Source organism: Buteo buteo, chromosome 2, assembly GCF_964188355.1.
Source record: "Buteo buteo chromosome 2, bButBut1.hap1.1, whole genome shotgun sequence".
Classification (NCBI taxonomy): Eukaryota; Metazoa; Chordata; class Aves; order Accipitriformes; family Accipitridae; genus Buteo; species Buteo buteo.
Genome location: NC_134172.1, coordinates 25,432,428 through 25,575,745, shown reverse-complemented (window position 1 = coordinate 25,575,745; position 143,318 = coordinate 25,432,428). Strand labels below are relative to the sequence as shown.

At 40.5% G+C, this 143,318-nt stretch overlaps 6 protein-coding genes across 15 annotated transcripts in view; 1 reads left to right on the top strand and 5 right to left on the bottom strand.

Moving 5' to 3' along the window:
* The window catches only part of CDK14 (cyclin dependent kinase 14), a 335,336-nt gene extending 331,045 nt beyond the window's left edge, over positions 1-4,291 (bottom strand). For 2 of the 3 annotated variants that reach the window (XM_075048971.1, XM_075048979.1), the window contains exon 1: positions 3,615-4,291. In XM_075048971.1, coding sequence (XP_074905072.1) covers positions 3,615-3,705 — 91 coding nt within the window. In that variant the 5' untranslated portion in view covers positions 3,706-4,291. The remainder of the gene's footprint in view (positions 1-3,614) is intronic. The other variant, XM_075048988.1, reaches the window with a different exon arrangement.
* A 19,932-nt stretch (positions 4,292-24,223) lies between these two features.
* PTTG1IP2 (PTTG1IP family member 2) lies at positions 24,224-56,524 on the bottom strand. Of its 3 annotated transcripts, none has more exons than XM_075048944.1 (7): positions 56,393-56,524; positions 51,822-51,874; positions 47,504-47,609; positions 42,893-43,001; positions 39,263-39,331; positions 32,689-32,735; positions 24,224-25,915 (listed from the first exon to the last, which is right to left on the bottom strand). In XM_075048944.1, the coding sequence occupies exons 1-7, from the start codon at positions 56,505-56,507 to the stop codon at positions 25,866-25,868; spliced, it is 549 nt and encodes a 182-aa protein (XP_074905045.1). In that variant the 5' UTR covers positions 56,508-56,524; the 3' UTR covers positions 24,224-25,865. The 3 variants fall into 3 exon arrangements, with proteins under 3 accessions (XP_074905045.1, XP_074905053.1, XP_074905062.1); XM_075048952.1 differs by having other exon boundaries at positions 39,263-39,328; XM_075048961.1 differs by lacking the exon at positions 42,893-43,001 and having other exon boundaries at positions 47,500-47,609.
* Positions 56,525-70,071: 13,547 nt separating this feature from the next.
* On the bottom strand, positions 70,072-79,744 carry CLDN12 (claudin 12). 5 transcript variants are annotated; one of them, XM_075048904.1, is made up of 4 exons: positions 79,610-79,744; positions 76,871-76,937; positions 74,894-74,946; positions 70,072-74,119 (listed from the first exon to the last, which is right to left on the bottom strand). In XM_075048904.1, exon 4 carries the CDS (start codon positions 74,095-74,097, stop codon positions 73,360-73,362), a length of 738 nt encoding a protein of 245 aa, XP_074905005.1. In that variant the 5' UTR covers positions 74,098-74,119; positions 74,894-74,946; positions 76,871-76,937; positions 79,610-79,744; the 3' UTR covers positions 70,072-73,359. The 5 variants fall into 5 exon arrangements, with proteins under 5 accessions (XP_074905005.1, XP_074904999.1, XP_074905032.1 ...); XM_075048898.1 differs by lacking the exon at positions 74,894-74,946; XM_075048931.1 differs by lacking the exons at positions 74,894-74,946; positions 79,610-79,744 and adding an exon at positions 79,066-79,568.
* A 2,773-nt stretch (positions 79,745-82,517) lies between these two features.
* Positions 82,518-95,009, bottom strand: GTPBP10 (GTP binding protein 10). Of its 2 annotated transcripts, none has more exons than XM_075049011.1 (10): positions 94,713-95,009; positions 93,896-94,089; positions 93,711-93,802; positions 92,445-92,589; positions 89,751-89,824; positions 88,783-88,835; positions 85,976-86,083; positions 85,398-85,475; positions 84,319-84,442; positions 82,518-83,568 (listed from the first exon to the last, which is right to left on the bottom strand). In XM_075049011.1, exons 1-10 carry the CDS (start codon positions 94,743-94,745, stop codon positions 83,348-83,350), a joined length of 1,122 nt encoding a protein of 373 aa, XP_074905112.1. In that variant the 5' UTR covers positions 94,746-95,009; the 3' UTR covers positions 82,518-83,347. The 2 variants fall into 2 exon arrangements, with proteins under 2 accessions (XP_074905112.1, XP_074905103.1); XM_075049002.1 differs by lacking the exon at positions 94,713-95,009 and adding an exon at positions 94,188-94,676.
* An 11,807-nt stretch (positions 95,010-106,816) lies between these two features.
* Positions 106,817-107,923, top strand: FAM237B (family with sequence similarity 237 member B). The gene is made up of 2 exons (XM_075022471.1): positions 106,817-107,198; positions 107,898-107,923. Exons 1-2 carry the CDS (start codon positions 106,817-106,819, stop codon positions 107,921-107,923), a joined length of 408 nt encoding a protein of 135 aa, XP_074878572.1.
* Positions 107,924-111,076: 3,153 nt separating this feature from the next.
* Positions 111,077-142,362, bottom strand: CFAP69 (cilia and flagella associated protein 69). The gene is given in 24 exon segments (XM_075022470.1): positions 111,077-112,224; positions 114,283-114,387; positions 117,201-117,287; positions 118,263-118,457; positions 119,507-119,583; positions 122,430-122,567; positions 123,187-123,379; positions 124,382-124,463; positions 125,530-125,648; positions 126,101-126,219; positions 127,469-127,633; positions 128,505-128,721; positions 129,201-129,322; positions 129,407-129,455; positions 132,023-132,146; positions 133,170-133,347; positions 133,471-133,620; positions 135,400-135,498; positions 136,903-136,979; positions 138,923-139,032; positions 140,085-140,150; positions 141,532-141,594; positions 141,959-142,260; positions 142,263-142,362. Coding segments are annotated over 24 exon segments (3,114 nt in total). The 3' UTR covers positions 111,077-112,047.
* Positions 142,363-143,318: the final 956 nt, after the last annotated feature.

Here is a 143,318-nt window from a genome sequence, read left to right as displayed (position 1 = left end):
CATCCTGGGCTGCATCAAAAGAAGCATGACCAGCAGGTTGAGGGAGGTGATTCTCCCCCTCTGCTCTGCTTTCATGAGACCCCACCTGGAGTACTGTGTTCAGTTCTGGGGCCCCCAGCATAAGAAAGACATGGACCTACTCAAGTGGGTCCAGAGGAGGGCCATGAAGATGATCAGGGGGCTGGAACACCTCCCCTGTGAAGACAGACTGAGAGAGTTGGGGTTGTTCAGCCTGGAGAAGAGAAGGCTCCGGGGAGACCTTATAGCAGCCTTCCAGTACAGAAAGGGGGCCTACAAGAAAGATGGGGAGGGATTCTTTATCTGGGAGTATAGTGATAGGATGAGGGCTAAGAGTTTTAAACTGAAAGAGGGTAGATTTAGATTAGATATTAGGAAAGAATTCCTTACTCTGAGGGAGGTGAGGCACTGGAACAGGTTGCCCAGAGAGGTCGTGGGTGCCCCATCCCTGGAAGTGTTCAAGGCCAGGCTGGATGGGGCTTTGAGCAACCCGGTCTAGTGGAAGGTGTCCCTGCCCATGGCAGGGGGTTGGAACTAGAGGATCTTTAAGGTCCTTTCCAACCCAAACCGTTCTACGATTCTGCCATTCTATGACAATTTCACACATCACATTTTTCAGCTCAGCAAAATAAACCTTCTCAGTACTAGGTACTCTTAACAGTTACGGGACAGAACACAATTTTGCAGGATGAGCCAGACCTTCATCACCCTCTACCAGTCACTGGAAAGCCAGTGGCTGGAAAGCAGCATTTCACAGTTAAGAAAATGGGCCAAGTCTACTTGAAGCTGCTGTTGGTACCCTTTGGCCCTTTGCTGTGCCCCAGGGATAACTCAGCTGGTTTTAATCTAAAGATGCTAGGGAATAGCTTCAAACTTTACTTAATATACTGTGGCACACTGTAAAAAAATTAAATCACCTTATAAATTCATTGCTGATATAGCCTCTCAAATAAGAGAGGATTACTTTGTGGGGAGAAGGTGGTCTTGAAGGTATTTTATTGAGTATTAACCTGCAAGACCTAGCAAAAAAAAGCAAAAACCACTGCCAATGACAATTAGGATACATTTCCACCACTGTTATCCAACAGGCTAATATAAACTTTAGTATCAAAATGAAAGGGTCTTGTAGTACTGGAAGAATTGTACTTGGCAGCTGGGATACTGCCAGTGCAGGGGGGAGGCCTAGCAGTGCCTTACCATTTTAAGAATGACCGTCAGATGTTCCCTACTGTGGCATGTGAAGGTTTGACTAATTATTTGACTCAAACACCATGTTACTCTTGTATCATTTATATGATTATGCTCATGATGCTGTATCATGTACTTAAACCTATGAAAACAGGTAAATTGCAGCAGAACAGGAAAAGTTTAAAAGATCATCATTATTTATTATAAATCACAACTGAACAAATGACTGACAAAATTCCAGATTAGATACATATTAAATTAGTAATTTGTTAATCTCACCAAGGAACCAGCTCTTCCAAAAAGAGCTGTAAAACCGGAGTGACAAACACTCAGAAAGACTTCTTCTAATGAGGTTTTGGTTTTGTCTCCTTCATTTCGATGTAAGAGTTAAGTACAGCACGTGTCTTAACTGAGGACTTCCTGGTATGCAAGTTAAGAGTTTCTTGCTTTGCTTGGCCTTATCTGTGGCTCTGGTATCAGGGAATGGACTATGTTCAAACCTTATACTGATAAATTAGAAGGTTTTTTGCTCCAAATGCAGTTACCAGAATGATGGTCAAAATAGCAGAGCATCTGAAGACCGAACAGTCTTGCTGGCGGCAGCTGAGTTTTAATCACAAAACAACCACCACAAACAAACAAACCAACCAGGCACCCGACCACACGCCTACACTTCTGCGCACATGCACAAAGAACTGGAGGAGCTGGAAGATGTTAACAATCTGCGTACCTAAAATCAGGCTGCAGCTCTCAAGGAAACTAAAAGATTGTTTAATTTGTGAAAAATGACAAAAAAAGATGATCACCCAACAGAGCCAACTAAAACGTGCAGAAATTACCAGCCAGAGCGGCCTTGCTCCCTAAAAGGCATTAATGGGACTGCCACTGCTACAACAAAGCAGCATCCTCATTCAAAATATTTTCTTTGTTAATGACTTCCACCATTAGTAAAACCTTTCCACAGTTCTGTATGAGTGTCTCTCTGTGTCTATACACACACAAACAGACACGTGACAGACCAAACACCTGACTGCTTTGTTTTTTCTAATCAAAGAAAGTTAATGCATTTTACAAGTTTAAGGCTGATGATAGGTGAAAGCTATTTTCATATGGGGACAGAGAGATTTATAACTGTGACTTGATGTTTGCTTCACAACTGAAACTTGGCATCTACCCTTGAAACTCTCTGGTTTACAAACATGAATGAGCTTTTCTCAGTCTTTTTCATCTTGCAGTAGGACAATAAAAGATACCAGATTTCCAACGCTATCCTACACTTAAAGTTTGCAGTCCTTAAAAGCTAAAGGTAATACATTGAATGCATGCGCAACACAGGAAAAAATTATAATGCCCTCATACTTTAGCGCGCCTCCTTGGTAGGGCTACGGAGGGAGAACCAAATGCCACAGCTCATGGCTGCAGCGCAGGCACTTCACATCCTCTCACTGGGACAAAGCGGCTCTGAAAGTTGACCCACATCTGCCAGCCAGACCGACTGTAAGGAAGAACGTCCCAGCGGGACAACCGATGGGTGAGGGCTGCAGGGAAGGGCCCTCACAGAGGGTCTGCAAGGACAGAGGCTGCTGCGTCCGCTCGCTCATCCCGGCCGCGGCCCGGCCTCCCGGCCCTACCTCCAGCTGCTCTGCCCAGCCAGCTCGGGGACACCTCACACCTCCTCCAAGGTACCTTCCCTCCCTGCTCAGCTGCGTGTTGACGCTGTCAGTGGGAATTAACGCTTTAAAGAGTGAATTAAGCGACATAGTGTGCCAAAGACCAAGAGAAACCCCCAGTCCAAGCAGACCAGAACTCTTTGGCATTGTTCTCGGTAACAAATTCGACTGCAAAATAAACTGGTGTCAAAACCAAAGGCGATGCGGCGATACCGGGAGATAACACGCTCGGCAGCAGCGTTCAAATAACGCTACCTCGGGATGCTTTATGTCAGTGAAAGAACGACAAGACTTCGCAGCAGATGACAGACAAGACTTCTTTTGTCTGGCCTCCTAAATCACTGGGCCGCCGTTATCTGCTTCAGCATCTCGTGCCTCAACTTAAAGCGCGCAGCCCGAACGAAAAATAAATCGCCAGACTTGCAAGAAAACGAAAATAACCGTTTGCTTTTTGCCAAGGTTTCTCTTTGGCCACGGAGGCACGCTAACCAACTCTCGTTTACAGTTTGTTTTCTCTAGCCTATTTTGGGCTAACTCCATCGCAGACCCGCACAGCGCTGCTGGGAAGGAGCCCTTTATTTTCCCGAGCTTTCTTCCCAAGAAGCGTTCTTCGGGGACGGCGTCGGCGCGGGTGTTGCCAGCCCGGCAGCGCTCAGCCCCCCGCCCCGCCGCCGCCCGCCGCCGGGACCCCCCCCGGGGCGCCGGGCAGCGCCGCCGGGCTGCGGGCGCGGGACTCACCTATTCGGCCGAAGCTCTCCGATAAAGTTCGCCGCAACTTTTTCATCCTGCTGATCTTCTCGGCGGACTGCGAGTCGATCATGTCACACATGGGGGGGGCGATGCCCCCCCGCTCGCCGGCCGCCGCCCCCGCTCCCCTGGCTCCGGGGGAGACGGAGACACACACACACCCCGCACACCCGCCGCCTCCTCCGGCTCCGGGGCTTCCCCCCTTGCCCCGGGGAACCGCCGGGCGCAGCGGGACACCCCCGGTCCCGCCCGGGAAAGGAGCCCTTACGCCGCGGCGGCGGCGGCTGCTGCTCGGCTCCCCGCCGCCACCGCCCGGCTCGTAGCCCCGGCCCGCCCCCCTTTCCCCGGGCTGCCCCGGCAGAGCCAGACGCGGCGGGGGGGGGGGGGGGGAAGAGCAGTGCCGAGGAGAGATGGAGGAGTGAGCGGAAAGTCCGGCGAGGGGCTGCGGGCACCGGCGGAGGCAGGGGAGGAGGGAGGGAGGGTGCGCTGAGAGAAAGGAGGAGGAGGAGCCTGGGAGGGCAGGGGAGCCCCGCGCCGCGGCCGGGGGGAGGCGGCCGGCCCTGCCCGCGCTGGCAGGCGGCGGAGACGGGCGCCGGGCCCCCGCCGCCCCGCGGCACCCCCGCCCGCCGCCGCCCCGCCCTTCCCCGGTCGGCGGGACGGGCGGTTGCCGGGGAGAGGCGGGCGGGAGAGGAAGCGGCGGCGGCGTGGGCGTGAGAGGGGAGGGCGGGGAGAGCGGGGGCCGGGCCGGGCCGGGCGGAGGGACGCGGGCTCGCTGCGGGCGCGTCCCGAGCGGAGGGAGCGGCGTGGCCGTCCCCGCCGGGAGCCGTTGGGGCGCGGGGGCGGCGCGGAGGGCCTCGGGGGTAGGACGGATACGCCGTGCCTGCCCGGGGGTGTCGACGCCCGAAGCTGTCGCGTCGCCGTCCCCCGGGGCCGGCGGCAGTCAGGGCGTCCGGCGGCGTGGGGCAGCCCGAGGGCCGGCCGAGGTCTGCGGCCGGCCGGGGCAGCCCTTGGGCCCGCGGCTTTTAAAGGCCGGTGCGAGCTGCGTGTTGGTTTGGCGGCGGAAGGCGGCAGCGTCCCGGCCTCATTTCTGGACGGGCGTTGGGTGGGATGCTACTACCCCAGCAGCTGTGGCGAGGCGGGTGGGAAGAGGGGCCCTTGGCCCGAGTATGCGCCCAGCCCTTCGGGTTGAAACCTGGGCTCCGCTCCGAGCACAGCCAGATGATAATACGCCTTCAAGTGCGTTAGCCTGCAACTTAATGAGTGTTGGGAGCTTCTGATCTTGTTAACTCAATTGAACCAACGTTATTGAAAAATAAATCAGTTTAACCCATCAAGATGGATGGCCATGTCTAGCCTAAAATATAAAGTAGGTGCTTTTCGAGAACAATACACGTTATGTAACGCATTTTAAAACCCAGGTCCAAATTGTATTTTAATGCACGTTATCTGGTTAAAATGAACTTGGGGTTTAATGAGGCTAGCTAACGCAATTTACTGGGATTAGACGGTGTCCAAGCTAAGAGTTGTTAACTCAATTTTAGAAGCACATTTGTCTAGACAAGTGTTTAGGTAAGTTGGGTTCAAGCCATCTGCAACTCGTAAGCGCGGGGATCGGACCTTTATATATTACGATGCAGCAAGGCTGGCAAGTGTGCGGCATCTCGAGGTGGAAATCTATTGATTATCTACTGTAATCTACTGTATGTGCGTATGCATGTGCCTCTTGTGGCACACAAAGTAATGGGGAATTGTCCTGCTCTATAGCAGTACAGTAACACTGGTAAAATGTCTTATGCACAACCCCTGAATCTACAGACAGTTTGATAAAAAGGCTTTCAGAAGTGTGAATCTTGTTGACCCTGTTAGCATCTTTGAAATAGGAGCTAAAGTGGCACTTTTAATGTTGGCTGTGTCATGTTATGGAAGGAAATTGAGAAAGGGTGGAAACTGAAATGTGGCAGAGAGCAATGCAGGGAAAAAGAGGAGAAATAAAAATCAGGAAGAAACAGACAAGGGGGCTAGAAGGAGAAAGGGAGTGAGGATGCAAGCACTTAAGGTTATTTTATTCAGTCAGTGCAAAAAATGACATTTAAGTCCTTAATAATAGTTGATAGTTTCATCTTTGTTTAAATCAGATGTTAATTTTGGTGAATAGTCCTGCTGTGCATGGAGAGGAAAATGCCATCATCATAAATAAAATATTCTGGTCCAGGAACTGAAACTGAGTTCAGCATTTGAGCCCTTTGCACTTTGCATGCATGCCAGTCACGCCATGCAGCAGGGCTGAGACTCGTACCACCACCACTATAACTCAGTCTGCTGCTTGCTTTCAGCAGTCAGGGATACCGTTTCTGAGAGCTTCTGAGGAACCTGCCATTAACTATGCCTAACTGAATGATGCTGTCATACCTAGTGAATTAGCCTAGATACTACCATCTAGTGAATTTGGAACCACATTCCCATTTTTTCCCCCTATTTCTAGGTAAACTATGACTTTATCACTTGGGGAGGACAAGCCTCTGCCAGGCTACTGCAGTGGGTTCAGCTTTCTTTGACAGAAGCACAGGCAACTTAGAATTTCTGACAAGCATCTGGCTTTGCAGTTGCTTGGGAGTGACCTATAGGAATATGTCAGGGTCTTTTAAATCAATGCAAGTTTTGCCTAAATTAGACATCACTGTGGTGCCAGCGAGAGAAACCTAGGCCTTGGCTTCTGAAAATTGTACAAACTCAGTCCACAGAGATGTTACACAGACTTTCTCCACCAGAGGAAGAATGAGCTTGAAGCTGTGCACAGATCCTCAAACTGCACACTGCAATTTCTGTTATTCTTCTCCTGGTGGTCTTTAGCTGGCAGAAATATTTCTGTTAAAGTCTTCCTTTTTTCCCTCCCCCACCCAAACCTCTTCTGTTTCCAAGGGCAGTAGTTGAAAATTCATTGAATTCAGGAATGTGGAATCACTTTTGTAGCTTTGATCAAGCTCATAAGCTGGTGGTTCTTATTTTTCTTCTCTGTATTTCCATCACCCATCTCAGGAAACCAGTAAAGCAGAAATGCATAATTAACAAACCACAGAGATAGCAGCTATTCTAATGATGACATTTTGCTTCCTTGTAGGGGCAGGCTTTCAGCTCTGTTTTTATGTTTAAGTCTTGCAATTTGTGGCATAAGAAAATTAACATGAAAAAAATGGTAAATAATATTGCTGTTTGCTGCCTTCTTCCACAAGCCTCTGCCAAGTTAAAGCATGTTTGCATTTAATGAGGCATCTGGATTATAAAAAGCAAGGCATTTTATTTACAGCATCCTTTCTCACGCCAGCTCCCCAAAGATACACCCTAAATAAAAACCTGCTTGCAGTTACTTTAGGACCCCAGCATCTCCTTGCCTGGCTTTGGTAAGAATTCACTACAAATCCTGACCTCTGCTGCTGCCACTGAGTCATGCTGAATCACTCTGCAAATGTAGGGATTATCAAGTGCAGGAAAACTATTTGCCAAGATATCACTTGCAGGTTGGACAACAGGAAACATTTGCCTCTGTGCATCGTGCGAGCCAGCAAGCCTCAACATTTAAACGTTTCATACTGAGGTATGGTTTGGGTTTCTTATTTCTGAAGAAGGGGACAGCAGGGCTGGCAGTTTGTTCATTATTGTGTAAAATAACATATTGTTTGAGGCTGTAAGCAGTGCAGTCATGGGCCTGGAGCACGGGGTGTGCCAGCAGTCTCCTTGCTGCAGATGGAGCAGCCACGGTTGCCCTATTCATTACTTGCAGGGTAAGATGAGACGACGAAAAATAAATCCGCGATACATGGTGCAGATGGTGGCTCAGGGTGTAATGTGGAGCTGTGCACTTTCCAAATCTCAGGCGTTTGCTGTGGATTTTACAGAGTGATTTTATGTGGTCTGAGCTCTCTCTAAACCCCAGTGTTTGTGTGTCATCCCCCCCCACCTCCCCAACATTTCTCCTTAGGGGCTCTTGAAAGGCAGTCTACTTAAGTTACATTCCTGGGCCAAGTGTTTGAATTTCAGAAACCTTAGGAGCACATAAACAAGCAGTGTGTGTTTGTGGAAGAGGTAGTTAATGCCGTTGATTTGGAGTGTTATGTGGGCAGAGTAAGCCCTTGCCTCAAGTGGCTTGCCCAAGGAGAGCAGCAAGGCTCTCTGAGGGGATGAAATAGTCAGCGTAACTCCTGCAGGGAGAGCAGTCTTGCCAGGCCTTCTGCTGCCAGTATAAAGTAGATCTTCATAAATCTCCCTGGCTGGAGATGTTCTCTGTTAAGCGAGTCCGCTCACCTTGAAAAGGATCTCTCTCTGCTGCAGCGTCTGGGACCTGAGTGCTAGGAGCCGTGTTGCTTGTTAACACAGCAATCCTTTCATGACCCTCTGGTGATGAAGATGGATCTAAAGCCACATAACACCCCCTTCTTCTCCCTCCCTCTGCAATTTCACTTTCACTTGTCCTCTAGTAATGCTCAATCCAAGATGACTGTTATCCGAAGCGAAGGCCAGGCTCTGCTAACACAAACGGTGCCATATCCTTAGGGACGTGACCTTTAAGCTTTACTAGCAAAATGCATTAGTGACAAAAATTAAACTTTGGCAATAGCAGAATAGTACCTGTGTAATCTACATCCACATCATAACTTGTTCCTCTGAAAAAGCTCTCGGAGCTAATGTATCATGTATTGCATTATTGGTGATTGTTATTAAATCCCAGTTTGTATTAACCTGTGGAAATCTCCCCTGTTGATATTCCGTGCATCCCTGCTGAGGAATGGAGAGCAAACAGGCTCAGATGTTGCCTCTCCAGCCTGGCTGCCGTTGCCAGACCCTGCTCCGTGGGGTAGGAAGGGATGAGTTAGGGCCCACACACGTTGTTCCAAAGGCACAATGGGAAGAGCGAGGTTTTCCTGGTGCCTTATGGCCGGCTGCTGGTTAGAGGTGACCTGATGGTGGTTACCCGTGGTTTTACATCTCCAGTACCCTCTTGTGGTCACTTTGTTTCATGTACTGACACGTGTGGTCACTTGTTTTCTGTTTCGTTCTTACTTTATACCATCACATCGGGAGTGAAATGGCTGCAGGTGGAACACAGAATCTTTAACTTTGATGCTTACAGTTCCTCTCCGTGTTAGGCAGCTTCCTCATAGCATACACAAACACGCTTTCATTTCTAGGGAAGTACGAGCTCTTTCTGGTTTGGCCATGACACAGAGTTGTGGGTTAACCTGGGTAGGCAGCCGAGCACCACACAGCTGCTCACTCATGTCCCCCGCCCCCAGAACAGAAGAGAAAAGGAAGAGCAAACACAAGAAGACTCGTGGGTTGATAATTTTATAAGCAAAGGAGAAGTGGAAGGAGAAAAAAAATCAATAAACAAGTGATGCAAAGGCAATCACTCACTGCCTCCCACAGGTAGAGTGATGCCCAACCTGTTCCTGAGCAAAAGATGGCTAACCTACCTAAACCCTGCTCCTCTCCATTGTATTGCTGAGCATGCCATTACACGGCATGGAATATCTCTTCGGACAGTTTGGGTCATCTCTCTGGTTGTGTCCCCTCCCAATCTCTTGTACACCCCCAATCTGTTCACTGGTTGGGCAGGGTAAGAAACAGAGGCAACCTTGATGCTGTACAAAGGCTGTCCAGCAATAGCTAAAACATTAGCATGTTATCACCGTTGTTTTGGTCACAAATCTAAAACACAGCACCATACAAGATGCCATGAAGAGAATTAACTCCACCCCGGCCAGACCTAGTGCACACAGATAGAGGAAATCAACTGAGCATACAGAGCGGAGAGAAAAAAAAATCATGAATGACAATGTACCAGAAACCTGCATACTTCAAACTAACAAAGTAACATAAGTATCAATTATAAACCTAAAGCTTTTACAATATATCCTGCTGTATAAATCATGTAATCTCAGAGATTCTGCTGGGCAAGCATATGTACGTGAGATTTGCAGGAATCTAAGAGCTGAGATGCTTTCCAGTTTAAGATCACCTGGCTACCTAGCAACATAGCATTGGTGCTGAATGTTGTTCCTGTGAAATAAGTGGAAAAACCTTTTAACGAGCTCATTTTCTTGGGCCATCTTGATAAAAGTCTAGTAAAAGGGAAAATGGGATATAAAATGTAATGGCCTCAACCATTGTGATATCAGATCCCAATGTTTTGAAGTCACTGAAATGTTCAACAAATACTCTCATGATGAAAATGATGCAAAATGAATCAGCAGGAGGGCTGAGGCTGATCCATTTAGATGCACTCAAAAAGCATGTGTGAATCATGTAATTTTATCATAAATATTGAATGAAGGGTGTTTACTGTAACATCACAACTTTTCTTTGCAGCAAAATCCTTGGATAGCATCAGAACTGTGGCACTATTTGTACAACTCGAAGGTCTGTGCCTATATGCATACAAAGCCTGACTGACTTGGGCTGGGAAAATATGATACTGAACATACATACACACCAAAGGAAATTTCTCATGGGCAAGGGTCCTCTCGTAGGTAACCCATGACTTTGAAAACACATAAGCACACAAACCCAGTTGATTCTGGGTGTGCATATTCAAGTGCTACATGCAAAATTATAAATCCATATACTGATACCTCATGAAAACAAGGTTGAAAGATTAACCCTACTTTATTTCTAAGATCTCTCCAACTTTTTGTTGGTTTGGGTTTAGATTTTTTTCTCCATTTCTCATCTAGTTTAATAATTTCCAATGACTGTCCTTTAGACCAGACATATTAGAAAAGCATGCTAGAGAAGCAGCGTATTGGATGGGGTCCGTTTATTCAGCTCGCTCTGTTCCCTTTTGAACTGCTCTAATCTGCAGGACAGAGCATAATGGGAATGTTACCTCCCTATGGAGACAGAAAGTCTTCCCTCAAAATAATACAAAACATTTGCAAGCGCTATACACGAAAGGCTGCTTTGTCAAAATGGAGATCTGCCCTCTTAACATTAAAATCTAGATGGACTTCAGGTATGTATTCAAACATCCTTGTTCTTTCCATGCAGTTCTATCCCAAAATCAGCACCTAAGCCAGTTAAAAACAGTTCAGCCCACATGCCACTCTCCACTGAGGGAAGGTTTCGGAAACCGTATCACAGTTTTATTTAGTTCCTATCACCGTGGTAACAAAGCTCTGCACAAAATTAAGTACCACAAAATCACAACTGAGTAGTCTCCTTCACTACTAGCTTGCAATATAGTTGGTCTTCATAGAGCCAGCACAAACCAGTGCTCCAAATCTCTTAATCCAGGTCTTTCACACGCTGCAGTAGCACAGTATAGGCTCTGGTTGGTGTTTAGGGGCTTTACACGGTGATAAGGGGCCTTACATAAGTGTTACCTATGCAGGTAATGCAGATACAGTCTCAGGTGCAGAAGTGTTGCAGTCAAAATTTACAATGGAGGACTGTCACAGCAGGTGTGATAGTTGGAGAATGGTAGCACCCATGTTCTGCAAAATGAGTCAGAAGCACAAGGCACAGTAAACTGGCCACTATGGAGTATATTTCCAGGAAAGATGAGTTTTTGAGGAAGATTAAGGAGAGGCTTTGTGTTTGTTTAAAGCCCTGCTTTCAGGAGTTAGGGAGAAAGTATAAAGACATTCTAAGGAAAATTCAACTGCAGAGAAGCTGGCAACACTAATTAGAGGCAGGGGTTAGTGCCACAGCAGAACTTAAGTGCATGGATTTATGTAATTAGGAGTTTTAAAAGGAAAGAAAAGGTGGGGGTGTTTAATGCAGCAGAAGATGGAGATGCAGCAGAAAGAAACAAGGTGGGAAAGAAATACTCAGGATGATAAGCTGGAAAGATTACCTATAAAACAGGTTTTGGAAGCAGGATAAAGAACCTTTGTGAAAACTGAAGGCTAGGAGCTTGTGGCAGCCAACCTGTGAGATTAAGAGGGTTTTAGCTGCATGGAGGAAGAGGAAAAGCCACACTGGACAAGAAGGAGCTGCCAGATTTAAAGAGCCTGGACCTTTGTGAAAAATAAGATGTGACAATTCCCTTGGTATTTTTTTAAATAATTCGTAGAGTAAATGCTAAAAGGTGAGACCTCCTGCAAAATTAGGAGGAGAAAAAGCCCAGGTTACTTTATTAAATTTGTGACTGACTCCAGGCATACCAACTAATTATGGCACTTGTGACAGTCTTGTCAGGACAGTGCTGTAAATACTCGAGGTGGCTGACCTATAAGCCAGGTGAGAACACAGTTTTTTTTAATGAAGTGTCTTTCATACAAACTAGCAAGAAACAAGTCACAGCAGAGAACCTGTGCATTAGATTTAATGGTGTCTTTTTTTGTTTCACTCCTAGTAGCCTGTGCTATCTGGAGTCCATTTCATCCATTGCCTGAGGAGTGGCTGACTAGTACTGCGCAGCAACAGTCCCCACTGAGATCCCGCGGCCTCTTGGAAGAACCTCTTAAAACATACAGCTCTGCATAGGCGATGAAAGGATAGGATCGTGAACGAATGCTGTGGAGCCGTGCTGGGTGGAAGGAGTGCTCTCAAAGTGAGGTACCAGAGCTGGAGGCAAGGAGGCAAGTCAGAGAGGTGGGTGAGAAGATGACATGAAGAGGAAGGCAGCGGGCTGGGATGATTAGGCTAGACACACAAGAGGAGTTCACAGAGAAGCAGGTCAAGATCTGAGCAGAAGGAAGTCAGTCTGGCACAGAGAGGAAGACCTATGGGTCATCCCTGCAAAGCTGCTAGCCAGAATTGCATGGCAGCTTCAGAATTTAGTGATACCAAGAGGTCCTGGTACCTTGCTGACCTATCAAATTCATTATTTTTGTTGGTCTATATGTAAATGTGGGTTCTTACAAGATATGTCTGCTTGCATTAGTAATGAATTGTTCCCAAAACACATGCAATATTGCAACTAACTTTATTCAAAGTTTATAACTTTTGATTATTTCTCTTACTAAGAATTTAAAGATCAAATTTAAAAACCACAGAGTTCAAGCCTAGTATACATTCATGTCAGCTAACGTGGAGTTTGAAATTAAGTACCTAAACTTTTTATCTAATTGATGAAAAGAAGTAGGTGATTCAGGACTAATTCCCATTTTTATTTCTGAGTTTATAAAAGAAAAATTCATCAGTCGCAAGGTACTCTAGCAGGACTTGATTTACTTCTATGGAACTTGCCAGAATTTGTATTTTATGTTTCTCCTTTATAAGGAGTTACCTATAAAATGTGATAAAATGGACAGGACTTTCAGTGTGATTCAGTTTCATACAGTAAGAGTTTAGAAAGTAAGTAAACCCACATTACTGGCTAAAGTATATACAATATTTCTGAAATTCCTCTTGCAGTTATGATCATCCAGAACGGACGTATCTTTAAGATTTATAAAAAGTGATACATAATACAAATAAGTGCATATATCCAGGGGAAAAGGTCCCTGACGAGCAATTCACAAGACAAATTCCCTGCAAGGTAATTTTTTCTGGTGAAAGCTTCACTTGACAGAGTCCCTGCTAAGAAAAATGTCTTTCAGAAAAGAAGTTTGTGGGTTATACAGTCCTAAGGAAAGCCCCTGATAATTCCAGCTTCCTGAGTTCATAAAACAAGGCTCTTATAATTGCACATTGTGCTCCAAGCATCCCAAAGGAGGTGACACTAAGCCCTCACTCCTCCACCCCAATTAAATGAAACAAAATCTCTATTGCCTTAGACCCACCTTTTCACCCAGTTTCTTTGGTTCATAGATAGCTACTTTTCCGTAGAAGAACCTTATATTGTGTGAAAAATTAACGCTCCATTTCTCAATTGCTAGTGAGAACAAGAGGAGGAAACATGGAAAGCCAGTACATCAGAATAACCCATGTCCTCACAAAAAACTCCTTGGTACTACAGCAACAGCAGAGGAAAAAGACTATCAAGCAGAAGAGAAGGGAGTATATTCTGGATATTCTTCAGGATAAAACAGATTATGAGGTGAAAGTCATGGTCCTTCAAGGAACAGGAAGATATCCTCAGCTGCAAACAGTCAGCTGCATCAGAGTGAAGAAAAGAACTCCTCAGCAGTGATGTATACCTCTCAGGTAACTTCTCGCTATTTATTTACTGCATGACAGAGATACTCCTGGTGCTGGCTCTCTCTAGGTTGTTAATCATTTCAGACTCCCAAACCAGCAGCATTGTAGTGCCCAACCATTGCTACAAGCCAGACCCTTCTCCAGTGTGCTCCAAGGCACAGCGACCACGCAGACCTCCTGCTGCTCTCAGAAGATTCATCGGATTCTGCAGCTCCAGATATTGTACAGAGATGGACATTTTCTCTCATTTAATCAAGTTCAGTTTCAGGTGGTGATGTCTAACCATGCTTTTTTTGATTGCTTACTAGAAACAGGATGATTCCACAGCATCACTCTCTTTTTTCACCTTTTGCACTGAGGATTAGAAGTTGGCCTTGGAAGGCGATAGCCAGTGACCTAGCTGGGCTTTCTGTGGTGCAGTGTTGCCCAAAGATCATCTATCTTTTCAAACACAGAATACAGCTGTTATGATTCATGATCTGTGTTTGATGTCAACGAGAAGATTGGTCCCAGTAATGACAAACAGCTCAGGCTGCATCTAGCCTTCTGTCCAGCTGAGCAGCTTTCATATTAAGTAAATGAGCACAGTTCTGTATCGTAGAACTTCTGAGAATAACTTGAAGTCTTACTTTACTGTGTTCAAAATGAATTAAAAAGATACCAAATACTTTGTTTCTCGCTGCAGATCCCAGTTCCGGAGTTATGCTCCTTGATGCTTCAGTATCCTCCTTCATCAAGTATATTTTTGTATGTCTTTTAATTTGGCTGAAGTCATGTATCTGTATTTTAGACTAAGAATTCATCAGGTGATGCAACTAGGAGACAAAAGGAAAAAAATAAAATCTTTTTAATCTATTTGGTGTACTGAAAAGAATGTCAGGAAGGAAATTTGTAATAAAAGACATAGCTAGGTTTATGGCTCCTTTTTTTGCTTCGCATCCTAATCTAATTATGTACTCCTTCAGATGACAGTTCCCTTGTGATACTCATTCAAGAAAAGTAATAACCAATGCAATGATTAGAACCAACACTGTAGAACAATTCCATCATATCCAAGATCCAAGTCCATCATAGGACTGTCTGATCACCAGATTAAGTGGTGTCTAGCCTGGGGGCATTAAATAGCTTCTCTGACTGATATATTTATGTATATTTGCAGAGTTTATATATGCATGTTAAAAAATCTTTTCTTTTGAAAGAAAAACCTTCCTCTATGAATTGAAATTAAACCGGGACTGTGCTTTTCTTCAAATGGCCTCCCCCCCAGGTAGTGAAGCCAAGCGACATGCAGGCAGCTGCAGCTCCACCTTGCACAGCTGCACGCTCCGGTCCTCCCCCCGCCAACTGGCGCTGCGGCTGGTGTGCCTGCTCGATGAGCCGCTCCAGGGAACTGAGTCCACTGGAAATTAACACCCACCCCCCCCCAGTGATTAATCTCCAGCCAGATGAAGGCTCTGCACTAAGGTACCACATGGCCTTCCCCTCTTCTGCTGCTGACACGGGGCAGAAGGAGGAGGGCCCAGCCAGGGCACGCTTGTTACTAATAGGCACGCTAATAAACTTGGAATAGTTTAAGACAAAACAATATAGCAAGTGGCAAAAGCAGAACACCGTCTCAAGGTTAACACATGGTAACACTTACCTGGAAGTGTAGGCAAGTGAAAGGAGTCAAAGGGTTTCATTTATTTACCTTCTCCCCTCAAATAGCTTCTAAACTCTTGATTTATTCTCTGAGGGAGAGGAATATAGCACGTAAGTTGCCAAATCCAGCAATATAGGTCTAAAAACATTACTGAATTTGTGTATTCTTCCAGATGAAAGCAAAGAGATTTCTATCTTCCATTATCTAAATCTGATTTATAACACACTTTAACAAAGGATCTAGAAGTATTTTAAATGCCATGTGAATGTGAAAATAAGTGAGAGCCTAAATTCTTGCAATTCTTTGTGTTCTTTTTAATTCCAGTCCTAGAACTAGACTGATAACATACTGTATAGATAACATTTTTAATTTATTCATTATATTCTGATAATTTTTCATATAAGTAATTACATTAATAAACTGGGCATAGTCCTTTGAAGTTCAATTTAGAAAGTACCATCTTATCTGCATGTAATAAACCTCATGTATCTATCCTCCCTCTTCTACTATCATGTCTACTGACTACTATTAAAAGTTTTTTTAAATATTCCTTTGCTCAGTTTAATAGGGATTTTTACAATATCATTACAGATTCTAATTGGGTGATTAGGGTTTTCATGCCACTTGTAGAAATACAGGGTGGGTAACGGCAACTATTGCAAGCTATGTAAAAAGAAATGAGCTAAAAGGAGAGTAACATTTTTACACACACACAGTGATGAAATCCAGAGTTAAGAATTCGGCATGGCTGGCACAGTGTGTCACAGCCCAGAGCAAAGCCCCTGAACAAAGTGCAGCTGGTCTCAGGAAATCAACCCACTAAAAAAGGAGTTCTCCAAAGCCCCACAAAGAACAGAGGTTTATACTATATCTTACTCTTCTCTTTTCAATTTTGAGAGGCAAAAAACCCCTTGTGCTAGAGGATTTTCTGCATCCAACCATTTTATTGCCAGTTTGGGAATATCATCAGCCTGGGTAGCTTTGGCTAGCCATCATATTTTACATTTGTTGAGAGGACTAGCTCAGTACCAAGACAGCCTTGAATACTCTCCTTTGTCAGTTTTGTGGCCCCATGTTTGAGCCTTAAACACCATCTTAATATGACATAGATGTCTATATGTACGTGTGATAAGCTGTAGGGGACAATTTATTAACATATTTTGGCAACGTCAAGCATGTTACAGTGTTGAAGCTGGTGCTTCCAAGATTCCTAGAACATGGATGTTTAATAAAGACAACAGTGATCATGGCTGAGGAGTTCTGCCTTATGCAGATATTCCTGTGTTGATCCATTTGTTTTCCTTAGAGATGGGTGTGGCAGTAACAAACCAGTTCTGGTAACAGGCACATTGGAAATTAGCTTGGATCCTAACCACCTTCATAATTTGGGTGTGTGGGAGGTATTTGTCCCTTAGAAGTTGTAGTCCAGCTGATCCCACCGACTCAAATTCACCATATCAACCTACACCTAGTTTTGGTCTCCTGTGAATCAGCTTAATTTCAAGGACCAAGCTGAGCACTAAAATGAAGTGTGTGTTTCAGCAGAAGCAGGGGCTAATCAGAGCATACAGCTAGTCATGACTTTAGTACCCCAATATAGATGCTTAGTCTCTTTTTTTAAAAAATACTTTCCCAAATGTTTTTATTCTGTGTTATTCAGGTATAAAGCTCCCATTACCATATGTGTAACAGTACATTAAGACATAAGAAATTAGTTCTGATAGGGGATTTCTGAAAGTGCCTCTAATACTGTTAATGAATAAAGAGAAAAGTGCAAAGTGAAACTGAAATTTCTGAAAACAGCGAGACACTTGATTTTGGTTACCGTGTCTGCTAGACTCCTTTGCTGCCGTCCCAGGAGAGCTCCTCACACATGTTAGTTCTTCTGGCCCCGTCTCCATGGGAGCTCAGTGGTTTCCAGCATGGTCTCTGCTGTTGGCCTCACTGCTGAGCAATTTGGTTTTTAACCCTCCACAGAAACAGGACCTCAAATGTAGGACCAGTGCTAACTCCCAGTAATTTAAAAGCAGTGCCTCAGCTTCACTACGTGCTTTAGAGATGCATACTAGAAGCAGAGTTTACTGGACATCAAACCTAGTCACTACACAGTCCTCTGCCTCTTTTCTCACCAGGAAAAAGTAAGCTACATATCATGGGGCAAGCTGCATGCCGTGTTATATATGACAAGAGTGCAGAAATACGCATGACACCATGTAAACATGGCTCAGTCTTAAAAGATGTCTCTCATCTCTGAGATAGCTGTGAAACACCATGGAAGAACAGTAGAGATGGAAGACCACAACTTGTAGACTTTAATGGCATAATACAAACAGAGATTAAATTCTTGAACACACATGGCAGAAAATTCAAGCTCAGCACAACTGAAAGGATTACTTATGTCTTAAAAAGTAAAAGCTGTGAAGATATCAGAGTACATAGTGATGGGAGATTTCTCAAGATGTGAAGCAAACTTTCAGCATAAATGGGAGATAAGAGGTCCTTGCAGCAGCAGGAAGGACTTCAAGGCTCTGATTATTAGATAAGCAAGCAAGCAAATAAACAGATGCAATAAGCAACAAACAGGGAACAGGAAGATGATGCAGGAAAAAAGGCAGGTGTTACAGCAGATTATGAAGTCTTCTATGTTTTGCAGAATGCTCCCTGATCTCAGCCACTGACTTCCGCTCTCTGAAGAGTTTCTCACCAGTTGGTGTTATTCTGACATGCGTAGGCTAAGATTAGCTCTGGTCGTCTGCATGGTGGAAGGGATCATCTGCAACTCTTACACAAATGGCTTCGGACAAGAGCAGTGGGAAGCAGCCTTGAAAATACAAGAAATTCTCTCCTGGGTCAGATCAATGGTCCCTTTGGCCAGTATTCCTCTTGCCCGGAGACATTTGGGAGGCTGGCACTGCTGGGCTGACAGTTGGATCGTTGCAAAAACTCCATCAGACAAACAATGACCCTTGAGGAAAGCTGAGTGACATAACTGGGACAATGAAGTCTGAAACTCAGAAAGTTGTCCCTCCGAATCCACAGCACCTGATCTCCGCTGGTGAGTACTAAAGGACGGAAATACTTTTCCAGACCACAAGCTCCGGCAGGAGCCCACTCTGCACGTGGTATTGCATCTGTGTGGAGGCATGAGTGAGCCGTCTCTTCACCAGTTTGCCCAGAAATGCAACCAGGACAAAATGGTGCCATGCGGATGCCCATGGGCTTCCTCTTGCTTTGTAACTTCAATGAAAGAAGCATAGCTGTACCAGCAACCTGCATCCCAAAAATGAGCTGAGGCAGAGGGCAGCCTTTGTCCTGCTGGCCCTGGCCACGTGCTGTTCAAATAAAGCATCAAAGCACTCCACTGATCGGTTGCATCAGTTTCAGCTCTGCCACAAAACATGCTTTTTAAAGCATGAGCTTTACAAGCTCAGTGTTTGTAAAGAAAATTCATTAGAAGTCAGGGGCAAAAGGAATTGCTTTTCAGAGAGAAAATGCAAACTCTGCAGTCCATTCCTCTCAAACTGTCCCTCATCCACAGTTTTATTAATGATGTCATACAGCCCACAAAGTCCTTTTAGTAGCTCTTTCACTAAAGACAGGTAGCTCCCCATGAGTTTGTATAATTCATTTTTGAACCTTCAGACAATGTTTGTCTCCACAGCCCTGCGGCAGTTAGCTCCAGAAGGACTTTACCTGTTTTAAACATATCTCCTACTAGTTTCATTGAGTGTGTCCTAGTTCTGGTAGTGTGGGATTACAGTTCTGCGCTCACCTTATCTACCACCTTGATTTCGGTAAACCTCACTCATCTTTCCTCAGTCTCTCTGGAGAGCTAGAGCCCTTTAGGGTCTCCTCACAAAGCAAAGTTTCATGTAGCAACAAACTGACAGCCCTTCATGTCCTTCCTGACAGTATTCTGTTAGGGTTTTTTTGGCCACCATATGATTTCAGAGACTTGTCAGCGATAACTCACAGAGGTTTCTCCTGAGTTGCAGGTGCCATTTCCAAGTTCAGCATCACATAAGCATAGTATTTTTCCTCAGCAGCATTACTTCGCATTTGTCTACAACTGAGGCTCATCTGCCCACCCACTCTGCTTTATGAGGTCTTGTCAGACTTTGTCACCCAACTGGTCCTGCATTATCATCAGCAGACTTGGAGATCTCACTGCACACCCCCTTCTCTAGGTCACTACCATGCTGACGAAGATGAGTCCTAGCACCTATCCCTGGAGCACCCTACAGCTCATCTTTTCCATTCTGAAAAATGATTTGCTTTCTATCATTTAAAAAGCTTTTAGACAAATTTGGTTCTTCAGTAACCCCTGGTGTGCAATACTGTCAAAGACTTTTTGAAAATCCAGTTGTATTATACTCACTAAATGGATTTTACCTTCCTAGAACCCAGGAGGTCAGGCAGACAGGATTTCCCTTTGCAGATGCCATGCTGACTCTCTTCCATACCAATCTCCTTTGTCTAGTGCTTAACTGATCTTAAATCACTCTGCAGTGATCCGGATTAGTGGAACTTCAAGAACATAGAGGAAGACAACTGCAGCATTAAAGAAAACTTTGGTATTTCTGCAATGCAATAAGCAAAATTGTCACCTTGGAGATTACCACCTTGAAAAGTTGCAAACCCTGTTTCGCCAGGGCTGAGGAGTTAAGAGGTATCTGGTTATAAGAAGTGCCAAGTTCATAAAAAGGAAAAAAGTAATGAAAAGAAGTAATGGGAGCTTGAAGGACATTCTCCATGAGGGCAAGGGGGGTGGGGGGGGGTGGCGGTGATTCCTGAATTAATGCATGGGAAATAAGTAACTAGGACTGGTCTGAGAACACCAAGTGCCTGATTCTATTTCAAGCCAGGTATAAGAAAGGTTGCCCTTGAGATGCAGGTCAGAGATTAGTTAGCTCAGGAACTGTGACAGAAACAGTGCTACCAAAATCCACCTCAACTTGGGGTAATTAAACATTTCCTGATCCTTTTTGCTGTGCTGCTACTTGACAGCTCCCTGCACAGATTGGACTGAAGGTCAAAGTTAAAAAAAAAGAAAACACCCACATCTCTGGACCGACTGCAAATAACTTTATCTTCATCCTGCATCTTACTTCATCATGTTAATACACAAACAGATTCAAGCTTACATGGTTCTCAAAGTGACTTTGCTTACTCTATTACCCATTTATCTGCCACGCAAGCACTTGACTCAAAGTGACAGCTCAAAAACTCTGCCCTCTATTACTTTTTCTTGTTTAGAAGCAATTGCTCTATCAGCAAGAGAAAAGTCACTCCATTTGATTAATAATACATACTGATGGTCAAGACATTCAGTCAGAAGATTGATACACTTGTTAAGCTGCTGAAATCCATCAGCAGTTTTCTCTAGGTCTAGACTTACCTTCTGCCCTTCCTGCTTTGTGGAAACTGACATTAAGACACTACTAAATAGTTTCTTTGTAAACTATGTAAGATACATCAGGAAAGTTCGTGATTTTCAGCCAGTCTTCCTATAAACAGTAAGTCTGGTTATTGATACAGCAAGTGAATCAACCTGGGAATGTTTGATATGGCAATATAATGTAGCTGGGTATTTTGATTTCTATTTAAGATGACAGGATATAACAAAATACAAAAGCAAATCTCAAAGATGTGGAAAAGAGAACACCTTTTTTTGGCCACTGCTCTGTTGTTTCCCCACTAACTATTCCCTTTCGTCTCCCTTCACAACTCCTCCCATTCATGGATGGTTTGATTCATTCACTGCTTGCACATTGCCCAGCCTTCACCACTTCACTGTGGCTTAAAGAAGCAACAAAGTGTCAGAGTGGAACAAAGAATTTTGTTCTCATCTCTGACATTTAATATCTGTTGTAGGAACTCGGCATCAGAAAAGAAAGCAGAGATTGTTTTTTTGGTAACTACAGTGTGTTGTTGAGGACAAAAGCACTTGAACTCACACATAACCAGAGATACGCAACAAGAAGCCCTAGACATGAAGATGCCATGGAGTTGACAACACAGAACTCTGGGCTTGAGAGCCAACACACACTTTTAAACATTTGATCCTCTCACGCCAAGTCCAAAGCCTTAATGATGCCACAACAAAGACTAAATGTGTCTGTTCAGCCAGAGACTGAATATAAACCATGTGAAGCCATAAAATAAATGAAGGATCTATATGTTTTGGATTTTGTTTGAAGATATCAGAATCGTGACCCTTTCTTTTAAGTTTTGGATGAGGCAGCATTTGGGGAACGGCCTCGGAGGATTCTGTCAAGTGACACCAAGCAAAAACCTGGCTTTAGGAATATTCTGGAGATAATGATACTTCAATCACGAAATGCCACTCTACCTACTTTGACAAGCATTCCCTCCTCTCTGTCTTCCAAGTGGCTGTTCCAGGACCAGGCCAACAGAATGGATAAATCAGTCAATCGACAGCAAGCTTGGCCCTGCTGTCTCAGGAAAAATGAGAGCATATGTGAGCCTTGAAAAGCCTCCAACCACATAACCTCCCCAATTCACGCTCTGAAGCACAAGGCAGTCAGAGATGCTGGCCAGTTAGAGCCCCGAAACCAAAGGTGATCCAGCCCAGAGACAGGCAGGAACTGGGGGCACAGCCATGTGCAGTTCCTGCCAACGTCACCATCTCCCCAGACTACTGACTTCACCACTCCCACCCTGATCGTTTCCCCATCATTTCCTCTCAAAATGTCTTTTTTCCTTTTCAGTCTGTTCATGTTTGGCCCCTGACACTCAGAAGACAGACAGGAAGAAGAGCATGCTAGCCAATTCTCTCCCACTTCTTTCTGGACCAACTAAAAATCTAGAGAACTGCACATTCAGCAGTTCAGTTAGGGGCATCCTAGGGTTGCGAGATACTGGCATGCAGTTCAGAGCCACTCCTCAGGCACATACTTGGTACAATAAGAAACTGCAGTTTACCACACTGATTTTTTAAGGATAGGTGATGAAAACTACATAGGGGGGTCTGAAACAAAGATACTGTAAGAAAAAAAACCCAACAAACAGAAAATTGACTGGTTTTCAAAATTATTTCCATATGCCTACTTAATAATGAAATAACAATTAAACAAGACCCGGTATAGACAACTTAATGGACTCACCATCAAATCCAAGATTTCAGAAGTGGCAAAAAGTATGTTCCTGCATTAAGATAAGTTAAAACAGCATGCTTCAATCTACTAAATTCTCTTTACATAAATAAATTACACCCAGCAACGTTACTCTTAAAGCTGACCCACTTGAGTTTTCAGTACTGAAAGTTCTGTTCTATGGAAAGGTAAACACACATTTTAATTTTTTCCATTTCCAGAATTGCTCTTCTTTTTAGATAGTAATGACTTCACTACTAAAAATTAACAAGCAAAATGCACTAAAATAGAAAGTGTAAAGACAGAGGAAAGAGAGAATAGAGCGTGAAGGAAAGGGAAGTCTGAGAAAAACAGATGATGAGCAGAGATATTGCAGCTCTCAGACTTTGGTTATGCTGTTTCCCTACTTTCATTTTGTTTGTATGTTGCATCCCTTCTATCTCTTTTGTTGAAAAAGTGTGGAGGAGGGGAAGCCCATATTGAAAATGATAAATGCCTTTGTTCACACACCCGAGAACCAAAGATACAACCTTACCTCTTTCTACAGCTATTCTCCCAATTACTTGTGGCTACACTGAAATACCAAGACTAGCAACCTTTGTATTGATAAGCCAAATCCAATACTTCTGTAAAAGTAAGAAATACTGACATACAGGAAAGCAAAGAAGGCTGCAATTAGTATAATGAAATATGGATATTTTCCATCCAATTAATTGCTCCAATGAACACAGCAAAAAAAAAAAAGGTTAAATAATCTGAAAAGTGGTGATTGTTTGGGGATTTTTGCTTTTTCTATTAAGCTTTAAGGCTGCTGTCTGCAATAGTCTCATTAAATTAATTGTCTTTAACTGTGTAAGCGAAATTATACAGTATTAGATGTCCAGCTTGATATTTTGTATAAATGATAGCCTACACTGTAAAGTTAAGGCTTAGTATATAGTAAGTCTGGTTAAGATAAATTTGACCTTTGATGCCTGCAACCGTGGCTTAGGAATGACAAGCTAACACGGTGTAGAAGTTTGCACAGATTTCACTCAACCTTCTCTTTAAATGTAACACAGCTATACTCCAGCAATGCAGCACCCATTCCATATTCTCAAAATATTTTGGTTCTCTAAGTACTTTACTATCTTTGAAATTGTAAGAAAGGTTGTCCCTCCTCCCCCTTTTGTTAGAATACATGACAGCCCTTTCATATACCGTAGCAGGTGCTGAAGAAAAATGCTTTTCTATTAAGTCAGGAATGTCACTACTTGGGTCATGAGACAGCAGGCAGACCTTCATCATTTTTGCAAAAGTTATCTCCAGGGAAAACCATCAGCATGTTTTATTTCCACACTATCAACTCACTCTTATCACAGGCCATCATTCTTCAAAAGACAGCCATTTGAATAATACTTCAGACTTGACAACAGCTGACATTTTTATATGAATTCCTGAGAAACTGTATACAAAGAAACTGTTTAGAGGTAAGAACACAGAAGGAATAGAACTGAACACTGTACCAAAATCAGTGATAGTTACTAAGGCCTAAGTAAAGGCAGGTTCTTTTGCACTGGAAGGAATGGCAATTCACCTCATCACCCACAGGCAAGATTTAACTCCCACCACATCTATGGGCTGTTAAGATTTTATTCTTCTGTCAGAAAAACAGCAAAAGCAAAAACGCATCCTCTCCCTTCTCCCAAACTCATGCTCGATCACTTCTTTTAAAGCAAGTTAATTTGAAACTGTATGGAAAAACAGAACTAAGTAGAACCATATTAAAGATGTTAAAGTTTTTATTTTAGGAACATTGATAAAAATAACATGAACATCTTCAATATTGTACATTTGTTTAATAGATAATATACAGCAAGGGAGGTTACTTAAACTGTACAGAATAAATGGGAACTTGCATTAGACTCGGGGAGAAGAGCTCTTTGCCTGTTACTGGTACACTAGTAAAAATGCTCAGTGAAATACCTCTGCAAAAAGAAAAACAGAAAATAAATCACATTATGGAAATATCAAAACAACAATAAAAGGTTAAGAAAATACTGCTTTCTTACTGTACTGGGTCTGGCTGGAAGTAACTTTCTTCATAGCAGCCCATATAGTGCTTTGATTTGGATTTGTGCCTAGAACCATGCTGGTAACACGCCAGTACTTTGGCTTTTGCTGAGCATTGCTTGCACAGCATCAAGGTTTCATTTTTCCCCACTCTGCCCACTCCAGCAAGTAGGCCAGGGGTGGCAAGAAGCTGACAGAGGACGCAGTTAGGACAGTGGGCCAGAATAGACCAAAGGGATATTCAGGCCATACAACATCATGCTCAGCAACAAAAACCGAGGGGGCGGGTGGGCAGAGGTCTACTTCTGGGAGGTGGTGATTGCCTTTGCATGACTTGTTCCTCCTACCCTCCTTTTCTTCATTTATTAAACTGCCTTTAATCTCAACCCAAAAGTTTTCTCGCTTTTGCTGTTCTCATTCTCTCCCTCATCCCACTGTAGGGAGGGAGGGAGCAAGCAGCTGGGTGGGGCTTAGCTGCTGACCAGGGTCAACCCTGATAAACTGCAGAATTTCGGCTTTTTTTTTTTCCTTTTTTTTTTTAATCATGCATTAAGCTTACAGCAGAAAGTGCTGACGCAGACTAATGTTTCTTCTTAAATTCAGGCACACATAACTATATTTAAAGAATTACTTTCTTCCCATTTTGCTAACTGAAGTAGTTTCTTTTTCACATCAGTGATATATCCAAAGTACATATTAATATTTCCACAACTAAGTTGAATTATTCAAATATGCTCCCCTCTCTCAGCCCTTAGACGTTATACTCCTGAAGATCTTTTTCCAGAGAGGAAAAAAAAAAATCCACCCAGTTCTCACATGATGGTAGTTCTCACATGATGGTGGTACATAAGAATGTGCCTGGTGTATTTTCTCATCAATACCAACATCAGCTATTTCTGCTGTGTGTGAAGCTGTGCTTCCATGTTGCCTTTTATTTTTATAAAAAAAGATACAGTAGAGAAAAATATTTTTTTTAGGAATATGGGAACAACTGTTTTAAGTGGCAGTTAAGACTGAATTCAAACACATGACTGTGACTATTAGCCATCTAGATCATGTAATAAAACACAGTTTTAAGAAGTGGAAAGATAGTATTTCACACTTAAATGTTATCATAAAAAAAAAAATCAGCAAACATTTCAACAACCAAAAGTATTTATAAAAAAATTAGTTCTGTATAGATAGAAGACAGAAACAGGTATTTCATGACGTCTTTATCCACTTCTAGTTTTACAACTGGGGGGGGTGGGAGGGTGGGGGAACACTTTGGGGAAAAAAGAACCCAAAGGGCAAATGAAAACAAAGTATCTTCCTGTGTTCTGGAGTTACAGCTCTAGTGGAAGGTGCTCAGCTTTATTCGTTCTCAAATCTGCTGTATGGATTATCACAGTCCTGGAGAAGACCTGTAAAACAAAACAGGACTGCGTTTATAATTTTCTTACCAGTATTACATAGAAACCTTGAGTTATTGACCTCACTGTAATAGGTACTCCATTTAACAAAACCAAAAGGCAATTCTTGTAATAGTTGCTCTATTACCCAAACACTCAAGAATAATAAATTGAAAGTGTTAAGCACTCTTATTTCTCAGACTATAATCATGAATAGGTATTTCATCATTTAGCAGGGAAAGAACATTTCTGTGAAAAATTCTTATAAAAAAACATTTCTGATTCATGAGGTATACTCTACCAAAATGTATTTTTGAGAGAGTCAAGTCTACAAAAATCTAAACATAGAGATAGCTCAGAAAGAACAAATTCAGACTGGCCAGTTTACAAATTCAAGTTATTATAAGATCATCATCCCTTTAAGATGTAAAGTGCTGCTACTTTGACTTAGTTCTACTTCGATTATACACAGCCATCTGTCACATTCAGCCACTTACAGCATTTCTGCAACAGGACAATAATCTCCAAGAACAAATGAAGATCACTTCTACATGCACTAAAACCTCCAGGGACCAGACCAAGAGCATCACTGAATCCAGGTTCCAGTACGTTTCCATCATGAAGATTCTTAATGACTTTACCAGAATACTGTCACAGAAGGCATTGCAAAGCCATCCAATTATGCCGAGTGTCTGGATATGCATTACCATCTTCTGTTAAGGGTTAGTCGAGCAATTGCTGTTCCACACAGCAATTATTTCAAAGAGACTTTAAACCACACACCAGATTTGGGCTAGGCAGAAGTGCATACTGAAAATAAAGGAGTCTCTTAAAAGTCCAAAGGCTGACCTTTTGTTGTGGAAGAACAGAAATACTACTGCTATCTGTTTTACCCAAGATTTTTATACTGATGTTTCGCAAGTCTGGACTTTTCTCTAGCTCATTTGTTTAAGGCATGGAAACAGAACACAGTTAAGCCAAACACCACCAATTCGTTAATGTTCAGATTCCCGATAGTGGAAGAGAAAGATTATGCTAGTCTCTGCCAAATCTTGTAAGAACTCCCCTCAGACCTTTTCATAACATACCTCTTTTCCACACGCAACTGCACAGATATTGAACGTTCACTGTTCTATCTGAAAGCCAAAAACTAATAGCACTGAAGGAAGACTATACTTTTGTCTACCTTGTTGCAGTTGTTGTACTTCTTTTGAACTACCAGGTTATTTTAAGATGTCAATCAAGAAGCACAACTGCTTAGTGCTGATTATTGTATCAGTAACTACCTACCTGATAGGGAACAGCAAATATTAAGGAATAAGTATGAAAAATTCTGTAACTACTCAAATTTACAAGATTACAAGCAGTCAATTTGTAAAGTTAAAATCAAAACCAGCCCTCATAGGTAATGACCCTTACTCACCAAAGAAGGTGTAAGTCAGTCACAGTTATAAAGCTTCAGCCAGGTAACATAAAATATGGTCTATTTACCTGGTATAGCACCTCGTGTCTTACCTTTCTGTAACTGCTTTAAAAAATAATCTTTTAAGTATTTGTGCAATAAGAATACGATTAAATGACAGCATTGTCAAGAGTTATCTACAATATTCTGAGATCTTGAAATGTTTATATTTTTAAACTTTCAGAAAGCAGTTATTTAAATTTTAATCTTACCTTTCATGCATTTAAACAAAGAGTTGTAGGGTCCATTAAGTCTACTCTAGCTGATGAGTAAGTTAACACACAATAAAAAAAGCTCTTATCCTTGGCCTACCATTCAACCTTGAGTGCCTTCAGGTAACATTCCTGCATTAATATAACCCCAACCCAAATACAGAGAAGAAACGTTTACTTTATTTCCAGACCACCACCCCCTTCCTCCAGACATGTTAATACTTTGGCAGCTAGGATCTATGGATCCTAATATATTTAGTTACCTGAAAGACAACCAAGTAGTCCAATTATTAAAAATTTTGGCAGTACTTCTGTATTTCACCCCTTCCAAATCCAAAACACATCTCTACACAAAATTTACAGAAAATTAGCAACAGTACTAGAAATTAACATAGTTTTATTACAATTGGCATTGCATAAACTCCCTGCACTCATCAAGTTTCACTTGGAAATCAAGGCACCAAACTTCAAAAATTTTCCACAAAGTGGCAAGAGGTCATACTAGATTCCCCAATAAAATTAACTGAGGTTGCATACTTCTCTCTAGGTAGTCTGGCAAGTGCTTATTATGTCTTTCTTATATTTCATTCAAGATACATACTTGACCCTTCATAGGTCTGAAAGTAGCACAGTAAAACACTAGACACTGTTCTCTTGCAGCTTGAACAGCTGAAATCTAAATTGAAACAGTGTTCTACATCCAGAAGTGCCAAATTCAAATTAATCTGAGCACGGTCTAAGACTCCTGGTAAAACTTTTCCTATACCATTCTGAGGAGCAAATATACTTTTATCTGCCCATGCCCCACAATGCTCAACCAAAAGCCATTTCAGGTAACTAGTCCTCATATTTGAAGTGAATGTGTCATTTTTACTTGTCATTGCAAATGCCATTCCCAGTAGTACTTGCTTTAATTTTACTGAATTATGTTTAGGTATGAACAGATATAATCACCACTAATCAGGCATTCGTATGTTTAAGTTAAAGTTCTCTGATCTATCTTATTTGTACAATACTGGAACTAAACAGGCTTTAAGAACTATGGCTCAACCCAGTGTGAGTATTATTGGTCATGACTTCAGAATTCATCTCCCAGGCAAGAAGGTACTCAAGAGAAATGGCAAGCCCTCCTTCCAAATGAGGATAGCCACAGAGGTTACAACATCTGATAGGCCTTGCTCTCAGTCTTGCTCTCAAATCTGCATTCAGTGTTTAAATTTCTTTTATCCTCAGCATTCTAAGTATGTCATAAGATTACATTAAGTGAGAGGAGGGAGATGGCACCTCATCACTTGCACCAGTTCTTACTGAAGCAGTTGTTATCAGGCTCAAGTAAGTGGACAAAACCAACCTAGAGACACATACAAAAAAAAAAAGAGCATGACAAAAAACTCCTGTCAGCTGCCACAGCAGCTCTTAGCCATGACACTCAGAGGAGTTGCAAGCTTATGCGAATTGAATAGCATGTCTGGTTCAACTAAAGCTCATGTGCTGCCTTGAACCAGACATGAGTTGTCTCTCTCAACCATTTCCCATTTGACATGAGAGCGACTACCCAATTTTAATTTACACTTACAGGTTCAGAGAAGCTAGATGGTCGTAGCTTCAGGAGACTTGTTTGCAATTAAGTCCATTACATGTTACTGATGAGCTTGAATACTGAACACAGGACACTTACAAGAACTTCTAACATCTTCCTTCTATTTACCTTCATTTTGAGGTTAATATTCGACCTGCTTAGCAGTATTCAAGAAACGCTCAAAAATTTGAAAGGTATAGTGGTCAAGTATCCCTCATTAGATTGTATGAAATAATGAGGCCTCCTAATACATAGGAAATAACAAAGCAATTGTAAGAAATTAATACCTCTTTCCAGCATGTTCATTTATGTTATATACTATGCTAATTATACAGCTTCTCAGTCATTGAGATCTGACTCTCATCACATCAGCACTGCCCAAAAATAGAATTAGCAAGGGAAATACTTACAAGAGACTGTATATGCTGAAAAAAGAAAAAACCACCAACTACTTTGCTGCATGTCTTCACCCCTTATTACACTTTTCCTCTTTATTTTTAACCCCCAGATTAGCAACTCTATTCTTAACAGTGTATAGCAATACCAGGTTTCCCTGCTTTGCATTCAGAACACTAAAGAAGGTTGAGACAAAGTACCTATCTAGAACAGAAGGAACATTTACTGTGATAAACTACTGAATATAAAAATCAACATCTCACATAAAATAAAGGAGATAGGAATACATATCATTAAATTAGCTGATCAAAACCTTTGCAGAACTGAAGTGGTGTGGAAGCCCAAAATCATGAAAGGCAATAATTTTGTAAAAATGAAGAGAAAGAATCCTTCCACTAATACCAGGCAAAATCCTGAAATAATAATAAAGCAGCTTCTCACTAACGCTATACTGAACATACAATAGCAGCAAATGCAGCAGCAATTAAATTGTAGTTCCTTTGTATACTACACAAGCCGCAAAGTACTCTGAATTCTACTTTAAAATTTTCTAACAGTCAACATATAATTTGTGTAATCATATTGCATTCATACGTGAGCAAATGAAAAATACTATCAAACTGTGCAACAAAAACACTTCAAAGCATGTATTCCTGGTTGCTAAAGCTCTCTATTGCTTCCAATGCTCCCAAAGGACCATGGCTAGAGTGACACCTGCAATGCATTATAAATGTGTAATTACCATTTAAATGGGGTAAGGAAAGCTAGTGGATGAAATGGGAAAAGGCATTCCCTTAAAGCCAACCAAATAGTGAAATTTCAGGCATGATCATTTTAATCTACAGAGTCAGATTAACAAAGTCATTGTCATTCTGCCACTCATCCATGCATACTTAACTGAGAATCCTCTCTGCAGTGCCTAAGAGTAAAATAATCTAGTGTCTCCATAATTATTTGCAGCAATTTTTATTAGATTATGTTTAATATGCTAGCATATGTATTTACTAGACAGTGAAAAATGAAGACAGAAGACCCAAGGTTATAGCAAGACAATCATTTGTCTACATGTTGTCAGAATATAAACTATATACATCAGCAATAATATTTAGGGATTTCAGAATTTATACATATTTTGTCTTTCATTTTTCCTCTATTACATACATCCCTTCAGGATGTGCCAACTATTCAGGTAAGAGATTTTTCTTTAGGAAAAAAAACAAGTTATGAGAATCCAGGCCTCAGATCAATATACCCGATAATATTAATTCATCTTTGTATATGCAATAAAGCAAGCCTGTCAATAAATAAACGTTACATAGAAGCTTGTTATTGAAATTTAAGTTTTATAGTTGAATTACAATCTTTTGCAGGTAAACTACACTGCAAAAAAATGCACGAAGAAATGAATATGCCTGACTCCTTATAAGAGGGTATGCCTTCCATTAACACAATTAGAAAAAAGTTCATAAATTCGTTAAGTCATTCATAGACTAACATGCTTCAAGTGGAGGCAAAATGGCACTTGCTCTCATACGACTGTGTGCATAGTATAGCTATAAGCAAAATTTGTTGAATTTGGTATATGCTTTCCAGAGTTACAGAATTATACAGTTATATTCCTCAGGAAACTCAACAAGATCCAACAAAGCATCCTGCAAAGGTCTGAAAGTTAAGCACTGAAGAGAGAGAATTCTCTTCACCAAAATATAGGACCATCTAGGAGACAAGTGAACTAGTTTCACAAACAAAATATGACTGAACACAGCCTTTTGAAACATACAGTGCTTTGATCCATTAACTGCTATACTGAATTCAGGACCTTGTTCACTCCTTTTAGTTGCACTGCTGAGGAGATGCAAAGCTATATGTGATCTGTAGAGTGCTGCATGTTATTTTGAACGCACAGCCATTGTCTTAAGTTCTTCACCAGATCTATCCATCCCTACGATTCAAACTTGTGAGACTGACTCTAAGGTCTCTTCTAAGGAGAAACAAACACAAAAACTGTGTGTTGTTTTATGTTGTTGTTTGGATTTTGTTTGTTTTTTTTTTTTTTAAATCTGAACTATTGTTGTCAACCACTCAAACAAGCCTCCTGAAACTTGGGTTGCAGGGTCAGTTATTCTATAAAATACCACAGGACTGAAGCTCATGACTGATTGTTAAACAAAAATTACTTCTGATTTCTACAACATTCTTCCTCCTGCAGCTCAAGCTTCACAGTGAATTTTTGCTCCATTCCAGCAAAGAAGCATACTTTTGCAAATGTTTTCCAAACAGAGAATTCCCTATAGAGATTGTCTGTATCACTCCTGCATCAGCCAAAGGGCAGGCTACAGATTCATGAAAGCATTCCCAGACTCTGCCAATCAGTTTAACAAGAGGATGAAAATTAACAGTTTTGAGTGACTGTTCAGACCCCTAGAATCAACCTCCTCTGACATTAGTGCAATTTGCATAATAAAAAGTGCAGTATAGTTTTAGCATATCTGCCTCTGAATACACAGTACTATTAACCCTATGAACAAATCAAATGTAAAGTGCAAGCACTGACAAGGCTAGATAACAAAAGCTTCCTATACAACACAGCAGGTCCTACAGTCTTGCAGTATTCTCTTACTGGACCACAGCTCCACTTAAAAACAAAGGAAAAAAACAATTTTAATCCCTGCATTAGGCTGCATCCTCCATCCTTCTTTTTTAAGCTTGATTTTAAAAGTTTGCTATCTGCTAGTCAGTCTATCCTCTTCAATAACCATGAGTCCACTAGCCAATTTCAACTAGATTGGTTTAGCACATTCAAGAACAAACAAAAACTCCAAAATCAGTACTCTTACTTAGGAAGAGACAAAAAGAATGGCTTATTTTAATAAATGTATTTAAATGCCCACCCCAAGCAAACACCCCAGCCAGCACATTTTCTCTTGTCAAGTGGAAAGTCAGCACTGGAAGAGAACAGGAGCATACTAGTGATGAGATCAGGTGTTCAGGTGACAGAAGACATGCATCAGTAGGAAACTGGGCTTGATTACTTCTGCTGCTCATAAAGCAGCTTGTTTCTGCTGTGAATTTTAATAATAATTAGGAAAAAGGAATCAATTTAGATACTGAGTATCAAAACAAGACTACCACATACCATACTTCTTACGTATTTCATCATGCTTCAGTTTTCTTTCATGTTTCCTGCAACAAATAAAGGCATGAGAAGAACATTCAGACTGTTTTAAGCCATAAGCAGAATGATAATTACATCTGAAAGAGACATTTTTTAAAGTAGCATGCAATTACAAATACAAAAAAACCCCCACATTTATCAGTTATAGATCTTATCTTTCTATGTACACTTTATGCATCTATAAGATTTCCTATAACTTCACTAATCAATAATGTCAAAGTAAGATATATTTGCAAGCATAAAGAAAATACTGTTTTTTCTATATAGAAGTAATGCATCCACATATATGTACACACACTAAGGTATTTGCCTATACATAAGAAGCAAGGTGCAATATTGGAAGACTCCCTAATGCTTTCCAGCAGGGAGCATAATAATAAAATTTAGCTGTGAATACAGCATGCTTCAGAATCCTAATTCAATATAATAATTATAAAAATATAAAAGGTGTATTACTGTTTAAGCAGTACAGCAAGTGAAAACTGCTAGTTTCTAAAATCCAGCATGGCATCCATGCAGAGCATAAACGAAAATATTGTGTTATATAAAAATTGGATGCCTATAGTTATATTGTCTAATCATACAACAGTTTTCAAGACTGTATCTAATATTGCCAAACTTTAATTATTGACATAAACCAACTGAGTCAGTTTCTTCTTCCCCTTCCTCCTCTCCCCTTTGCAAAGGTGAAGGGGGAAAAAAAAAATGAAGTTTAAATGGAAATTGTTCCATCATTCCTCAGATAATTTTCCTGTATTTCAAAAGCAGCATCTATTTTGCTTAGTTTAAAAACAAACAAAAAAGCTCCTACACAACTGTTTCACTAGGATGATCCAGGATCTATGTATTTTGATGAAAGGACATAGAATTTGGCAAAACAATGTTCCTCTAACAAAAAAATACAGTTTGTTGCCCCTATCAAAATTTAACCCAGTTAGACAAGTTGTGACTTTCGCCTGATTCTAATTTGCACATATTCAGCAGAAAGCTGTTAAGCACTGACAGCTTAATTCACCAAAGATTCCATCTACCCTATATGCATATTCCACCTCCAAATAATTCCTACTGCTAATCAGATCCTGTGTGTCCTCAGAAGCAATTATCCTGCTTCCCACTGAGCTGAAGGGCTCAACCAGCCTTTCCTTGCAACTGCACTTCTGGAAAGCATGCAGATAAAGCATGATGAGAAAACCAAACAAGACAGTCTGACTCAAAACCTTCCACTACTATTTCCCCGAGATACCTATCTCCCCTTCCACTATTAAGCCCCCACAGCATAGGACCAAAGCAGCCTGGCCGAACTGCAGGAGGAGAAGGAACAGGGTAATCAGGGTGATGAAATGAAATTCATGTGGAGGAAGAAAGTCAGGACTGAGAGGTTGAAGAGAATAGGAAGAAGAGAAGTCAAGTTTACCTGCTGAGGGTAAACTGATCACAGGATTCCTGCTTTGTGTGTTGCATAAGAGGAAGACATGATACAAGGCAAGGGATCTCAGGAAGAGAATAGAGATTCTGCTTAAAGCAGCCTTCTGTATAAAGCCAGACATTATTTCTGTATAGTTTCCATGTGATATCACCTGACCTCAAACCAGGTTTTTTTATTGGTGGTACTAATGGCATGTTCTTCACTGTTTTGCATACCCTGTCTGAAATAATGGAGTCTCACTGCTCCAGTTTCAACTGAAATCTCGGTACTTCAGCAGTCAGTCTGAATCTGCCCTGAACACAGAAAGCACTAAGTATTTGCGTAAGGAGGGTAAGGCAGTGGAGGTGCAGAAAATAAATAAATAATATTAAAAAAATCAGGCTGTGTAGGCTTTAAACCTCAGGAACACTTTAGGATATGTCCCTAGGCTATTCAAAACAAACCACCAAACATCTAAAATCTTTACACTGTTTAGTTCGAAGGGTAAAACCATTAATATTTGTGAAACATTCAAACTTTGACAGGCAGCCATGACTATACCATATCACCCATGACTAAATACTCATACAGTAAATAAGGCTTACGTATACATCAACTGAGAAGAATCAGAGGCAAATCTGAATAGGCAGTCACTGAATCAGCCACCCAGAGGTGTCTTACTGCACCGTTCACATCTTAACATTATGATCAACTGAAGTCACTTTACAGTCTTCTGAGTGGTTCTGTTTCTTAATACTACCGCTAATACCCCATTTTCTGTATGCTAAATTCTTGGCTCTTCATGCAAGTCATCCCCACTGCTGTAAGCTGAGAAAGTATTTTTCCTAATACTAACAATTCACATCATCATTTTCCATACTTGGTTCTTCACAAACGAACTGCAATCCTTTCTTTCCCTGCCCCCCCTCCTTGTTCTCCCTTACCAGTACACTACCAAATTATACTTGGCAGTTTCTCTCATACAGTATCTCAGTGCTTTTCATTGGTTTATAAACTTCAACATGTAAATCAAGGTTTATAGATTAATAAATTTAACATATAAATGTACCATGTATTTGCAGCTGCAAATAATTAAATGAGTGTACAGAAAAAGACTAACTACTTGATGCTATGTTTAAAAATTGTTTTTCATGTTAGAGATGACATGAAGTCAAATAAAGGACTAAAAGCTACACAATACCCGTTTTGCTTCAGTATTAGTCAAAAACTGAACTCCAGGTTTTCTTCCCCTCCTGTCCCTCACTGTAATTGCAAACTCTACATATCACGAGTAATTTTCAACTTTCTCAGTGAAACAACAGCTAGTTTTGTCCTCAAGAAGTCAAGCAGAGGGCCAATGTCATTGTCCTTACTCTTCATGCTAACAGCCATCTAGGTATTCCAAAACCACACTTCCTAAAATTCAGTTTATTACAGATACTTAACACAAACAAATTTTTAATTTTAAAAGAGACTTTTACTGTGTACCTGAAAAGCCAGAAAATAGTAGGTGCTGCAGTTATCTTGAAGCTTGCAAGAAAAAAAAAAAAATCAAAAAAAAATCGCACACTACACAACTTGGGCCTCCTTACTTTGTTTTTACCACTCACTAATGGAATCATGAAATGAAGCTCAGACTAGTCCTGTTCTCCATCCACTGCCAACTGATCTGAACAGCTGTATATGAAGTAGCTGCATCCCACAGAAAAAACATAAGATGACAGGAAAAACAAACAGACCAACACAAGGTCAATGCTGCACCTATTTTCCACCCATACTTCGGATATTTATCCGAATATCTATCCAGGTGTTTTCAGAAACTATGTGAAAACTTCACAGGTTGTAGTAAGGAAAGACCACACAGTACAGTGCAGTGTTTTCCTCTGTAGTCTGCTGGTCAGAAATGGCTTGTTGATACTGTTAATCTGTTCTACAGCCTGCCACTACCAATTCATCCACCTGAGGACTCACAGGAAGCAAGCTGTGGGTAGGGTGAGGTGTTCTGGTTGCTGGAAGCTGCCTACTCCTCATGTTTTCCCATGACCCCCCAGCCACACACAGTGGGTATGCATGTTCAGAACACAGGAAATACCCCAGGGCTGCTGCTAAGCTCTCGCCTGCAATTAGAACAGTTTGTTTCACAGACACACTCCTGAGACAAGCCAGGAAAGAGGGCTGCTGCTGTAAGGCTGCAACAATCATTCTGGCAGAGCAGTCTGCTCCCAGCAATCCTTGTTCCTAGGCTTAATTCAGGAATGGAGTTGGTCTTAGCTATGCATTGCTAATTTCCTGGTGCAATACCACTTGCTCTGTGTGCACAGCAAACCCTACACTCCAGAATTATCAGACTTCTTACATATTAACTGTACCAAGAATTTAAAGCTGATACACAAATCACAGTGGAAAGGTTATGGTACACAATCATCCCCTATGCACCTGGTCATGAGCCTTTGCTTTATTATAAACATAGTAAGTGTTGATTTAACTGAAGAACATAGCATAATATTAAGGATGTACATTTCACCACAAGTCACATGGTTTTGGCATACAACAAAATGTTGATATTCCTCACAGGTTCCCTTCTCTTTAGAGGGCAACAAAAGCATTACAAGAAAAACATCACCTTCACACTAGCACTCTGCCTACTGTGCAGTGACTAGTTAGACATGGATTAAAAGGTAGAAAATTTCCCTTTTTTCTGATCCATTGCAAGTCTTCAACAGCACTTCTCTGAGAAACTGTGTGGTATGACTATGCATGAGCATACTTCCTAAACTGGCCACCTACTTCTTACCCTTCTGCACACATTCAAGTATGACACTTTCAGCTCACAAATTAAATGTTTATGAAAACATACTTGCATCCATTCTCTTCTTGGATAAAGTTTGACACTATGTTGCAATGGTGAAAGGGGAAGTACTGCTTTCTACTATCCCCAGATAAATGCTTTCTTTACTTTTTTTTCCCCATCCCTGGATTCATGCTGTCCTTGCATTCTGTGGATCCCAGCAATCTTATGGATACTTGCTGAGACTGTTCACTGAACTCACCCAACAGAATAAAACAACCCCCAAAACCCCATAGAAATGTGAACAGCTTTCTGCAAAACAAATCTGGCATAGCATAGAGCTAAGGAATGTTGTGCCTTGGGCATGAAAGAAAAGTAAGAATATTCTTTGCATCAGCAGCTCAGTTACATCAGTAGAATGCTTTTACACACAATCTAAAGGGTTAAATTAGTGGCACCATTACATATAAAAGTATACATTTTCAAAACAGTAATTTTAGCTCCGTTACACTAGGAGACATCTAATTCTCATCTTCTCTCTGCAGAAAGTTACTTTTAAGCTTGTGCTTTCCTAAACAAGTACAAATGCAGAATACACATTACTGCAACAGTAAGTTTGTGCTGTTAAAATTAAAGTTTGTGCAGAACAAAGACAATGTGGTAAGCTTAAATTTGGTGAGTTTAAAAGCTACTAAACTGTATTATACACCTAGTGGAAAACTGCAATAGATAAAATGCCAGTATGTATTAGCTCAAAAAAATCAAAATCACAAAACCAGAACTAATCATTCAAGCTTTGCACCAAGTCAAGCTCTGAAGAAAATCTTTGTTAAACGTCCCCATTGTATCCTATCTAATTCCTTCTATTGCCAACAAGTTTAGGAATTTTGTACAAGGCTAAAGGACACATCAATTTAACCCATTAAAACAGAATCTATTCTGCTTCCTAACATCACAATGCCTACTTCAGAGCCATAACTATTGCTGGATTCAGGGTAAACAGTTGCTGTATTTGCTCATGTAATCTGGCAGTTCAGAACCAGAAAACAGATTTGCATGGAGTTAAAATGAGCAGTTCTCCCAGCTCCAGCCAGTCAGACACACGAGTGTAGGTACATCTGTATGAGAACCTTATTGGCTCCCACTTTTGTGCCCAGTCAGAAACGTAACACGTTTGAGCAAACTAAGCATGTTTTATGTCTTATGCACATTTGTAATAGAGAAACTTAGAGCCTTCATGCAAAAGCTCTGCAAAGGGTCTCATTTGGAAGTATGCCTTGCTCCCCGCAGTCCCTGCTCATATTAACAATCAATCCAAGTTCAAGAGAAAACAGCAGGTATCAGCAAAGCAGGGAAGGTACCCACCTGTTACTTGGCAGACAAGTATTTCTACAACATAACCAGGAAGTGGCAAACTCAAGATCAATTTCCTTGTCAGTCTGTGGGGATTCAAACCCACACCTGACAGCTCCAAGCCTAGCATTAATTTGGTTAGGACTCTCCTCTTGTCTTTACTAAAGCTAATCCACTGTGAATCTACAAAATAAAGACCATGAAAGGAAGTATGATTCAAAACGTATATCAGGCTTGTACTGAGTATCATGGCCCTACCTATAAAAACTGTTTACCTAAAGAATAATCTATAAACCACAAAGACTCACTGAAGCACTGAGCTACAAAAACCTAGATCTGAAGGAATGCCGTTCTCACCAAGCAGCACTGTATCACTGCTGACTCTTGCACTACTTTCTACACTGTGCTACAGATTTAGCATAAAGGATGGAAACGTGGAATTAAGTCTAAGATTTGAGCCAAAGTTTTCCATTTCCTGAGTAAAATTTCTAATAGGTATCTCACTATCAACTTCTCTACTTTTCCCAGCCAGATTTAAAAAAAAAACAAAAACAACCAAACAAAAAACCAAAAAAACCCCACAAACAAAACCAAAAAACCATGATTACCAAATTAATCCAAAAAGTGGTTTTTGTCTCTGAATCCCAGCCTCGCTTAGGCATTAACTCATGCCACAGACAGGCATCAGTCCAGGAGAGACTAAGCAAGACTTCAGACATCCCTCCTGTTTGCTCTCGGCTGGCACAGAGCACTCGTGGCACCTGCCACAGAGAGCATCAACCTGTTTGCTCTCTGTTCACTTACGGAAATACAGGCCCCTAATCAGGTTCACAAATCTCACAATAAGCCCCATTTCATAAAAACCTGACATCGTCATGCTTAACTCCACAATGCCTCCTTGTTTAGTACACCATTTATTCCTTAGAAGGTCAGAATACTCCTATATCACCAGGAAGTGTATAACTATATATCAAGCTGTCAAGACTTACCTCTGAAGAGACTGTAGTCTTCGTTCCTCTCTCTTTCTAGCTAGCCGTTCTTCTTCTTCATCTGGTCTACTAGAAAAATAAGCAGGGAAGGAAAGCATAAGAGGAGGAAAAAGCAAGTCTCACTGCTAGGCAATCACCGTTTAGTCATTTGACTTATTTTCAAAAAGGATTTATAGCCTGACCTGAGATACTTCTTCATAGCCATGTAACGTTTCATTGCTGAATAAGCATAATTGACAAGTTTGTAGAATTACCCTTTCACATTTTATAATGCCCAAATGCTTCACTCACTGTGGTAATGTGCCCTTCAGACTCCACAGGGCAATTTAAAACCTCTTAGGAACAGGTTGCAGACTGTTCCAGAAGCAGAACGAATACTTGCCATTTTCCCCATGTGCCACACCCCATTTTAGAGTAAGTGTAAAGTTAAGTCCATTGTTGCCCCCTGGAAGACTGATGGTTCATAAGCCTTTGATGCCAGAACAATTTACCTTTCCAACAACCACCACTATCCAATCCCAGGCTTCCCCCAGGAAAGCAGTCTGCATGAACTGTCTTGACAGCTGCCTTCCCTGCTCTGGAATAAGCAAGGATTTACCTGAGTGCATCAGCTGTGCGACTCTGGGAAATGCTGAGCCTACACAGTGCATCTGAGCTGTGCATGTGCAGATATGCTCTACTGAATGCAGGCACTTAAGCTTTGTGACCTGCCTTGGAGAAAGCTCAGCTTCACTTAACCATTAGATAGACCATATAAGAATTGTAGAACTCTGAAGCAAATGCCTACCAATATTTATTTGTTTGGGTTTTTTCTGACAGAATTAATGACAATTATTCAGGATTAGTGAACAGGCACCTGCCATGCTTTCCCAGGTGCTAATCATTTTTCAAAACTGAATGCACTATCTGAAGATGTTTGATACGAATTATTTACAATACACCTGCTAATAGAGACATGAACGGTTGTAGTAGCACGCATCTGCAGCAACCAACGTACAAGTTAAGCAAGAGTGACATCCAGTGGTTAATTACAGCATGTCAAATGTTTTAACATAAAAATCAGACACCAGAACTGGAAATCTGAACTCAATTTTTCCATCTGCTTAATCAGTCCATACATCTCTTGAACATCTTAGTAATTTAAATACAACCCAGTAATTTAGTATCCATGTAATGTTTTCACATACAAATTTTCTAGTTCCTCCTTTTTTGTTTCCACATAACAAATTAGAAAAATCTTGAGGGAGTTTAGCAGCACAAAACAGATGCAACAGGTCAACCTTTACTGGAAAACAAGGTTAGATCCTTTTGTAAAACTAATCAATTCCCCACATTAGCATGCCCAGGAAGACCAGAAGCTCCCATTCTTGGGTACCCTTCTGTAAAACTACTTTACTGGAGACTCCAGCATCTTATGCAATAGTCTCACTTCACATTGGTGTTGCAAAATATAAAACCATCAAACAAATAAAATGCTGGTATAGAATTCAGAAAATAGATTTCTTCCCTATAATTTAAAAAAAAGCATTAAATATCTTCTGATTTCTAGACACTTTGAAGGAATTGATTTTTTTCTTCAAAATTCAGGAAGTCTGAAATTATTCAAATAAAAGAAGTGGTTGTTAAACTGACAAAGTTCAAGAGAGTCTATTTAATATAGTTTCATGAATAGTTGTATCTCAAGTACATGGAACCAGACTCAAAGTCCAAACACAGGATAAAAACAATGAACTGAAACAATGCACCAATGGTGCTAGGATTCCTGGGGTAGGCAGCCAGCTATGTTACTGATGTGGGGATTAATGGACCTAAGTATTCTCTGTGTTCAAGGAAAAGATAAGCGCTAGCTTCTTAAACATTGAAACCCCACAGCTTAAAAACTCCCAGAAGGAATACTGACACTTCTGCAAAACAAGGTTACACTTGAGATCTGAGACAATACATTTAAGTAGTCAGTAAAACAGACCTAATACTACATTTCTACAAATTTTCCTTCTTCCAATTCATTAAAAAAAAGTTTTTGTGGAAAAGGAATCCCTAAAACTGAGGAAGCAGAGAGCAAAAGAATTCCTGCTGAGAATCACTGGGTTTAAAGCCAGTAATATATCAGGCTTCACTGTAATAATACATACTGAATCTTCCTGAAATAAGCTGGACCCCACTCTGACAAGACCTTTAAATCCTCTAAGTGTCAGAAGATTAAGCTTGACACTTTTGGAGTCCTGGCATAAGATGACTCTCAACTAACCCTCTATTTTTAGAATTAGATGTTACAGTACTGATTGACGACTTGGCTACTAAAACTGAAGTCTAGCACAAATCTTTCTCTTCACAGGAATCAAGCTTTATTTGTTGGCATGTCAGCCACAGGGGCCTACATGGTTCTTCTGCAGAGGACATTGGCAGATCTTACATAAAATTTAAAACAGTTCTACACATCTTCAGGGCTTATCAGCACAGGGCTAAAGAGTTATCAATTTTTGTACTAGGACAGATTTGGTAGACCAATCTACCAGCAGAACAGGTGCATGCATCTTCCTCAGGGAAAAGAGAAGGGAATGACATGTTATTTACAATTATTTTCTCCTTTCTTTAAAGGCATAGATGTACCATATTTCTCTGGCTTGAAGGTCAGCACTAAACACTGTACAGCTGCTTAAGTTCTTTAAAAAAACCAACCCTCAAACAAGAGCAATGAATTACAGGTACTTGCAATAGTATAGAAGTTATTTCAAATCAAGAAATAAGGTCCACATTTTGTTCATGTGAGAAGTACTGAAGGAAAAAAGGAACAGAGCTAACAAACTACACTGCCCAGAAACCTGAGCTCTAAAACTTCAGTGATAGGAGGAAGCATATTGTGCTGTCCCAATAAACAAGGCCTTCCAGGTGTTTCATTAGGGAATAAGCACTTACCACTTCATACGGCAGCACTATTTTAGCTACCCATCAACTGTTTCCCTTCCTTTGAAGGGTATTAGCCAATTAGAGAAGTAAGCCACTAAAAAAAAAAATTTACAAGCACTCCAAGATCTAAAGAACATTTAATTTTTGCAGTATTATTTTAAGTAAGTCATTCTTGGTATCTTCGAGCAAAAAAGTATCACCTTACACTCAAAATATTTTGTTGAATTGGCTTGTTGAAGACAGCTAATCACTTAGCTAATGACTGTCTGCTTACACATTCTAAAGCAAATTCTGAAGCATGGATACCAAGTGCTGTAGGACATTGTTGCTCAGTTACTTGTTACCCACCTGGTCCCTTTTTGCTGTACCATGAGCTTGCCTTGATAGAAATTATTCTGTCATCACAAGAAGCAAGTATTTATTTGGCATTGAAATATTTCATGTCCAACCTTAATAAGGAAGTATAAAATGTAAACTAATAGCTTAACACATCTGTGATCCCACCACTAATAACATCACTTCAGTGTCATTTCAGCATCATTTCTAGAGCCATACTGCCTGACACTAAACACCTCTTTCTGTTCTCTCTCAAACAAATATAGCAAAGTGACGAAAATTGCTTCCAAATGAAAAGATCCTTAGTGTATTGGAGAGTAAAAATTGTAGGTAGGTATGGAAGACCAGCACCCGAAGTTAGTAAAGAAAACAAATATATGTATTTACCTCCTGGAACGCCTTCTGCAGTAACAGCAGTAACAGCAACAGACTGCTATGGACACCAGAATGAGTCCAGCTACTACAGCTATGGCAATAATTAAAGCCTCAAAGTTTACTGAAAAATATGAATATATTAAACTTGTTAGATTCCAGCATTAACATTTGTCTTTCTGATAATTTTTCCCCTCCTTCCCAAGTATTTTTTCATCTCTCTACGCAAAAAAAAATAAATCAAACACACAATTCTGTGCAACTACCCCAGTTAAAACTCAGCATATCGCATTAGAATTTTGCTACTATGCATAATCTACACTGAACAGACATTAAGTAAAATTGCTCTTTACACATACCAAACTCTTACAAGTCATCCTGTAATACTTTATATGATATATCTACTGGCATGATTCCACAGTTCTGTCCTCCCAATCATGACCTTAGCCAATGTACAGCATGAACAAAAAAAAGTGATGCAGCAGCAGTGTACACACATTACATGCAGCAGCTGGAGAACAAGCAAGATGAAGATAACAGTGTCAGAGGATTTGAAGGAGCCAATATAAAACTCTCCATAAAACTTCCTGAGTCATCTTCTATGTCCAAAGAGTGATTAACAAATGGGGGGGAGTGTGGGGGGGGTGTGTGTGTATTATTTTAACAGCATACACTGTAACAACTGTAGCTAGTCTTAACCAGGATAGGACTGCATTCATAAGAAAGAATCAGAAATCTGATGTCCTAGAAAAGAGTGAGGCCCAGGAAGAAAGCAAACAGGGATGATATAAGCAAAGCTACAGACATAACTTTGACGAGTTATTTAAAGGACCTAACAAAGGACAAAATCAAATCATTCAGGGAAGTTGTAACACAGACAATCTAAACACCTCTTCCCACCCCACACTATTTTAAAGCATGATGGGGGGAAGGAGCAGGGAAGCTGTCTCTTCTCCCTTCTCCCACATAAATCCCTCTGAACTCTGCAAGATTCAGCAGCTTCATGCTGCTGTAGTAATACAGAGTAGCTGCACATGCACTTTTTACTGCTTCAGGGTACTAGTGATAAGACAGTCAAATTTAGCAAGCAAATTTCAGAGGGTCTGTCCTCTCTGATTACATGCACAAGCCAAAGAGTCTGTTACTTGTCTACATATCTCACCAACTCATGCCTAGTCAAGGCATATCCTTCACAGATCTTGCCAAAGATTAGACCACAGCAAATATTTTTGCTTCTGTGTTATAATTTACTGGGTACAGTTTTTAATACAGATTAATACATAGTTTCTAGTTACAATACACAAGTAAACTCTGAACTTGTGAATTCTGAAAGTAACACGTTTCACCACACCACATTTCTCATTGTTACTTTCCTACAAGCTACAAGCAATTAAATATACTTCATTCAGTGAAGTAAAAACAAAAATGGTTTTAATCTCAATTTAATTTTTAAAAGTATACTATTTAATTGCAGAAAAAAAATTATTTTGAACCCATTAACAAAGTGCAGAAAAAGACTGACAGTTTTCAGTCTGCATTCCTGTCTCCACTATCTATTTCATTTGCTTATTATTCATGAAAAACAATACAATTAAGCTACTTTGTATTATGTTGCTTCTATACCATTCTTTTCTTCACTGCTGGTTAATAATTTGTCAACATGTCTTTTTCCATATAAAATTGTAACTGGAAGCCAGTCGTTTGTTTTTGACTTTGAGAGCTGCAATATTCACCTTCATTTTCGCAAGACTGAGCCAACACTCTTCATTTTATTTGCAAAAAGAAAAAACACCACCACCATGCTCACAAGGTAATTAATTTTCCTGCTGTGTCTGAAGGGGACAGTCTCAATAAGACTATATAACCCCATGGCACGCTGCTGTAATTTGTAAAAAGTCTGTTAAGGAAATACATGTCTGGGTTTGGGGGTTTTTGTTGTTTTGGGGTTGGGTTTTTTCTTCTTTTCCCATTTTTACTTTTTTGCTGAGAATGTGCTCCATTACAAAGTTTTCATTCTGTGTTGAAGCTACATTCAATCTAGAAACACAAATAGCACCCAAGTTAGAAGCCATTTCTATAGCAGGAGTAAACTGTCAAGAACACCCTTAGTATCAGTAGATACCAGTAATCACTGCTTTGCAAAAGGACATGCTTTTCTGTACTGGGAGTGGCCGAGAGCATTAACTTTTAGCAGCTGGTATGGTGCCATGTTTCAGCTTTCTGGCTAAAACAGTGCTGCTAACACACCAACATTTTGGCTGTTGCTGAACAGGCTTGAAGAACATCAAGATTTTGCCTTTTTCCCACCTCCACTCTGTTCCCCCCAGGGAGTAGGGGTGGAGATAGGCAAGAGATAGGCAAGAGGTTAGGAGGGGACACTGCCAGAACAGCTTACCCATACTGGCCACAGGGTGTTCCACACCATGTAATGCTGTGATCAGCAATAAAACCTGAGGTAAAGGAAAAAGAAATGGAGGGGGTAACCAGCTTCCAGGGTGACTATTGTTTGGGTACTGGCTGGGCATCAGTCTGCCTGTGGGAAGTAGTAAGCAAATTTCCTTTGCTTTTTTTTTTTTTCCTCTCCCCCATTTTCCTCCACCTATTAAACTGTCTTTATCTCAATCCATGAGTTTTCTTGCTTTTGTTCTATTTTCTTCCCCCATCCCACTGGGGCCAGGGGATGGAGGGAGGGAGCAGCTGTGTGGGTACTTAGCTATTGGCAAGAGTCAACCCAACACACTGCTAGACAAAAGTTTGCTAAACATTTCATAGTAACAGCATTTACTAGAATATTGAAAGCTCAATTTCCTTAAAAGTGTGCCTTATCAGTGAAATGATAGTTTTTGTAGCTCTAAAAATTCCCAAAGTCTAAGCATAAATGCTTTCTCTCACAAAACAAACTACAGAGCCCTTCTGCTAAGAACAAAGAACATAAAGTTCTCCTGTACTGTCCAAATCTACTCCCTGTTTGCAGGGATTCTATAAAGTGGTAGCATTCAGAAACCTGCACACTCCATTTTAATGGTGATCTTCTGCCTCTGCTACTCTAATTTACACTACTGCATAATGTCACTGCTTTAAGTGTGGTAACTTTCTTCTAATTTACAGTTAACATAGTCCCTGATAGTTCACTCCCACTTGTTTTTGCCCTTTGGCCTCCTGGTGCTCATGAACAAATACACAGAAAGCAGTAAGCCTTTGCTTTGCTGGACTGAAGCTGTAGTCTTAGTTCATAAGGCAAGCTTCCCAATGTCCTATTTGTTCTCTGTTACAGTCTAGTCTGAATTTAGATCTGTATACACAGTATTGCAAAAATAGCTCCAAAGATTTCACCCCAACGGCACCACATACACTGTACTGTATTTTGTAACACAACATGCAAAGCAAAAGGAAATTAAGAACAATTAAAATACGCAGCACTACAATCTACAGCGGCACTCTGCAGCTTCCTTTTTAACCTTAACTGCATTGCCTTTAGCACCCACAGACCACATAGTTTTTTTGGTTGTTTAAGCAAAAACAGTTTTCAGGAATTTTGGGGTGGCTCCATGTCGTGGTTTAACCCCAGCCAGCAACTAAGCACCATGCACCGCTCACTCACTCCCCCCCCACCCAGTGGGATGGGGGAGAAAATTGGGAAAAGAAGCAAAACCCGTGGGTTGAGATAAGAACGGTTTAATAGAACAGAAAAGAAGAAACTAATAATGGTAACGATAATACTAATAAAATGAAAACAGCAATAACGAAAGCATTGGAATGTACAAACAATGCGCAGGGCAATTGCTCACCACCCGCCGACCAACACCCAGCCAGTCTCTGAGCGACGATTCCCTGCCCCCACTCCCAGTTCCTAAACTAGATGGGACGTCCCATGGTATGGAATACACCGTTGGCCAGTTTGGGTCAGGTGCCCTCACTGCGTCCTGTGCCAACTTCTTGTGCCCCTCCAGCTTTCTCTCTGGCTGGGCATCAGAAGCTGAAAAATCCTTGACTTTAGACTAAACACTACTTAGCAACAATTAAAAACATCAGTGTTATCAACATTCTTCACATACTGAACTCAAAACATAGCACTGTACCAGCTACTAGGAAGACAGTTAACTCTATCCCAGCTGAAACTACAACACTCCATTCCCATGGTATTGGTTCACTGCTGCCACTGGAATATACTATAAAAATTGTGGATCCAGGCATATCATCCAACATTTTAAGAAATTTTAAAAAAAAGGTAAGAATGGTCACCTTTTGTCAACAGGGAATGACCTTATTTCTTTGTACCTCAGAAGTATGGTTTAAGAAACAGGTGAATCCTGACTGCATACATAAAATACTCAGCACATTCCAACATCACTGGTTCCCAGTCTAGACTTTACCATCAACAGAACTTCCCTACATATCAAGTGTTTTAAAGCCATTGGATCAGCATAACTATACTGGCTGTTCACAAAGAACCCTTAACAATGACTTTAAGCCCAGAAGATTAGAGATCATGGCTCCAAATCATAACCACTGCCTCCTCCCCCCACCTCTCCAAATACATTATCAGGAAACAGCTCCAGTAAGCTGTAGTCTTACTTTAATCACTCATAAATAGTTCTCTACAGCAAAAGTAAAGTTAGTACCTACTCCAGCAAACTCCCCATCGAGCATTTGACAAGGAACATAATGAAGATGGAAGAATGCTTCTTACAGGGTAATCAATACAAGTGTTGTTGGTGTAACACCAAAGGCACTGTGCAAAAGAAAAAACAAACAAACAAATTATTGATCTTCAAAAACAGTTTACGATTTATTGCTCCTCTCCACAGACAGAATCCTCAAGCCAGTAAAATACCGTATGGATATATGGAAAGTGTTTTGTAGTATAAAACCTACAGAAGTCCCGGTACAATTCCTAAGCCTAAACTGAATTGTGAATAAGTACATTTTGTACTTATAGATAATAAATATTTACATTACCCTGAAAAATTTGGGAACATATTGAGGTACTATGTATACTTGAGGATAAAATGGCTTTGTGTTTAGAATTACTGAAATTAACAAGTAATACAAAACCAGAAAGCCAACTGTTCAGAATTTTAAAAACACCTGGTATCTTTAAGGAATACAAATACACTTATAATCTTACTTCACCACTATATTTTACTATCAACAGAAAGAAAACATAAAAGAACTCTTACAATTCTTCAGGTTTTGCTGCAAGGTAAAAAAGATACAGCCTTATCCAATCTGTGTTGCAAAGTACACTGGGTACCTTAATTGTGCACACTTACATATCTGGATATTTTTAAAATTTAAAATTTCTTACATGTATTATAGCTACAATACGAGCACAACATTTCTGCTTTTTATGCCACCACTAAGCATCAAGCTTAAGTTTTGTTTTTCAACTGTTAAAATAAATACTCATTCAAAATTCCTTTACCACACAACTCAACCAGTGAAGTTTTGGATGACAGTAAAAGGAATCCTTGACAGAACAGGCTTTTTTTAGGATTCATTATACAAAGAGCTCATCCAGGTACCATGCTTTATCTAACAGTACTATCAAGAACATCTCTGTCATACATCCTCAATTGCACAAACTCTGTTATCTTGCTCTAAAGGGTTAGAAAACGTTAAATACAAAGGAAACCGTTCGCAATAGATTCTGCTCTCTTGAAAAATAGTGAGGACAAGAAAAATGTATTCATATTTTGTAGTTGGTAGGCTGTACAAGTCAAACATACCCATAAAGACACATCAACAAAAATAATTACGAATGTATAATAAACTTTGCAAAAAAACCTGCCCTCCTAAGTTTTAATTTTAATCAAGGATGTTAGATGAGAACATGCTTATTTTTGTTGGATTAATTACTTAAGAATTAACAGTTCAAAAATAATGAATAATAGAGGGCAGATTAAGAGTCATTGCTGAGCTTTGTTTGAATGTAACATTGACTCTGTTTTGAGTGGGAGGCTGGACTAGAGGACTCATGAGGTCTCTTCTAACCTGAATGACTCTATACTGTTGGTCACAACTAGGAGCACAGAATGGCCAGCTATATCACTCTGATGGAGACCACTGCATGCAACTTAAAAACATGTAGCCCAAAAGGCAATACCTGATACAGCTAGTGACTGGTGCAGAGGCTAAACTAAGAGAAAAATATTTCAATTGACTCATTCCCAATGCTAAAACTTGAGCTAACCGTCAAAATCAAGTCAGAAAAAAGCCTAAACAACTGAGGGTGAAACATTTCCTTAATTTTGATCCTCAAGTACACAACCTAAAAGTAAAGACAGAAAAGATTTTATTTTATTTAGGGGTAAATCATATATCCTTTGGAGAGTATGCTAGGAACCACATTCACCCTCTGATAGATATCACTGACTTTATTTTAGTAGAGTCTCACATGGATAATTAAGTGCAACATCATTACTTCAGTACACACTCATTTTAAGAACATATTCTTAGTATTAGAAGAGATAAGATAGTTACTATAAACACAAAATGAATGCTTCTTCCTCTATAATCAAATAGATGTATGCAAAGTACTATTATCTCCACCTTTCCTTCAAAAAAAATTGGCTATATTTATTGATCATATAATTTCCTACAACTGTTGTTAGTTGTTTGGTTTTTTTTAAGGCCTAGCTTGCCTAACATCCATTTTCCACAAGAATTTAGATTCCATACATTTGTTATTAGGACAAAAATGAGAATGACAAAAATAAATAGCTGAGGGGAAAAGCGTATTGGTAGACTACTCAGAAGTTAAAAATGAGACTTTGGAAAATTCTCCAGAATGCTGAGGCTCTACACATGCACACAGATTTTAAAATGCAGTCCTATCTTTAACTAGTGCTTGCATTACATATTTTGTCTTACACACTGTCATATGGAGTTAGAAACATGAAAACAAAACTCTCAAGATGTTAATTCATAGATATTTACACATTATCTGTTAACAGATAAATTTCTCCAAATTTAATACACCTGGTAATCTACTAGTCATAGCAGTAGATATTCTATGAAGTAAATAAATTGAGTTTCAAGATTGAACAGCTCTAATCAAAACCCTTATGTGTATTTTTTAACGTACCACTTGTAAGGAATAAGATTAAATGCAACAGCATATCTGTAAAATTACCACTCAGAACTTACTGATAAAAAACACAAGAAAATAGGTATTCATCAACTCTAAAGATCAACCCAAAAGATGTACCCAATTATAATTATGATAAAATCTGAGCATTTGGAATTATAATTCTATTTAACTGCATTAAATTACTACATTTTAGGGTTTGTTTGGAATTGTTTATCTATTCACCAAATGTTTAATCTTCATTTTTATGTGCTGCTTTCTATATTATCACCAATATGAAAACCTGAGGTTTTTTTTCTACTGAAGCAATTTCAGCAATACCTTGCTTTTGTATTGCTCACACAAATGCTAATGGCTTTGTTCTGTAGCCTTTCTTTTTTTTTTTTAATGTATGTGCGAATTGTCTGCATCAAGTCTAAACTGCTTTCTTCAAGGTTAACACTGATGCTATTGAAGCAGTTGCCCTGAATCATCCATCATTCTGGCACCAAAACAGGCCTGGACGCTGTCATTGGTTTGACAGATTTTGAAAATAATGTATCTATAACTCTGTTAGTGTCTTCAGTACACAAGCACAGCTAAAGGATTTATTCCTCTCACAAGGTGAACACATAGCTTTCTGGTGAATAAAAGTTGTATTCATGTATCTAGAGCAGCAGCAGAGCTTACTTGAAGTGACAGTCACACCAGTGGTAGTGCTGAACATTAAAGATTAAGTGACCTATATTTTCCATTTCCTACTTCATACTTTTGAAGATGAAGAGCTCTTTACACAATGCCATGCTTATGACAACAAATACACAGGTCTGACAACACACAATAACCACATCAATATCAGGCAATTAATATTTTTCCATTAAAAAAGCCAAAAGATGCAAAAAACCAAGCATAAAACAGGTAAGTTTAGCTCTTTCTCAATTTCCCCTACTGAAAAGGTAACTTATGTCACTTAAAGACTCCTGAAATATCTATTTTCTGTGACATCTGAAGTTAGAATTCAAGACAAACTCTCACTTTAAATCAAGCAGTTTCTTCTACTCTTCAGGCACAGACACCTTTTGCATACTTATCACGACTCTTACTGCGGAGCTAAACAGTTTTGAGCAAAGGACAGAGAAACAAATTCTACTGTGGTTCTTTTGTTGCCTTATTGCAATCTCACTGGAAATCTAAACACTTTGCTGCCAGAATGGAGATCTAGCCTGGCAGTCTTAAGCAGTTACAGTCTGATGTAGTCAGAGGAGAGGCCAACATATCTGAACATCTACAAAGCATCGATCCAGTCTGCCTCAGTTAAATGCTTGGGGCATCTCCAGAGAAAGGCATTTCTAGTTTATTTACATTAATTTCCCAGTTCTATCCAGCATACAAGAAATGCAAGCCATTTTACCCAGGCAAGATTCAGTTTATCTAGCCCTTGTATAAGACGCAAACTTAACTGCTTGCTGCTGTGCTTGTTTTGCAATATCAACTCTCTCAGCTGTACTATGAAAGCACTGAGCACACGCTGAGACTGGAAGCCTGCATTCTCCTCTGTCCATCTTCTCCAGACAAAGCAGAGAAATACCCTGAGTGACCAAATCACAGAGCAACCCTGGCAAAGTGAAAGCACACTGGCATTGAGTATGACAGAGGGGAAGCAGCACATCAGTTGACTTGACCATTTAAATAAAACAGAGGCTTCCTCTTATTAAGGGTTGTTTGACTAGATTCACAATTAAAAAAAAAACCCACCAAACAGCCAAACCAACCACAACAATCTGACTTTATATTAAATGAAAAAAAACAAAAACAACCAAACAAAAAACCACACACCACCAAATTCTCAGTCAAAAAGGATGTTAAAAATCTTACCGAAACATTTTTTAGACATTCTTCACAGGACCTCTGGGAAAACTCTGAACATGCTAGAAAAAAAACCAACACAAAACAGACAGATGATGTATTTATTTTTACTCATTAGTGTCAAGCATTTAATACAATATTTAGCCTTTTCTTTTTTCTACTTCTAGATAAAGCAATGATTTTGATTGAAGCAATGAAAGCTCATTATTCCCATTTCAGGAGAACTGCAGCAAACATACAAAACAGTTAAGCTTGACCTCCGACAGGAAAATTATTTAAGCTTACCTGTAACTTCAATTTGCCTTCTCTAAGGACAACATAGGAGATATAACCCAAGAGCCTCCCTGTGTCTCTGCTGAAGTTCTAAGACAGTTACACTTCAATTTAGAGAACATACCAAGTTTTCCATCTTTGGAAGCCTAGCAAAAGGCTGACCCCTGCCTAAGGTTGGTCCCCTTTCCATAGATATTAACCTTTTTCTGGGGAAAAGAAGTTTTTGAAAAATAAAGCTCTCCAAATAACATGATTTTAAATTACAATAAGAAAATATTTTCAAACATAGAACACAAAGTCATTTTGTAAGATGACAACAAGCAGTCTGAAAAAAGTTTGAAAGTCCAAGTGATGCAGAAGGAAGTTAATTCATATTTTCTTTGGACTTCAAAAACATCTTCTATGCTAAAAAAAGGAAAGTATTTACTGGTGTTCACATTCCCAGAAGATTCCAGCCAAAGGCTATGACTTTTTTTAGAAGTACTGCATGCTTATCATAAGACCGGTCTTTTTGATCCATAACATAGGCATAATTTGTCACTCACAGGACCACATACATGCCATAGTCTTGACCTAGATGAACTACTTGACAGATGAGGGGGAGTTTCCTCTCCTGGTCCGAACCTGGATTTTCTTCCAGTAATTGAAATTCCTATGGCAGTTTTTAATACTATTTAATGAAACTAACTTCTGATTATTTCCACATATATCATATAAATATGAGGGTAAAAATATCTCCAAATCAGGAATCCAATTTTACTTTTAATGAATAACAGCATGTTAGTCACAAGCACTTACCCATCTGAGCTAAATTCTTGGCATGTTTTGGGATAACTACATATTTCAATGTTTTCTTTTCATAATTTAACATTATACCTTTCTGGTCCTAATTCTTAACACTAAATGCACTTTATGCAACAGTATATTTAGCTTTAATAAATCTGTTTAGAAAAAACACCTACTAGTTTATCTGGTACCAATTAACTGAGAAACAGCCTAAGCATTAAGGCCCATATACCAATTCATGGAAAAAAACCTGAAAAGATGACTCGGAAATAGTTCCCAGTTTAAACTAAAAAATTTTCAAATGCACTTATTCCACACAGAGTACCACCATGCTTATTATAAAAATACTTCATTACATTTTCAATTTAAGATTTAACACACCTAAACAAACCAGCTTTCTGAACATGAATTAGCAAGGTACTGTCAGAAGTGTGCAAGTACACGAAGGACTTCTAAAAACATGATTTAGGTTACATTTTCAGTAACTGAATCATCTACAGCAAAATGAAGAAATGTAATATTCTTGAGATTCTTATCAAAGGAAGTAATCTTATAAGCTTTTCATGCTGTTTATCTTCTTTAACTGCCTTTCTACTGACATAATGTAGCTCAAACCTATATAGGCATATATAACCAAAAGACTGGGGCTTAAATTATTAAAAAAGTTTGACTTCTATTATGTGTTTATTCTAAAGAAAAGCATAGAAGAGTCTTAATGAAAAATACTTCAAATATATCATCACAACATACATCTCAAATCAAAACATCTTTATGTACTGCTGTTACAAAATGTAACATTACCAGGAGTTAAAAAAAAAATTCCATTCTGCTTTATGTATTTCTCTGCATCACATAACTTAGACATACAAATTTCCCACCAGTTACAGTGTTCTCCACAAGAGCAGAGGATAAAACAAAACACCTCTCAAACTGAAAAAGAAGAAAAACCCAACAAACCACCTCTCCAATATGCCTTGCTAAAACATTACATATACCAGCACATTAAACAAAAACAACTTTGATTTTTTTTATTCAGATAGATATCTAAGTTGACAGTCTCCCTCTAATATTTCAAGGGACTACTGTATTATCTTTATCAGGGGACCAAAAAAAAAAAAAAAAAAAAAAAAGAGTAAGCCATAGCACCACTACCAACAATAATTCACACTGTATCTTAAACATTATTTATCTAGCATAACCATTCCTCCTATATTGGCATATAACATCAGCATTAATCACCTAACATGTAATAAAATGAGAAATCACTTTTACATATCAAGCCTGGTTTACCAGGCAGTGGAAGCATTACTTTGATAAGTGGTGTCATTTTTGCCAAAATAGTTTGGGGTAACACCTTGTACAGCGTGAACTGTAACTATACAAAGATTATATTCTCACAAGGTAGTAAAAAGCTATCACTGTTCATGTGCTGGTTTTTTTACAACTACAATTCTGCCCACGCATACAGGAATTGTACTATGTTATACACAAATTATCTGTATGACCTTACTTTCAAGGAGACATACTCATGGACAAATGCACAGATACAGAACAAAGGCTGTTCCTCCACAAAACACAGGTAAAACAGAATAGTGCTGACAATAAAACTCTGTTTTGTTTAAAAACAGCTTTCCCCCCTCCCCTTTCCAATAGGTATTTGTGCACGAAGGTAGCATATGCGGATTTATTTACTTTTTTATTTTTTTAAGGAAGACAGGGTTCTACACCAGCATACATTAGGGACTGAGGGCTGCCATACAGCCTTAAGATCAGTGACTTTTGGGGCCGGGGGAGGGCAGGGCAGGCACCTCTTACTATTCCACTGAAAAAATCAGTGCGACTGCTCAGTCAGAAACCATTCAACACCTACACTTATTCATAGCTAGTTTATTTTAATGTGTTCTCTGCCCCTATTCTCAGGACAACGCTGCTCTTCAACTTAAACAGTTGTTCCCTCCTACTGGCATAAGAGTATTCTCCCCAAGTACTCTTATTCCCCTTCAACCTTCCTCCTGCTCCAGCAAGTAAAGCCCTACTCTTCTAGGTACTTTCTCAAACAGGGAACAATACAACCTTTGTAGCCCTGCTTCGTACCAGTCCAACTCTGTGGAACACAGGTGCTGAACTTGTGGAATATTTAACAGGATGACATACAAGGTCCTGCAATCTGGCAGAACTATAATAAAACTGCCTTCTCACTCTTCATGAGCCCATCACTTCAGTATCTGATACATGCATCTGACAGTCAACAAGTCTACCTCCCTACTTTTTTTCCCCCCAACTAATTTGATTTAAAACTATAATACTTGTCATATGACACAACAATCCACCTTTTATTTTTCACTTTCATCTTATTTCTAATATTTACTCCCTAAAGGTCACCCACACCTTTCTGTATAATATCATGACCCTTCTCCATATCAACAACCAACTTTGCATCATGAGCAAATTCCTAAACTGACATAACAGTAACGATATGTGAAAAGGTTCTTCCTAGGGAATCCATAAGCAACTCCACTACCAACTCAGCCCAGTTTTTGGCTCCAACCAAACCCTTTGGTTTCACTTATGCTTCTTGAACTGCTAGAAAGACACTGATTAACTTGCAGTTATTAGCAGGTCTCCCTTTTGTTCTTTTCTCCGAGAAACACCAACAGCTCCCTTTCCCTTCTGCCTCAAGTTAGTTGTCTCACAAAGCTGGATACTTGCTTTTCGAGTATAAACCCTTCCATAAAAGAAACAAAACACCTCAAAATGGACTCTAGAAACATGTGTGAACGCCCACGTGAGATACCCTAATTTAACGCAAACTAACCCGACGTGTACCCCTCTGGTCACACCCGCTAACGGCAACCAAATTTGAGGACGAGCTTCACCAACTGCTTTCCAAAAGCAGTTAGGAGATGAACGATTCCAACAGAACAAACAGGACGGCAAGAGCATCTCCGCCGGCTCCTCCTTCCAAGCCAAATTCCTCACCATCAGCCAGGACAGAGAAAACATAGGCGACCACCGTCTCCTTGCAGCAAAGCTCCGGACAACCCCACGGCCCCGCAGGCCGGCCAGCAGTACAAACCCTGGCGCCATCGCCCCCTCCTTTGGTGGGGAGCCTGGAGCCAGCCTCTCGGGAGCGGGCCGCCGCTCCCGTCCCGCTCCCCTCCCGTCCCGGCGGCGGCGAGGGAGGGCAGCCGAGGCGGAAGCCGGACGGGCGGCCGCCCTCCCGCCACACGGAACCAGCCCGCGCCGAGGCAGGGGACGCGGACCCAGGCGAAGCCCCGAGCTCCGCCAACTCCCCAAAAGGCGCTCCCGGGCGGCGCTCGGCGCCCGCGGGCCTCGGGGCGAGCGGGGGCCTCTGCCCGTCCCTCCCGCCGTGCCCCCCGCAGCCCTGCCCAGGGCCGAGCGCGGCCCTCCGCAAACGTCCCGGAAAGGCCGCGCAGCCCGCACCCACGGGCGAGCCCCTGACGCGGGGAAGAAGGGAACGGCTACGCGCGGCCCCGCGGCTCCCCCCCGCCCCTCCTTACCCTGCGCCGGTGCTGGCGGAGCCGTGGCGGCGAGGTGCGCCCACCCCGTCCCGGCGCGGCCCCACACCAGCGCCAAGCCCTGCAGCCACAGCGGCCACAGCCGCAGCGCCGCCATCACGAACCGGCTCCGCGCAGGCGCCGACGGCTCCCGGCGGGGGGGCGGGAGGCGGGCGGCGGGCCTAGCAGCGGGCCGGCTGCCCAGGAGAGGGCTTTATGGGACGGGGTCTCGCCCCCGCCGGCGCCCGGGGCGGGTGTTTCACTTTCCGTGAGCTGCCGGTGCGTGTGGCCTGACGCTGGCCGTGCCTGCCGTGCCAGCGTCCCTCTGGCGCACCTGTGTGAGCGGCCGCGCTGAGCCCCTCGCGGTCACCCGTGGGCTCAGTTCTGTGATATACCGAGCCTTTTTTCCCCTCCCTGAAGGCTTGTTGTTCTTTTGATTTGACCCGCTTTTTTCCTACCTTTGCTGTGTGGGCTCTTCCCGTCGCTGCCAGGGCAGGGAGGTGGCAAGGATCCCTGGCCCAGTCTCCTGCTTCCTGGTGTCTTTTGTTTTTTAAAGTGAGGATGGCCAGTGGGCGGCCAGAGCCAACAAAGGTATCCCCAAGCCAGGGGTGGCCAGAGAAGGGAATAAAGATATGGAGACAAATGCGAAAATTTGCCATGACCTTCCCATTTCAAAAGACTAATGAGCTGTTGGTTTCCCACAGTGACCCCCACCTCTCGGGGCCTTACAGAAGCGTGTAGCGCCCTTTGAAGTGCCCAGGGGTGTACAGAACACCCAGACAGGGCTGCCAAGATGTGACACTGGAATGAAAGAAACAGACCCCAAACTCACTGAGGCGGGTAAGGGTAAGGACTTACAGGAAACTTTGGGCATCTCAACAGCCCTAGACAACTGTGCTTAGGCACCGAATCAAGACCTTAATGGCCAGTGAAGTAAGATATCTTGCCATGCTTTGACAGTCAGCTTTGCTTTAATTAAATGATCCTATAGTTGAACTTTGTCAGTTTCTATGTGATTGTGTTCGGGAATGGGAAGTTTGATATTGGGCAATCAATAGCCAAAGTGCTGGTGTAGGTTTTTTTTAGTGCTGAATGACTCTGCGTCAAGTAGGGAGTGAGCACTCCCTCCAAGTACGGCACTGTTTCAGTCAGCAGTGACTCCAGGTGCTTGTGACCTTCCTTCTCAAACACGGCAGCTTTCAGACCACTTTTATTAGTCTTGTGTAATCATACCACTGTTATCATTGAGAGTATTGCAATTGGTTTGTGGGCATAGGGAGAGTAGATCTCAGCTGTTTGAGATGCTTTTGCAAATGCACTTGAGTCTTAAGGAGGAATAAGATGAATGTTCTTCACAGTCCTTGACCTTGCCATCCCGTCTAACTTTAGACACCTGATTCACCTTGCTGCAGAAATTAATATCCCTAAAATCCCACACAGTAAGAGATGAGTAGCTCCAGGAAGCAGTTCAGAGGGAATTAGGATAACTGCTAGTAATTCTGGTGACTTAGGCCACTGCGTAAAAATAAAGGGAACAAACCTGAGTCTTGTTGCTTGGTTCTAAGGCTGTTGGCCTTCAAAGCTGGCAGAGTGCTATACTGTACCAGGATGGCTTTGTGGGAGATTTGGCAGTTTAGAAGGGGCTGATTGGAAGGTGCCCTTACCTTAAATTCAGTTTCAACCTATGCATTAAGAAGTTATTTACATTTCATTCTGCCTACATCATCTTTGGATTTTTGCCAACAGCACTAGAGTCCCTGCCCCTCAGTCTTCAGGGAGTGTTAGAAAAATAGAGCCAAAGTGTGGGTATATGGGCTATACGGAAACAAAGATGTTTTTACCTGAGCTCAATGTAGAACAATGCTGACTCATGACTTCAGCCTTCTTCAGCTGACTGAATCATAGAATCATAGAATGATGTGGGTTGGAAGAGACCTACAAATGTAATCTAGCCCATCCCCCTGCAATGAGCAGGGACATCTGAAGACTAGATTTTGCTATGTGTTTGAGTCTATAAATCTTTATGCTCTGAAACACTTCTTTTTTTCTTGTTTCCGTATTCTTGAGTCACTTGGAGCATGCTCTTGGAATAGTAGAGACACACAGATGAGTGACAAAGACTACCAAAGATAAGGAACTGTTTACATAGATAGTAATATTTCAATAGACTGTAGCTAAGGAGGCATACGACAGAGATGTATAAAGTCATGAGTGGCACAGAAAAAGTGAACACAGAATGACTGCCTTTTCTAATACAAGACCTAGAGGGCATTGAACACAATTATCAAGTAGAAGATTGAAAACAAAAGTACTTATAAGAAAATAAAGAGGTTGAAGTATAGCTAAGTTGTGAAACTCTGTCTGTGTCTATTAAGGACTCTAAAAGTTTAGATTAGTCCAAAAAGATTGGATTTTTTTCCCATTAATATGTCTGTTAACAGTTATTAAGTACCAATATATCACCTCTGGTTCAGAAAGTCCCTGACCCACACTGCCAGAAGCTGTGTGCAATTCCAAGGAAGATGCATTATACAATTGCTTTATTCTGACATTCTTCCTTAGGCATCTGTTGTTGACTGCCTTTTTAGGTGAGATGCTGGGCTAGAAGTGCCCTTGAAATGACTTTATATAGCTGTTCTCATTAATTTCCTGAAAAACTTATATTATATTCCACATGATTTTGATTAAATGTACTGAATTATGTTTGAGGCAGAGGGGAAGTCCTCTAGCTAATATTTTATATCTCAGATTTGGATGGGTTTATGTATTCAGTGAAGAATGACTTCGCATAAACCAGCTCTAAATTCCAAGCCAGAGCTTGTGATTTTTCCTTGAGTTGCTTCTAGCATCGTTATTCTACAGAAAGTATCTTTTACCTGGAGGAAAGAGTTACAGGAGAGGGGGGGGGGGAAAAGAATTTGCTGAGAGGTCTTCAGAAGTATGGTTACATCCATCTTCTCTGATCTAGCTTTGTTATTCCCTTGGGGGACAAAAACATTAATATAATTTATGAACAGCTATAGTAATTCTCTCACAATAGCTATACCTACAGAATCACTTTTTTTTCTTGATTAGGTGACCACTCCCTCAGCAGACATAAATTCCCAGGAAATGGAGTGTAGAAGACTTGAAAAAATGATCTACCAAGAAACTGGGTTTGGAACAAGTGGTATGTGTTAAGATTACAAACAAAAAGAAAATATCAGAACTTAAACAGATTTTGCTTTTTTCTATCATAATTCTATATTCATTTCAAATGATAACAAGGATTTTTCTGCCAGCTCTGTAGATTCTGCCTGGGCTTTTGAACAGCGTTTTTACTCATGCATTTTCATCAGCAGCTCTGGCCCCTTTTCCTCATCTCTGCTCCAGCTCCTTCCTTGTGATAGAACAGCTGAATGAGCCATTCACTGCATAGCTGAACAAAGAACAGATTGGTCTGACAGAGACTTGTCTTCTTCTTTTAGCTGGTTTATTTTTCATTATTACCAGTGCCAACAATCTCAAAGGTGACATATGAGTTACAAAGTCTGTGTGTGTTCAGTTGATTCCCTTAATGACAGTATTGCTTCATCACTGTGAATGAGTTTACCCAGCTTGCCTGATTACAATATGCATAAATAATTCAGCTGATAAGTCATGTAAGTGATTAGAATGTCACTTTCTTCTTTGCTGTGTTAGGCTTATGGACATAGGCCCTGGTAAAAGGCATTTTACTCCAGCTATACATTGTTCAGAAAGGTCGTTTTAGTCTGTGGCTGGCTGAAGCATGAAAGTATCTTCAGGTTGCAATTTGATGTGCACTTAGATCAGTGTTCCCACAAAAAGTAGTCTGTGCTTCTCTCTCCCTGAACGCTGGTTCTCGTATTCAACAAACACTGTGGTGTATGAACAAAAACATTTCTGCAGTACTATAATGAACTGGTGCAGCTGAAAGTTTGTTTTTCAGCTAGATCAGTGATACCCTATCCGGGTCACTGAGCGGGGGACCAAATTCTTGTGCTGGCACAGCTAAGGAGGAATTGTGAGGACACAACTAATATCCCAGGGAAGAAAGAGGACCTTTTTTTTCCCCTCTCAGTTGCAGGACCAGCTTAAATGTGTGTTGGCTTCATATTAAGGCTTTGTGAGGCTACATGTGAGGTCTAGTACTCTGTTAAAGTGGGGTAGTAACTGTCATTTAATACCTACAGGGAGCAGATCTGCTGAATAAGAACATGCACCTTCCTATCATCATCCTTAAGAGTGTATTCAGATTTTAATAAAATGGCTCTTACAACTATAATCTTAAAATTCAGTTAATAATACCATTTTATAGAGGAAAAGGTGCAGCCACAAGTTCAGGCTATTTCTCAAGGTCAAATAAAGAAAATTAAATCTTTCAGGTCAATATCCACCTTCTATCTTATAATAACCACCCTTCCATAAATAATCTTCACTGAAACAGATCTCCTAGAGATCCTAATAATTAGAAGTGGTAAGTATCATAAACGGATCAGCTCCAGTCCTGCAAATACACAGATAGAGGATATTTGCAGGGATTAGAACAATGCAGTATAGAGGGGAAGTGATATACTTTATTCAAGGTTTTGCAATTTTGCTATAAATACAATGGCCCAATTTTATTTTTCAGGCAAACCCTGAGATTAAACCAGAGATTAAATTGGCTGTTAAATGGTCTTAATAAATTCAGACATGATCAGCTGAATACTACTGGGACAGTTAAAGTAAGTCAGTCTTCTCAATTGATGTGAGCCCTTGCTGTCATGGAAATAAGATTTGCACCCACGGTGATTTTTGGCTTGCAAAAAGGGAGCCTAAGAGAATATAAAGGACCAGTTCAATATCTCTGCTAAGGATGGTAGTAAGTAGCAGCTGATTTTCTTTGGTTTTCACTGTACAATACTCAGGTGACCATGCACTTAATATTTAGGGAGTAAACGTACTGTTCAAAGAGTATCTACATAATTACTCAATTACCTTGTGGCTATACTGAGAGATAAAAATGCTAGTCTCATCAAAGAAAGGCATACAGTGAGAATTTTTGCCTTCTGACTTGCACAGCTCATGTTACATGTGAGGTTTTTTTTCTAAAAGGAATAGTTGCAAATATAACTGCTATGTGCACTGTTCTGCAGAATGGTTAATAGTACTGAATCGCAGTCAAATTGAATTATTTTCTATTGTTAGATTTATTGTAATACTACTGTGACTAAAATGACAAGACACGTGCTTCAAAAATTCTATTTTGGTAGGATGTGGCAATGCATAAACAGCTGTTAACATTTAGTCCTCTCTAATATTTCAAACAAGGGAGAGCAGTGAATTTTCTAATATAGCATGTACTGAACTGATCAATTCTAGCAGAGTTAACTAATTTATTTTGAAAACCATTGAACTTATCTAGACAAAGACTAATTGTTAAATGCAGCATTTCTTGGATGGAAGGGCTGATTTGTTTTTTGGCTGAGCACTGGTGCACAAAAAAGGATTGATTGGGACCTTGGCATAGGGTATTGTTCAAATCTCCCAAACAGGCCGGTTGGTTGCACTCTGGGTAGCGACAGGAGTCACTGGATCAGATGAGACTTCCCTAACCACTTCTCTGCTCAGTTCTCGCATCCCAACTGGCCCCTGATTCTGTGCGACTACTTCAGCGTATGCATTATCCAATGCTATACATTATTTTAAAGTAAAACATCTTACTGTATTATGTACAAAAAGACTGTTCTGTGTGACCATTTCTGCATCTACAGGAAGAGTTTCAACGGACTGTTCACAAGCATCTTATCTGTGTGCTATCTGGTCAGTTCTGCAGCAGGAGCCACCAGGAGTCTCTGGAAGGGCCAGATTCTCCACCCAGGATGTTAAATGACACATTTCGGTGTAGAAGTTTGTCCTGGCACAGCAGGAGCTGCCTGGGAGGAATCCTCAGGACTGTCTGAAATCTCCACCTGAAGATCTCCTGCAAGAGTCAGTCAGATCCTTTGTTCTGGAGGTGGTGAGGAGCTGGGTCTGTCACCTTGTCTTTGCTCACTTGAGTGTCTTTTCTGTGCAGGGACTAGCTGAGGAGTTCCTGGACCACTCAGGGAGTTAATGAGTTTAGCGCACTGAGTGTGCACTGTGGTGGGTTGACCCTGGCTGGATGCCAGGTGCCCACCAAAGCCGTTCTATCACTCCCCCTCCTCAGCTGGACAGGGGAGAGAAAATATAACAAAAGCTCATGGGTTGAGATAAGGACAGGGAGAGATCACTCACCAATTACCATCATGAGCAAAACAGACTCAGCTTGGGGAAAATTAACTCAATTTATTACAAATCAACCAGAGTAGGGTAATGAGAAATAAAACCAAATCTCAAAACACCTTCCCTCCACCCCTCCTTTCTTCCCGGGCACAACTTCACTCCTGGATTCTCTACCAGCACCCCCCCCAGCAGCACAGGGGGACGGGGAATGGGGTTTACGGTCAGTTCATCACACGTTATTTTCTGCTGCTTCATCGTCCTCCAGGGGAGGACTCATCACACTCTTGCCCTGCTCCAGCATGGGATTCCTCCCACGGGAGACAGTCCCCCCCAAACTTCTCCAACGTGGGTCCTTCCCACGGGCTGCAGTTCTTCACAAACTGCTCCAGCATGGGTCCTTTCCACAGCGTGCAGTCCTTCAGGAGCACACTGCTCCAGTGTGGGTCCCCCACGGGGTCACAAGTCCTGCCAGAAAACCTGCTCCAGTGTGGGCTCCTCTCTCCACAGATCCGCAGGTCCTGCCAGAAGCCTGCTCCAGCACAGGGTTCCCACGGGGTCACAGCCTCCTTCGGGAACCCACCTGCTCTGGCGTGGGGTCCTCCCCGGGCTGCAGGTGGAGATCTGCTCCACCGTGGACCTCCATGGACTGCAGGGGGACAGCCTGCCTCACCAGGGTCTTCACCACGGGCTGCAGGGGAATCTCTGCTCTGGTGCCTGGAGCATCTCCTCCCCCTCCTTCTTTACTGGCCTTGGGGTCTGCAGAGCTGTTTCTCTTACATGTTCTCACTCCTCTCTCCGGCTGCCGTTTCCCTCTCTCCTAACTTTTTTTCTTCTTAAAAATGTTATCACAGAGGCATTACCACTGTCACTGATTGACTCGGCCTTGGCCAGCGGCAGGTCCGTCTTACAGCCTGCTGGCATTGGCTCTTTCTCGAACACAGGGGAAGCTTCCAGCAGCTTCTTACAGAAGCCACCCCTGTAACCCCCCGCTGCTACCAAAACCTTGCCACACAAAGCCAATACAGCACACAGGGACACCACTAAGACCCAGCTACACCACAATTATAACTAAAGGATGACTTGACTTTCATCCAGCTCTTTCCACAGCACCTCAGTAATTGAAAACCATGCTGAACAGCATTCATCCAGCTGTGAAATAAGGTAGGCAACTTGTGATTTCCTGTGGGTTGTCTTCTGTCTTGTGGTTTAACCAGGCACAGGCTTTCCCTGTGAATATGGCTATAATGCCACATGGATCACGTTGTTTTGCTTTCTCCTGTTTAAAATTGCTGTTGCTCTCTAGAGAAATCTGTTTCTAAGGATCTGCTTTTTTCCCCCAGAATGAATTAATGTAATGAGACTTAATTGCATGTTTTGTATTTAGCATTGGCTTTGCCTTATTAAATTTCTTCGGTCATAGCTGGGGCAAGAGAGACGTTGTAGTGCTACAGTCAGCTGGGGTAGGGTAAATAGGAGAGTAGCAAAATGGAACAGCCCAACAAAAGAAGGGTCCTGTTGCGTTCCAGCAGTGAATAACACCACTTGATTTAAGCTATTGGCTTAACGAACAGACAGAAAATATCCCTTGGCTGCTATTTCCCAGGCCTTGTCTAACTTCTGAAAGATTTCTTTTGTTAAAACTGATAAAGATCAGCTAACAACTTAATGCCAAAGTATGGGAGAAGTATTTACCCACACAGCTGCTCTTATTTGGTCCATTTTCTAAACTGTGAGAGGACCAGATTTTCTCTTGGCATTTCATAATCATATGAGTTAACATACTGTTTCAGTTGGACATTGGATATTTTTCTTAATACTGTGTATTTCCTGGATTGTCAGAGCTTCAGCTTTTCTGGTCCCTGCTGCAGACTCGGATTTGCTTCAGAATGCTATACAGCTGTGAAAAGACTGTAGTACTGATATTTCATATATCTCTGTTCTGATTATTTTCAATATAAAGTGCTAATATAATTTGTTCCTTGATTCAACAGAAGTAATTCAAGAATCCTAATGCCAAAACACCTCGCTGTAGCTTTGATCTGTCTTCCTCTCTCCATCGCCTTAATTCAGGCTAATTAAGAAATTGTATCTGTATCTGGTTACTTTCCAGGAGTTTTGTGCAATACCAGTTCTACACCATCGCAGAAAAGGATTCCCTTCTATTCTTCTTTCATAGGCAATATAAATTGCCCATATTTAAAAATAGTAATGTACCATTCCAGCACACATCCTAGAATACTTAACCTGGAATCTTGACTGTAGCAATTACTTATATTTTGCTCCTTTGACGAAGTTAAGATAAGGAGAAGTTAGCATTGGTTACCATGTTACTTAGTTTCACAATATAGACTCCCCTGTATTAAGCAAAGCAGAGAGCTACTGTTTCAGAAAGCAGTAGCATTACAAGTGTTCCAGTGGACACAGCATCCTGCCCAAATCTCCTTGCATGTGGTATGTATCTGGGATGTCGACAATTCAGGAGTTTACAAATGTCTGCCTTTACACACCAGACATTTTCAAAACAACTCTGATTAAATCCTTGTTTAGATTCACAATCATTTCTTTCTAGACAATGGGTGACATTTGTTTACAGCTGGATCATATACCGAATGGGGATTTTCAATTTAAACCTGATGTTGAAATTTCTGGTGTTTTCCTCCATGCCTGTGCCAATGGAAAAGGAAGTCCTGCCTTCTGCTACGTTCTTCCTTCTTATGTTCAGCCACAGTTGTGCACTTATCCAGCAAAAGACACAATACACGTGGTTAGACATAGACAATATTTTCAGGAAATACAATAATCACTTCAAGCCATATAGGAAAATTTAAGAGCTCAGGAAAACAAATTAGTAGCTTTTAGCTATTAGGAACTTGTGTTTACTCCTGCTAGGAAAAAGATGTGACTGCTGGGAATAGAAATAAACCAAAGGAAATGTGTTAAATTTCTATAGCAGGGGATTATCAATAACAAAATGAAATGCAAAACATTGTAAAAATAGCTGTGAGAAAAAAATAATCTCCAGAACCAACCCAGGAAGCATGATCAATTTGAGTTTTCTAATTTACAATAGTATTCAAGCAAATCCAGTTGTAGGCTGCATTATCTATGATAGACCATACAGAAGCTTCTACAGACCCTCATGCCATCTCTGGTGCCCTGCAAAAATAAGGAGGTGTCACCTGAGATATTGTCTTGCAAAAGATGCCTACTGGAGGGCTGCTGTGGAAATCTGGACCCAGAGAACTGACTTGCCCACGCTAGGAAAGCAGGGAGAAGAGCCTGGAATTCTTTTGGGAATGGGGCTGTCCATGAAACAAAGACAGCTATGATGCATAGAAAGAGTCTTAGAAGAAAAGGACAATTTTATAGGGACAGAAATTGTCAAAGGCAACCTTTTGTCTCAAGAAACAGTAATTTACTTCGCTGACTTGAGAGTCAAAATCAAAAGCTGCAGCGTTTTTTGTACTTCAGTAGGCATACACAAGCAGCTCAGAGGCATATTTCATCAAATTATGTTGTTTTCATGTTATCTATCTAATAAGAACTTTTTGAGTTCTTTTCCTGTGTTTTAAACTAAAAGGTCTCTGTGATGTGTTTCAATATTACCATGAGTAGTGAAATGTAGTCCAAGCAAATTCTGTTCTGCCCAGTGTGCAAGATCTACAGGAGCTCTAAGCAGATTAGTGCTGAGAGCCTGAGAGAATTACAGCTCTCAGATGACTTCTCAAGTGAGGCAGACAGGCATCAGCTGCTCAGATTAGTTATTCTCAAGGTTCTCATAACTCCTTGGCTAATTAAGGTGCAGCCACATGGCGTTTGAAAGTGTACATGCAAACTAACAGGAACCGATGTACCATAATGAATGATGAACTCTGTAACCCAGCGGCAGTTGACAAAAGAACTGCTGAAAACCCCACCAGCACCTCGGTATTTGCTAACCTGCAATGCCAGAAACCTCATGTGTTGTGGCTGCCTGTGTGCCACCAACCTTACAGAGCCAGCTCTTTCCAGTTGTTAGGCTGACTCTCCGAATTATTTGCAAGGGAAACATCCTCACCTCTACAGTTGCGGAGGTCAACAGCATTTGGTCAGAGTTGCAGATGGCAAGTCAGATCTGAAGATGTCTGCACCACAAGCCTAAGAAAGGACAGAAAGGTGAATATTTCTTTTGATGACTGGGCTTGTATTCTCAAGGCCTTCTCTGGGAGGTCTATAATTGAATCAAGTAGAATAGTGGCCATAGAAGGCAGCCAAATTTGTGCAGTCTGATTTATCTACAGCTGTACTGTAAAAAAAAAATGCCCTCCCACTGAGCCTATTTTGTGAGAATGAAATTCCTTGTCAGCTGCTTCCTGAGGTGATACTTTTGCTAGGAAATTCAACCTGTCTATAGAATACCTTAGCACAGCAGTAGAAAGAACCTGATCATTTTATTGTTGCTGACTTGATTAAAGAGTCAGAACAGTGCAATAATAGTCATCCATGAAGCTGAGTGTTCAAACGGAGATAACATTAAACCATTCGGATCTAACCTATAAGCTAATGCAAATATCTTAATATCTGGCATTATTAATCTATTTAAAAATTAGCTCTTTTCCTTACTAATATCATTATCAGTTGAGATTTCTTAATACATAGTTTAAAGCAGTGTAATCTTCAAGTTCAATAAAAAAAAAAAGTCAATGCTTTTTTCCACTTCATTACCTTTTTTCCTTTTCAAACCTTCTTTTTCTAAGTGAATTAGGATGAAATGAAAGAAAAGCGAACAAACTTTGAAATGTTTTGAAACATGATTTTTTGCCTTGCTAATAAATGTTCAATGTTTTTCTCGAAATGCAGCATTTTTCAACAACTTCTACAATTAATAAACACAACCTACATTAAAAAAATGTTCATATTAACACAGTCTTTCCTATGTAAACTGCTCATTGAGTGAGAAAACAAGGTCTCCAAGTAAGTCTTCATGAAGAATCAACCTAAGGCTGCCATCTTGCCCTTCCGCTTCCACTCCCATATTCCCGCTGCCTCCTTTGTGTTGGCAGTAGAGCTCGTGACCAGGAGGCAGACCAGATTAGCTGCCTGGGAAGATGAAAACTGAATAAGCAGAGAAGAAGATAAATAGCAAAAGGAGCAAGAAGATGGGATTTCATCTTCTGGTAGCAGACAATACTTACATCTGCTTAAGCCCATCAAAAAATCACATGCTGAAGCCTTTTGAATAGTACATCAGAAAGTGTCTGCAGTAAGTTACGATACATCCAAGACCTTTTTTAGGAAACAACTTATTTTTGACATAACTGCTAGTATTTATTTAAAGTCCAATGTGAATTTGTAAATGAATGTTTATGAATATGTTGTGGCTTTGGGAAGAAAACTAGTGCAGTATCAATGGTTACAGACCCTCTAACTGATGGAAGTGCTGCAATACAGGGTAGTGAGGCTACAGAGAGACTGGAGAGTGCCAAGCTTTGGTGTTAAAATGCCACCCTCGGCAGTGGTGGCGACACAGAAGCTTCTGGCATGGCACAGCACGAGGAAGTGGTGCTCAGCACTTGGGTCAACACCTGTGGTTCCCAAGGACAGATACTGCTTGGGCAGTACTCATACACTGTGTTTTCAAAGTTTGCTTATCATATTCTGGCAGTCTTTGGTGCCAAGTGAAGCTTATTCAAATACTTAGAGCTTTAATTACATTTTTCTCTTTGTTAGAACAGAAACTAGGACAACCCTGCTCTTGAAGTCCACCTTTCTGGTTTCTCTCCTCAAAACAGCCCTAAACACTCATACCTTCCAGCTCACCACAATTTCTACTCCAAACTGACTGTTGGGACACAGATAAAAAGCAGTTTTGAAATCAGAAACTACCCTCTTACCCTTTGATGACGCCTCTGTGTGTGCAGCTTCATGAATGCTGATGCAGCAGTGGAACAAAAAATGTACAAAAAAGCTTATGCTGCTTCTAAGGTGTGTTCTCTGCCTGCTCAGTAGATACACAAAGGGATAAGTAACATTACATACCTGCTGAACCACGTATGCAAACTCAATTCCTGTAAAATAAAACAGGGGAAAATCTGCCAATAGATTTGTTTTCAATGAGCACAAATATGTGAGGTAGTTTTTTAGGAATTTTAGTATGAAAAAAATGAGGGACTCCCATGTTTTGGGAGAAATAGAGTTCTCTGCATCCCAGTATTTATGTTGACAGCCAACTATCCCCTAGGTTTATACCAGCTCTCGGAGACACAAGGCCTGTCTGAAAGTGACAGCAAAGGAGGAAATGAACCCACAGAAGCAGAGAATATAAAATCATTTTTCCACCCCCTCAAGCAAGTTGTAGTACTGGCAACAACTGCTTTAAACTGTGCATACTCCATGAGAATTATTCTCATATAAACGTTACTTCCCCACCCCAATCAGATAAAAACCCAACTTACTAGAATGCCAGTTTAGAATTCTAGAAATCTACAGAGGAATTACCAACAAGTCTTATTATATTCTGCATAAATAATCCAGGTTGTTTTGTGAACTTGCACTATGGCATCAGCATTTCTAACGCTCAAAGGGTTTGTGTTTTGCCCCATAACAATGGGGAAATGCTTGTTACTGAGTCACCATAACGCTGCTGAGCTGTAGTTGCCAGGAGCAGCACACAACAGAAACGACGCATCACTAACCGTTACTGTCGTTCCGGACTGTCACAAGTCCCTGGGATGCCTGCACGACTTTCACACGTAAGGTAGTAACATATTCTCCAGCTGACAGCACAGCTGGCACAGTCGAGGGGAGGACAGGATGGCTAATGCCACCACCATCTTTCTTGTGTGACATGAACACAATGCAAATCTTACCAGTCTAGGAAAAGACTAATCCAGCACAGAACTTTTCAGCTGGGTTAGCAAGTTGCACTGGTTAAGCAATGGCTGAGCAAGCAGCAGAACTGACACAGGGAAGGGATAGGGCTTGGGTGCAGAGTTAGGACTGCGCTCTTTTCCCTGTCACACTGACACTTTGGCTCTGCTGTGGGGCTGAACCAGATCCTGGCCCCCAGCCTGCATCCTGGCCACAGGCAGGGAAAGGAAATCCTCTAGATTAAAGGAAATCACTCTCCTTCTTTTAAAGGCAAAAGGAACCCTAGAACTTCTTAGGGCTAGCTTACAATAAAAATAAAGGGAAGTTATAAATAACAGTCAAGCTTTCAGAAGGTGGCAAAAAGATTGGTTTGGGTTTTTAGGGGCTGGTTTGTCTTGTTTCTTTGTGGGTTTTTGATTTGTTTAAAGCAGGAGTCCTATAAAATTAGGGAATTAAAATGCAGTATACACAACATTTTAAGCCTGTTAAAGCATCTGAAACAGTCTGGCAATCAATATCAAAACAGGTAAAGTCTTAAATATTCCAGCAGTTACTGTTTTCCACAAAATTAATCAAAATAAACTGCATCTGTATGAGAATGTTTTATTAAAAATACATATCTTCTGTTTCACATAAAAAGAAGCAACACTGTAAACAAACACAACTTGAGAAGTTGGACAAGAATTACTTCAAAAAAATACAGATTCCTGTAATCCCAGAGCACCCAACCTTTGACTGCATGAGCCACAAGTTAAAATCTTCCTTTGTTCAAGACCCAGAGTGCCTGTCCTGTACACAGCAAAGTGGCCAGGAAGGAGCAACTGGTCAGAGGCAGGGGTGCTAATTGCTTCACAGCGGCTGTTCCCTGGCAGAGGTACATGCAGGATACACGCGTTCTTCTCCTCAGATCCAGGGAGGCTTGTCAATCCCCAGCCCTGCTGCTGTGCACAATGGTAACCTTAGCAAGAGAAATGCTGGAGCGGCACTCGGCTCAAGTGTCACAGGTTGGCCACCTCTTTGTGTAAAGGAGAAATACAGCACAGCACTTTCAGGTAATTTAACTTCAGATCCAGCAGAAACTCACATTAACAGCACTGTTGAAAGAAACCCAGCCGTGCTTCAGTGATATAACACGATGCAACAGTCTTTTCCATAAAGATGACCTTAACTGAAATCTACGCTGGAATCCACTAACTTTTGGATCCCCACTTTTTGTAACTCAGATCCATCTCAGACTTTTGGAAAGACACAATTTTCAAAGCAACCAGTTATCAGTTTAGGCAGCAGCAAATACTGATTGAAAGTTTAGTGCATAAAAATCAAAGTCAGAATACAAAAGAGCTGTCAGAGACATCTGCTATTTGAAGTGCACAGAAAAAAACACTGGCTGCATTTACTCTTGTAGAAAACATCAGTTTGCCAGGCTGCCTTTCTTGCTCTGGAGATGCTGAAGATTCCGCTCCTTTTAAAGTCACCAAGAGATGTATTCATCATCCCTCCAAAATGATCAACATGCTTTGTAAATTCAGGCTCAAAAAGCATGCCAGACACTGACTGTAAATTAACATTTACTGGCCAACTCATAACTTGTGCAAGGCACGAAGAAGAAAAGACACTGGAATGATGAGGAAGCAAGCTGATGCGAAATCACAAACCAGTGGTCCCTGTGCTTTGACCTGACAAAGCATCTAAGGATATGGGCAGCTGAAACAACAACAGTATCTAAGGTTGGGCAAGCAGAATAACTGTAAAGCGAAGTTCAGTTTTGAAGAAAAAAAAAGGTAGCTTGCATGTCATTATACATGTTCTAATCCCATACAAGTCATGATCTGATTAAAAGGAAAAAAAACCAACCAAAACAAAACTTCATCCAACATCATACCTTGCAAACCTAAGAGGGTGTTAAATTCATGTAACTTTAGAGACCTATGTCCTTAAGTATTCTTCATCATCTACAGTGTTAATTCCTTAGACTGCAATTTAATCAGGCACTCTGAAAGGCCTGTCAGTTTACTGACTATGCTGGGAATTTATGACAGAGATCAGCTTCCTCACTCAGTGCACTTAATTCCGAGGTCTACCAGTTAAAACACAATGATTCCTCTTAATATACTGTTACCACACAGATTGTAACAGAACAAGATTTGCCCAGCACAGCATTTGTTCCTATTTCTAATGCATGGAAAAAGAAACAAACTGACTTTCAGGACCTTGGATGAGTTTGCAGAACTGGAATTGAAGAACTCTATTTGATTTTTTAGCAAAGCAAACTTGTTCTGGGATTAATGAAATACAAATATCCACTAAGCTCCAGAATGCCACCAGTCAAAATAACTTTCCTTACTGGAATGACATCGTAAACACAAGATCTCAATTTGCCAAAATCTGAGCAAATCAAATTCTTGCCTTAATTGTAACACTGTTCAACTCACTGTCATCAAATTTCCAAGTACTTTCAAAGCCCATACTGAAAAGCTTTGATCCTTAGGGCTGACCTGCTCTGCATTTTAGAAGGAAAAAAAATTATTTAAAGACATCCCAGGTTGGGAATTTATAATCCCTCCTCATCCTTGTAGAGCTACAAGGTGAAGCTCACAAGTTACTTAAAACCTCATCTTACAGAAAATAGGAATGGTAAACTTTCTCCAGTTGTGAGGTGGCAGCATAGGAAATAACTGGATTTTAAAATAGCTCAACTTGAAAGGTGTTGAAGAACAAGACTGAAAAGGTTAAGTCTTAATCAGTAATTAAATAAGCTACAGCATGAAAAGTCCAACAACCATAAAGGTCAACTCTGAGAAATACACAAGCTCATTGTTACTTGTATATACATTTAAAAAAAAAAAAAAGACAATCTAGATTTAAAAATCTCTCCCCAGGGTTATAATCCCCTTCCTAGAGAGATGTTGTTATAGCCTGTGTACAGTGTTCCAAAAGAATGTTTTATAGCCTTCAGAATTCTTCATGGTTTTCCTAATCCATTTTGCAGTGACATTTCTCTCCAGAATTGAGTAACACTTTAAAGGCTACTTGAAAAATCCATCTTTAAGATGGCCTTCAAATAAAATATTCAAGCTTCTAAACAGAATTTTTAAATACAAGTGGTTTTTGTTTTAATCACAAAATAGATCTAGTGAATTTGGTAACTTATTAAAAAACAGACTAGAAATAAAATTCACAAAGAAGTTTCTAGCCTCCAGTAATTCACAAAATGCTATTACAGTACAGAAGAATGTTATTAGTTAAGCCAGTTTTATTTCTTCTGATAGCTACTTTGAAAATAAAGGGTAATTTGACACTAATTCTATTACAGAAGTTCATAAGCAGCTAGCTTTTTGTGCGTGCAGTAGTAAATAAAGAACAGTGCTACAGAACTGAATTAGTCTGCCAAATACCCTTTTCAGACATCACATCGTGAAATATGTGTGTCTAGATGAACAAGAAACTCAGTGAACCCCCTGCATGCCATTCCACTGCCTGCATTTGGATAATGCATGGGTGCAAGGGTCCACCTATGTAGCTCTTACAATGGGATCAGAATCTAATAATAGCTTATCAAATAGCAAAGAGGTTCAAACCTACTTTGATCTCAGTAAGCAGAAGGATGAACGGATACTATTGTTAGTGTACTGTCCCAACATTAGCAGCAATTTTGTCTGTAGTGAGCTCAGAGTTAAAAAAGAAAAAAATTTGGTCAGGAAGTAACATATGAGAACAGCAACAGACTTGCTGAACTCAGGTCTCCATTGCTTTGCACCTTGGGAAAGTTGACCTTACAAATGATAATGCTCAGTGCAAGGCAGCAGAGAGAATCAAGCCTGTAATTTTCCTGGTTTGAACGAGCACAAGAACTTGGCTTCCAAGACTTTGTCTTCTTAAGATGCATGTGTCACAACAGGAATGTCAATTTCTATGGCAGAGAGGCGAGACCGTGCAGAATACGGCTGAGAGGCATAGCTGTGCATGCTAGGGGCATGGGAATAGAGGGGCTGCCAGAAAGGAGAAGGTAGGCTTTTACATGCGCAGTACCACAGGAACAGCAGAATGGAAGTGAAAAACAGACCACCAGCGCTGGCAATGGCAATAAACACAGAGATGTCAAAGCTAAAGACAGGCTCGTATTTTCTGTTCAGATAATTGTTATAAAAAATGACCCAGATGGATGGAGTGAGACAAATGGCACACGCAAGGAGGAACAAGAGGCCAGCCACGAGATGGCAGCCCGCACTGTTTACAAGGCATTTGGCCAATTTGATGTTTGGCACACTGGATACAAAGGCTGTGTTACACATGCCAATCAAGCAGAGAAACAGAGCTGAGACAGCAGTAAACATACTCAGTGGAAGGGCAAACTGAAGAACACGCAAATCCAGTTGATCGACAGCGGTGTACCACTGTGGGTCATATATCACACAGTCTCTGCTCCCATCAAAGCGAGCGCACTTAATCCAGAGTCCAGTGTAAACGGTCACATTCCTCTCATTCTTGTTGAATGTGTACAGTCTCATTTGCCTCCAGTTTGGAAGCAGAACTGCTGCAAGGAGTCCAGCTACTGAGGCTGTTCCACTGAGGAAGGCCAGTACAGTTGCTGCATGAACATCCCGGCAGCCCATGCTTACCCACAGAAGTTGTTTCCTGCAATTAAAAAGAAAAAAAAATAAATTAAAAATCGATAGGTGCAAGTTTATGGACACAGGACTGACTACAGTTGACTTCTGTCAGGTTAATAAACTTGTGTGGTAGGCAGTAACTCTCTGGCACCATCTTTGCCTTAGACTCTTATGTGGAGGTAACACCACCAAGTTCACGCTTTAATGAAACCTCAGATTATTTCACAGACTGTTATGATTGCTTAGCTGACAGACTACTAAATTCACTGTGTTCAAAATCAAAAAGGAGCACTTTAACATTGGATTCTACACAGCCTTTCAGCTTGTGTCACTGCATGGACTGTTAGAGTCTGGGTCGAGAAGGTGAATCATTGAGTAAGTGTGATTTAAGAAGTTCACCTCTACCTCAACTGGCAGCTCCCTCTCTTTAGCCCAGATGTAACATCAGAGTGCGCGGTCAGTCCTACCACACTGCTGTGTGAGTAAAAGGGAATTGCTTAAAACCATCATCACTAGACGGGACAAGGAATGCATATGTAGGCAGTTATACACATTTCACATAGGCCAAATTGTTGGTGAGAGCCGCAAGCTAGTAGAGAAGGCTCTGTTGAGTAATTTACTATGATTTTTTCAAAAGCAATTAACAATTCTTCCACACTACTTCTGCCCTTCAAAACCAGCTGTCCAAGCACATGAACAATTCCAGAAAGCAGACGGCTTTTCAGCTTTCACATTTTCCTCTTCAGATGAAGTGTTAAAGAATACTGCTTCCTTTTCAGTATAACCACTGTCTTCGTACCTAGTAGAGCCTCTTGCCGGCAGAGATCCTAGGAAACAGTCTCAATGATGGGTCTTTTATAAAGAAATTGATTAAAAAAAAAAAAAAAAAAAAGAGACTTAATTTGAGTAATCCCGTCTCTGGGTGCTTGAGATACTTTAAAGAGGCTTAATACATAATAGGCACTAAGCATCCACACCAGAGCACACTTGAAGCAGGACACTAAAAATTATAGTACCTAAAAATGAGCAGAAACTGTGAAAAATCTGAGAGCTACTAAGTCATAAACTCCTACTGAAATTTCTTCCAAATCATTATACTGCATTGCGCTGATTTGTCTGAAGTCACAAAACAATTCTTTAGGTACCAGAAGTTCTACCTAATGCATATACAAATAACTGAATATCTGTATCTCAGTAAGGTTACAGACATGGTTGCAACCAAAGAGGAAATGGGATTTGATCCCTTACTATCCTTCCACATCTGCAAACACCATATGCCCAGGGAACTTTTCAGATAAGCAATTTCCATGTATACTGGAAGCAGACTACAAGCATTATCAGGCTATACAGCCAGTCAGCATTTTATTGATTTATGGACAAACAAAGAAAGCCCAATTTGTTTCGTAAGAAAGCATTAGGCATCTATTTACTTTTTACACCATCTAACCCTGAAGGATTGCAATGGTATGTGGGAAACAATTAACTGTTGATCATACTCTTTTAAAGAAGCACTGCTGAGAAGAAATAATGACAACCACATTTAAGCTAAAAATGCACCTCATTCATCGAAAAGATGGCATTATATTTTTGTTAAGAATAGATGAGCGTGGGCAAGCTACTGTTCTCATGGCAGTAACCTTTTCAGATAGTAGATCATTGACAGGATACCTCCCAGGTAGGGGGACCCGAGACTTATTTCCATCATAATTGATTTAATATTACGCTTAACCTCAGCATCAGTACGGTCAATGCAACCAACCTGCAAGGAAATGGAACTATAACAAATGAGCTTGAGAGGTAAATCTAATATAGCATCAAATTTTGTTCTCCTCAAGCTTGATACTTCTGCTCTTCCATAAAGAGCTTGCCTTTGCCTGGATAAAACTTCCATGCAGGCAGAGCATACTCTGAGACAGAGGTCTACCAGGAGCAGCTGGAATAAGCACAAGACGGATGGTTTTCAGAAACCCACTGCCTCTGCAAATTCATGGGGAGGTATTTTCTTTCCTTCTACATTATCAAAATATAGTTATGGCAAGGACTACGCAGCCAGGACTTAAGACAGCATGGGGGAATTTGTATTTTTCTATTACCTCTGCTGTATCAGTTACATAGACAGAAGACTTTAGTCTCTAGTTCATCCTAGCTGCCAGGTATGTTTAGGCCACCCTGCATAGCTTGTTTTTGCTAGCCATTCCTGGCAGAAGCACCAAGGGTGGGGTTTCTTTGTTATTTTTTGGAGGGTTGTTTGTTCGGTTTGGGGTTGTTTGGGGTTTTTTTTCCATTGTTGTTGGTATTTGAGTTTTGGATGTTTTTTTGAAAGGGAAAAGGGAAAAGGGAAAAGGGAAAAGGGAAAAGGGAAAAGGGAAAAGGGAAAAGGGAAAAGGGAAAAGGGAAAAGGGAAAAGGGAAAAGGGAAAAGGGAAAAGGGAAAAGGGAAAAGGGAAAAGGGAAAAGGGAAAAGGGAAAAGGGAAAAGGGAAAAGGGAAAAGGGAAAAGGGAAAAGGGAAAAGGGAAAAGGGAAAAGGGTCCTTAGTTGTTCTCTTGGGGTAGGAAGGGAAAGACAAAGAAAATAGCTTATTTTGCCATTAGAGGGTGACAAGGAAAAGTGAATTTATAGGTAAGATATCCATGATCCCCCCTATCAGGGGAAACTTGTCCCATCTTGCAAATACTGCTAGCTTTATAGCTGTAATTACAGCTTCAGTTACAAATCCCTGATTAAGACAGCAACAAAATAGATGTTGTCTTAATTAAGATGGGTCCATTGTACTCACCAGCAGTGTGTTCAAATCAAGAGAAACTGTAGCAGCTTTTAGAGTAGGAAAAAAGGTGTTACTGGATCTAGGAAACAGAACAAGGAAAGAGTCAACATCACATTTGTTTCATGCAATTCCAGGAACAGTGTTTACATTGTAATTTAGAAATAAGGAATCTCAGATATGTTTACATCAGGCCAACTCCATCACCCTTCTACAATTTCCTCTTATTTAAAAAACAAAACTCAAACTGCTTTTTTTCTTCCCCCAGGATTTTTCCCTCTATCTACTCATCTCTGTCTTCATGCAAGAGACAAAAAACTCCCTTCTTATAGGTGTTCCAAGACATGGAGACGTTCACATCCTGAATTTTGTCTTTCTAGCAAAAAAAAAAAATCTATATAAAGCCATATAAAATTATTACTTCAGATGTTAGGTTCCAGGCTGCGCTTATACAGCTGGGACGAAAGGGTGCAATGATTTTGTTTTTGATGTCAGAAAACAATAGAGACTCTAAACTGTTTATATACTTGTTCTCTATTCCTTCCTGGTTTCTACACAAAGGTTTGAAGGAAAAGGGAGAAAGGCAGAAAGTACTGGTGATGCATTTTCAATGGCTGTCCAGCTTTTCCAGAGGAAGAGAAAGGATCCTCTTGTGGATTCTCTTTACACCCATATCTGGGATCCACACCACTGGGTCCCAAGAGCAACTCTGCAGGTCATAATAGGAAAATCGCTTTTCTACTGGACAGTCAGACCTACAAGCATATCATTATGTGATTGTAAGAGCTAAAGGTGAGTTTGCTGTACTAACACATACAAGGACATAGAGTTTATTCTAAGTGACCTATATCAAAACCTGAAATATTGTAACATTTATATATGTGTAGTCTCCTGGGGTGCAACATCAAAGAAATTCTTCTATCAAACCATCTAGGCAAGAGAGAGACCTTACAGCACGCACTCACGCAACCCAAGTTTTTCACTAAATGAGAAAATTAATTTCCAAGTCTGGAGTCCTCCAATATGAATACTATTGCATACATGACACGGAAATGCAGACACAATGAAATCAAGCATCCCACTGGCTTTCCACTGCCAGGTTAATCAACCAAGGCCGCTATGAGTAAATGTGACAATTTGGGCAAACTAACTATGCAGGGCTGCAGAGGTCAGCATCAATACCTTCAATTGCATTTGGAGAAGGAGCAGTTGGTTTTGGTTTTTTTTTTTTTTTAGTTTGGATCTCAAAAAAAAAAGTATTATTGCACAGCTTGGAGCAGCTGTTCTTATTCGCTAATATTTCTGAGCAATTTTCAAGCTTTTTGTGCATTTAGCAGCAACTGAAGCCAAGATAAACATACAGATCTCCCTCTGCAGGTTCACACCCCAAAATACCAGCCAGTGCTCAGTAACAACCATCGTTAAGTAGAAAATTAGTACTGGCAAACAAACCTGTCATAAAGGGAGCTGTGCCCAGCCCAGGAGTCCCTCCCATTAAATGATGAAAACCTGTGGCCACCAGCTGTTATAATAAACAGATACAGAGCAGGTATGGAATATTCTACAATATCCAACTCAGAAAGCCCTCCATTTCTGCAGACATGGAGTTTCTTTCCTCTTCCTCTATCCATTTAGTCCATCTCATTTTATTCTCTATCACTGGTGGTGTTGAACAACTAGAGATCTCAGCCACTTCTGAACTAGCTGTCCAAGGGAAAAAAAGCACACTTTGGCCAGGATAGGTGAAACCATGTCTCATCTTAGATTCTAGACCCGAGCTTCTTACATCCAAAGGATTTTACAGCTGTCATACTCAAGGGTCTTGTATCTGACCCACAGAAGTTACCAGTCCTAATACCACTTCAGGGACAGAATTTACCACAGTTCCTATTCTAAGATCCACAGTGCTGTAACAAGAGATGCTGGCTGAAGCTGATTAAAAACTGGTAAACCATTAACTGCCCACAAGCTAAAAAAATGAAGGAAAAAAAAGAAAAAGAGACATTTACTAGAGACGTAATTCAGCGATGAGTAAAGCCAGCTCTGTTCCCTTGCATGGCCTTGAGAAGACCGCGGTCTGGGAACCACGGCTGTTCTGTAAAGCCCTGCAGGAGGGAGGTCACCTTAAGTACAATTTATAAACAAATGCACTCCCTAACGATCCACAACAGTATTGCCACTTAAAAAATCACGAGTTTTGGATAACTGACCACCGGAAACTGGAGATCAACAGCTATCCCGTTTCAAGATAAGTGGAAGTAACTGATACAGAATCAGTCCCACCAGTCATTTTTTTTCTTCTAGAAATCAATCCCTCAGGTCCAAGTTCCACAAAACTCCCTATTAAAATCAAACCCAGGCGCGGGCCACCGTCTTACCGACCGGTGTGGAAAAACCAGGAGGCGCACGGCGGCGGCGGCGAACAAGCGCTCCCCCGCGGAGCCGGGCAGCCGCCGTGCGGGCCCCGCCGCCCGCCCAGCACCGCCCGCACCCGCTCACCGCGGCTGCGCTCCCAACCGAACCGCACCGAACCCGCCGCGCCGCGAAGCCAGACTTGCGGGGGAGCGGGGCTAAACCGGCAAGGCCCGCAGAAATCACCCGCGCGGCCCCCGCTCGGAGCCGCCTCGGCGGCAGCCCCTCACGGCCAGGCGGCCGCGGGCGGGTCCCCTCGGGCGCCGCCGGGACGGAGCCGGAGCCGGAGCCGGGACCGGGACCGGGACCGCGTCCGCCCCCACAGCCGCTCTCGCCGCCCACCTTCCCGTCAGGGCGCGGGGGCAGGCAGGAGAGGCACCATCGCCGCCGCGCTCCCCGACCTCCGTCCGCCGGAGCCGCTTCTCTCCTCCCCGGCGCTGGGGAGGCCGCGGGACGCCCGCCCGGAGGGTTGTGGGGCTGTAGTCCAGCGCCGCCGCAGTGTCGGCGCCGAGCCCCGGCGCGCACTACAACTCCCAGCGGCCCCCGCGGCGGGCCCCGGCCGGGCGGCGCGGGGCCGGGCGGCCGCTGCCGGAGCGCGGCCTCGGCGCCCTCGCCGCGGGGGCGAGGCGGCCGCTCGGTCCCGCCCGTGTTCAGGGGGGACTGCGATTGGCGCGCGGCCCCCCGGCCGCAACACCCGGCGCTTTAAAAGACGGGCCTCCAACGCGTCAGCGCAGTCGGAGGCGCTGGCGCCGTTACTGCCGCCGGCGCTTCGTGAGGCCGCGAGCAAAGCTCACCCGTTATAACCCTCGGCGGGTCTGGGGAGCCGCGTAGCTGCGGGCCCCGAAGGACCCACGCAGCCGCTCGCTCTGGCGGGCCTCGGCAGGGTCCGTTTCCCCGCGCTCCATACTGCTGCGTGCAGGTGCAGCTGCGCTTGGCACAGGCCCTGCGGCCCCGGCCGCGGCCCCTGCTGCTGCCCGGGGACAGCTGGCCGAATCGGTCCAGAATCGGGCCCCAGGCCCCGTCAGGTCAGCAGTAAAAACCGGGCGTTTGGTCTTCCCAAAGCAGCCGTTCACTGCGAGAGCAGTTGGGTATTGGTCCGGTTGGTGGCGAGTGATTGCTTTTGCATCTGTCTGTCTGTTTTTCCTCCTTCTTTTCCTCCACCTATTAAACCTTAACCTGCAAGTTACCTGGCGTTTTCTCCTTGGGTTCTTCCCTGTCCTGGTGCTTAGCTGCTGGCCTGGGTCAACCCCACAAGAAGTGCAAAGGCCAGCGCTAGTCCTGCAAGCTACAGTTCTTAAGACTGGCTCAGTGTTGCACTTGACGCATTATCTGTTCATTGCTGAAGTTTCTGTAACTCTCCATACACAGCTGAAATAAAGGCAAGCTGGGTCTTGTTTCAAACTCCTCCCCACCCCCCCCATGTGAAATTAAGACCAGTGTTCAAGAAGTCTAACAACAACAAAAAAATGTTATTTTCAACAATGAGATAAATGGAGTCTCAAAAACTGTTGGCAGCCCATATTTAGCTTTGGTAAAAACGTTAGCCCCAAACACTATAAAATAAGAAGAAAACCAAAATGAGAACCAATACTGATGACAAAAGAACTGCATTATGAGAAATCACATTTCTTCCCAGTGACTGCTTTAACAAAATTTAGAGAAGCAGGGTTTGGTAAGTATACTTACAAAACAAAACAAGATCAAGCTGAGAAGCCGTTGATGTATTCAGCCTTATTTTGCTTTGCAATCATAGAATCATTTAGGTTGGAAAAGACCTTCAAGATCATCGAGTCCAACCATCAACCATGCCCACTAAACCATGTCCTGAAGTATCCCATCTACTCGCTTTTTGAATGCCTCCAGGGATGGTGACTCAACCACTTCCCTGGGCAGCCTGTTCCAATACCTGACAATCCTTTCAGTAAAGAAATTTTTCCTAATATCCAACCTAAACCTCCCCTCCTGCAACGTGAGGCCATTTCCTCTTGTCCTATCTCCAGCCACCTGACAGAAGAGACCCACACCCACCCCACTACAACCCCCTTTCAGGTAGTTGTAGAGTGACAACGTCTCCCCTCAGCCTCCTCTTCTCCAGACTAAACCACCCGAGTTCCCTCAGCCGCTCCTCAGAGGACTTGTGCTCCAGGCCCCTCACCAACTTGGTTGCCCTTCTCTGGACACGCTCCAGCACCTCCATGTCTTTCCTGCAGTGAGGGGCCCAAAACTGAACACAGGACTCGAGGTGCGGCCTCACCAGTGCCCAGTACAGGGGAACACTCACCTCCCTGCTCCTGCTGGCCACACTATTTCTGATACAGGCCAGGATGCCGTTGGCCTTCTTGGCCACCTGGGCACGCTGCTGGCTCATATTCAGCCGGCTGTCAACCAGCACCCCCAGGTCTTTCTCTGCCGGGCAGCTTTCCAGCCACTCTTCCCCAAGCCTGTAGCACTGCATGGGGTTGTTGTGACCCAAGTGCAGGACCCGGCACTTGGCCTTGTTGAACTTCATGCAATTGGCCTCGGCTCATCAATCCAGCCTGTCCAGACCCCTCTGTAGAGCCTTCCTACCCTCAAGCAGATCGACCCTCCCTCCCAACTTGGTGTCGTCTGCAAACTTGCTGAGGGTGCACTTGATCCCCTCATCCAAACCACTGATAAAGATATTAAACAGAACAGGACCCAACACCAAGCCCTGGGGAACACCACTTGTGACCCGCCGCCAACTGGATTTAACCCCATTCACCACAACCCTCTGGGCTCATCCATCCATCCAGTTTTTTACCCAGCAAAGAGTACACTTGTCCAAGCCATGAGATGCCAGCTTCTCAAGGATTATGCTGTGAGAGACAGTGTCAAAGGCCTTGCTGAAGTCGAGGTAGATAACATCCACAGCCTTTCCCTCGTCCACTAGGCGGGTCACCTGGTCATAGAAGGAGATCAGGTTGGCCAAGCAGGACCTGCCTTTTGTAAACCCATGCTGCCTGGGCCTGATCCCCTTCTTATCCTGGACTTGTGAGTGCTCTCAAGACAAACCGTTCCATAATCTTCCCCGGTACCGAGGTCAGGCTGACAGGCCTGTAGTTCCCCGGATCCTCCCTCTGACCCTTCTTGTAAATGCGAGTCACATTGGCAAGCCTCTAGTCCTCTGGGACCTCCCCTGTTGACCAGGATCGCCGACAGATGATAGAGAGTGGCTTGGCAAGGACCTCTGCCAGTTTAATTGTTTTGAAGTAGAAAACACACTGTACAATAAAGGAATTCTAATTTTTTTTTAAAAAGTAAAATATCTAAGTATGCCTGCTTGTAATACAAAAACTGGAACACTAACTATTCTGAAAAATGCATAGCTCTGTTGAAAAGCAATCATCATTTTCTTCACCAAGAAGTTACATATACCCACAACTCCATAAAAGGAGGGAATCCCAAATTAAGTTGGGGAATTTGGAATCAGGATTTATATGATCAAGAGGACTATAGCAGGCAACAGCAGGTGTGGAAAAAAACCAACAAAACCCCAACATTACACATCAGCCTTGCTTTTTTGTGCTCCTACAAGTCACTTCCTTGCTGCCATTTATTTGTGTTTTCCTTTAAATCTTTAAAAACAACAAAACCCCCACAATCCGATGCCTGTCAAAGTAGCAGAACTGGTTCACCTTAGAAGTGCTAGACCCTGGAAAATAGCTCCATCAGAAATTTCCCTTGGTGTTTCTGATGCTCATGGCAGAAGGTGTAGAGTGGTTGAACCTGCTCCTTTGCTACCTGTGCAGGTTATATTCCTTCCATTCATCTCACTTGGCAAAAAATATTCCAGGGATCATCAGTTGTTAAGCAGTGCTCTTAGTTGCACACGCTGTGGTCTTTACTCTGTTGAGTCAGCAGCCAACATTAATTAGAAAAACCTGTTCTTTTCCCCACTGTGCTCTACCCAAGCGTCAAAAGAAATTGAGACAATGGTGGGGCGAGCAGAGAACTGGGCAGTGGTGGTAGAGGAAACAAAAATTAAATGGAAGGTCTGCATAGCAATGGGTTCATGTACATACTAAAAATACTAAAATGCGTTGGATCCAGCCAAGAATGCTAGCTTCTATTCACTTGTCCTTCTTCTGAAGTTTGTAGAAGTAGTAGTTTCTTTTTCCAATATTCTTCATTCTCCTGCTCTGCTTCCTCATCTATAGATTTTCTTATACATGCTTTTAGTTCCTCGATTCCTTCTCCAGTATATGTAGATATAGGAATTATATCTTTGAATTCAAGTGTGTTTGCAGGAATCATTTCTTCCGGTAGTAAGTGTAAGAAGTCTGAAAAATCATACTGAAAGAGTTAGTTCACTCCCCAAATATTGTATCACTACAAAGCCCATAAAATACCATTAAATTTAGAAAACAAACTTTAATAAATTACAGTAATAAACATAACTGCAATTAATATCTAAGTATTATTTGCCTAATTAATCTTTATAGCTAAAGTCTCAGAAGACAAGCACTAACATAGCAGTTATACCATGCCTGCACTCTTATGAGAAGATTCTATACTCTTCCTTTAAGATGAGTACAAAGAAATCCCAAGCTACAGAATATGGGAGATAGATATTTTTAAAGCCTTCCTGTTTCTTATACTCTCCAGGAAATAGGAGGAAATTCACCCCAATGCAATAGCAAAATTTAAGTAAACCTACATAGGCCTGTATTTTCATGTGTTTTGGCCCAAGTCACATGATAAACTGTATATACATCTGTGTCTGTAAGGGTACCTTCAATGGAGGTTACCATTATCCGAGATACCTAGACTGGAAATTTACTCTCCCTTATCGTAGTTGGGAAGGATCTAGGATCTCTGTATTTTATTAAAATACTTCCCCAGCAGTGAAGCCAGCACTACATATGCATATAAACAGAGCTCTAAATGCAGGAAGTGGTTTTAAAACATATGTTCAAATAATAAATTTAATAGCTGACTTCAGTTTCAAACAACTCCTTGCCAATGCAGAGTTACCCCGATGAAATTTTATTACTACTTTTGTCAAAGCTAATTGTCGAAAGTTAATTTACCTTGAGGATTCTGTAGCTGTTTCATAAGTTCACTCAAGTTATCTTTTGCACAAGGCAAATCCATTTTATTAATGGCAAGAAGTGCAGGCTTTGTTAGAAGTTCCTCTTTGTACAGCTCCAGTTCCTTAAAAGACAAGTAAATTTGCCTTAGTAAGTATTTGTAGTTTAACAAGTGCTACTTCAGTATTACATCTCCTCTCTCATTTGTGTAATTGCTTAAATAGTCTTTAATGCCTAGGCAGCTGTGAGATTTACTCAGGTGCTCAAGGTTGATGTATTAAAGCCGTCTGACAGAAGGAAATAATGTTCAGTGATTTTTTACTCAAACACAGATATTTCAGGTAAACAGACTGGCCAATTCTGAAACAGCCTCCTATAAAAAGAATGACAGTTTTGGTTTTGTTTTTCTGATATCCACAAACACAAAATCAATTTCAGAAAAAGTTCAGATCTATAAAACATACAAGAAAATTCTTTGGAGAGTTTTCTGATTCTTAAGCATTGACTATGGTCAGTATCAGAAATAAAATCACAACCATGAATCAGCTAAAAATAAACAGCAATAGCTGAAATTCAGAAGATTCATCATCTTCAGTTGTACAGCTAGAGAAAGAACAGCTGCTAAACTTGAAATTACATAAAATGTATTAATCAGAAGCAATGCTAAGAGATGGAAACACTGAGTGTCTGCACAGCTGGACCCTGATGTCTCATCTCCTTTAGGCTATGCAGTAAGGGCATCAAGGCAAGGGTTTAACTATACTCATTTCTACTTCCTAAAAGACTACAAGACTGGGGAACTGAAAATGATGTGTCTTTTCACCTTTGCTTGACTGTAAGAAATATCCCATATGCTGCACAGATTACTCCAGGAACAGTTGTGCCCAACATAAAATAAAGCAGTTTCTCCTGGACAGTTAAAAACAAAAGATTTAATCATTTGGAAGAATCCTAAGGTTGTTAACCAGCCTTATAAATCCAGAAGACATACTAACATTTGAAAGTTCTTCATCAAAACTGAGCCTCTTTCTTGGCTTAACGCATAGCTACAACTGTCAATTATGAAGGCGAGAAGTTACCTTTGTTAGAAGCAATATAGTTTCAAAGGCTGTTCTGAACCGAGTCTTAATAGACAGCTGAAACCCAGAAATATCAACCTGAAAAAGTTACACAAAAACAAGCTTTATGGCATTAAATTATGTTACAGGAACAAGGTATTCTCCAGCAACTACTTTGCAGTAAAATGTCCATGTAAGTGCCCTGATTCCTGGCCAAGTAACACCATAGACACTGGAAGCACAAACTGGTTGGTTCTGATACAGTGTTTCTCAAAGGTCTGATTTTTAAACCTCTTTTTTAAGGGGATCTCACAGAAAAAAAGTAAGAAAAAAATAATCACCCCATGCTTTAATTATGCTTGGAACACTTCACTGCTCTAAGTTAATTGGCAAATTTTAATGATAAATTCTATTTAAGGATTTAATTTATCATCAGTCATTTGAGCGTTCCGTTCTGAAAACAGTATTACAGCTATATTTATCATAAATCATACAAATTACAAACAATTTCCTAAATTCCAACTACCCTGCAATTAAGATGTATTTTATTTACTGCACTGCCATTGATTTCAATAAGCTATAAGTGTTATTTAACTTACAACTAAGAGAAGCTGTTTGGTTCTTTCTACATGTTTGAGAAATTTGTGGCCCATCCCTTTGTTTGCATGTGCGCCTTCAATCAGTCCTGGGAGATCAGCTACTGAAATCTAGGAAAACAAAAGTTTCAAACGAAAGATTTCCGATAAGCAAAAATGGTCATTTTAAACACCTATTATCATTTTACATAAACAAAAGAACCCAGTGTCATGGTTTAACTCCAGCCAACAACTACATACCACGCAGCCGCTTGCTCACTCCTCCCCACTCCCAGTGGGATGGGGGAGAGAATCGGAAAAAAAAAAAGAAAAACTAAAACTCATGGGTTGAGATAAGAACAGTTTAATAACTACAGCAAAATAAAATATAATAATAACAACAATAATAAAATATAAATAATAATAGTAATGAAAAGGAATATAACAAAAAAAAAGAAAAAGAGAAATAAACCCCAAGAAAAGACAAGTGATGTACAATGCTATGGCTCACCATAATGCATAAACTATTATGCATTTCCTAAATATTTGAAGCCTTGCTTCAGAATTGTCTGTCTATAGAGACATGAGATACAGATGGATAAACCATAGGCTTGTAAACAGAAACGGGGAGCGAGGAACTGAAACAGGGAGAGAGGAACTAGAGTTAGAACAGAAACATCCGCTTCCTAGTGTGATGTGTTTGGGTGCTGTAGTACCATCATCACCACCTTTTCCCCCAACTTTAGTTCTCTTTCAAAGAATATTTTTTAAGGAGCTCAAAGAAACGCATACTCTCTGAAAACAGCACTTGGTTCAGATATTCTGGTAGAAAATGTAAATGCTTCTGCTAGTTTCCATGATCTGGTACTAAGACCTGATGCCAGATTCATACTCAGATCCTCTACTTTTATGTCTTGTCTTTTCCAAGTAGTAATGACAGATGGCACCAGGTAACTTGTATGTATTTTCTTCTTTATAATGTACTAAGATAAAATAAGCAAATTGTTATGTATTTCCTTAAAAACATTAATGTTCTGTAAGAAAAAAAAAAAGATAATGAGCCAGTCTCCCTTGAGTGATACAGGACAGTCACCTCAATTACTGCTCTTAATTGCTTTCGTTGTTTTGTTTTTAGCAGTTGCAATACTGAGAGATGAAGTACTTCCTCTTACTCACACATGCTCACGGTGATCACAATCACTAGTTCCCTTGGTTTTAGAAAAGAGGTATTTTGTCCATATAGTTCCTATATAGCACCCAACACTGTAGCATAAAAACTATGAACTGCAGAAACAGCAAACAATAAGGGTCATTGGCTATGACATGAAACAGTCTGCAGAAAAGAAAGCCAGGAGTGCAGGTAGTTCTCCTGCTGGAGAAAGATACGCCAGTAAGAGCAAGAGGTCCTGATTTATGGCAGGCAGGTAGTTTTTTTAAAAGGCTATAAACAATCCTGTTATTTGCAGCAGAGTTTTCTAGGATAAGTTACCCTAAACTAGCAGATAAAATGAATAAAAAAAAATTTCCCTTACATGTGTGCATCTCTGCAGGGAACCTGACAAACTAGACATACTTCCTTTAATACGCAGTTTTGTTAAAGGTTGTTAAATGAAGGTTTCAAGCATTGGCTACTGAATCCCCCCAAGATTATTGCTTCTGAAAGTGAGAAGACGAGTTTTCTGTCTTCTCACATCTGAGAGGTATGCTTCTCTGGTTTACTCATCTGAAACCCTTTTATGCATTTGCCTTCTATCTTCGAAGTGATGAGTCTAGTACTGCATGTATCATACACTTAGAAACCAAACAAAAGCACATCAAAGAAGATTCAAGCTTGAGAATCAAAATGTTTGCTCTATCCTTACATGAACTTGGGGTCCAAAATCTGTTAGTAAGAGCCTCATTTAGCATTGGTTTTCCCCCCAGTAGATACTGTAGAAAGGATTCCAGGCACCACACAATCATCTGACAACTTTACCTGAAGAAGCTGGGTGGAATTGGGTTCACAAAAATTAAGGTGGTAGGGCAGTAGCTCTACCAGTTCTCCACAGCTACAGCCTACCACAAAAGGAACTGGACCCAGGTATCCCACCTCTCAGTTAGTGCACTATCCTGGCTGTTCAGGCAATCACTATCGCTTCATACTATGCAAGTTTTTTGTTAAAAAAACCCTCCCAAAACAAACACCACAAAAAACAAACCACAAAAGGAAGTCAGAGCAGCCAACCTAGAAAGCCAAAACAGTAAGTTATGGTAACTGGGTTATATTCACTAAATTCCCTGTCATTTGCTACTGCAGATCTGCAGCTATTGGACAAATTTGCCCCTGTTTAAAATCCATTCTGAAAATGACTCATTCATTCCGAAGCTCTCTGTATAGCTGACTTGCAGCAAATTTGCCTCTTCTACATAAAAATAACAGGTTAGTCTCTGAAATAATGATTTTTTTAAAAGTTCTAAACTTAACAAGAGTATACTAGGACACAGCAATCTCAATTCCACACAGGAGCTCACAACTCCAAGATTATAAAGCAGGATTAGAACCACACAAAGGAGACAAGGAAAATGAGAAGCCATTTATTAAAGTGATTTGCTATCAGCTCAATGACATGTTACTGCATTTGGCTATAAAGCTCTCTTATGACTTTATAAAAATAGTACTTTTCCCACAACTTTCATTAAGTCCATGTAACTGCATTTTATATGTATACATTATAGATACATGTATGAAAAAACCTACAAGTTTCCTTTTTCTTTCTGAAATTATGTTAAGCAATGTAACTAACCATTATATACAACTTTAACGAGCAAGCAGAATGAACTTTCATACCCACCTGCCTATAATCTGCATACATGACCTTTCCTAGTTCAGGCTGTACTGTTGTAACTATGACAAGGGAAAAAAAGAGGAGGGGAAGAAAACAAAACTGTTCTTAACATTTTAAAAAAAATATTAATGTTACAAAACATTAAAATGTTGCAGGACTTTCTCACTTCATATTTAAATGAAACAAATGTTCAGTAGCAGAAAAAAATAAGGCAAATGGGATGTTAAGAATTACTAGAAAAGGAATAAAGAAAAAGCAAAACAAGAGAGAACAAAATTAGACTACTCAAAAAAATAATGGTTCACCAAATATTGACACTGTGTGCAGTTCTGCTCCTGTCATGTCAAAAAGGGAATAGAGGAGCTAGAGAAGTGTCAGACACAAAAAGGATTATCCAGACTATGGAAAAAGGCTGTAGAGAATCAGAAGTGGTGCAAGAAGGTCAGTAGGAATTATCAGTACCTGTGCTCTTGCTTTTTAGTTAAAGCATGATCAGATGGCTAATCCTAATTTACTGACAGAAAACTAATAAAAATGGCATTTTTCAATGGACAGATTCAAACCCAAAATCTTACCCTGTTGCAAGAACAGGTGGTAGCTATTTCCAAAGCATAAAGATGTTTAAGCAAAGGAACTTGATGGTGCATATTTTCTTATACATGGAGCAGCCATGGAGCGTCTCAGATGCAATAAAATGGGCTGAGACTGAAATAAATGTTAAATAGACCTGCATCAACAGGCTGAAGCACTATGAGGGTGTACACGTGAGAAACGGAGGTGGTTAAAGGAACTGCACACTGAAAGAGCAAGTTCTCTCTTTGAAGTATTTCTTACAATTAAAAATCTGTGTGACATATTTAGCAGGCAACATGCTTATCACTTATTCTTTATTATAAACCTGTAAAGCAAGACAGAGAAAAGACTTCTTGCTCTCTTGAAATATTACCGATCTAAAAATAAGAGTATGAACTTACATGCGTAATTTGCAATCTCAGGTTTGGCATGAGAAATCTTGCTTAACAAGGATGATTTTCCTGCATTTGGAAACCTAGAAGGAAAGTCAGGATTTATACAGTGAATAAACACATATGTGATTCCTGTATATTTTATTACTGAATACACTATAACTAGTTTCTGCAGACTCATTTACTCAGACTTTAAAAAAAAAAAAAAGGCAAAAAACCACACCAAAACCCAGATCATTATGATTTTTTTTTAATCAAATAGGAATAATTTTTCTAAATCCAACAATGCTTCCCAAGGATGCAGGCAGGAGAGGTATGTAAATACATGTGTAACAGATTTAAGAGAAATCTTTCAAAGTCACTTGCATAGAAATACAGCATAAGCATACATGTCTACTTGAATTCAGTCTTCACATGCTATAGCTGATTTTGTAAATTACATGTACATTCTAAACACCTGTCATGCAAACACATCTTATCAGTGGGATTTACAGTCTTTTGGTATACAAATCACAGTTAATGAAACATTCTACAATTTAAATAACAATGATATCGATGCTACAGTTTAGCTAATGTAGCAAAGCATATGTAAACTGGACATACCTATATATATATGTGAGGGGAAGAGCGAAAGAGACTTTGCGTATATAGACACACAAATGCACAGTTTGTGTATGGTTTTAAGGCAGTGAAGTTGTATGAGGGATGCTGAAATTAGGACTCATCTGCTTTGTTACCAAGTAAACCAAAAAGAATACCAGTGAAGCCCTAGGAGCTGGCCTGTGCAGACCTGACTGTTGTAATGTTTTCCCTCTAGAAGGGATAGCTAAACCTGAATACTACAACAAAAATGTTCCTTAAGGGATATGGTAGCTTTTACAATAGCTTCCTCACATTTCCATTGAAATGGAAACCTAAGTTAAAACTGAAATTATAACACATGCTTATTTTAAAGGCTAATCTGAGCCATAAAAGACACAATAGCCTTGATTCATGTGAAACTTGAAGCTAATGCTGACATCAGATGATAGACTATAGTCCTTATTCATAGCACCTGTTCCATATGGGAGACCACACCAGACTTGTGTTCCAGTCAAATTCACAAACAGTTATTCAGCATGTTATAGTGTGACAGTGATCGAAGAAAACTGTGCCTACGGGCAACTGAATATTGGTCACAAGATACAAAGGCACGTGTCACACAGAAAACCATATACTCTCCACTTGAATACATGGAGAAACATGACCTGTTAACGGGGACAACTCAAAAGAACATGAGCTAATGAAAACCAAGACTAGTATTACATTAAGGGGCTTTATAAAGGAGTTGTACACAGGGCTTTCTTAAAAAAAGAGAGAGACATAATGACTCTTGTTATAACAGGAAAACTATTGAGGGTAGTTTTAATGCTCTCTGATGTTGAAAGGTGCCTTAAAGACATTCCGGAAAGTTACTCTAGTCATCTCCTCAAGTATTTTGTTTCCACTGAGGTACATTATGCTCTTTGAAGTTTAAATTGCAACCTACACTACACATCACAACCTGTACCCAAACCTGATGGGCCTTTCTCAAGTCTGTATGTTTTTTAGCCGACCTAATAGCAAACCACTTGCAAATCTACTGAAGTAAAAATAACAAACACAAAGAGATCAAAGTACAACCACAAACTATCAGAGGCTGATTCATACTCTCAACCAGAAAATAATATGCTCCTCTAATTAACTGATGATTCTTTTTATCCATTTTAAAGGGAAACAGCTAAAATACAAGCCAAAATGCAAGATTAAAGCAGCACTTGTGTCATAAAACTCCTATAGTTCCACAAACTTTAAGAAGAAAAAAATTCTCTATCGTGTAATTACTGAAGACCACTTGAAAATTATATAACTTTAGATAAATCTGATATTAACAAAACTATTTCTAATAAGTAAAGAAAGAAAAATGTAGGTAAAAATCCATGCTGTCTTCAAGTTTCTATTCTTTAATGGTATATGCCAATTAGACTATTTCCACCTCAAACCCCTCATCATTTTATGTTTCCTATGGTGTTTATTAATAAGGACCATGAGGGGGGGGGGGCAGTAGATGCTGAGTAGACCAACAGTTTCACAATTGTAGTTTGTTGAAAGCTTTCTCCAAATAAAAATAGACTTATCTGCATTGTTATAAAGCAGTGCCATTGAAAAGCACCAGAGCAAAAGAAATGCAAGTCCTGCTGTTCCAGTTTGTAATTCCTTCCTTCCAACACTCCAAGCTGTTTATTTGGGAGAATAGGCTATGTAGCCTTTGAAACTCTCTTTAAAACTACTGCTGAAAGGATCCACTTGTGCCAGTACCATGAAGTCAAAGATGCAATATAGATAGAGTTCTTGGCTCTGTTTTGCACCTCCTACTCACTTCATAAATATTAGCTAACAGTATTTTGATAATCACTGCAATTGCTAAATTCAATTACATCAATATTTATATATTACCCCAATTCATGAAACTCTTCACACACAAAAGCATAACCAATATTTTCCAAATTTTAAAATTAATTTTAATAGGTTTAAACTCTATCTGATTTGCAAACCACAAGTTATTTAAGTGGCAATGCAAATGTACAGGAACGCTCATCCTCCAAACTCTCAGATTTCTTTGAAATCCCATTTGAAATTTACTACTTTGTTTTCTAATGTCAGTTCTCAAACTACAGTACTTACCCAACTAAGCCAACATCTGCTATAAGTTTCAAATCAAGACGAACAATCCGCCTCTGACCTTTGCAAGGCATGAAGTTTGTGGCCAAAGAGCCTCCAAGACCTCCGCGAGCTGCTAGGAGTCTCTCTCCTGCCGCATTAAGCTCTCCTGAAAATAAATTCACTAGTGAAAAGGCACAATCCCCTGCAGTAGTTCAGTTGTGATTTTCCACTTAAATCTATCTTCAATGAAAAGAGAATTTTCTGTACGCTTTCTTTCTTACAAGAGCTGTGCACTCAGGGTCATGGTATTTTTCCTTCTTCAGAAACAAATGAGCACAATCACACCTCAGTATTCTCCTCTGTCATACAGTTAGTTACTTCAAGAAAAGTGCTAAACACAGGCAGGCGAAGTGTGGCCAAAATGGTAGTTCTGAAGCCTCCACTACTTGAATTCAAGAATGCAAGGAAAAATTTGCATTGATAGAGATGGGACTACAGCAAATTCTTCAGACGTTCCGTATTTTTTCATTAAGATGTAGGCTATAATATCTCCCTTAGGGTTACAATGTTAGAATAATTAAAAAAAAAAAAGATGCAACATTTCAATATATAATTCAAGGATACCTTTAGACACTGACATGCCTACCTCATTAACAGTCCTTGCCATACATCCAATTTTGTTAGACATCCAAATCAGAGTCATTTGTGAATTTAGTTTGAACTCTGAACAGTGTGAGAAGAAAAACTCTGAGAAACTGCAAAGGAACCATTGAGAGCTATTCCAAGAGCACTGTATCGAAAGCAATCTTCCTGGTTACTACCAAATACCACTCTTTAAAAAAAAGAGTAAAAAAACAGATAAGTATTTTAGATAACCTGAAATGTTGACACTCAGGAAGGATCTTCATCTTTTAAGTAGTGTCATAATTCAGTAAAGTTATAGGGACACTTACCTGAGTTTATGGACACATAATTTATGTAAAGGTCATTAATGATTCTGTGGAGGATCAGTATGGCTTCCACCCTTTAGCACTTGTTCGCAAGAGCAGTTTTCTTTCTGCTGCATATAGTGATACAAACTGACTACTGCTCAATTCTGGAAAGGGTCCCTGCTTTTCCAACATTTTCTGCAGTGTATTTTTTGTCAACTCTTTGTCCCAGCAAAGGAAAACACACACATATTTTGGGAGACATGTAACCTCAAAACATCCTAGTGTTAGAAGTCTGCTAGATGCTATCAAGAAATACGACAGTATCTACTATGTACATTAAAGCAAAAGGTCTTACCAATCTGCTTGCCATCATCACAAAGAACTGAAATTCCCACGGGCACGGGCACTTCACAATCTTTTCCTTTTTCACCTTTTAGTGCTTTAACACTGGGAGAAATTAAACCAGGCTTAGTAACTTAACCTGACATTTAGCTTTCTGGAAAAGATGTATACAACAACTTTCACTGAACAGATTCATACCTGCTGTTGGCTCCTGTTCCAGCTAGAAATCGCTTCTGGGGATATCTGTCCCTTATGGTCTTTAAGGTAGTTCTTTCCTGGGCGACGAACCAGACATCACCACCTCGCCCTCCTTCCCCACCTAGACGAGGATAACCCATTCCACCAGTTCCTCCTCTCACATAGAGCCGTAAATCATCGATGAAGTTGCCGTACTAATAAACCAACAAGTTTCACATCAGTATTACATTCTGTTTGTATTTCATTTTGTAGTCGTCAGAAACAACGTGGCTAAAACTGCTTGAACTTCTACCTGATGGCAACAACGAGCGTTCAGAGAACAGACACGTAACCCTCCGAGATACTTTTCTACCATGAGAAACGTTTGACGTCTCCTCCGCGGCACGCCCGCCCGGCCTGCAGAACCCCGGGCAGAGGGACGGGACGGGGCGAGGCTCTGCCCGAGGCTCTGCCCCTGCCCCTGCCCCTGCGCCGGGCCCCGGCGCCCACAGAAACAGGCCCGCCACGGCCGCGGTGCCTCGCCGCGCACCCCGCCCGGCCCTGCCGCTCTGTCCCGGCACGTACAGGCCTCCTGCCTGGAGGCCGCTTCGCTGCGACGCTGCCTGGGGAGTGCAGGCAGCGAAGCGCGGGGGCCCCGGCGGGCCGCGGGTCAGCCCGGGGAAAGGCAGCGCAGCGCCGCGCCGGCCCGGCCCGGCCCGGGGCCGGGAGCGGGGCCGCGGCTCTTCGCCAGCCCTTCCCGCCGGCCGAGCCCTGCCGGCCGCGGGGCTGCCCGCACGCAGGGCCCGTCCCCACCGCTCCCCGGGCCGGCCGTACTGACCTTCCGCAGCACCGCCCCTCCGCACCGCACCATGGTGGTGGCAGCAGCCGCCACTGCCGCCCGGGCCCGGCCTGCGGCGGCGGCGGTGGAAGGGGCGGGAGCAGCGGGCCCCGAAGCGCAGGGTGGGCGGGCCCGGGCCCCAGGGGCCTGTGTGGCGAGGAGAGGGCGAGAGGGCGGGCGGGGCCGGTGCCCAGCCTCCGGGCGTCTGGCTGCCGGCCGGGGGGGGGCGCGGAGGGAAGCGAGCAAACCCCCCAACTCCCCGCCTTGCCGGCGGCCGCTATCGCGGGCGAGGCGGGCCGCTGCCCCGCGCAGGTGCGCAGGCGCCGGCCTTCCCGCCCTCGGCCGCGCGGGGCTGCGGCGGCCCCTCGCCGTCCTCCCGCCGCGGCTCGGCGAGGCCGTCCCCGCCGGGCCGGGCCCCGCGGCGCCGCCGTCTCTGCAGGGGACGGGCCTGGTTTGCTGCAACGTGTCAGCTCCTCGCTCCGGTCCGCCCTGGGCCCCGAAGCGTCTCACGCCGAGGGGCGGGCAGGGACGCCTGAGGGGAGAGCCGGGCCCCAGCTGCCGGAGCTGCGAGGTGTCGGGCAGGGTCCGCCATCTCCAGCAGCGCGTTCTCCCTGGAAGCTGCGTGCCGATGAGATTCGGCATCTACTCTTGGCTTCGCCCGTGCAGGTGGACCCTCTGAGGCCTGTTGGTCGTATTGCTAACGCGCTCTCCCTCAAGAAATTGGAGCCCGACCTTTCAACGATACTGATTTTCAGGGCAAGGATGCCCCTGTTGAAAGTACCTGGCTTTGATAAGGCTTATGGCGCTTTGTATTTCTTAAATGGTCACAAGTGAGAAATCATTTTGTACATCATTACATTAGAGAGGTCAGAAGGGTAAAATTGGTGAAAAAATGTCCACGAGTGAGTTCTTTCACAAGTCTGTTTTGTAGATAAGTATTTTTTCAGACAGCATGAGCATATTTTCAGTGGATTTGTTTTGTTGTTTTTTTTAAAGCACAAATCCTCATGAAAAAGTAAATGCTCTTCTGTTCTTTCTTACAGCGTTTCCGTAAGGTCATACATTCTCAATTGCAGTTGTTAGCTACCTGAGGAGAATCATTACAGTAATTTAATACTAAAAATAGCTCAACAACATATTTTTATCTGTTACATAATAATACACCCCCACCCCCCCAAAAACAGTGGTGTGCCATATACATGCTAAATGGCCCAACAGAACGTTTAAGCAGTACCCAGGATGTACCACAACATGTCAGTGGTGTCCAATGCTGTTTTAAGAACATAAATTTGGTTTCATTAGTTGTTTGTTAGTTTTGTTTCTTAGTTGCTTCATGGCCTAAGACACCAGATTTGGGAACTGGATTTACAAAATACATGCAAAATAGTAGTTACATAGTTAGATTCGTCTGCGAATTATCTTTTGGGCTTTATGTTTGCTGTAATTTTGCTTTATTTTGTACACTATAAAAGTTAGGCCAATACCTAACATTTAAAAAACTTACCTGTACATAGTTCTACATAGTCATCAGTTAATTAGGGTAAAGGAATCTTCAATTTGCTAAAATTTTAGACATAAATTAGGAAAAAAATATTTTTAAAAAATCAGGGAAGAATGAATAAAAAATCCAAATTCCTAATCCTGTGCTTTTCAGCTGACCTACACTTTGCTGACTTAAAAAAGCAAACTGTTTATTTTGCAACTGCGTTATTCAGAAGAAGGTACAGAAGCAGTGTGGCTGTCATTCGGAATGATTATTCCTGATGGATTTTGATGATCTTGATGAATTAATAAAATAATAACACACTTCAATTGAATACAGTTTTACAAGATACTACAGTACATTTTTTTTTCTCCTTTTGTCTTGAAGTGTCATGTTCCATGGGAGTTTTTAGTAGTATTTTTAGAAGGTCTTAGTCCCCTTTATGAACCCTTTCTTTCCACCTACATGTACGGAAAAAATACATTCAAAAGCTTTTCACTCTGTTGGCTTTTTCTGCTGTTCTGTGTTATTTTTACCAATCAACTACGTATTCTCTGTCAGCTAAAATACTTCTAGTTTCTACCAGCTGGTCATGCTTGTATCACACTGTTAGAGAAGTTTTAGAGCAGAAGATTTTTCAGTGATACAAATGAGAGAGCAGGAGATGTGACTGTTGTCTAGTGAGCCTAAGTTAAATCCCCCAAATTCAAAGTCTGCCTTTCCTTAGTGCCAAAGTAATTTCACCACGTGGAGAAAGGCAAGATGGATCATGCAGAACAGAAATTATTACAACAGCAAAAAAATGCAAACCTCCATGTCATGCTTTCACGTCATGGGGACTACATCTGCAGTTCTGAAACAGGTGATACATAAAATCTAGCAGCAAATGTTTTGAACAGATCTGTTGAGAATGTTATAAGATGACTGGAAAATAGCAAATGTGGGTCTGGCCTTGTTTGTACTTGAGGCATTTAGCAGAGGGGTCCTATATGAGAGGCTTGTTGACTGAGACTCCCTCTATACTCGGTGGTGAGAGGTGTCTCCAGAGGACAAGACACATCATGAATGGCTCCCTGTGGATCCTCGTCTCTCTCTGTTAAGTCTTTGAAGTTAGGTGGGCTGAACCTGGGCTGTAATTGCTTACCTTTGAAAAGAATAAAAGTGACCTGGCCAACCACAGACCCTGAAGCCTGGTCTCAATCTCATGCAAAGCTTTGGAAAAACTCAAATTTGCCATGTTAATACCCTATTGATAAAACATTTGATATGGTATCACCTGGGAAGGAATGAGAATATGGGGGTTAGGAGAGAAATTGTGAAGTGAGATAGCCACAAATAAGGTTGAAAAGGAAGATGTCAGGCTTAAAGGGTTGGTTTTAGCACGGTCTTGATGTTTTTTGTAGTAGCCCTGATAAAATCAGTAAGAGCATACTGATGAAATCTGGTAATGATATATACTTAGGAATCATCAAAAGTACAGAGAGTGTCTCAGGAGATAGAAGGGAGGTATTAATGTCATTTAAGGCCCTGGTGAAATCTCATTGGGGTACTGTTAAAACTTCTAATTAATTGTTCTATAGCTCAGCTAAGGTTGAACTGAAAGAGGGGTAGAGGAAGGTTAGGCACATGACCAGAGAGCTTGAGAACTGTTTGTATAAACAGATTTTAGGATGCCTCAGCTTGTTTACATCAATAAAACAAAACCAGAGAGGAGATATGAGTGCTGTCTATAAATATCAGGAAAGTAAACATGAAAGATGAAAACCATGTAATTTGCGGGGCAATGTTGATGAACAAACAGATATGTACTATTATTAATAAATATATCAGGAAATGAGAAGAATGTTTCTAGTCATTACAGTAATCAAATTCTGAAACAGCTTTTCTGTGGAAATAGTGGGACCAAAAATATACCTGTTTTTAATATGGCACTTGATAAATTTATGAGGTGATTGTACAACAGAGCTTTCTGTAGTGGCAGGGAACTAGGGCCTATCATTCGGGAGGACTTTTCTGTTCTGTGCTACCATGCCAATTCATAGTACAAATAGCAGAACATTTTGTCCAGATTTATGGTTCGTAGTATGGGAAGGACTTGTCAGTCCAATCTGAATAGAAGGCAAGGTTCAGAAGTTCTTACATATGCAAAAGTCAGATTGTGCTATTGTGACTTCAGTAAAATATATGATGTCAGCATTATATAGAAAATAATAGAAAGAAGTAGATAAGGAAAAGAAATTTTGAGTGAGATGAAGAAAGCATGGGCAATTTGCATATAGCAAGAAGGTTATCAGCAAAGTTCTTCAAGGATCAAGTCATAGGCTCTGAGCTCTCCTTGGATACCACTGCAAGCATATATCAAATTACCCTGTGTTTTCAAGCTTTTTTCTGCTTTTGTGGTGCATACTGTTTGAATTTAGTACTGTTGAATTGTTACGACTCTTGAGAGCAGCAGGGTCTGTAGCTTGTTGACTTAGCAGAGCCTTATATTCAGTGTGCTGAACTTCCTTAACACACAGCAGGAGGTCAAATCCAACAACAGGTTAATGTGTAGACTGGTCCAGAGATGCCAGCAGAGCCACTAACTAATGTTAATTCAGCTCATGTAATCAACCACAACTCAACCTCAGAAAAGAGAAATAAAGAAAAACTAGTCTCCTCTATGTTGTGCATTGAAAGTGTTAAATCCATTGACACAAGACTAGATTTATTTCAGCACTGAGCAAGCTCATGCCAAGAAGCTCATACCAGCAGGGAATTAAGTAACATTTCATTTGAAATGTGCCATTGTGCATTTTCTGGAACCTTTTATACCAGTAAGCACATGATCATGCATACATGATGCTAAAAATTACTGAAACTGAATCATTTAAAACTGTAAAGTTTGAGGATATTTTAGAGGGTTTATTTTCTAAATACTTTGCTTCAAAAATGTATCTGATCACCCGAAGAGACTCTGTTTTGCCAGGGCAGCACTGATTCTATCATCTTGTTCTTTTGGTTCGTGTTGGCTGTTGAATCAGTAGTGGGTGTGCCGTACTGGAACTTAAGGAACAGGGCTGTGAGCACGTCACTGTCAAGCCTGATCGTAGAACGTCACTCTGTTATTTCTTTACCTCAGACGCTGCTAATCAGTGATGCAGAGGCTGACTCAATTCTTTCAGTAAACCCTGTTTACGTGAGAGTGTGCAGATGTGTAGTCACAGAGATACCTATAATTCAGTCATACAAAAGGCTGATAGCATTTTAAAGCTCTCCAAACTGATTTATATGTAGCCAATGCATATTCTGAGTTTCATGCTAAATGATGCTTCAGTTCCTGCTCTTTCTGTTCTCATTGTGTACTTCAAATACTTGTATATGATTGCTTGAAAATCACAAGGGTACTGCTACATCAAATCACGGTTGTACCACTCTGTTTCTTTTCTCTCATGATACAAATCACTAGGTACTGTGCTGTCATCAGCTTGAACAAGAAGCCGCCGTAAAATCTCTTTCCACAACAATTTTAAAGCTTCCAGCAGCAGTTTTTTGAAATTTGTACTTGATGTACTGTTTTTCTCAGTCTAGAGAAGAACTAACTTTGATGGAAATATTTAAAAATTAAGCTGAAATATTTTAGCAACATAGCTTTATTTTAAAATAGGGTTGAAATAATTAAAAAATGGAAGTGAATTTTTTTTCCTTGCCTTTCTGAACATGGACACAACAGTTCATTGCAATGCTGGAAGCTGGCACAAAGGTCTTTGTGGTTGAAAGAAATAACTACACCAACATATCCAAGGTCCAGATGTTCTAAAAAGTTGATGGTTTACTATTACAGTTTTATTTTGGAAAAATAAAATAAAAAAAAGGAGTTTTAACCATTGCCAAGGATACACTCTTCAGTACAATAAAGTGCCACTAGATGGAGACACCTCAACTGCAATAATAAGAATAAGCTGAAGCACAATAGTTCGAAACCCACGCTTTAGAAAAACTATCGATGTTGGAAGAATTTGGAGAGAACCATTTTATTTTGCCTAAGTTCGGTTATCAATTAAAAAAACTCAGAATCGCAGAAATAGCCCCTTCTTTCTTTAATCTCGTCTCATAAAACTTGCTGTGTGAAATGGCTGTGCTGGAGTGTCTGGGTTTACACATGGCATATGCTACATCTTTGGAATTCTTCCTGAACCCCTGCAGAACAGAGAACACAACACAATTTTTTTTCTAAATCCCATTTATATTTAGTCAAGAGCTGAAAAAAAATCTGCTTTCCCAAGTACATGGATAGAGTCTCCAGTTTTAAGGGCTTTCACCTACAACCCAAGCTTTTATGTAGTTTTCGGGTATGTTAGATTTTATGAAGATGGTCACATATTGACTTCCCTTGACCTTACCTGTTCTGAAATAGAAATTGTAATAATACTTACCTAATAAACATGATCAGTGTGTTCATGGTGCTTCCATCCTACAAACTTCATGTAACATCCTGCAGCATTATTAGTAGCCAATAATTTTGATCTCTGCCAATTTAAATTCATGGGTTCATCATTGTTCCAGGTGTCATTCTCCCATAGGTGATGATCTCTCAGTGCTTGACTGACAAAGATGCATAATACCATAAAAGAAATATGAAAATCAGCCTTCAGAACCATTTCCACTTGGGGAGGTAAATTTTTAGATATTATCAAAGAATTTTCTCATAAATAGATTCTTAAGAGAACATTGTTGATGAGGTGGTACTTTAAAAAGAGATTTTTTTATTTGAAAGGATTTTCCTAAGAAAAATCTATTCCTCAGCATTTTTGATTTCTATAGTTGTATTCTGGGAATACCTCAATTTAAGATTAAAAATGGTGAATTTATTAACTAGATTAGGAAAAGCAAGAGGAGCATGAAAAAAATAAATCTGTATGATGAAGAAAATGGATTGAGGGCTGCTGTCAGTGGCTGTTGGAGTACAATGAAACCGCTGTGTTTACACCAGTATCCTAGATGTTTTAAATGGGAATGAAATGAGAAGAAGGAATTGATGCAGTGGCTGAACAGGTGTGCAACTACCCGCTTCTTTACATGCCTTTAAATGCCTTGATAGTGCATGAAGCAAACAAAAAGAGGAGAAAGGAAAAGCTTTTCTTAACTTGAAAACTTACAGAAAGCTGTTTTGATTAATGATATGAAGGAGCTTTCTTAAAGATAGGTTCCTTGTGCAGCCTTCCTAACACTTTGATCTCCTTGGTTATGAATGCTGCTTTAGAATTTCAAGGATTAATTTCACCTAATACAGCTTTAGCTTCTTTCAATGATACAAAGAGTTCAGAGGTAAGGTAACTATATTCCAGTCTTCGAGATGTTTTCTTCTACCTAGCTGTGTAGGTTCAAACAGGGCTTATTTTTTTGAAACAGAAGTTTGAAACAGTGTTTACATTGCTTAGCTGGAAAGGCTTTCAGAAGATAGCTAGTTATTCTGAATGTTGTCATTTCAGAGCAGGTTTGTATTTACCTTTAAGTACTGTATATATTGTTTTCATGACAGAGATTGTTGCATTTCCACTTGAAAGAACATGCTGTTCCTGTCATGTTGTGTTCCACCAAAGCATGTTGTGAAACCCTAACAGACCCAATTTTGCTGCGTATTTGTCCTATGTTCTCATCAGCCATGCCTTCCTTTAGAGAGAGGAGGTTCTCTGGGTCTGGAACTGTTAAGAGTTTTACATGCGTAAGTGCTTCAGACATCACAATTCTGGGTATGTTATTTTTCATATGGGGTAAAGTACTGCACAGAGCTTAAATTACAGTCCTGAGCTGTTGGGTGACACTCAAATTCTAGAAAGGAGCAGCTGCAATTTAGTTACATCAGCCTTCTCCTGGTATAGAACGGACCACGTTCCTTCAGGCAACATCTCACGCAGGAGAGTTTCCGATGTCGAACTGTACACACAACCTTGAAGAGAGCTGTTGGTTTTGTGCATAGGTTCAGCGGGGTTTGATACATGGACCCAGCGTTACAGAGTGAAGTGGTTTTCTGCTGTGTGCCAAATGCAGCATTTTCATCGTACTTTGAACAGTGGCCTTTTGAAATTTCATGCCTTTAAAGAGAAGTGTGAGGGAGCCCAAGTCTTGCCAGTGCCTCAGATACCTGACATTTTCTGTGAACCTTCGAACAGCCTTTAGGAAGATGTAATTTCTGTGAGGCAGGAACCAGACCGATGACATTCGGAGCACTTGTTCTTAAGGTGCCTGAACGCTACTTGCAGACAAAGTATTTGTCCCCACATTGTGCTAGAATGATTGTATATGAAAAAGAAACTTGTCTTCTACTTGAGCTTTCCATGCAAGTCTTTTCCTTTGACTTTCAAATTTGGTTCTATAGAGTAACCCTGTTTACCACTCCTCATGCCATAGGTCTTCAAAACATGCATAGACCCTTACACCATGCAGGGCAGACTCTGGTCTCTTAAGTTAATAGATGAGGAAATCACACTGGTAAAAGCCCCAGGTCTGCAAGTTATTCTTTGTAAGTGGGTGTCTAAACTCGAAGACAAAGTGAAGTAACTCAGGAGACCCACTCCAGAGCACGTAGCATTGGGCCACAGGAGCTCCCAGCCACCTTCTCTTGGCAAGAGCTGTTTCCAGCCCTCAGTCGGTGAGGAGGGAGTAAAATTACTTCCTTCCATTATATGCAATAGGAAAAGGGCTAGGACATCCCTTATGCAGTAGTTCTCAGGTTATGAACTGTTCTTCTGTACAGTGATGAGCTGCACTGAGACACCAGTAAAGTGGGGGACTTCAGTGCTTCAAGATCCAGTCCTTTAGTGCAGAAGTGGGCACAGGAATCCTGGAACATTTCTGAGGCATGATTGATAGCATTGCTATTTTTCATAACTGATTTTGTTGCATATCCCCAGCTGCAGGAATTTGTGACATGAAGAGAGGCAGCTACATTCAGAGTTATAATCTGACATCAAACTGCAGCAGGTTAGAAAGAAACACAGAATTTCGGCATATTTGCAAAAATGCTTCAAGTTTAATGATGTTGGTTGCCGATGGTTTTACTTTGACAAACTTTCTAGTGCTTTTGAAGGTAAAAGACTGATGATCTTCCTTGAAAGCAACAGTCTCCTTGGAGAATTTAGAAAGCATGTATGCAATGTATGAAGAGTTCCCTAAAAAATCATCTGGATTTCAGAATATGACGCAATCCATTTTCCTTGGTGATCTAAGAGGTGATTTGAATATACATGTTGAGAAATTTGTCAGAAAAATCTGTGTAAAGAAATTTAAGCTTTAATTATGTAAAACAAGATAGCTGTAATAATCCTAATACTCATCCTTGTAGAATTCAATTTCGGGCAACCTGTCCTGAATTGGGCACAACAGATACCTAGAACAGGCTCCAGAAATCCAGCTTGCTGAGTGTGGAGTTGACTGAGCTATCCAAGGAGGAGTGCCAGGACTGAGGGAGAAACAGAACTGCAAATTTATGGACAGGAATTTGTCCATTATAGGAAGTCAAGGCCTCTTACACATTTTAATGCTCTTGGCTCCCTGACACTCTTTAGTTAAAATGGTATTTTTGACCTTATTTTACTAGCAGGATATAGAAGTTATTTTATATAGTGTACTGGGTCTGGCTGGGTTGACTTACAACACGTAGACCCATGGAAAATCCACAGCAGCTGGAACAAGAATCTGTCTCTTTTTTATTTTTGGCCTTACGCTTCTGATGAGACATCATAACTGGTGTACCATAAGAACATGTATGGAAGAAATAATTAGAAATCTAAGCAATCTTCTTCATAAGCGGCTGTCCCTCAAAGGAAATGGAGCTCTTCTAAACGTGTGCATGAGCCTAGCTCCTTAGCAGAGAAAATAAGTGGCCAGAAACAAAACAACAGACAAGTGTTTAACCACTGGCACAGCTGGCCTGCTGCTGGCTGGACGATGTGGGACGTGAACACCAGTGCGCAGCAGCCGGCGCCAGCTCCTGCAGGGAATATTGTCAAGTACAGATAAAATGGCATTGAAATCCTCTCTGGCAACCAAGTTATGGGAGATTTTAAAAAATAGTGTCAAATCGATCCCAAATCAGGGAGTTTCTACAAAAAGGGAACTGGAGTGGTGGATGCACACTGTGCCTAGAAATTCTGGGCTGTACACTCGTTTTCCATTATTTTGAAATGCTGTCTTTGATGGGTGCGCGTTCTGGTAGGCAGACAGGAAACCTGGCGTTATAAAACGAGGAGAGCATTCATGTTACCGATTTGGAGAAAGATTTGCTGTCCATTGTATTTTCCTCCCTCTGACAGCCCCCTGCCTCTCCCCTTCCCTCCCCAAACACTCCCCCTACCCCCCCCAAACGCAGTCCCTCCAGGTGAGACCCCAGCCCGGACTGGGCTGACAGGGTTCCTGCTGCAGCAAGAGGTGGGGCTGCCACGGCCACCGCTCCCGCCCGCCTTTCCCCCTCACCCGAGTTCGTGCTGCTGCTGCTGCTGCTGCTGCTGCTGCTTTGCCGGTGGCAGAGTCGTCCCCGTGCAGCGGGATCCCGGCATCCTTGGAGCATCCAGCAGCTGCCGGGCACTTGCAGCCCTCTCAGGAATTTCTTGCTTTTTCTTCTGACTACTGTAGTTTCAAGGCTACTGTTCTCCATCTCGTCACAGAAACTCTGTAAGTATGACTTCTACTGCGGCTCTTTATTTATTGCCTTTCTGAAACTCATCTGTCTTGTACTGAATAGTAGGAGGTACTAGTTCAAAGTCGCAGTGAGGCTTGGTGTGGTCTCTGCTCCTCTTTGAGGTGTTCAAATGGACCCTTAGCATTTTAGTTTTTAGCTGGATTAAAATATGAAATCAAAACAACTCAAAATGTTGGTGGCTTCCTGGCTGCCACCTGCTTTTCCGACTTTGTAGCTAAATTGCTAGTGTGTCTTTCCTCGAAATACTGGTGCCTAGAGAAGTGGAAGTGAGAAGAGAAGCATTTCTATCCCTGCTTGTTTTGAAAACTGGAGCCAGTTTTCTAACAACCCAAGGAAGAGAAACTTTAATGCATATTCCTAAGCTCTCGGGATGCTGAGGCAGGTAATTCTGCTGCCTGCTGCAATGTAGCTCACAAGTGAAGTTTTAGAAAGGAGTTAGGTTGGGGGTATCTGTCTGTCTCATTCCCTTGAGTCCTGAAGGTGAGGTAAAGCAATACTTGAGTTTAGGGACCTCAGATGGCTGCAGCAGTGTTAATGGCACATTCAAATTAAAAATCATTCCAGAGCCCTGAGACCACAGGTCCTGTTTCCTGACCCAGCTCAGTATGACTGTGAACTCCACGGCGTCACCTCAACTCTTATATCTTCTTATAGACAGTTCACGAACATATTGTATTATCTGTGGGTTATCCTCTCTTTAATTGCATCCCTAGGAGTTGCAGAGAGGGCGTCAGTGTGTTAACACTTTGAAAACATCGTAGACTAACTTTTCCATATCGCCAGTGCCCGAAGATATTCTGAATGGGAGAGCACACTTGCAATTCTGGCCAAGTTCCTAATTAAATTTGCACAGTTGCCCCAAAAGTTGCCTTGTATCTGCACAAAACCTCACATCATTTTGGAATTGTATTTTACATTCTGAATTGGAAACTGTGGGAATGAGCATGGCACCAACTCTTTGACACAAAATTGTTTTAGGACACCACAATAAGGGGCACTATCTGAGAGTCTTGCCTGTCATCTTTTTCTTCAGACTTCTTCCTGTGCTCACTTGTTTGGGTTTTTTTGGTTTGTTTTCCTCTTTATGTTTACTCTTCTCTTCCACTGTACTTTATCTTGATAGGAAGGACTAATAAAAAAATTATCAGGTGTTTTAGTGATGTTCTGTCTAAACCTGCTTTGAGCATATGGAATATGTATCATAGGAAAACTGCAGTTTTCCCAGAGGGAATCTGTATATAATAATGACTACATATTCTGCAGCATTCGAAGTTCTCATTATGCCTCCTGTGTTATTACTCTTTCCGTCTCCAGTTCTCCAGATAGTTTTTGTGTTTTGCATATATGCTAGAAAAAAATGTGCCAAAAGTTTGCTTAATTTTCTAACGTAAGCCAGAAAGGAATTTGCCTTTTTCCAGTCTTGCAACAGCTACTGAATGAGTTCCTAAGCTGCCTATGCTCACCCAATACAGTGTAATGGTCTGGTTTACTATTCCTTCACTACCACCTTTCTGAATTGGACTGTTCCATGAAAGACTGGCTACTTATAACTGTTACTTGTTTGCAATCATTTAAAACAGCATACCACTAGGATTCTTTAAGCATCTGCTAGTAATCTGATTTTATTGATGATCTAAGCACAGGAGTTTAAGGGAAGAAGTCTTGAGCTCAAGGAGCAGTTCTGACATAGGCTACGACCACATCAAACTTCCTGCTTCAGGTTTTTTGGTTCTAAACAGTCTTAATGATTTCTAAGTGCAAACCTAGCTCCAGTGCTAGGGATCATTGACTGGTATTTATTCCATGGCTTGAAAAGAAATATTTTTCTGTATATATGCCTAAATCATCTCTTGGGCTATCCTTGAAAGTTATGTGAGAATGAACTACATAATAGCAGAATCACTGATTTGATACACTTTCTTTCAGGTATCTTCTTGGAGTATGGAATTTGTATGGAAACGAAGGTGGTATCTTCAGCTGGGCTGTATATTGATACTGAATTTGGTTTATGCCAATCTAGACTATCAAAAAGAAACTCCTGCAAGCCTGGGTCAGATTGACCATCAGTGCTGGGAGGTGTCATCCCATGGCCTGGTGGAAATGAAGAAACTCAAGGTAGCAGATACAGTCATTGATCTCTGGGACTTCATGATGTTCCTAAAGGAATCCCCTAAGCCCAAGCACAATGAACTCTTCAATGATTTAGCCCAGAACTTCTGGGATATGTATGTAGACTGTGTGCTCTCAAGATCCCATGGAATGGGCAGAAGACAACTAATGTCTCCCAAATATTCTTCCACATACTCACATAGAACTTTAGAAGGTAACTACAGGATATGGTGTTAGTCTGTTATGTACTAATATTAGACTGAACCACTGTTTCATCCTTGTCCTTGATTGTTTAGACAACTCAATATAGTAATTTCCAGTTTTCTGTCTCTACTTGTCAGAAGTATTTGCATCTTCCAATGGTAGCTACTTTCACAATATGTGAGTCAAAAGTAGTTAGGGTACTACGTTTCTGTATTTAACAAAGTGTAAAAAATGTTGGGTATGCATGTGGGAGTGTGTGGAAATGGATGCTGCATTCTCTGTTTATCACTGTGTGCATATATATGACATTGCAATACTAAAGCTTTCCTGGTATTTGAACTTTAGTCTCAACTTTAGGGAATCATCCCTCCAAGAAAAGGGAAGATCAAATCCCTGACTGCTTGAACCCTGTTCTTCCCATTAAAAGTATTGACACATAATGTGATCTCATGGTCACTGTGAATCATCAAACAGTGACAAATTCTGGTCATCATGGTCTGGGATGAGTCTGAACTGAGATCATATAGGTGATTGGCTTTACATCTTACTAACCAATCCAAGATCTGTTGGCTTCCTTCCTCCTTGACTTTTTTCTGATGTACCCAGTCAGATGTTTTAGGTTTCCAGACTGAACATGGAGATCATTTCACCCTAGCATTCCTAACCATATTGCTTGGAAAATAACTACCTTTCTTTCATAATCTTGCAGGGTCTGCTTTCACCAACCCATTTTAGGCCAAAAGGGGAGAAAACGAAGATACCTCAGCAAGGCAACATCAAAATGAAGGAGCACAAAAGCACAGCATATACTGTAGATGCTTAGACAAATCTATTGCCATGGTTCAACCTTTTTTTTTTCTTTTCTTTGTATAAAGTACTTAATCACTGATAAGTATGTGAGCTCCCACATTGTCACTTCTGCTTTCCTGTCTTGCAATCTACCAAGGTTGCCTTTTCCCCACTGCACATGTGAATGATTTTGTGTTTTGAGTCAACACCTTTGTTCTCTCAGTAAGCTTTTAAGTCTGAACTAGTGTTGTATTTTTGTAGAGGCTCATCTTTTCCAATAATTCTCTTTTTTAAAAGTTGATTTTGATGGAAACCCAATATATTTTTATACATTAAGCAATGGAGAAAATGTAAAAAAACACATTTTATACAGTGTCTTGCACATACAATCAACTTTACTTTTAAAAAATTGCAAAAAAGTATGACATCGAGCTAAAGGGAAGGATTATGGTCATTGTAATGTCCTGTGCAGTCTAAACTTTGTATTTTGTCACTGCTTAGTCTCGGCTACAGATTAATTAAAGTATTTTTCTATGCAGCAAGGTCTGAATAGTAGTCGTCTTGTCTATTAAAATGTTATTTGCAAAACCACTACTACATCACGTTAAGAACAGTACTTTACACAAGATTGCTCTTTATTTACACATTCATACAGGTAAATAAGGTGATACAGTCCATCCCTGTCACAGCAGGCAACATCACAGTTGAGAAGACATCCATGCATCAAGTGGTTTGAAAGAGAGACTGGCTTGACTTACTGCTCCCATTATAAGAAACCATCCAGCATGGATGAGCTAGTTCAGGGAGATTAACCATCTAGTTAATCCATTTCTCCTGGGCACAGAAAGCCTGAGAACAAATGAGAACACTCAGAGACGCTGACTGTTCTCTGCTTTACTCCTTGGGCAATGCAGCTTGTTCAGTCCCTGTTGTGCTCTAGCCTTTTATGAGATCCCAACTGGGTTTAATTATTGTAGGAAACAGTACTTAGCCAGTAACAGCATATAAACCTTCCTAAGTAACAAGAAATCTATCCCACATAATGCCTAGCTCATGTAGTTCATAAAATACCCAACAATTCTCATAGATTTGTGAATGTTCATTTAGGTAAACACAATATTGAACTGCATCTTGTAAAATATGTCTCCTACAGTAGTCTGTAGGAGTAAGAAATTTCTCTTACCCATAAATATCACTGTAAGTTCCTTATACAAAAAATATTTTAAATACACCTTTTCTTTTGAGCAGAGGGAGTCATGACACACCCAAACCAGCAGTTTCAGGAATTGATACATTATGATGAGCAGCTATTTGAGAGCTGTCATCTAATCTGTTCCAGCAATATCCAGTTTATAAAGCTGTGTACTGTACTGCATTTGCAACAAATAGTGTTTTAACTGTCATAAACCAGATAAATAAATTCCCCTTGTTCACACCTACAAATAATTTTATTCATCACCTACAGAAGTGTAAAACTATAATAACATTTTAAAAGTAATGTTTCCTGTATTGGTGATTTTTTAATTGAATGCCAGAGCAAGGTATCCTATGCAGTTTTAAAAGGTCCATCCTTCGATGGCAAGTCTTTGTTTTGATTAATTTTCTATAGGAGACAAAGGTGCTTAGCATCTACATAACTGGCTCCAGAATGCTTGAACAATCTATTTGCTATGGTCACCCTGCAGTGTCTGCCAAAGTGGCAGGTGATTGCTAACAACAGGAACACAGCACCCTAAGCAGCAGCATCAAAACAAATTCCAGGTGGACATACCTGTTTTGTCCATGACAGAGCCCTGGAAAGCCAGCTGGCTATTCCTGGGGTGTCTACAAGAAGGATTAACAGTGAATGGGATGATCTTTTCCTCCACCAGTACTCAGCACTCCCTCTCTTTCCATCCCTGGGTTACAGCAGGAACAGCAAGCCCAGTTTTCCTGGGTTCCACCCCGACAGCCAGACCATACTCCATGGCTGGCTGGCAAAATCAAATGCTGTCTATGCTGCTGTGAAGTCTTGTGTTAGTTAGTATTCATTTATGAAGTATAAATGTAAGCATTTCGGGAAATTCTGTCCCTTTCCTTCTTTATTACAATTAACAAGAGCACTACTTGCCTGCAACGTCAGGGTGTCTGTAGCAGAAGCACGACGCAGCTGGGGGAGGAATGCTGTGGGGCTCACTTTGTGCCTGCTTTAAAGTTTTTACATGAGCATAAATATAAACTGATTTCCAGTTAAAAGATCTTTTATATCCATACCTTGGCTACACTGTACTGCAGTAGCTTTTGCTCAGAAATTGGAAGGACTTTCATGAGTCCTGTATGTCTTTTTGGACAAAATGGGCCACTGCCTTGCTGCCAGTAGTAATGAGTCACCCACACATTCACATGTATGCAAGCATATAAAAAACCTCTAAATGTCACAGTTCTCCTAGTCAAATATTTATTGTTTGGTTTTAATTGTGAAAAGACAATGGAGTAAACTTTTTGTGGCCCCAGTGTGTAGATATATTTTCACATTCTGTAAAACAGTAATAAAGCAGCATAGCTGCTGAAGAGCTGTCAGAGAAATATAAACAACTCAGCAAGACTTTACTTGACACAGAGGACTTTAGTTAGATAATCTCTATATACCTTAGCTTACCTTTCTTGCAGGCAGGCAAGAAATACACATACTGGCTTGTTTAATAAAACATACTTAAACTTTATGCAGATAATTTTGGGGAAAAAAATGTCATAATGAAACCAGCACAGCTTGATTTAATTTCTCTAGCTTTAAGTACTAGATGACTGTCTTACCCTACAATGTAATGTTTAGCAGACCTGCCCATAAGAAAATGCTTCTGATCTTTGGAAACTACACCTGTGGAGATCTCTCTAAAGTTTAAGTACCATTTCATACGGCTGTTTTATTTCATTAATTTCTTAGGGTTCTTTTTTTTATAGAATTTAAGTAGACAATTTTGAAACAAAAATCTCTGCCTTTATTTTTAATGCCAGCACTGCTATGTCTTGTTACAGGGACAAACAGATTTTTAAGAAATGCTTATACACCATCCCCGCCCCATCCCTCTTTCAGGAAGTAAAAAAGGGAGTTGGAAACTAAGTTCCACCTGTTGAGCTCAAATTTATTTCCATTTTTCATCTTGGCATTTAACAAAGTGAAAGCTTGTTCTTTTCCCAAAATGTTGCTTACAGGCAAAAATGACACACTGTGTGCCAGAGCTTGTATGTCACAGAACCCCTTGCAATGTCACAGAAATTTATGCCATAGCACTGGATAGCAACTGGTTTTAAAATGAAGTAAGAGCTTCAGGGAATCTTGCTCTATTGTAATACAGCAAATTCTGGCTTTGCCCAAGTTAGGAAAGGAGGCAATAGCTTAGAAACTGAGTCATCTACAAGAAGGTCTGCTGCTCACAAGTTTGTGTTGGTATTCTAGAGGTGCTAGGGTGGAAGAGGGTGAGTATCCAAGAAATAATCAGAATAGTAAGATCAGTTAAAGAACTATGAGAAACTCAGGAGGAGCAGGACATTTCAGCATGTCTCTCCAACAGGCTTGGAGAAACTGTTGGCACAGACAAGCTTCTTAGTGAGTCGTTAGATGAAAACTGAGAGAATAGAAGTCAGAAGTCCTGATGCTAAAGGTGGCAATTCAAGAAACAAAATGGACTTGGACAAAACCCATGTGGCTATGGTATCCAGAAAATGAAGAACTGAATGTGTTTCTGTGAAGGTTCATCACCCTGCTCAACAAAAGAGGTACTTAAACTGCAATGTATGGAATGGAATGTGCCAACAACAAGAGATGGAAATCTAAATAGTGGGCCTACTGATAGTGGATCAGGGTAACCTGACACTAGCACACAAAATTATTAGACTTAACATACCTTTGTACCATACTGTATGGGGTACTTTATTAATAAATCATCCCCACATTTATATTAGTTAAGATAAAATATAGTTTTACTCTCAAGATGTTCTGTGCAATTCATCAAAGCATTACAAATAGATTTTATCTTGTATCTAAAATATACATACAGTTAACAATAATATTAAAAGCACTGTTCAGAACACTATTCTATAGGTACTGAATCTTTCTTGACTGAGTCCAACGTTTTAACTCTTTTGATCTTTTTTAAGGCTCCTTCAGAAACAGAGGGCTTTCTAAGAGCAAGGTCTGTAACAGCCAGTGGTCCTCCAATTAATTGAGGAGGTGTACTTTCAACAGTTACTAAGCGACCAGATCCAATCTGAAAAACAAAATAAACACATTGCTTGACATTCATGTTAGCATTTAAAATGAGATGAGAGTTAAATCATGAACTGTCTTTCAAAAATATTATTCAGCTGGTGGAGATGCATGCTGCGGTTTCTGAGGTCCACTCAAACTATCCTTTATACTAAATTCACAAATTGTTCCCATCAATACAAAGGAAAGGACAGAGCGTTTTTTCAGCATGTGCCTTTATATACTCTGCTTTTCTGCCTTCATGTCTGATCTTATGAAGAGAGGGAAAGAAAATCAAGCCTTTATTACAATAGAAGGTTGTTGTGCAATGTTATTTGGATTCATATGTAATATCAGCCACTGTTTTTGTCCTCAGAATTTCACTATACATTAATACTTCAAAGAAAAAAAAGGGAACAGACCCTGTTTCTCTCAAAATGCAATTGCCTGTAACTACTGCTTCAGCAAAACTCCAAGACTGAAAGAGACATACACTTTCCAGTCTTATTACTACTCTTTATACTGAATAGGTTCAGGTCTTTGAATAAAAATCCCTGAGTGACACCTCTATCTTGTAACCATGACCTGCTAAAACAAACCATGCAACTCTTTGAGTGCATGTGGCTCACATGTTTGAATACTTGACCTTGACTGGTTTGCAACAACCATCTTAGCTCCCTACTAAGGCCGTTTGGCAGAGAAGAGGGAACAAGATTGTTGCATGAAAAAAATTGCCAGCCATGTCTGTCATTTGTAATTCTTCTAAGCAATGTACCCAAGGAATTTTATCTGATGTTGCTCATGTGTTCATTTTCTTAATACACTTATTCTGCAAAATGGGCTAACCTTTTCCTTGTTTTTGTCTACAGCTGTTGAAATACTGATTATAGAACCATAAAGACATTTTCTTGTTAAAACCTTTCCCTCCAAATAAATGAATAATCTTGGCTTGAAGTCCAAGTCTTTCAAATAAAATCTAACAATGTATTTCTCTCTACTAACAATTTCCATCTAAATTTTTCAGATACTTTCTGCAAAATATTGCTGATTAACAGTTTCACTGATATATGGACATAACTAAATAATTTTTCCAGCCCACTTCAACTTGCATTCACAGATGTGTCCCTCTGTATCTTTCAGAAGTTTAGGGCAAAGATAATTTGATAAAAATCCTAGTCCAGCACTCTGAGGCCATTCCCTTGCTTCCTATTAAGCTCCTCTTTTCTTTGTCACATCAAACATGAACTGCCTCTTTTCTTTTTCAGGATGCAGCCACCTTAGTTGTCATTACTCATTCATGCCAGAGAGCCCATGATAATAGAATCTCTTGCCTTTGTGCAAGTTTGAAAACAGCACCTCATGTTTTTTCTTCCTTGTTTCTCCTTACGTGTAAGAGTAACTTAGAAGCAACCAAGAAGCTATCCCTCCCCCTAAAATCCTACTTAGCTGTGATGCTCACAGAGAAATCATCCAGCTAGCTCAAAAACAGTTACTGACTGGAATGGAGATTCTCCCACGTCTTACCCCTGTTTGTCAAAACTCAACATCTAAATATGCTGTTATGGCCGAATAAGATCTTAACAATGGCTTTTATTTTCTCACACTTCAATTAACTGATAGAAATGAGAAAAAAAAAATCTTTTCTGCAGATGCAATGAGTGGCTTATCTGCAGACAGTCAGGAACACGTTTACTGACAAAGGACACCTTTGCTGATGTATTAGAGATCGCACAGATTTACCTAACTATAAATGAAGGAGGTCTTGACCTCAGCAGGGTTTTCAAGGAAGGTTGTCCCACAAGAGGTGCATGTCAAATAGTATAAGGGTCATCTTGCCCACACTTTTTATGAGTAATTTGTAGATCTGAATCTCATTCTGAGCAACTACCTGTTGTCTGAGGATGTCAGAAGGGGGAGAGGTGCTTTGCAGGAGATACAGATTCTTTCTTACATACCTGGAGCTTGCCAACATAAACGTTATTTAAAGAAAGAATAAGCAGCAGCACATATACAGCCAGAATAAACCCCAAACCACTTACACATAGATGAAAATAAACCAGTGTCATTGGGGATTACTTACTGTTGTACTGAGGCCTTTAATATCAGTAGAATGCACTGTTCCGGTTTGAGTCTTCAATTTAGATCTGGAAGCCTCTATTGATTTTTCCTGAATCCTTTTTGCCTTCTAAAGATAGTTAGAAAAAAGGCAAAATTGTTTTAATCCAAATTAATTGTGTGAGTTGCATTTGTTAGAAAATATACAAACAGAATGACAAAATAAATGAAGTAATAATTCTATTGGCCTTTAATTTTAAGTACCCTCCCTCTGGTTTGTGAGTCTCTCTTGTACTGGAGACCTGAAAATGGAATAAATGGACATGGCTTTGCAAGGGTGAGAACGGAATAATCACTTGCTATGACCTGCAGGCTATATTCTTTCTAATGTAGCCATATATGCCATTAGCCTTCATCACCACAAGAGCACACTGTTGCCTCATATTCAGCTTGTTACCCTATACACAGTACACAACTACATAGCCAGGCAGTCCCCTGGCTGTACTGACACATGCAACCTCAATACATCCCAGATGCACGACTTCACATTTTGTTTTCCTGAACTTCATGAGCCTTTGGTCAGCCCATGCCTCCAGCTTGTCAAGGTCCTTCTGAATAGCAACCCTACCTCCCAGCGTATGGATTGCTTCCTCCAGCTCAGTGTCATGCATGAATGTGATGAGGATGCATACTGATCCAATATCCAAGTCATTAATGAAAATGTTAAATAGTATCAACCCTATTATTAACTTGGAGGAATATCACTCAAAGCTGACTGCTAGTTAAACTTTAATCACTGACCACTGTCCTTTGAGCCCATCAGTCCAGCCAGTTTTTCATCCAACTTGTAGTTCACCTGTATGTAGTCCAGTCCACATCTCCCCATTTTGGCTACAAGGAGGCTACACAAGTTTGTGCTGAAAACCTTGCTAAAGCCAAGCGAAATAACATCCATCTTCCTCATTCTCCAGAGCAAATAATTTTATCACAAAAGGCAGTCATGGTGGCAAGGCATGATTTGTCCTTGGTAAATTCATGACAGCCATCACCAATCACCTTCTTGTCCCTCATGTGCCTAAAACAGCTTCCCAGGGACTTAGCAAAAACTAATTAGCCTGTAGTTCTCCAAATCCTTTTTCTGGCCCTTTTTCATTTCTAATTCTAGCATAGATCTTTACCACAGGCCAGGGAGGTGACTGCACATGAAAAAGATTTTTCTCTTTTGCACCTACTTTGGGAAATGAAGAAAAATTAAATTTAGGCACCAAAGCATTTTATTTAAGTCTGATTTAACTCATTCTCCAACTTAGTCTGATTGCCTAACTAGACTATTTTTTATGTTCTTTAGGAAAAGCACAAATATTGCTAAAAGAATCTCCTTTCATCATAAAATATTTCCCATCTTGAGAGATGTTTGCTGTACTAAAAATAGCGAATGAAGTATTAGAAAAAATAAAGTAAGAATGACCAGACTTTTAGTTTCAACAGTTTGAGAACAAATACAAATACACATATGTATATATATATACACACATACACCCCCCAATTACAAGTGAGTAAACAATTGTATTGGCTTTGTGTGGCAAGGTTTTGGTAGTGGGGGGAGGTTACAGGGGTGGCTTCTGTAAGAAGCTGCTGGAAGCTTCCCCTGTGTCCGGCAGAGCCCATACCAGCCGGCTCTGAGAAGGACCTGCCGCCGGCCAAGGCCGAGCCAATCAGCGATAGTGGTAATGCCTCTGTGATAACATTTTTAAGAAGGGAAAAAAAAGTTGGGACAGATGGGAAACGGCAGCCGGAGAGAGGAGTGAGAACATGTAAGAGAAACAACCCTGCGGACACCAAGGTCAGTGAAGAAGGAGGGGGAGGAGATGCTCCAGGCGCCAGAGCAGAGATTCCCCTGCAGCCCGTGGTGAAGACCCTGGTGAGGCAGGCTGTCCCCCTGCAGCCCAGGGAGGTCCACGGGGGAGCAGATCTCCACCTGCAGCCTGGGGAGGACCCCACGCCGGAGCAGGTGGGTTCCTGAAGGAGGCTGTGACCCCGTGGGAACCCCGTGCTGGAGCAGGTTCCTGGCAGGACCCATGGCCCCGTGGAGAGAGGAGCCCACGCTGGAGCAGGTTTTCTGGCAGGACCTGTGACCCCATGGGGGACCCGCGCTGGAGCAGTGTGCTCCTGAAGGACTGCACGCCGTGGAAAGGACCCATGCTGGAGCAGTTTGTGAAGAACTGCAGCCCGTGGGAAGGACCCACGTTGGAGAAGTTCAGGGGGGACTGTCTCCCGTGGGTGGGACCCCATGCTGGAGCAGGGGAAGAGTGTGATGAGTCCTGCCCCTGAGGAGGATGAAGTGGCAGAAAATAATGTGTGATGACCGTAAACCCCATTCCCCATCCCCCTGTGCCGCTGGGGGGGTGCTGGTAGAGAATTTGGGAGTGAAGTTGTGCCCAGGAAGAAGGGAGGGGTGGAGGGAAGGTGTTCTGAGATTTGGTTTTATTTCTCATTACCCTACTCTGGTTGATTTGTAATAAATTGAGTTAATTTTCCCCAAGCTGAGTCTGTTTTGCCCATGATGGTAATTGGTGAGTGATCTCTCCTGTCCTTATCTTGACCCACAAGCTTTTTGTTATATTTTCTCTCCCCCGTCCAGTTGAGGAGGGGGAGTGATAGAACGGCTTTGGTGGGCACCTGGCATCCAGCCAGGGTCAACCCTTCACAACAATGTTGATCCCCAATTTGTGATAGTAATCAGAAGAGCAGAAGAATCAAAGACTTCGTGTAGCTTTGCCAATACATCTTACGGCTCATGCTTCTATGTCTGTGTGAATATAAAATTTACTATAACTTCTACTTGAATATCCTCATAATTCATTAAGAAATGTGTTTGGAACTTCACAATTATTATAACTACACTGTGAATGTAAATTTTGCTCCATCACTCAGATTTCTTACCTTCAATGCTTCATACTTTGATGTTCGAGTCAAGAAATTTTTCCAGGATTTATTCACCATTTCTCTCTGCTTATGGATAGCTTGTATCTGTAATATAAATGAGATTTACAAGATGCAACACAATCCTCACAAGCTTTTCTGAATTCTTTGCTTGTGCTGTTTGGATGGCATGTTCAGCTATGACCCTTTGGCTATCTTAGCTCAGCCCTCTCACCTGAGATTGGATGATAATGTTGTAGTAATGTACTTGTCCTTTAAAAACTTCACTTATGCACCGCCTTTTTAAAAAAAAGGCTTACCTTCTCTGTGCAAACTAATTTTCCTCTCTTCCAACACAGATGTTGGAAGAGCCCCAGCTCTTTCAGGAATACTTTCTGTATATTCTCACTCTCAAATGCTGAATAACAGAGATGGAATCAGTTCTGGTGACAAAAGTGCAAGCATCATAACCTATGACAATCCCTCAAAAACATCAGCACGAGATTTTAGACAACTAGACCAACTGATCTTACTTCTCAGAAAGCAGGAGAGGATGACACAGTAGATGAGCAAAAATGCCAAAAGCTTGCCTTATAACCAAAGCTGGAAAATGTCTATACCTGCTCACTCTCAGCATGCTGGAAATCACACAGCCCTACTTTCTGAAGTAATGAAGCTCTGTGAATATTTCGCCAAGGGAACTTATAACAGAGGCTTATGTTTCAATTTAAAAAGCAGATGTAGTTGTAACTGGTACGTTAAATTGTTATCTGCTACAGATGAACACAGGTGCAACTCTACAGTAACATAATGATCATTACTCATCACACCATTGCTGATGCATCAGTGATGATACTGCATTATTTTTTCATGTTACTCTCTAAATACTAGCAAAATTATACAAATTGGGAGAACTGAGGTTAACCTAATTTAATTTAAAATTAAAATTTTACTGCTGAGACAGATTAAAATACCTTTAAGAAATGTACACATATAGGACTTAACACTATATAAGAAAAGCTTCATATAAATTGACAAAAATGCTTACATGGGCTTTACTTGTTTAAATACTCCTTGTCTTACTTTTGTATATGTTTTTTCCTCTTCTTGGATTTCTTGGTGGTGTTGACTTTCAAGCACTTCAGTCTGCAGAGCAGCAACCATTCTTCCAGTGTCTTCTGATACCTCTGAAATAACTTTCAAGGCTTCCTCATCCGACGTAACAGGCCTGAATTCTTCTTTTAGTTCTGCACACAGTTCACTCCAAACTTCTCCAACCTGTATGTGAAACACACACCACACTATCTATCTCTTTTCTCAGTACCAACTATTCAAAATATAATAGAGCAACCATCCCTCTTCTTATTGTTGTTTCACTTCCCAGAATTTTTATGCAAGGTTAGACTTCAGTAATGCTATACCAAATTCATTCATGATAATCCTCCCTAAGCCTTCCCAAGCCCAAGCTTGACTCCATAGAGGAGTAACTGGAATGCTGATAACTACAGAAACTCAGAAGAAATACAGATAGCTATACGATACCAGATTACAAGAGTGAACTGTTATTTCCTACTGGCTGCTTCTTAAAATCTCAAATTGCATACATTATCTGACCAAACTGCAACATGAGACATAAACAGAAGCTAGAATTATCAGCTAATGATCGAGTCTTGCTAGTTCCTGAACATTTCAAGCTCTCACAGACTTTGTTCCCAAGCAGAAAATTGGCATAAACAGAAGCATCTTTTGAGCAGGATGGCTCCCACAAAGCTCGTTATCCTGTTCTTGTCTCCTATAAGCACATCATTCTTAACTTTTGACAGTATGGATAGAACTGCATGTGGGGACAAAGATGGGAAAGCACAGAAAAACCTTTATCAGAATGTGTATTTAATGTCCTTTGGAATAGCAAACTGCCCCCCCCCCCCCCCCCCCAACCTTACTGCACAAAGAAGCAGTCCTACTCTTCAGCCCTTCCCAATTTCTTACTTCTGTCCTGGTGCATTCCAGTTTCTTGAGCTGGTGAACAGTTAAAACTATTTTTTTTCTGAGTTATTTTTAACTAGCGTTCATTTCTAGTCGTATCTGCTATGCAGTCGCAAATATTTGTAGCAGTACAAAGGAAGAGTCTGGGGAGTGCTGCAATGATGGAAGTGGGATTGTTGCTTCTGATGGTAAATACTGGCTTACACTCTCTGCGAAACTATAGGTGACTTGTGACATAGGTGACAGCTTTTGAAGGGTTATTTGTTTGTTGTATCCTGAGATATACTTGCTATTTTTGCAAATGCAGATACAGTAGTAATATTTTCTCTCACAATACTCACTTTAAAGTCAATATAACGCCGTATGATAGCAAGTGTGACAAAATCCTTAGCAGATAAGCCAGGTAAATTTTCGAAACCTAGAAGAATATGAATCATGTCACCATTAACAGCATGATGAACTTATCTTAAAATATAACATTCTAAAAAAAGACACCATTTTATTTGTCATATAATCACATGCAAAATCTTCATCGCACATACACCATTCATTCACTTTTCTAATCCTGAGCAGGCTTTTGGTGACAAAAAACCTGTTTTCTCCATAATAAATTCACTCTGTACTAAACTCTTTACTTATGAGTGGCTCCAGTGACCTTTGTCCTGGTTTCGGCTGGCATAGAGTTAATTGTCTTCCTAGTAGCTTGTATAGTGCTATGTTTTGGGTTCGGTATGAGAAGAATGTTGATAACACACTGATGTTTTCAGTTGTTGCTAAGTAATGTTTATACTAAGTCAAGGATTTTTCAGCTTCTCATGCCCAGCCAGCAGGAAGGCTGGAGGGGCACAAGAAGTTGGGAGGGGACACAGCCAGGGCACCTGACCCAAACTGGCCAAAGGGGTATTCCATACCATGGGACGTCATGTCCAGCATATAAACTGGGGGGAGTGGGGGATCGCTGCTCAGGGACTAACTGGGCATCAGTCAGTGGGTGGTGAGCAATTGCATTGTGCATCTTGTATATCCCAAACCTTTTATTATTATTATTGTAAATTTATTATTGCTATTATTATCATTATTAGTTTCTTTCTTCCTGCTCTATTAAACTGTTCTTATCTCAACCCACGAGTTTTACTTTTTTTCCGATTCTCTCCCCCATCCCACTGGGTGGGGGACAGTGACTGAGCAGCTGCATGGTGCTTAGTTGCTGGCTGGGGTTAAACCACGACACCTTCCAATCACTTGGAAAGCCAGGATAGTACTGCATTCGCTATGCTTTTGTGGTAAGGGTTTGATCTTCTGTTAAAGCAGACAAACAGCTGAGTCCACAGGTTACAGTTTCTAAAGAAGCAATTCAGCACAAATAGAGTTCACTTTAGCTGTGAAGTAGCCAACAGGAGAATCACATTACAGGGTGTCCAGTACTTTGTTTCAAAGCTGTGTAATGAGGGTGTCCTCCACCTCATAGACTTGAGCCTTGACCATAATGCCTTGAGCATCATGACTCCATCTTTTAAAAAATGTTTACAATATGTGTAAAAGAATAAGGTAGACGAGTATGGTTGCTGAGACTATGCCTTATTTTTCCACACTGAATGTTAATTATACTTGATTTTTTAAAAAAAACCTAAATATAGTCTATCAAATCTCATTCTAGACTTCATCACAACATCTGTGTGGTAACTGGGAATGTAGCATCTACCAGAGTATATTTACATCATGTTTTGAAGTTAAGAAATACCATGAATAAAGACCAATTAACACTGGTTTTCTAGATCACCATGTTACAGTCTGTTATGGAGCATGGCTACAGTAAGAGGAAGATGCTGAGAAAAGACTATAAAAATCTTTCCATTTTTTTATGGAAAAACCACAACATCCACTTTCATGTCCTTTCAGTACAGGAGACATTACAATGTATATAACTAAGAGGTATGTGTGAATATATGAGAAAGCTGGAACAAAATCTCAAGCCTTTTTGCTTTAATAAAGAATTTAGCTGTGATCCAACTTTTAACATAATTAATACTAATAAAAATTAGTAAGAACCTGGGTTACAACAGGGGAAGAACTAGCTATAGTTTATTAGAGAAACTAAGGATGTTTTCAAATCAGTTGGTTCTCTAGGTTACCCAGGAAACTGGCTGAAGCAATCTCAGAACAATTACTGATCATCTTTGAACCTGTGGAGGATGGACATGAAAAAACAAACATAATGCCTATTTATAAAGTGGAAAAGGACAAGCCAGAGAATATTGGTTCAGTTCCTGAAAAAAGACTGAAACAAATAATTAAATAACGTTTATGCAGCTAAATGGTAACAGTGAAAACATTTATATCCAACATGAATTAGAAAAAACTAAGACCTAGCTTTTGTCTACAGCCAGATAAGACATCTTATGGATATGGAAGAGTTTGTCATGTATCATGACTTCAGTTTAGGTTTTTAGACAAGTTGTAATGTGTGCAAACAATATTCAGTGTGCAAACAATATAGAATTAGGAGGGACTAGAGCATCTTGAAGGAAAAGATTAGAATGCAAATTAATCTTGCCAATCTGAAAAATTATCTAACCCCACAGAATTTAATTCAATAAGGACAAATAAAAAATTCTAAATGTAGGAATAGTCATCTGTACAAATCCAGGATAGTAGATGACTGTACAAGAGCCTAAGTCAAATGAGCAAACAATATCATGCTGCTATGAAAATAGTAATTGTTATATTAATGTCAGAATGTTTATTTACAAGATGAGTAGAGTAATGTAGCTTTATTTGGCTGTGAGGCTTCTGCTGGAGTACTGTGTTCAGTTCTGGGACACTACAAATCAAGAAGAATGTGAATCAAATGGAAGGACTCAAGAAAAAAAATGAGAATAATTAGAGGTTATGCTAGCAAATGAGATTGGTGAGTGACGTCCTTCTTAATCTAGAGAAATAAAATTAAATGTAAACCTGTTAAAATATGTGAAAGAGATTTTGTGTGGGAGAAAAAAATTACAGAAAATTGCAAGCATATTTTACGTTTAATTTTAGGAAAACTCTTCCTAATGGTAGGGCCAGCAAAGTACTGGGGAAGTCCTGAAATCCCCCTCAATAGGGACTTTAAAGAACAGGATGACCAAGCATCTACTAATAACAGTGTTGATGCATCTCAAAGTTCCCTTTGACCTTTTTTTTTTTATAGTTACTTTATTGATTGCCAGTGAACAACTTCAGCTTAATGAAAAATATGACACTGACAAGGCAATTCACTTGTCTTACCTAGCTTGCACAATAATGAATAAAGTTTTGCTCGTATGTTTTCTGAAATTTCCACGATGGCAAAGCTGGGACAGTTGGCAGGCATGGGAATGACCTCTTGCTGTTTCTGGAAGCTGCTAGCAATAGGTCTCTTCACGTCTAATAACACAAAACCAGAGCAGAAGAATGAACAGGTAGTATGTTCCCAAAGCTCTTAAAACTTGGAGGAAATGCTATCTATGTTATGAAGTATGAGGAAATTCAGCAAGCAGCAATGGACATATTCTTTTCTGTGATGCCTCCTCTAAAAGAAGACAATTCCATCTTAACTTTGTGGACACTATGTAAATCATTTTGACAGTTTGGCCAGGAATTTGAACATAAGTTGAGCCAGGAAATATCAATTAGCATGACTAAAGATTTGTGTGAACATAGCACTCTCCTTACTTCTTTTTACAACATATAGCAAAACACAATGCCTTTTGTGGAAGAAATTAAGTAGTTTAATTGTCCAGCATTAAAAAAGCTGTTCAGGATACTAGTCATGGTTCTGTTCATTACCTGGTTCATTCCCAGCTCATGTAGAAAATGCCATCTAGTGGCCAGACTTCAAACGAAATACGTAAGAGGTATTTTGGGTTTGGTAAGAACTACAGCATAAAGCTATAAATATTGTAATTTACTTTCATCAGGATTCAGACTACAAAAGCAAATACTGTCTTTGTTTTACTTTATTCAGTGGAACTGCTCACAGTTTCACATGCATCACAAAACTTACCAGCAATCCTTCCATATCGATCACGTTTGACTCCTAGCTCCAACTCCTCCTGTCTCCATAACTCTATTAGAAGGTTAGCTGCTGTTTGATCTTTTTCCCCTCGCCAGGTACTGATGTGCGAAGTGGTTTTAGGGTTGTCACAAAATTCAACCAAGATTCCAAGAATTATATTGCACAGGTTCTTTTGCTTTAACTTGGTGAAGGGAAAAGGAAAAAATGTTTTAAACTGTTCAAAACACAGTGATATCTACCTCCAAAAAAAAATAGAGAAATTGTGCAATATCTAATCAAGTAACCACAAGCTTTTCATCACAACTATTTGCATTTTTTTATAAACTATTTGCACTGGTGTATCAACTTGTAAATCTTTCAAGTTTCTGGAATCCTGCCATGCAAAGTTCCATAAATCAAGGAACATGAGGGGAACGAATGTAGGATCATATAAGATGTGCATACCTGTGTGTAGAATTACATAATAGGTTTTGTATACATGCCTCCAGGCTCACATGCTGAATATACTACCACCAAGATTTATTTTTGTAAGCAATGGACTCTGAAGGCAGTGGCTGAGTGGTACCGCACAGCACCTGTTCTATTTTGCGGCCAGATCTTTCAGCAGCAGCTGAGAGTAAGGAAGGGTCTGCAGCCTTGCACTGCAAAGGCATCAGAGGCTGGCAATAAGACAGCGAGAACGAGGAGGGAATGAAACAAGGAAGGTGCATGCTTATTTTGTGAGAGATGAAATGCCTGTGCCAGCTCTACATCCAAGACCCATAGAAGTAGCTATACAAACAAAATATGTGCACAAAGTAACTTTAAACATCAAAAGTTTCAAAGCCTTGAAGCATATACTAACTCTGCTCTTAGTAACTTCAATATGAAGTAAGAACTGAGATGCTTTTCTAAACAGAGATGTCATCCAACATAAGAGCATAGTTTGAGTTTTCTTTTTAAAGAGTGTATTTTTGGTAAAACTCCCTCTATCAAATACTTATTTTTAAAAAAGATACATGGAAAATAATTTCTGAGCAGATATCCTGGTGTGTGATTACCTTCCTATCTCAAGCAATTACATACACTGGTCTTTTTGTTAGTATTGTAATAGTCTTAGGCGATACTATAACAAAAATAATGCAATTTTCCATAATGTTTTACTACTCTTTCATTCTGTAACAACAATAATAAAAATACTTACTGCCAACAAATCCAGAAGGAGAAAAATGCCCTGTTTTTCAAGAAAATAATCCTCTGCAATGTAACATCCAATGACACAGGACCTTAAACAGAAATAATTTCACTGTGTAGAAACATTTGTATGCTTTAGAACATTCTACAAGCATCTCATTTATTTTACTGAATTGCATAAATATATTTGGTATGCAATATGCTTCATACCTTCAGGGAGCAGAAAAATCATGTTTCACATGCCTTTTCATTTACACTGTACAACTAAATATATGCTACTTGACTGCTCTCTCTTCTCTTGCAGGTGGCACACCTTCCTTGTAGCAGCCCAAGAAATTTGGCAGGTTCACAATTAATTGGATTAGAATTTGGATTTGAACTAAAACTAACTCAGTAAAAGAGGCTGAAATTTAGCTAGATCATGTCCCTGCAGGGCTGTGTGAATATTTCTGCTAGCAGAATCAAGGGGGTGAGACAAGCAAGACTTTTTTTGGCAACAGTGTTTGCTTCTCCCAGCTTAAAATGATCATAAAACCAGCATTCATGTTGCTATTGCTTCCTTATTTCCTCACTTATGGTCATTAACACAGAAACTGAAGGGATCTCCTGCATCAGTCTTTTCTCCCAGACAAACATATCATTTGGCTTTCAATGTATTTATTTATCAACCTCTGCCTTAAAACAAATTAACTTTTGGTTATCCTTCTATGTATTGGCATTCTCTGATAGCAATCTTTAAAATATTTCTAGCCTAATATAGCCAGTTTACAAATGCTGCTTCTTATGCTTACACAGTTTTTAGCTAATATTGGTCTATTCTTGCCTTCTGCTTAGTTCTCTGAAGTTATTTACAGACTCTAATCATATGTGTCTCTTTCTTAGAAAGTCTTAGGTAACTCTGCATGTCAGGAGGTCACTCTGTGTGGGGAGCTAAGACTGCTGTGTAGGGAGTTAGGTTGTCATACTGAACCCCTATTGAGAAGAGAATACATGCAGAATATGCCATTTATTTTGTATCATTTTTAATTAGTCAAATTGTATGCAGGATTTGCATACATGAAAGGCCTATGTGTGCAGAGAAAGGGCATAGTATTGCAGACCTGAAAAATACAAGACTTGACATTTTAAGAGTTCCTGCTGCTAAAATACTTTACTAACCACAAGCAATCAAGTGCACTGAAGAGGAGACAATTGTGGCCTAATCCACTGTATAACCTCTTTGGATCCATCTGAATGAATGGGATAAGTATATCCACTCCTTCATAGCTGAAGAGTTCCTGTTGAAATGACAATTAAAGCAATATGTTTCTTAAACAGTATTTACTAAATAGCTACATATAAGAAAATAAAAAGGAAATTGAAAAATGTAAATATTTATATTGTAATAAATTTGGCCCATTTGTTAAAGCAGGATATATTCCTTATGATATACATAAGAAAAAGAAATTTTCAGTTTTTCCAAACTGCTAATCTCATTCACTAACACACTTTCATATATTCATTTAAAAATCATGTAAATTAGCAATTAAATAGGTGAGACACTTCCTAGTGGATTTCTGAGTGATTTTGCATTTTGCCACTGTCACAGAAACCAGTTACTAGACCTGACTTGTTAGTGATGAACTACAGTTGACATCTGCTTTTGAATTAAAAAAAAGCAGCATCCTTTAAATGAAAATATACTATGTTTTGATGTTTTCTGCACAGTATGACATAGAATGATACATACCTTTCTGTGGAGATCATTTTCACAGAGAGAAGACAAAATAAATAATATATCAGCTTGGATTTCCAGTACAATGGCATCTTCTTTCTCTTTAGATTTGTTTGCTGCATACTTTAGGATGTCTATAAAGGAATATATTTTATACATGTGAATGTCCTATATACAAGTCAGAATTCTATTACAGCTGCTGATTTTTTTAAAGAAATCAAATTTACACCAAGGGATTTTTAAAGGAATCTACTTATGCTGTTCAGTTTTATCTTCTGTGTTTCGTAATAGCTTACAGAAGTGCAGCACTCTGATGGTATAGTTTCACAGACTTTACTCTTGGTGACAGAGTTAATGACAGCTGCTTGCACTGACTTCTTCCTTGTTCAGTTCTCTGTGCTGCCCCTTGTATTGTGCCAGTACAATGAATTCAGGGAACTGATCTGAATTAAGGAACTCTTAGAAAAAGGCAATGAACTTCCTGATTTGCTCTACTGTACAGCCTCACAAACATTTGTACTGACAGTTGAAATGTGGGAGAGACAGAAAATACCACCACTGCTGAGAAAATCAGCCTTGGAACCACTATGTGCAAGAGGACATTCAGACACAGAACTTCCCCAAAGTAAGAAAAGTTACTTGAATCTGGTATGTAAGGTATAGTGTTAATTTTGTTTTCACTAAAATCTGTAAGTTTCCACAGAGTTTTCACTGGAGTTCAATTTTCAACTGAGGATATAAAGTCCTTTATTTCTAGGCTTTCTATTAGAACATACTCATTGAATTCCAAAGGATCTTACCTATTTTGTTTCTTCCATTATGACTCTTTCAGAGTACTGGAAACTTTTTATTATTGTAAGAAAAGAACCTAAACCAGGGAGTATTGGAACTTAAGACCTAATTTAACAGTAGGTATATGTTACTGAACAAGAAAATGCTCTAAAATTGCAGAAGCAGTGGTTAAGCAGTTTTATTCTGCTTTTAGTCTTCATAATGTTATTCATATAAAAGTACATTGTTATTAATTTTCTTCTACTCTTAAGAGGAGTTGTGGGAAGCAACACCATAATAGACTTAGGTAGAATAAGACTCATGGCTGGAGTTCCTAGGCGCTACCACAATGAAAATAAGATGTAACAAATGCAGTATAATAAAGGGAGAAGGGGCAGCTTTCACTCTGAAATTAAACACCTAGGCTTTTACAGCTGTTTTGCTTAATTCATTCAAATCAATTACATCTTGGATTAATTGTTTGAGGCTTTTTAGTTTTTCAGCAGTCAAAGGAGTAACGCACTAAAACCACAGCACACAAAAAAGCACGAACATTCTTAGTGTCAAGAGAAATGTACTAATTTAAGTACAGCAATACAAATTGTGCTTTACCCAGTAGCTGGCTAATTGCTCCCTGGTCACACAAATTAAGGTTCACAGCATCATCATAAAGGGACACAACAGATCTCAGCACTCTCAGGCTGCAGCGCATTTGTGCAAGTTTGTTGCCGCGACCACCTGTTCCATGGAAACTGTTACCTTGACCAAAGAAAGGATCTGTGGAGCAATCGCAATGAGTATTTTTTTTGACAGACAGTGTATGTTCAGAATAGTAACATGCTCAGGAAAAAAAAGAAAAAAAAGGCTTACGGTGTAAGCTAAAAACAAAACCCCCAAATCCCTTAATGTTAGAAAGGCTTTCAGTTTAAAACCATCTAGTAATAAGCTTTTCTGTGTAGGGCTATACTTTTACTTTCATAAGAAAGGCATGATTTTGGTGAACATTTAAAATTATTACAACAATTTTTTTAACCTTAGTAGGTTAATGAGCAGTCTCCAAAACTCAAAATAACTTCTCTAGCATGACATATAATATCAACCTTTTGATCTTCATTAGACCCAAATGAAAAATTATTCCTAGGAAAACTTACCGACTTTTTGATGAACACTATCCATCCCCAGAAAACCAATCCATGAAAGTGGGTGCAGTTAATTATCTCTTTGCTTAGCCTATGCTCTTAGCTGATGGCCACAAGCCAGCTTTAGTCTGGAAGCTGTCTTACTGTGTAAGACAGCTCTATGTTTGAGTTAAGGTGTCCTGCCTCATGGTAGGAATTACTCGTTGGACTTGTTGCCACAATAAGAGTATCTGACTAGCTTAAAACATGGTCAGTTGAGTTGTGCGGCTGCCCACACAACCGAAGGAATATCAATATAATGGTACACAGGGAATGGGGCACCAGCTTATCCTTCAGTAGATATTATGGTCGTTTATTCAGAAAGATTAGTTTCCTAAGTAAGTGACCTATTGAAGAAGAATCATTCTGACTTCACAAGTTTTACATTTTTCCTTCCTGTCAAAGAAATTAAGTGCAGTTGAGTTGTGTTTCGAGGTTACTGTGTGTGAAAGCCATGAGCATCTACTGACCTTGGCCTATACACCATTCTAGAAACACAAGGAGAAGAGTATTCGCTTGGCAGGACAAATATTTATCTATTAACAAGGGAGCCACTGAAGCTAAAATAGCAATTGCATGAAGCTGTAATTCTTCATATTGGGCAGCAGACCAGTCATGAAATCCAGGCTTTTGATTTGGTTTTACATAGCAAAGCAAAGCTGGCATCACATAATTTTCACTGAGAAGCTGCAGAGTCAAGACAAAGAGAGAGACACCTTACAGGTTTCACATGCAAATAAGAAAAATCTAAAGCAATGAGTCAACTTTATCTGTCCTACACTAAGAAAATTATTTTTTATTGAGAAAGTCTGTCATGAACACTACAAGTACAGACAAGCTCTGTTTATATTCTGTAGCATTCCCACAGACTGTGGTTTGTTAAACTTTATTACATTCTTCACATGTATTTCAAGAATGCTTTGCAGTCACGTGTCAGCTGATTTTCCTACCATGGTCTAGGTTTGTAACTTTTCTGAAATAGAAACTGTATGCTGCTTTCAAACAGCAGGACTTAATCTGAAGCTATGTAGGAACTCTTGATTTGAAGAACAGTTGATTTCTATCTACTGGACTATGCCAGATGGACCGCTAAATAATATTCCTGTGATTCTTTTGACCCCCCCTTTTTTTTTTCTTACTGTACCTTCTGTTCTGTTTCAACTTACCCGTACAGCACATGGGTCTTTAGATAAGATTGCTATTACATTAAATAGTAACTTCTTCAGCTCGAAGTCCTCATAAGAGTAGGTAAGTTTAAGACCTTTTATCAAGGGATTGGGAATTTTAACTATGAAGGAAATTGTAGATAAGTTACAAAAAAATCATAGTTAAAAGTAAAAATAGTGTAATTATACAGTATGAAATCTCTTACCTTCAGTAAATGTTGCAAGTACTATTAACAGCTTTGTAAATCCACTTTCCTAATAGGCATTCAGAAAACATACATTAATTAAATTAAATTGCAGTGAAATTAAGACTTATGATTTAGTTTTAGTTTTGCTTTTTTCTTCAGAACACAGAGTTTAACGTATCCTATGGCAGAATAAACAGAATTTTATCAAAGAAGAGATCAACCATTTGGAAACCGTACAATACTAACTAACTACAGTCCTAAGGGTGCAATTAGTTAAACCCATGTCTCATTCAGTACAAGTTTGAACTTGTATGGGGAATTCCCAAACACATGTATTCACTCCTATAATCTACCACACAAGAAAACTGTATTTCCAGTACTGTTAAGAGTTGTGTTTTTAAAAATGCATTTGTGCACATGGGAGTTTATACATCAGGGTCATCAGTACATACAATTTTGAGCCTTCAGTTGTGTGTACCAATACACTTACATTCAACTTCAGTGCATTTACAAGTAAGCACATGAAAAATGCATGTATGAGCAACATGCATTTACAAATATTACACATTAAAAATTCAGAAAATAAAATCTTGTCATTCACAGCTCCTAAAGAGCTAACAGAAGGACAATTACACCTAATATAACTACGGATAGGACCAAGGCCAGGTGGTGCCTATGCAGCACACTAGAGGCAAAACAGCTTTATTTCTGAGGTGATTAGAAGCCATGGTTACCAGCATATTGCTCTTCTTGAGCAACAAAATACATTAGCTTGGCCTCAGTACGCTGGCAAAGCCACAACAGAGCTTTCCACCAGCTCCCAACAGGAGCAAAGCTCACAGAACGCTACAGACATCCCCACAGAATCAAGCAGTTCTGTTGGTTTTGCAGCAGCTTTTTAGATGCATCCTCAAAAAGCTGGTCTTGGATTTTTTCGGCCTAGCTCTGGAAGTTAGCATACACTCAAATGATTTTAACAATCAGAAAAATATTGCAAAAGTAATTTTAAAGAAAATATTGAAGTACACAACTATATTGCCTACTAGCTTTTGTCTCTATGGTATCTATATTCTCTGTAGAAAGCCATTGCGAAGTGGTTAAATAAAAAAACAACATTAAAACTTATTAATCTTTTCTCCTTGCTGATTAATGCAGTACTAAATTCTGATGGAAACTAGTAAGCATTACCAAATGGACAGTTTTGTTCTAACACAGAGGTAATCATAATTAATACCATTATAAGCTTTCCTTTACATATATTTTCCAGTTTCCTTGTGGTGAGGAAATGATTTTCCTTTTCAAAGGCTGATTCCTGTGCTGATTTCTGAATGACGCTAAATACAAGACTAAGTTTTCTGAAGTTGCTTGGATAGTATATTAAGAAAAAAGAGAACATTCTGAAGAAAATTTCTCTAGTATTATCTACAAGGCAGGAGTGAATGGTAATGTTAATGTTTTTGTCTACCTGATATTTATACCTCGTACTTTATCTCCACAAGTGAAGTACAATCTCTAGGGGGATACAGAATCTAAATTAAAACATTTTCATTTTTTCTTTGCATTGAAATAATTTTTCTTCCTTGTAGTATAAGGAATTAAAATAATGTGTCCTGGTTATTTATCTTGTAGGAGAAACTGCCCTGTTTTTACAGCCAGATAAACAATTTGAATGTTTTAGACATCAAATATGTTGCTGCAATAGTGTAACAGACATTTCATAATGGCTAGTGATAAAATGGAAAGCTTGAATGAAAAATCCGTAATCTTCATTAAGGACTATAAAATCTATTTAGTAATACAGCCAATTCAGAAACTTCTACTCAAGTTGAGAAATGAATTCCCTGAAAGTAATCCATTCCTGAACAGCCAATAGATCTACAGGAATTTGATTTCTTAATTATTCAGTATGTATGTCACAACTTCATATAAAGTTCTAAATCTCAGCTGTAAAACAGGAGAGTAAAAGAATATTAACATCTATAAAAAGCTAACTTCTCTGCAGTTTCCTCATAAAAATTCTGGAATACTACAGAAGAATGAGTCATCTACTTTTTAGGCAAGTCATGATAGTGCATTCTGGACTACATTTATGTGACCTAATCTTAGAAAGAATTTATGTGCCTCTTATTAACTGGATCCAAGTAATTATTTTCTCAGCATCTTATTTAGAGCTTCTGAGCTGATTTTTGGAGGAGCCTTCTTGTTCCTGGTTATGAGGCACAGGTACTTCACTTGAATTCGGGCCATGTGAATACAGCCTGTACTCCTACATCTTCAAACAACAAAAGAGATTTAGTGCAAAACTCATTGTAACAGAATGGCACATCTGAGAATCTGTACAAGAACACAGGTGTTAATGTTAACTTTTGCAAATGGATAGTGTTAGTGTAATTTTCTAAGTATTAAATAAGGTTGATGCTAGTACTCCAGGCTAAAGACCTACAGATTTGAAGTCTCTTTGAGGTAAAGGGAACTGCAGAAAGAAAAATGGTTTCTTTCTTAGCAAATCTAAGGAAGAAGAAAACACTGGAGACAGAGCAGAACAAATATTAGAACCCTAAAGGGTGAAAATACTGAGTATATAATAGCAAAGGAGAAGTTATTAGTCTCTGGAATATAATTATAAATACTTACAATCATAGGTGCTGCAGGGTTTTCAGCTAGTAATGTAGCAATCACCAAGAGGTCATTCCGTAGCTGACGATCATAATGCCGGAAACCATGCATGAGAAGGTCTACAAATACTTCTTTCAAAGCACTTAAAAGAAAGTGAAATGCATTTTACCTTTTCTTTTCATATTCTAACTTTAGACAGCTCTATGTATATGAATCCTCATTCAGCATCATACTTTTCAAAGCCTTAGGGTTTAACTGCAAGAGAAATAACTTAAAACTTTATTGTGAAATGGATTCTTATGTGTACCACTAGACATCCAATTTAAGCATATATGCAAGGTGCATGTATTACAAATTGCACCTTCCACTGTATGTGTTATAATTAATGAAAATAATATTTACTCAAGCATGGAACTGGATGTTGTTGAATGATTATTGAGAAGAAATCGTCTAGTCCTAAATAGTTAAAACAGTGTAACTCACTAATGAAGAACCTGTTATTTACTCCCAGAGGATCTAGAACCAAGCCTTCTGTATCATAGCATAGAATTTCCTACTAATCCTATAACACAAACACTTCAACAGTGCAGTAATACTGGCCTACCGAGCCTAACATCAGCTTGGAAATGGTGCCATTAACTTTTTTGTCATACAAAGCAATAGATAGGGCTATACCTCCTGCAACATGCAGCAGAGCACCTTGATCTCCCTCTTGCCCTGTAACAGAAACAACCGGTAGTGGAATGCTGTGTTCATGAAATAAAGAGAGGCTTGACAATGAAATAATTTTGAAGTTGACTGGATGTGCTTTTAGCTGGACCCTGGCCACTGAGTTTGTAAGCTACCTGGCAGGCACCTCTTGTATCATATATCATTTCCTGGCACCTTACTGGCCACAGTGCTATCTAACTTGCTGAAACAGAAACAGATGCCTGAGGGGTCTAAATCACGGGCTGCTTGGCTATGAGGTCTGATCCAGTAGTGCTTCCATTTTGGAGAATCGGATGTGTTAATACTGAAAACTTAATGAGGACTTAATGAGAGATCTCCATTCCCCTTTTGTATTTTCTCTCGATTCACTTCAAACAAAATGCTACATGATAGCAATGCTTTAGATGTCTCCAAAATTAGAATAGTAATTCATAAAATGTTTCCCTGTACTTACTATACACATTCCAAGCTACTGAGCTGATTAACAACTTCTTCTTTTGAGGTGTTTTCTAATAGGTTCCATAGGATTTCTGAGGAGCGGAACACCAGCTGTCCTGAAGGATCAACACCATTTAGATACAAACAGAGTCTGCTGGCTGCTTGGGCCTTCATCATAAGTCTGCAATTTACTCCTGAAATTATGAAAATCTGAATAATTAATTCCCTGTAGGTCAGTAATTGTTTTAGGCATATTCAGAGAACAAATGATCTAAGACCAGAGGTATGAGATCGTTGAAAGAACAGTTTGTACTAACCAGAGCTGGAGAGATGCTGTAGAGCTTTAAGTACCCACAACTTCTCAGTAAGTTGATTTTCAACTAATGTTAGTGACAAAATGAGAGTTTCTGCTAATCCTCCTAATTCAGCCATCTGAATTTTATAGTTTGCACTTGTTGGCTGGTAACCTGCATATACAATAGCTTTAGTTATAATGCAATAAATATTCAGAATTTTGGTTACTTCATAAAATACTCAACCTTTCTCAAGACAGGATTGAGAACTGAGTATAGTATTTCCTTAGTCTTAAAATCAATTGAAAAAAAATCTAATAAACAAGAGCTGCTTTTCTTATATATGAGTATTAACAGTGTCTAAAGCATATCCAACAGACTTAACCTCAAGAATGAGGTTAAATGATATATATTGACAGATCTAAAATGATATATAAACGAATTAATTGCTTCCTAGAATTTACAGAATGAAAGAACAAGCAGGGTTATAGAGAGGTAAAAAACCTTCTTCAGGTCATGCAACAAGCTGTTGGTGCAGGACCTAGCTGTCTTCTGTAGCCTACTCACTAGAGAATTAATACCTTTTATTATCATGTTACTTAAAATATATGAATCCAACCTTTGATTTATAAACTTGACTTTCTAATGTGTCCCTGTTTTTAGTTTTGCCCATGCATATGCAAATCATATTTCATTACTGAATTATGGGGGAATGGGATGCATTGAGAAAAGAAATTTATATTTATATATACTAACTCATGAAAGTCAAGTTTTTCTTAAATAGCTTAAAAAATATATATATCAAATGATGTGAAATGCAGGATTGATAAATGCAGATAATGCACATGGTGAAACAAGTGTTAAATAAGCATAAACTCTCATATGCTCTAAGTTGGTATTACTTCAGAGGTAAGAGAACTCTGCAGGTCCAAACTTTGGCAAGATTTACATATAAGCTTAGAGATGAAGAATCTGACTTAAAAAAACCAGACTGAAATACATTCTTCATTTTTGAGATAACATATCTTATTTTCTAAATCTGGAGATTTGAGTCTTCTTTGTAAGGCAAAAACAGATTTATACGCTTTCACATTTTTCTAGAATCTTGTGAGGGCTGTTGCAGCTGCAGCTTCTTTAGGCCTCCTAAAATAAATGAAAACCAGCAAGAGGGCACAGGAACTAGTGCCATGCTGTAGGAACACAGCAAGGGAACACACTGACATCCAGCATACTCCCTCACATGCGCTCTGGATTCACACTGTGTCAATGACGCATGACCCTGTGCCCCTCTAGGAGGGGATCCATAACTGACTTTGCCTGGTAGCAGCCTCTGGCACTATCATAAGGGTCAAAGGAATAAATAGTAGTGGATTCTGATGACAGCTTGCATTCCTACCCATAACACATGCTTGAGCTCATATACAGGCATCATCAACCTCTTTCTGCAGAGACAAGTCACACAATTTATTCAAAGCCTATGCTCAAATGTGTCCATATAATATGAACTCAACCAAATTTAGATGGGCTCAGAGCTATCCCTCACAAGCAACACAAGTGAACCCAGAGCTGCTTCTCTCCAGGCTACATATATAAAGTTGAAAATTACATTTCCTTTCTTATAATTCTGATCCTAACTACTCTTTCTTCCTCCATTATCCATGTTTCAGAGAACCTGTGATCACTTCACATTTTCTGGATACTACTTAATCCTAATCTCATAAGTGTAATAATTTATTCCTTGTACACTGATGAACTAATTTCAGATTTTGAGTACGCATGTCTATAAAAACATGTTAATTGCACATTTGCCAATGCTATATGTTTAACATATGAGATACAGTAACTATAGTTATAAAGAAAAATTAATCCACAGCTAATTAAAAGAGCTATTTCAAAGTAGCTGGGATCATAAACACTTGATTTCTTGTGACACTTGAAAATACTGTGCTTTACCTGAAAGTAGTTTTCTTGGTAGCTCCGTATTATAAAAGCTAATAACACACTTACAGATTTGTATTCTAACTTGAGAGCTTGGCACCCTCATCAAATAACCTGTCAGAAACAGAAAAAAAAAAGTAATTTACAAAATTTATAATTTTTTTACAAAGTAATCTTGACACTTCTGTTTACAGTACTGTTTCCTTTGGTCATGCCCCCTACAAATCTGTCATTTCATGCAAAGTTTGATTATAAAATACTCAAGGCACAGGGACTCCCACACTGAAGAGGGCAAAGGGTTCTTGGAGGAGTAGCATAGGGTTAATCAAAAAGTGACCTCCTCTGCTTTATGGCTACAGACCCTGGTAAGAGACTGGATGTTATTCCAGAAGTTGTGGAATTCAGAAGAAAGCCTATGATGATGCTGTCATCATTAACATGTTAGAAACTCTTCTAGCAGACATGATATAACATAAAGGGAGCACAGAAAGAGATCCTTTTCCACAAGATAAAGAGAATTCCATTAAGAGCTACCAGTACCTAACATGGATAATATAAACAATCTTTTAAGATTTTATGGTCTTTTTGGACATGCTACTCTAAAGAGAATCTGCAACTATCTGAAACCAGGAGGCCATTCTGCTATCTACTTGGACCTGTGAAAATAAAGACTTCGAAAAATATTTTTTTTCTCACCCATTTCAAGGGTAATCTTTTTTTCATGTGTGACAGGCTGATTGTGCTACCTCTTTACCATTAAAATCTTACCATTAAGTGAGCTGATATATCACCCCTGCTCTACTCTGAATGCTTTTTGACCTACAGTGCTTGCAGTATTTTCTTTGAAAATCACAAATATAACATGCAAGGTCATAAAAAGGTATTTTGGTACTAAGCAGTCCACTGACATTAAGACACAACTTTGACACCTTTTCCTCAACAGCTCTCTTAAAACAGATTTCTGAAAGATAGAAGCTCATGGCTCAGATGCAGGAGGAAGCTGAAGTCAGAAACCGCTACTCCTACTAAGGCATGGCACTAAACTGACTTGTATTTTGCCTTTGTAGGTGATAGGTCTCAGGCTTTTGGGTTTTGAAGGTTTGAGCTGGGAGTCAGGAGTTATTCTCACTTGTTTCTTCCATTTGGTTTCAAAGAAGCAGGAGGGATACATGTTCTCCTTATCCCAGGCTTCAGTGTTTATACAGCAGTTCCTCAGAGCAAAATGAAATGAAACAGGCTATAGACAGGTTTAGTTCTTCAGATGTATTGATAAAGTTATCTTGCGTAGCTTCTGACATTGGCAAATAGGTAATTCTGCTAGCTAATCTGCAGGCTAGCTGCACAGCAAAGTAGGAGTGGTTTCTAATACTAAAAAGCACAGAGGACTGAATAAATAATTGGAAGAAAATACTTACATTTACTAACAAGGTAACAAGAAAGTAAAATCATGCTAATAATACAGTTAATTTTATTCTGGCATAATAATAATTTTATTGTGGCATATCAGTTTACACTCACCCAGCTGTGCAATGCAATTTGAAACTGCCACAGAATAGCTTACTTCATCAGATAATTTCTTTTTTTGAAATGGTAATCTGCAAAATGAAATTTAAAAATATTACAACTATGCTTAAAACTGCAGAAGAACACTTCAGTCAAGTCACCAGAAAAACTCAATAGCTTTTCTCTTCTTCCTTGACGTTTTTTGCAAATAAGGACACTTTTCCCAGGACAAACACATTCTTTGCAATGCTGATTCTACACTGAAAGTTCCAGTTCCATAATCTGGCAATTACATTTTGGCACTTAGTAGTACATGTTCATAGGTAATATTTTTATAATTCATATTTGATGCAATAAGAAATACTGACTAAACAAATGTCATTTAAATGTGGAAGATTAAATCCTGGAACCTAGGCACTATCAGGCTATTGCAGAGCTAGACTATGCATAGACATGTGCAGAGGTGGAAAAAAAGGATCATATCCCTGGGCGAGACCTCTTGAAATAGATAAAAATAAAACCAATAAACTCACTTCAAATAGCCCAACAACAAATCTATTTTTAAAAACAGGATATTAAAAATATTCAACAAGATTTGCAAAATACTCAGATATAACATAAACATGTAAGTGCTAAAAATTCTCTAACAGTAAACATTACAATATTATGCTAAGATCTCTGCAGCTCATAGCGTAGAAGTAGCTTTCTGGTAGGTTTACCTCTGCAAACATAGCCAGAGAAAAAGAAAGGAGAGAGCAAATAATGGAATAAATGGGGGGAAAAAAAGAAACAGACACTGAAAAAAACCTGGGAAGACAGGTAAACAGAAGCAGTTATGAAAGAGTGGAAAATTTTACCACAAGACTTCTAGTATCTCAATGGAAATTTTAAATAACAGCTCCTCCCTCTAGTTATAGGCTTCTCTTTGTCATATGAAGTAGTAGTGAATTGTGGGGGAATTTCCACAGTACAGAAATTAAAGCAAAACCCAAGGGTGCAATCTTCCAAAATATATTCATTGCAGAAACCACAATTATTGCTGACTGCTGTAGGAGATGAAAAGTCTTACTCACAACTACACTTTATCGACTTTATACACTCATTCACAGTTTTGTCACGATTCTGCCAAAGATTGAAGAAAACAAAACTTTGTGAGGTGCTTTCTCGTTCTCCACTGTGTGGCAGCAAAGGAAAGCAGTACAACTGAAAGATTCGGCTGAGAAGTTCTATGTTTATTAGACCTAACAGCTGAGAGGAAGCTATGTAAAAACCTATTTGAATATCTGGTATACTAACTATGCGACTCATTTTCCATCTGGCATAATTTTTCTCTTCCTTATTTTCTCCAATTTTAATTAAATACAGGAGTAACTGTAGTTACAAGCATTCCATAAGTAACTTTATTAAATTATTGAGGAGAAGACTACTGACAAGTGTGGATAACACCTAAATTCTATTGTACAAACAATTTAAAGTACAGTATGACAATGAAGATGCCCCAAAGTTCATGCAGTATGTTTTTAAAGTAATTATAAATCCCAAATCCTCCAACTGTTGTGGTTCTTTCTCTTCTGCAACATGGCTTGTCATTTCATAAAGCTTACCTTCAAGTATTAAAGTGTCTTCGTGTCACACCTCAGGTTTTTAAACTCAGAGAGCTTGTTTGAAACTGCGAAACGTACCTCAGCAGGACTTAGCTGCTGAATCTTTTGAGGCCAGCAGTCCTAGCTTACTCAGGCAATAAGACATGGTGGGGAATCTTGCTTCCAAGCAAGCTGGGGCCAATGACAACACAGTTTTGGATGATGTAATAGGTAGCTCCACAGATACTGAAATGCTAAAATGGGTCCCTCCTTCATGCCAACAGAAACTGGACTCAAGGAAAACACATTTCATGAAAAGGAAGGGCGATACAATAGATGCCTTGCAGATATAGATGCCTTGTAGATAGATGCTGTATGGATATGTCAGATGCCTTAGAAAATGTATGAGCACGTTAATAAGCAGTGTTTAAAAGAAGGGCTGATGTACTTACCCACATAATTTAATAAGTTCACATACAGGCTCAGTGAAAGCTTCTTGTTCGTTCATTTTTTCTGCACACAGGTTAAGAATTTCAATTATTTGTGCTAAATCCTTAAGGGGCTTTTACTTTAAAGTTAAGGAAATCAGATTGTTTTTACTGCTATGAATCAGAAGAAAAAGTTGAAAACCGTATTCATCATACTTCAAAGACACAACCAAGAAAAAACAAGGCCAATGCTTTCAAAGTTAGATGTCTAAAATAAAGCATGTGAGTCTATACCTAGCCTTTACTTTTACAGAAGTACAACTTCTGCAAATCTGATTTAGTTTTCTTATCAGTTTAACTCACTGGAAGTTCAGCACTGACTATCTAAAAATATAGGATGAAAAGTTTTTACATCAGTGTCAGATTTACCTGTCTAAATTCTGAGACAGCCTTGAGGTATTTAGGTTTTTTTCCTACCCTACTCCAAAGTGACTAACTGAAGTTTGGAAATCTGGACCCAGACATATATTCTCTAATTTAGGGTAGAGGCACAAGATCAAAACTGAACAGATCACTGAGACTGAGAAGTTACTACCAATCCACTGACTCATGGAAACTGCCTGTAAGTACTTAGCCACAACTCAATTGTGAAGTAATGTGATAGCTTAAATCACTGTGGCAATTAGCTGAACTCTATGAAATTAACCACATTTTTCCATATGCCCACACCCTCCCTACTACTTCTGATTATTTGAAGCCTTTTGATTTGTACTGTAAATACAAAAAAAGTTTCAGATTAATTAGTCTGACTTTATTTTTCTTTAAAATGTCTCCTCACTGGAAGTCATTGCTATTGTATCTTCTGCTTCTTAAGTAGTGACAATTATTATGCTTGTCTATTCTGAGTTGAAAGTACACTAATTACATTTTGAACACTTTCAACCACTGCACAGGTGAGATTCCTCTACTGAATTTTGTAGCAAATGAATCTAGCATCCAAGAATCTTGCTAACTTACTGACCTTGGCTATGTGTGCACAAGAAGGCCAATGATGAGAACATATGTGGACCATCACTGCTCTCCATATGGAAGTACAGCACATCATAAAATGCTTTGCTGAAAAGTCAGAGTATTATCATACGTAAAACACCATGACTTCAGAATTCTACAGTGGCAAAAAGGATACAAGCCCGTTTTCAAAATGCTTGACTACCTTCTTGAGAGTTTTCAGCTGCTCTTTTTCCAAATCTTTCTTAAGCAAAAGAATGACAAGGTTTTAATTGCAGTTTGCCTTAGAACATTAAGTGATTATATTTATCCCCTTTTAAGTTTAAATTAAAGTGGAAACCAGATTAAAAAAATCACAAGACACAATGAAATTCTGAAAGTGCTTTGCAGCAGGATTAGCTCCATGATCAAGCCTCATTTCTAAGTATGGAGTCTGCGCTCTTGTAACTGAAGAGGCTTTTTAAAACTCTATCATTTGTTCAAATGTGTGGGCTCTTTCCTTTAGATTCTTTGGGATTCTGTGAAAGACAACTAAGAAAACCAAAGCTATGTCACACATGACATAAATGTATAAAAACATAGATCTAAGTGGCTTAGAGTGGAGCTCTGCCACCACTAGGAAACAGTCTGCAAATTCAAAGTTAAAAACAGCTGAAGTGAGGATATGTCAGGGTGTGTCAGTGATATGCAGCATTCATTCCAGCTCTTCTGAGCACCTCCACGCTGGGCAAGAGCACTGCAACTTGAGGCAGGCCAGAAAGCTGTTTCAGGAATCTACAAGCCCAGAATCCTAAGGGCATTTTATCATATATCTTACACTCTCTAGAGAAGCAGTAAACACTATAATCCAGCACATTTTTCTTCAATCAGTAAGTTTATTCTATCAGCTCTGTATCAAAAGGGGAAAAAAAAAGGATATGAACTACTTCTCTGTGGGGCATTAACTTAAAATGTGGTATGTTTAATCAAGTTCTTGTTTTAAGAATATAAATTATTAGGTTTTTTAGAACAAAAATAACTGATGGTTTAGTGAATTTGGTCTGCCAAATCTTGTGGAGATGAAAACAGTTTGTGGAAGTCCATGAGATTATGCTCTCCTGTGTGCCTAGGTAGTCATATTTGTTCCTCAACATTGAACTTTCTGTATTTCTCCTTCCTTTAAAATCACCTCCCTGGAGAAATGTTAGCAGTTAACTTAGGCAATTACATAAATTCCTGACATACTTTCAATAATTCTGTATGTATTTCCGTTTCTCAGCTGTAGGTTTCAGCACTCAAGAACTCCCAGACAAGCTAGAAATTTGGCATGTGTAGTTTTTAAATACACGTGTTTTTGTCTTTTTTTTTTTTTTTTTGGCAAAGTGCCTGTGTGAGGATGTACTGGGTTATACATACTTTTTTTTTTTTTAATATAAAACCACCACTGATACCATTCTCTATTACAATGACCATCTTTAAAAGTGTTCAAATAGCACAACAAATACTTCAGCTTTGTGCTCTGTAGCCCCAGCCACCAGCACCATCTGGTTTATTTAGGGCAGGTACTAAAGTAGTTGTATAATACACTTTTCTAAGCCCCATTACTACCTGCGTAACTGAAATAACGAGGTATCAGGCTTACTTACTGAGTCTGAATCTTCAAGTAGTTTGATGACGTGACTCAGATCCACTGATCTTAACCGTGTATCCTGGAAAAGCCACACTTTTAAGTTGTTTTTTTTTTTTTTTAGACTGCGCTTTAAAAGTGCTTAAACCTTAAACTGTCAAAGTGCCCCATTAAACCAACATGCATCTACCCACGGACGGGTAAAACCAGGCTGTGTGTGGAGCACAAACCGCGGCTTGTTCACAGCCCGACCTAGCGGCCAAGCCAAGCCAAGCCAGGCCAGGGCAGGGCAGGGCAGGGCAGGGCAGACCAGGGCAGGCCAGGCCAGGCCAGGCCAGGCCAGGCCAGGCCAGGGCAGCGAGCGCCGGCCAGGCCAGGGCAGGCGAGGCCAGGGCAAGGCAGCGCCTCCCGGCCCGCGGGTGACTGCTGGCCCCGGGGGAGCTCACCTGGACGGCGCCGAGGTCCGCGCCGGCGTCCGAGGCGTTCCTGCGCCGCTCCCCGCCGCAGCGAGAGGGGCCGGGGGCGGGCGACAGCGCCGGGGAGCGGGCCGGGGAGCGAGAGGACGCCCGTGAGGCGGGGGGCTCGGACACGGCCAAGGAGGACATGGTGCCGATCCGCCGCCACCGCCGCAGCGCGGCCCCGCGCCGTTGCCATGGGAGCGGGGCGGCGCCACCTCCCGCGGCCGGGGCCCAGGCCCGCGGCGGCGGCCTCGCCTGTGTCCCCCCGCCCGCCGGCACCCCCGGCGGGGGCAGCGCGGGTCCCGCCGGCCGGTGGGGACCGCCGTCGTGCCGCCGTGCGCCCCCTGTCCCCCCCGCGGCCTGCGGGCCCCGGTCCTGCCCCTCTGCCTCATGCCGGTGCTACGCTTCTGCCGCCGCGGCACCCATGTTTGACACCCTCCTCCGCCCTGCCAGGAATGCCACTTCGTGCCCTGTGACAGAAGACATTTCCCCGCCCCTGCGCAGGGCAGAGGGTGGGCTTTTCCCACTTGCCGGGGAGCTGGAGGGGAAGAGGCTGGTCAATCCGTAACTTCTGATGATGAAAAGTTCCACCCTGAGAGACCACCATGACAAACACGTGTGTAGGGGGGACAGCCCTGCCTGGGGTAGCCTGGCTGCGGGGAGGAAGGGGAAAACTGCCTTCTCTGCATAGACCGAAACAAAACAGATGACTCATGCCTGGAAGGTGGGGACAGAAGCGTAAGGGGACTTGGATATTTTCTATTTGCTCACAGATTTCACCCTAGGTTTGCTACGGCATCTCTCAGCTGCGAACACGGGATGCTCCTAAGGGGACGCATGCGTATCTAATGTCTGCGCGGCTGTATTCTGAAACGGTGTCTCCAGGATGGGAGCGTGGCTGAGCCCGCCAACGCCAAACTGTCCGGGAACACCAGGCCCTCCGCTGGGTTTACTGTGATGGGTGGACATGCCTGGAGGAAGAGATCTGGGTGTCCAGAAGTGGCCGCAGCAAAAGGTGACACCTCATGGTGTGGTCACAGGCACTCCGCTGGGCCGCTCGCTCCAGCTGCCCTTTGCTGGATTTGGGTATACTTTGGACAAGTGGCACATATGCAACTTTGGAGACACACATATCCCAAGTTTGGCTGCAGGCGGAGTTGGTATCAACCTCAGCTCTTATTAACAAGTAATTTTTAACTCCTGTGGTTCCAAAAAAACCTTTTAATACATGAATAAATTTATTAAATGCTAGGATAGCTGTCTGAATCTCCAGACAGCTTGTATAGGAAAAGAAGCGATTGATAACAGAAACAAGAAAGAAACCTTCATTGCTCCATCTCTAACCAAT

What these genes read in the sequence shown, in the direction of transcription:
- PTTG1IP2 (XM_075048944.1), bottom strand. Translation starts at nt 56,507, where the DNA reads ATGGCGGCGCTGCGGCTGTGGCCGCTGTGGCTGCAGGGCTTGGCGCTG. An exon ending in TCCGCCAGCACCGGCGCAGG is followed by an intron (nt 51,875 to 56,392) that starts GTAAGGAGGGGC and finishes TTTTTTTTCTAG; the next exon opens with CATGTTCAGAGTTTTCCCAG. An exon ending in TCGATGGGGAGTTTGCTGGA is followed by an intron (nt 43,002 to 47,503) that starts GTAGGTACTAAC and finishes CATATTTTTCAG; the next exon opens with TAAACTTTGAGGCTTTAATT.
- CLDN12 (XM_075048904.1), bottom strand. Translation starts at nt 74,097, where the DNA reads ATGGGCTGCCGGGATGTTCATGCAGCAACTGTACTGGCCTTCCTCAGT.
- GTPBP10 (XM_075049002.1), bottom strand. Translation starts at nt 94,250, where the DNA reads ATGGTAGAAAAGTATCTCGGAGGGTTACGTGTCTGTTCTCTGAACGCT. An exon ending in GCAGATGTTGGCTTAGTTGG is followed by an intron (nt 89,825 to 92,444) that starts GTAAGTACTGTA and finishes CTTTCCTTCTAG; the next exon opens with GTTTCCAAATGCAGGAAAAT. An exon ending in ACAGCTACAGAATCCTCAAG is followed by an intron (nt 83,569 to 84,318) that starts GTAAATTAACTT and finishes ATGATTTTTCAG; the next exon opens with ACTTCTTACACTTACTACCG.
- FAM237B (XM_075022471.1), top strand. Translation starts at nt 106,817, where the DNA reads ATGGAATTTGTATGGAAACGAAGGTGGTATCTTCAGCTGGGCTGTATA. An exon ending in CTCACATAGAACTTTAGAAG is followed by an intron (nt 107,199 to 107,897) that starts GTAACTACAGGA and finishes ATAATCTTGCAG; the next exon opens with GGTCTGCTTTCACCAACCCA.